Below are 144,179 nucleotides of genomic sequence, written 5' to 3'. Positions count from 1 at the left end.
CCATAGGTGCATGGGTTTACCTCTGGGCTTTCTATCCTGTTCCATTGATCTGTATTTCTGTTTTTGTGCCAGTACAATATTGGCTTGATTACTGTAGCTTTGTAGTATAGTCTGAAGTCAGGGAGCCTGGTTCCTCCAGCTCTGGTTTTTCCCTCAAGATGCTTTGGCTATTCGGGTTCTTTTGTGTCTCCATACAAATTGTGAAATTTTTTGTTCTAGTTCTGTAAAAAATGCCATTGGTAATTTGATAGGGATTGCATTGAATCTGTAGATTGCTTTGCGTAGTATAGTCATTTTCACAATATTGATTCTTCCAATCCAAGAACGTTGTATATGTATCCATCTGTTTGTGTCATCTTTGATTTCTTTCATCAGTGTCTTATAGTTTTCTGAGTACAGGTCTTTTACCTCCTTAGGTAGGTTTATTCCTAGGTATTTTATTCTTTTTGTTGCAATGGTGAATGTGATTGTTTCCTTAATTTCTCTTTCTGATCTTTCATTGTTAATGTATAGGAATGCAAGGGATTTCTGTGCATTACTTTTGTATCCTGCAGCTTTACCAAATTCATCGATTAGCTCTAGTAGTTTTCTGGTGACATCTTTAGGATTATCTACATACAGTATCTTGTCATCTGCAAACAGTGACAGCTTTACTTCTTCTTTTCCCATTTGGTTTCCTTTTATTTCTTTTTCTTCTCTGATTGTTGTGGCTAGGACTTCCAAAACTATGTTGAATAATAGTGGTGAGAGTGGACATTCTTGTCTTGTTCCTGATCTTAGAGGAAATGCTTTCAGTTTTTCACCATTGAGAATGATGTTTGGTGTGGGTTTGTCATATATGGTTTTTATTATGTTGAGGTAGTTCCCTCTATGCACACTTTCTGGAGAGTTTTTATCATAAATGGGTGTTGAATTTTGTCAAAAGCTTTTTCTGCGTCTATTGAAATGATCATATGGTTTTTATTCTTCAGTTTGTTAATACGGTGTATCACATTGATTGATTTGTTTATATTGAAGAATCCTTGCATCCCTGGGATAAATCCCACTTGATCATGGTGTATGATCCTTTTAATGTGGTGTTGGATTCTGTTTGCTAGTATTTTGTTGAGGATTTTTGCATCTATGTTCATCAGTGATATTGGCCTGTAGTTTTCTTTCTTTGTGACATCTTTGTCTGGTTTTGGTGTCAGGGTGATGGTGGCCTCGTAGAATGACTTTGGGAGTGTTTCTTCCTCTGAAGTTTTTTGGAGGAGGTTGAGAAGGATGGGTGTTAGGTCTTCTCTAAATGTTTGATAGAATTCACCTGTGAAGCCATCTGGTCCTGGACTTTTGTTTGTTGGAAGATTTTTAATCACAGTTTCAATTTCACTACTTGTGATTGGTCTGTTCATCCTTGAGGTAGGATCTTATTGCTATAAACTTCCCTCTTAGAACCGGTTTTGCTGCATCCCATAGGTTTTGGGTCATCGTTTTTTCGTTGTCATTTGTCTCTACGCGTTTTTTGATTTCCTCTTTGATTTCTTCAGTGATCTCTTGGTTATTTAGTAATGTATTGTTTAGCTTCCATGTGTTTGTGTTTTTTACGTTTTTTCCCTATAATTTATTTCTGATCTCATAGAGTTGTGATCAGAAAAGATGATTGATATGATTTCAATTTTCTTAAATTAACCGAGGCTTGATTTGTGGCCCAAGGTGTGATCTATCCTGGAGAATGTTCCATGTGCAGTTGAGAAGACGATGTAATCTGCTGTTTTTGGATGGAATGTCCTATAAATATCAATTAAATCTATCTGGTCTATTGTGTCATTTAAAGCTTGTGTTCCTTTATTAATATTCTGTCTGGATGATCTGTCCATTGGTGTAAGTGAGGTGTTAAAGTCCCTACTATTATTGTGTTACTGTCGATTTCCTCTTTTATAGCTGCTAGCATTTGCTTTACGTATTGAGGTGCTCCTATGTTGGGTACATATATATTTATAATTGTTATATCTTCTTCTTGGATAGATCCCTTGATCATTATGTAGTGACTTTCCATGTCTCTTGTAACATTCTTTATTTTAAAGTCTATTTTGCCGGACATGAGTATTGCTACTCCAGCTTTCTTTTGATTTCCATTTGCATGGAATATCTTTTTCCATCCCCTCACTTTCAGTCTGTATGTGTCCCTAGGTCTGAAGTGGGTCTCTTGTAGACAGCATATATATGGGTCTTGTTTTTGTATCCATTCAGTGAACCTGTGTCTTTTGGTTGGAGCATTTAATCCATTCACATTTAAGATAATTATCAATATGTATGTTACTATTACCATTTTCTTAATTGTTTTGGGTTTGTTTTTGTAGGTCCTTTTCTTCACTTGTGTTTCCCACTTAGAGAAGTTCCTTTAGCATTTGTTGTAGAGCTGGTTTGGTGGTGGTGAATTTTCTTAGCTTTTGCTTGTCTGTAAAGCTTTTGATTTCTCCATCGAATCTGAATGAGATCCTTGCCAGGTAGATTAATCTTGGTTGTAATTTCTTCCCTTTCATAACTTCAAATATATCGTGCCACTCCCTTCTGGCTTGTAGAGCTTCTGCTGAGAAATCAGCTGTTAACCTTATGGGAATTCCCTTGTATATTATTTGTCATTTTTCCCTTGTTGCTTTTAATAATTTTTCTTTGTCTTTGATTTTTGTCAGTTTGATTACTATGTGTCTCAGCGTGTTTCTCCTTGGGTTTCTCCTGCCTGGGACTCTCTTTGCTTCCTAGACTTGGGTGGCTATTTCCTTTCCCATGTTAGGGAAGTTTTCAACTATAATCTCTTCAAATATTTTCTCTGGTCCTTCCTCTCTCTTCTTCTGGGACCCCTATATTGCGAATGTTGGTGTGTTTAATGTTGTCCCAGAGGTATCTTAGGCTGTCTTCATTTCTTTTCATTCTTTTTTCTTTATTCTGTTCCACAGCAGTGAATTCCACCATTCTGTCTTCCAGGTCACTTATCCTTTCTTCTGCCTCAGTTATTCTACTATTGTTTCCTTCTAGTGTATTTTTCATTTCAGTTATTGTATTGTTCGTGTCTGTTTGTTTGTTCTTTAAGTCTTCTAGGTGTGTTTTCTTTAATTCTTCTAGGTCTTTGTTAAACATTTATTGCATCTTCTCGATCTTTGTCTCCATTCTTTTTCTGGGGTCCTGGATCATCTTCAGTATCATTTTCTGAATTCTTTTTCTGGAATGTTGCCTATCTCCACTTCATTTAATTGTTTTTCTGGGGTTTTATCTTGTTCCTTCATCTGGTACATAGTCCTCTGCCTTTTCATTTTGTCTATCTTTCTGTGAATGTTGTTTTCATTCCACAAGCTGCAGGATTGTAGTTCTTCTTGCTTCTGCTGTCTGCCCTCTGGTGGATGAGGCTATCTAAGAGGCTTGTTTAAGCTTCCTGATGGGAGGGACTGGTGGTGGGTAGAGCTGGGTGTTGCTCTGGTGGGCAGAACTCAGTAAAACTTTAATCCACTGAGTTCCCTCGCTGTTGGTTGTTTGGCCTGAGGCAACCCAGCACTGGAGGCTACAGGCTCTTTGGTGGAGCTAATGGTGGACTCTGGGAGGGCTCACGTCAGGGAGAACTTCCCAGAACTTCTGCTGCCAGTGTCCTTGTCCCCACGGTGAACCACAGCCACCCCCGCCTCTGCAGGAGACCCACCAACACTAGCAGGTAGGGTTAGTTCAGCCTCCTATGGGGTCACTGCTCATTCCCCCAGGTCCTGATGTGCACACTACTTTGTGTGTGCCCTCCAGGAGTGGAGTCTCTGTTTCTCCCAGTCTTGTCGAAGTCCTGCAATCAGATCCCACTAGCCTTCAAAGTCTGATTCACTGGGAATTCCTCCTCCCATTGCCAGACCCTCAGGTTGGGAAGCCTGATGTGGGGCTCAGAACCTTCACTCCAGTGGGTGGACTTCTGTGGTATAACTGTTCTCCATTTTGTGAATCATGCACCCAGCGGTTATGGGATTTGATTTTATTGTGATTGAGCCCCTCCTACCATCTCACTGTTGCTTCTCCTTTGTCTTTGGATGTGGGGTATCTTTTTTGGTGAGTTCCAGTGTCTTCCTGTCAATGATTGTTCAGCAGTTAGTTGTCATTCCGGTGCTCTCACAAGGGGGAGTGAGTGCACGTCCTTCTACTCTGCCATCTTGAACCAATCTGGTCTACACACAGAATTTGATCATTTAAAATGAGTCAGTTGTTGACGGAAAACAGATTTCTGCTTTCTAGAAAAATTTGCATTAAGAACCTTTTGATATGAATCTCTGTGATGGAGGAAGAGTAGGCTTAGAGTAGTTGCCCTTTCTATTAATAGGAAAAAATGGGAGTCTTAGCTCTCAAATTAGGAGAACCACATGAGGTGAACAGCTTGGTGCCCTAGGTATAATCAGGATATAACTTGCTTGGTTAAATATCTTTACAATGGATTGTCTCCATTAGTTCCTTTCAACTTGGTCTATACTCCCTTTCAATTCAATTTTAAGAAACTCACTCAAGTCCCTACTATGTGTCAGGCATTATGTTAATCTCTATGGTAGATGCAATTATGAATGAGACTAGGTTCCCATTCCAAAAGAACTCATTTGGGGGCTATTTGCAACTAATTTATTAAAGTTTGCCCTTTTAATTTTAATGTATATCTTATATGCACAATACTGGTTATGCTTTTGTTGAGGTTTTAAAGGCTTAAGATGTAACTGAAACACTAATTAAGTGGTCTAATTCATCTTAGGGAAACTGTGGAAGTCACCTGGGGGATGGTCCCATGTGAAACAGAAGCATATTCTGTGATACTGTAGGCAAGAGAATTTCAGGCTGCGTTCCTCTTCCTCTAGCTTTCCTTTCATACGACCTGGTATTCTTCACATCTTAGAAGAGCTGTGTTTCAGCAAATTTTTCTTAAAGTTTTATTAAAGGAATCCTATGTTCCATTGACCTCTTGTAGCAAAAAAGTGAAATATATGCATTTTGACTGAAAAAAATGGACCCTCATCCCTAATATAGTAAGAGTGAGGTAAACCTATGCCAAGAATTACTACTCCTCCCACACCATGTTAATGCTTCTACTAGCTGTACCTAAACTCAATTTCATTTTATAAACAACTACAACAACAAACCCACTGGTGGAGGTAATTTACAACCAAGAACAACTTTAGGGCTCCTCTAGCCTCCTTTGCTTCATACATTGTTCTTGCTGTAGGCCTATCAATCCCTAAAACTTTAACACATATGCTGTTTCTCACGAGCCTTGAACATCCTCAGCATTTCTAAATATATATCCAAGATGATTCTATTATTATTTCTGGCACCTTTCATATCACTTGAATTTATAGGCCTCTTTCCAGACATTTTCTGGTGACACCTGTACAGTTAATTACGATATTCTTGATTGAGAGAAAATAATACTGTCCACCGGGAGGGACTGCAATGTCTCTTCCTTATTTGGCAGTGGTTACTAAGTTGCAGCTTCTGCTAATAGAGGGTTCCACGTTCTGCATCTGGTAATGTTAATTAGCTGCCTTATGAGGAGTTGCACATGCAGTACCTCCAGGCCAGGGTTTGTTAAATGGCAAAGTTCAAGGGTCTTAAAGATGGATTTCATCATTGTACTAGGAACTTGGTTTGCTGAGGGAGGTAGCCAGCCTAAATCAAAATGGAAAAATTACATAAGGTGAATGTATTTGACTTGTAACTCTGAGAAAGTAACAGTGGTAACAATTCTCTGGATCTTGTGAATCTTACAGAGGTAATTTTGGGTTAGGAGTCTTCGCCAATGGCAACATGAATTTTGGTAATCAAATGCACGAAGATAGGCTGGGGAAGGGAATGATAAATGGGGGAACAATTTTCCTGCCAAGAATTGCTTTCTCTAGACATGGCTCTTCCTAAGTGTGTAAATGTGGTTAAGTTACCTGTCCTCTCTAAGCCTCAGTTTCCTCTCTCACGCAGTGAAGATGATAAAAATCCTTATCTTGTAGGGTAGTTTTGAGGAAAGTATGTAAAGGAGTCTGTTATAGTGTAAAGCAACTGGAGACAGAGTTTGGGTTGCAAGATTTTTATTAGGGATCAACTCCTGTAAAAGGAAGGGAGAGGGAACAGAATCAGGCAGGGGAATAAGTCAAGTTAGATGTCAAATTACAGCAGGGCAGCAAAACTTTGGCCAACACTTCAGGGAAATAAGGAAAGACCATTGCCCATCTGAGGGCCCCAGAGTCCCCTGTTAGTCCAAAATGGTCAGGCCTTATAACCCTGCTTTGACCACTCCCTGTAGCTGGTTAGCAAGGCCTTGGAGCAGGATTTAGTAGGGAAACCTCTGTGTCTACCACAGAAAAGTAGCTGTCATTATAAACGTTCATCTGTATAAGTGTTATGATTTACAGTAGCTACTTCACTGATACCTGGCCAGCTTTTTCTGTGTATTTTTCCTCTTAAAACACTTTATAGTGTATAGTGAGACACCATATTCTAACCAAGAAAAGGGGACTTGGGGCCTTAACATTTGCTCTTCCCTTTGCCTAAAATGCTCTTTTCCTAGAGTCTCACATGCCTGTGATAATAACCAGGAAGAAAATAAACCGGAGTGTGTTCCCCTTCTAATCCCCATTTCACTTTCTTTATTATTAATATTATTATTATCATTTTCATTGCTCTTCCTAGGAAAAGTCTCCTTAAATGCCAAGTTTTCTTAACCTTCCACTCAAGGATCTCTATAATCTGCCTACAACTTACCTACGTACATTTCCAACTTCTGTATCCCACCAACTGTCAGCAGACAGAGCTCACCACTGTTGCTGGAACAAGGTATATTCACTCTTATATTCACCCTTTCCTGATGCCATCCATCCTGCCCTCCTGGCTGCCCTTCGTACATTCAAATGCTCCTCATTCCCAAGGAGGAACTCAAGTGCATGTCCATTTGATGTTGTACTGGTCTATTCTTGCTCAGAGTAATTGCTCTCTCTTTTGAATTTCTAGTTCTTATGCTCAGACCTACTCATTTTATAAAGCCTTTTCATGCCTCTTTTTTCATTGCCATGTATTGCTATTACATTTATGATGCAATATTTATTGAGCATCTTCTATGTTCCTGGCCCTGTTCAAGGAACTGAGGATACAGGAATGAACAAAGACAGGCAAGTTGCTACTCTCAAGGGGAATATATTCCAGTAGGTGGAGATTGACAGATAATAAACAAAGGAATAAATGAGATAATTTCAGGTAATGATAAGTACCATGAAAAATAAAACAGTAAGTTAAGGGGTTTCCATAGTTACTATTGCAGGCATGGAATGCTCTAGGGAAAGAGCATTTCAGGCAGAGGGAACAGCAGATGTTTAAGGTCCCAAGCCTCCTGTTTTTGGTTAGAGTATGGGGTCTTACTACTAAAGGGTTTATAAAGAAAAACACATAGAGTAGGCCACCAAGGCATCTAGCTATTGGAAGAGCTGAACCTTACAGTGATTGCTGCATACATTCCTTCTTTTGTTTGCTTTATAGATTGCAAAATGTTGTACAAACAGGTTTCCAAAACGTTTCACTTGATTATCACAATCACCTTTCAAGTTTGGTAAGTTGGGTATTATTACTCCCATTTTTTATGAGGAAACAGTGGTCAGATGACTTGACCACAATCTTACATCTAACTGTTTATTGGGTGTGTCTCATTTTCCCCCACACAATGGAAACAAGTCAGGGACCTTGAAGTGAGGATAATGGAAAGAACTCTGGATACAGCCAGATGAGAGTTCCAATCTGACTCTGCCTCTTACTGTAGAGTCTTGGGCAAGTTTTTTTACCCCTTGTGCCTCAGTTTCCTTCTTTGTAAAATAGGGATAATAATACCTCATGAGTTGGTTGTGCAGAATGAAAAAGATAATGCATGGAAAGTCACTGGTAGAGCATTTGGCACATTAATAAATGGTCCCACATGTTGTTATCATTACAATGAATATAACAACACAATTATAATAAACATTGGTAAAATAATAATTTTTCCTAAGATCACACTTCTCAGGGAGCTACTTATCCACTTATGCTACAGATATGGCACTATTAGCTATTGGATGGTATTTTTCCTTGTACCTAAAACAACCTCCATACATTATTACACACCAGATCACTTGAGTTGCAGTGATTTTGTGAGAGTGATGCAAAAGAACCTGGAAATTTATCACAGCGCCTGGTATATAGTAGCCCTTTAATTAGTGGTTGCTGTTATTTATAAGCCATTATTTCTATATTCCTTGGTTGCCTAGCATTGTGCTGAGTACACAGGTGTTCAAATAATGTCGAGTGAGTGAATGAATAAATGAATTTAAAACACAAAGTGGTCTTGTTCAGTTACAGCTAAAACAGAGCCAAATGAGTTAATACTGGACTTTGTCTCTGACTATATCCCCCTGTCATTTGAACCAACCTGAGAGGAGAAACCATGCCTTCCCTTTCCTTTGTGTCCTACTCCCACCCCATTCCCATTGGTCACTGTGCTTAGTTCAATTCTTTGTACAACATGAGCAATCAATAAATATATGTTGAATAAATTACCAGTTCACATTGTCTAGAGGCTCATTTCTAATAGATCAAATTCCATGATACCTCAATGACTCACACCTGCATTACTGTCATTGTTCGAAGGGGAAACTGAGTCTGAGGACTCTGGAAATTTGATGATGGAACTTCATGATGCTGGTTTAAATTTGATACTGGGCATATAGCAGGAACTCAATACAGAGTTGTTGAAAAAAATGAATGAATATTGAATTAATGCATCCTTCACTCTTGCCACTAGATGCTTCTCTTTGTTACCATATGTCTTAGCAGGGAAGTCCACAATATTCATTTCTTTGTTTTTCAAGTGCTTAGAGCCAAAGGCATTGCTTAGAGGCTCCCTTGGGCAATGGCAAGGGACTTGTTGCAAGTCCCTCAACAAAAGCTATTTGGCCTGTGAGTCATCTGATGTTTCATTTTCCCACTACTGTTCTGCCCAAGGCAGCAAGAAACAGAATCTGCTCAGCCTTGGCTGAGTGGGCTTTTGTGCCTGTGGGTGCAGCCTCCTAGAGATCCAGCAGGGTGGGGCTCCACTTCTACCTCCAGAGACAGTAGGCCCTGAAAGTGTGCTCTGATTGAAATTGAGATCTTCCTTGAACTAACAGTGGAACCTGGTTAACCCCATTAGGTCTGTGGCTTGAAAACTATAAATAGAATTTGGGTCCCACCATCTAAAAAAAAAAAAAAAGGCTTTTGTTGTCAGGATAACTATGTGTTAGTGGCCTGGGTGAGGAGGAGGCAATTCTGTTTAAGGATGTTAGGCATGATTTAAAGGGTTTTCTATTGCTTATAATAGGTTTTCATTTTTTGCTGATTGAATTTATTTACATCTGTGGCTGGTGTGCAAGCTCCCAGTTGGGAGGGGGTATGTGTGTATGACCTTTTTAACTTTGTAGCACTTTAATGCAAATGAAATTTAAGGGGTGGAGGAGCAAGCAAAACCAACTTAACAACAATGAAATCATTTTCTAAATATGTTTACAATCAAATATCTCTCTCAATAATTTGATTTGTAGGAAATGGCAGAGGGCAGCATTTTATACAGAAGCTTTTCAATAATTCATCCTCATCTCATTGATGTGCAAGCCTTTGGCTAGGTTGGTGAGTACAATAGGTGCTCTGGCACGAGGGAGAAATTCATTTGAGCCCTGAAATCGCTGTATCCCCTGTCTGACCCACCCATCTAATGCTGCTTGTCCTGTGACTAGAGCCTTTCAACCTTACTAGGCTCCTAGTAAGTTTCCCTCTTACTGGGAGCATTTAGAGATTGTGCTCCCTCCTCATTTAATTTTTTTGGGGATTTATATTTGTACAGTCCCTATTAAGCTACTCAAATGATTATACTCCTCTGTAGAAACTTCTGGAAAATTGACACTCCCCAAAGTTAGCTTTCAGGGTCATGGAGAAGTGGAAAAGAGCGGGAAGTGGCAATTCGGGGAGAGTCTTCTGTTAGTTGAAAAGATAAGCCTCTCACAGTTATTCAAGGTCAAGTCAACTTGAATACACAGAAAGTAAGTTGACCAGGAGGCATTTTAAATCCTCCAAGCTAGAGCTAGCTTCAAAAGTAGTCTTTTTCCTGGGAACTTACACTCTTGTGGTGGCTCCTCACAGAGAGTCTGTTAAGATGGACTCTCTCTGGTTCTTGTGTGGGGATGGGGGAATCCTTTTCAAGCTAGTTCCTGTTTTTTTTTATGGACAATGGAGCAAGAGGAGGCAAGATAGCTGGAGGAAGTGGGTAAGAAGAAAATGGCATGGTGTGCCCAGTCATCTCTATTAGAGTCCCAGAGTCTTCAGGCAGCAGTGCGCTGAGGCTTTGGCCCTGAGAGAAGACAGTGATTACCTCCTCCGTAATAAGAGACAGGAGACATGAAGTTTGCTATTGTGCTGCTGCTGCTTGAAACTTTGTGAAGCCATTGATCTGACTTCAGTGAACCATAATACTATTGATTTGGTGTCAGTTCACTGGTAGGCACTTGAGTGACAGCCTGAGTGGATGTGATGTTACATTTAAAGTGTCCTTTTGTTTGCTTTCTAGTTGTCAAAACCTTTTGATAGAACGTGTGCTGCCAAGTGCCTGTACTGTCCTTATTAGAGATCAAGTGTCAAGAGATGTGCTGCATCATTAAACAAAATGGGCGGCTCTTGGCCAAATTCTATGGGTCAAAAATGTATATTTGGTTAGCCTGATTTTCTCTGCCTAGCTCTGAGGGGCACAGTGTTGTGCCCTCTTAAGCTGGAGAGGGTAGAAGCAAATAAGCCTTCACACAGCCTCACCCCAATCTTATTGGTGGCTGGGATTCCTGCCATCTCAACTGCATTCCTGGCTATGCCAGGACTGAGAAAAGGTTTTACTAGGCATGAAAACCCAGCAGGTTGAAAATTATCGTGGGCCATAATAAGGGAAGTGGGGAAAGAATCAGTGGAATTAGTCTGACACATTCTCCCAGGTTATAGCTCCAAACCAAGCTTCATATGGGCACAATATGTGAAGTAGTGCCCCAGTGAGGATGTGAAGTGAGAAAAATTGAGATGTGTGAACTGGTGGAGAACATTCCTTAGCGGATTTCAATCAGTCATTACTTGTTATTCAGTAGTTATATATTGAATACCTGCTAGATGCCAGGCATGGTGCTTAGTACTAGAGATATATTAGTGAACCAGAATGACATGGTGCTAAAACACAGTTTGGTAGGGAGAGAAGGACCAAATGAGTTTAATGAAAAAACCTAGATGTAATGATAGAAAAATGGACACAGTGCAGTGCAGTGGGAAAGACATGGACTTTGTAGTCTGGTAGATCTGCAATTGACTTTAAATGAGCTGTTGTTTGTTCTTGAACAAATTATTGATGCTTTTCTTTGAGCCTTAGTTTTCTCCTCTGTAAAATGGTGACAATGATAATATATACCTAAAAGGCTTGTTGCCAGAATGAAATGGGAATATGCATATAGAGGTCTGACTCAGTTCCTGACACTGGTAGGTACTTGATGGCAGTGGGAAAGAGGAGTGGAATAAAGGTGGAGGAAAGCACACTGACAAGTACATGGAAGATCTTGAACAAAGGTGAGCATTCATGGCCAGTTAGGAGACTGTTGCAGTAATACAAGTGAGAAATAATGAGGTCCAAGACTACAGTGGTGGCAATGGGGATGGAGAGGAAGGGACATGTGCTTACATTACAGAGGTAGAACAGATGGATGTGGGAGTGAGGGAGATGCTAACCTCCATGTTTCTGACTATGATAATTGGATGGATAATGGCTCTCTTTATGAATTAGGGAATAAGAGAAGGGGGGAATTAGAATAAATTAAATATGAAATGTCTGTGAGACACCCAAGTGTCTATGATATGTCCAGTAAATATGTGATTGGATACATAAGTGCAGAGCTCAGTGGAGAGGTCAGGCCCAGAGATCCAGATTTGGAAATTATCAGCACGTAGATTGAAATTTTAGCTATGACATATTTCATGAAGAGAGAATAGAGTGAGAAAGGAAGAGAGTCAAAGACAGATTCATGGGGCACAATTTGGCAGTCTCATCCTCCAATGTTCAATACTTTTTCTACTTTTCCAGAGAGGGATTTATGGGGTTCTTTATGCCTTTTGTAAAATTTTTCTTTTGTGTAACTGATTTGTGAGTTTTCCATGAAATGCACAGGTAGCTGGCATTTCTATTATGTCTGTTTTTTTTTAGCAGATGGAACACAAAAGTGTAGGGACCTATCATGAAATTGTCAACATCACCCAGCCAGCACCAAACTCAGGGCTCCTTCTAGCCCACCTGCCCATGTCTATTCCTTCTTTATGGTCCTTTTTGAGATGGATCTGTCTAGTCCTTTGAGTCTGGATATGGCATTGTGAATCACTCATACCTTGATCTCCTCATCTATGATGACATAGGTTGTTATTTAGGGTTGTTCATGTTGGGAGGGGAATGCAAAAGTAGGGAATGGGAGACCTCTATTCTTGAGCATGAATTGTCACTGTAGACAGAGGAAACAAAAAGAAATCTGTGGGAGTTGACGACACCATACAGTTAGGAAGAAAAGAAAGAGGAGTTGAAGAGAGTAAAGCTGAAATAAGTGAACATGTTGTTGGAATAAAAAGACACTAAGGAAAAAACTGTTCAAAGAACCCAGGGTGAAGTGAGAATCCCAGGAGCCAAAAGACGAAAGTGGAGGAGGCTGTGAGTACATGTATGCATGGCAATAGGCTTGCTTATTTCCCCTTCAGTTTATTCAGTTTGTTAGTGAAGGCCTAGCAGCAGGAGATGTGCAGTCCATTTACGAATGACAAGGACCGCTAATCTAGGGTTTACCTATGCTTGCTGGAGGTGAAAGCCCCTGCTACTAAATTATTTCAAGTGAATACAGAGCTCAAGCAGAGATCTAGTTGTCTGTCTGGGCCAAGTGTTTGAGCTAATGCTTCAGCCCATGACAGTGGAAGTAAAATCCTGAACTGGATTTCCATCCTTGTCTAATATAGACTCAGGCAAGAGCCCAGGATGAAGACTGAAGCCTCTGTTTGTTTAAGGAGGCATGCAGAATTTCAAGGAGCTTCATTTCCATGACTGAGCAGCTGAAATGTGACCCCTAATCACACTGTGAGGCTGAGTGCGTTTTGTACTGGCTAGTTTCAGAGGGGAAACTTTAACCTTTTTGGCACTAACCTACATAGAACTCATGCCTTACTGCTCCAGTACTTTTTTCCATCATTCCCAGTGAATCAAGAAATCTCAGCTCCCAGCAACAAGAGGTTAAATACTGGTTGATGCGACTGTTTGCTTGCTTGGTTTCTCTCCTAATCTCAGTGCTGGGAGCGGTGCCTGCTTGGCAGATCTGGATCCCTGCACCATCTCAGAACAACTACAGCCGTGAGTCTCCAACCCACAGCCTCTCCACAGGGTCTTTCTGCTTGGCAGACCTGCTATGGCCTGGTAAACAGGGCTTACCAGCTAGCATCTGCTCTCTGGAAACTGGTCATAAAGTCTCCCCTCAGGACCCCAACTAACCTGATGTAGACAGACAGGAGGCTTCTGGTAGGACCAATGGGTAAAGGCCTTTGTAGAAAGAATCATTCAACTCCAGACACCCAGATTTTGGAGGTCATATCCTCTTCCTCACATATCTTTTAAAAATGTTCCCATTGTCAACATGGTAAACAATTTCTTACCTATGTGCTTCAGTCCTGGCCAGATTAACACTTAGTGGCTCTAAGTGCTAAAAAGCTTATGATTCTCCCCATATGTAATTCAAAAGTGAAAATAGGCTAAACTGTAAAATAAATGTAAAAAGTCCAAAATTCTTTTGATTTTGACATACTGAGCATCCTGCTTTCTAAATAACAAATATAATATTATTTAAAATTTTTGTGGTAAATTTAGATAATCTGCTGTTGGCCCCAGGATGACCCTAACAGACTTAGGGGAGACAGGCTACTTCTGCAGAGACTACTTGAACTCCATATGCAGAGATTCCATTTTTCAAAGCTCACAACCTCCTTTTCCATCTCATTTTAGAGACTGTTCCAAACACATATCTCCTTGCAAGGTGCTCCAAACTGATCCTAGTGAGCCTACATCCTTACTCAAATTGGCCGTGTTTCTCTTCTGGAAAGTACCAAAGAAATTCCAACTGCACAGACTGGTTTGAGTCATCTGAGCTAACTGGTTCTCTCTTAATGCTTGATTAGAAAAATCAATCTGGTTAATCAAAGAAGAGGATCACTCTGGCACCCTTAAATCTTCAAATTCACATCTTTCCTTGAAGGTGTGGCTTGGCACCCAGCTGTTGTTTGGGAGAACTTCTACCATTATTTTTACTTGGGTGCCTAATTTTCATATAAAACAATTCTCTCTTTCCTTTGAGTAAAACTATTACTGAAGTGTAAGTGGTTTGGGCTGAAAGAAAGGATGGATTTTCTCAGTCTTGTAGTGTGGCAGAACAATCCATCATTAAGTACAAAGATGGCCCAAAGGAAACTACTAAAGGATTAGCCCAAAGGAGTATTCCTTGATTTGTTCTCTGTGTTGCTTTTTTTTTTTTCATTTTAGTGGAGGTAAAAGTATTGCTAATGGGAGGTACACCTTTTCCCACAGGAGCACATGGAACACCAGCAACCAACTTCACTGAACCACGTAGAGAGATAAAAAAGCCTCCAGCAGAAGGAAGCTATAACCAAGAAGACTCTGTTTATTTAACTTAACCTTAAAGCTTATTGCTGATTAGCTGTAAATAATGATAAACTTATTGGTATACTTCCATATATGTAGGGTTCAGAGAAATTGAACAGGGCTCACTGTACCATGTATTCACTTGCTAAATGGTTTTGAATACAGAAGAAGCTACTTGAAGTAGCCAGAGACTGATCTCATTACCCTGGCCTTGGGTTTATGTTTACTCAGTGGGGACCTAGGGGGAGTGTTTGGATGAATTCTTATTCTGGAAAAACACTACAAACTCTCTGTTTCACTGATTATGGCTCAGTAGGGTTATTTCTATTTCAAGGACAGAACATTTTATTTTTCAAAAGTGATTACCTCTGAAACATCTATTATTTATATTAAATAATGTAATGTATACGTTGGAATGGTTTATAGAAACCCAGACTGTAGTTTTGTAGCATGCAATCTTTTGCTTTCTTATAGCTATCCCTCCTACAGCAAGCAGCCAACAATAAATATTAGTGAGTTTGACTCGTATTTTGGAAAGGGCAACAAACTACCTTGCCATCTTCCAAACTGGTTCTGGAATCACAAATGTGGATGCATACTTCCACAAGTACACACTGTTTCCCTAAAAGGAATATCTTATAACTGTGTGATAGACATGGTGGGAAAAATGATCACTAATTTACTGATAAGGAAACTGAGGCATGGGAAGATTAAGTGACATTCACAGGGTAGTGCCCCCCACTCCAATTAATTTTCACCTGGAACTTGTGACTGTGACCTTATTTGGAAATAGGGTCTTTTCAGACATAATCAAGTTAAGATGAAGTCATACTGGATTAAGATGGTCCCTAAATCCAATATCTGATGTCCTTATAAGGAGAGGGCCATTTGGAGACACAGAGACATAGAGGCCAAAGGGAAGAAGAACAAGTGATGGCAGAGGCAGAGATTGGAGTGCTACAGCTACAAGACAAAGAACTCAAAGGATTGCCAACAACCACCAGAAGGTAGAAGAGAAGCATGGAGTAGATTCTTCTCTAGAGCCTTCAGAGGGAGCATGGCTCTGCCAACACCTTGATTTCAGACTTCTAGCTTCCTGAACTGTGAGAGAATAAGTTTCTGTTGTTTCAAGCCCCAGCCAGTGGTAATCTGTTACAACATCCCTACGAAACTTAATAAGCCAGGGTTGCATAGGTAGTGAATAGTAGGTCCATGGATGTGGTTAGGCTTTTCTGAACTCTAGTGCAGTTTTTCCAAGACGCCTCAATGCCTCCCTGTGAGTGCTTCTTCTCCATCCACTCTCATTATCCTTAGTAAAAATAAGTTAGGGAAATCATTATCTTTGTGATTTATGGCATTTTGTGTTTCAGGGTGTTGTAATTATGGGGAGGTAGGTAACAGATTTGAATTTTAAGAGGACTGCAGTATAAAAATCCCATAGATGCTGCCCAGAGGCAAAACTTGCTATATTGGGCAATCCACGTCGTGTAGAGAACATGTTCCTCCTTTCTGGTTTTCCCCACTGAGACTATCTCAAAACAGAGATGTAATGAGCACTATCTATCTCTGCTGGTAACCTATGATACAATTATGATAATGATAATGATAAACACTTATTAAGCGCCCACAGTGCAAGGTGTTACTTGCTCAAAACTCATAAAAGCCCTGGTCCCCACTGTCATAGTGTTTATCATAGTATTGGCACAGTGTGGGAGTTGGCATTTTGTGGTCAGTTAATGCTTTATGCTGATCTGCTTGGACAACAGATCACAGTCCTTCACACTTCCAAGTTTTTGTTGTGAGTTCCTCTGCTGTCTCAGGCCCTCATAAGCCCACTGTGCTTGGAGACCATAAAAATTATAGATTCTGGAAAATTTGGCATTGCCGTAATCATCAAATTATTTGAGCCCACTTTTCTCACCAATTTACTGATCACCAATTTACCGATGAGGAAACTGAGGAGTGGGCAGATTAAGTGACGTTCCCAGGAGTAGTGGGCTGAACGGTGCTCCTTCCCTCAAATTCACTTCTACCTGGAACATGTGAATGTCATCTTATTTGGAAATAGGGTGTTTACAGATATAATCAAGTTAAGATGAGGTCATACCAAATTAGGTATGTTGCTTTGGTTGTTCTGAATTATTGGAGTTTTATAGGTTTCATTGATTCTAGATTTCCTTGTTATGGCTCATTTAAGCTAGCAGCAGTCCTGTTATGAGGAGCAGCTGGTGATGGTCTCAGAACCACATATCTTAGCATTGGAAGGGACCTCAAGATACCACTGTGAACCACCTGCTTTAGGGTGACTAATCTATCATTGTTTTCATTTTACAGAAGAAATAATTGAAGAGAATTTCAGTGACCTGATAAAGATAACACATTTGGTTAGTAGCAGATGATATCCAACATTTTTGAGTACTTTATATGTGTCAGGCGTTGTGCTAAGGATTTTATGCGCACAATCTCATTTAATTTCCACAATAATCTTATGAGGTATCTCATTTTAAAGAAGAGAAAACCGAGACACAGAAAGATTAAGTAACTTGACCAGGGCAGTACTGCTAATAAGTATCAGAATCAGGTATCTGAATATACATGGTGTGGGTACCACTGTGACCCCAGAAAGTCTGATTCCAGAGCCTATGCATTTAATCACCATGTTATATTGTTTAATGATCAGAGAGAACCAGGTCCTCTTGCCTTGGTGGTTTAGTGAAGTGGTTCCCAACCACTGTGCAGGGTCTATGAATCTGTATATACTTCAAGCATTATCTGTAGACTAAAAAAATGTGATCATTGAATGTTTTAAAATTAATATTGATCTTGTTTGGATATACTGTACATTCATTTAAAAGCATTATTGAATTAAGAATGGCTTTGGCAGCTGCCAGGTGTCTGCTCCTCTGGTGAGACAGGGCAAGGAGACACTCTTCTCAGCTCCTTGCCTGGGTGGGCAAGTCAGGCTCTAGGGACGGCAGAAATCCTTGTTTGAGGGTCCCACCGAGTTCCCCAGTCAGAGTGCTGCAGCTGAGTGGAGCAGCTGCTTGGAACTAGTGCTCAGGTGCTGCAGAAATACTTCTTGGAATCTGACATATCACTTTGGGACCTTTGGCCAGCTGCTCCTGACTTGGCCAAATGAAGGCTCAGACTGTCCCAGTCTCTGAACTGAAGAGAACCAACACTATTAGCATATTTCTCACCACCATGAATGCAAGGTATTTCAATGAAGAGTATCAGAAGGACATCTACAAATCCGAGACTGGCATGTGCAAGTTCTGAGGAATGGTGGAATAACCCAATGAATCTGGGTGACCTTTGGAGACAGCTGAGACAGAGCTACAACAGGGCAGTGGCTGACATCTAACTCATAGCCCATCTTCTCCAGCTGTGTGGCTGACAGGATCTTGGTGCTCCGGCCAGTTGTCAGACCTGAACCTCTGAGGTGGGAGAGCTGAATTTAGGACATTGGTCCACGAGAGACCTCCCGGCCACATGTAATATCAACCGGCGAGAACTCTTCCAGAGATCTCCATCTCAATGCTAAGACCCAGCTCCACTCATCGACCACCAAGCTCCAGTGATGGACACCCCATACCAAACAACTAGCAAGACAGGAACACAACCCCACCCATTAGCAGAGAGGCTGCCTAAAATCATAATAAGTTCACAGACACCCCAAAACACACCACTGGAGCGGTCCTGCCCACCAAAAAGACAAGATCCAATCTCATCCACCAGGACACAGGCACCAGTCCCCTCCACCAGGAAGCCTACACAACCCACTGAACCAACATTACCACTGGGGGCAGACACCAAAAACAACAGAAACTACGAACCTGCAGCCTGGGAAAAGGAGACCCCAAACACAGTAAGTTAAGCAAAATGAGAAGACAGAGAAATACACAGCAGATGAAGGAGCAAGGTAAAAACTCACTGGACCAAACAAATGAAGAGGAAATAGGTAGTCTACTTGGAAAAGAATTCAGAGTAATGATAGTAAAGATGATCCAAAATCTTGGAAATAGAATGGAGAAAATACAAGAAAGATTTAACAAGGACCTAGAAGAACTAAAGAGCAAACAAAAAATGATGAAATTAAACACTAAATAAACAAACAATAAATGAAATTAAAAATTCTCTAGAGGGAATCAATAGCAGAATAACTGAGGCAGAAGAACAGATAAGTGACCTGGAAGATAAAATAGTGGAAATAACTACCACAGAGCAGGATAAAGAAAAAAGAATGAAAAGAATTGAGGACAGCCTCAGAGACCTCTGGGACAACATTAAATGCACCAACATTTGAATTATAGGGGTCTCAGAAGAAGAAGAGAAAAAGAAAGGGACTGAGAAAATATTTGAAGAGATTATAGTTGAAAACTTCCCTAATATGGGAAAGGAAATTGTCAGTCAAGTCCAGGAAACACACAGAGTCCCATACAGGATAAATCCAAGGAGAAACACGACAAGACACATATTAATCAAACTATCAAAAATCAAATACAAAGAAAATATATTAAAAGCAGCAAGGGAAAAACAACAAATAATATACAAGGGAATCCCCATAAGGTTAACAGCTGACCTTTCAGCAGAAACTCTGCAAGCCAGAAGGGAGTGGCAGGACATATTTAAAGTGATGAAAGGGAAAAACCTACAACCAACATTACTCTATCCAGCAAGGATCTCATTCAGCTTCAATGGAGAAATTAAAAACTTGACAGACAAGCAAAAGCTAAGAGAATTCAGTACGACCAAACTAGCTTTACAACAAATGCTAAAGGAACTTCTCTAGGCAGGAAACACAAGAGGAGGAAAAGACCTACAATAACAAACCCAAAACAATTAAGAAAATGGTAATAGGAGCATACATATCGATAATTACCTTAAATGTAAATGGATTAAATGCTCCAACCAAAAGACATAGATTGGCTGAATGGATACAAAAACAAGACCCATATGTATGCTGTCTACAAGAGACCCACTTCAGACCTAGGGACACATACAGACTGAAAGTGTGGGGATGCAAAAAGATATTCCATGCAAATGGAAATCAACAGAAAGCTGGAGTAGCAATTCTCATATCAGACAAAATAGACTTTAACATAAAGATTATTACAAGAGACAAAGAAGGACACTACATAATGATCAAGGGATCAATCCAAGAAGAAGATATAACAATTGTAAATATTTATGCACCCAACAGAGGAGCACCTCATACATAAGGCAAATGCTAACAGCCATAAGAGGGGAAATCAACAGTAACACAATCATAGTAGGGGACTTTAACACCCCACTTTCACCAATGGACAGATCATCCAAAACGAAAATAAATAAGGAAACACAAGCTTTAAATAATACATTAAACAAGATGGACTTACTTTATATTTATAGGACATTCCATCCAAAGACAACAGAATACACTTTCTTCTCAAGTGCTCATGGAACATTCTCCAGGAGAGATCATATCTTGGGTCACAAATCAAGCCTTGGTAAATTTAAGAAAACTGAAATCATATCAAGTATCTTTTCCGACCACAATGCTATAAGACTAGATATCAATTACAAGAAAAAAACTGTAAAAAATATAAACACAGGGAGGCTAAACAATACACTACCAAATAACCAAGAGATCACTGAAGAAATCAAAGAGGAAGTAAAAAAATACCTAGAAACAAATGACAAAGAAAACACAATGACGCAAAACCTATGGGATGCAGCAAAAGCAGTTCTAAGAGGGAAGCTTATAGAAATAAGATCCTACCTCAAGAAACAAGAAACATCTCAAATAAACAACCTAACCTTACACCTAAAGCAATTAGAGAAAGAAGAACAAAAAAACCCCAAAGTTAGCAGAAGGAAACAAATCATAAAGATCAGGTCAGAAATAAATGAAAAAGAAATGAAGGAAACAATAGCAAAGATCAATAAAACTAAAAGCTGGTTCTTTGAGAAGATAAACAAAATTGATAAGCCATTAGCCAGACTCATCAAGAAAAAAAGGGAGAAGACTCAAATCAATAGAATTAGAAATGAAAAAGGAGAAGTAACAATTGACACTGCAGAAATACAAAGGATCATGAGAAATTACTACAAGCCAATAAAATGGGCAACCTGGAAGAAATGGACAAATTCTTAGAAAAGCACAGCCTTCTGAGACTGAACTAGGAAGAAATAGAAAATATAAACAGGCCAATCACAGAACTGAAATTGCAACTGTAATTTAAAATTTTCCAAAAAACAAAAGCCCAGGACCAGATGGCTTTACAGGCAAATTCTATCAAACATTTAGAGAAGACCTAACACCTATACTTCTCAAACTCTTCCAAAATACAGCAGAGGGGGGAACACTGCCAAGCTCATTCTATGAGGCCACCATCACCCTGATACCAAAACCAGACAAAGATGTCACAAAAAAAGAAAACTACAAGCCAATATCACTGATGAACATAGATGCAAAAATCCTCAACAAAATACTAGCAAACGGAATCCAACAGCACATTAAAAGGATCATGCAGCATGATCAAGTGGGGTTTATCCCAGAATGCAAGGATTCTTCAGTATATGCAAATCAATCAGTGTGATAAACCATATTAACAAACTGAAGGAGAAAAAACATATCATCATCTCAATAGATGCAGAGAAAGCTTTTGACAAAATTCAACATCCATTTATGATAAAAACCCTCCAGAAAGTAGGCATAGAGGGAACTTACATCAGCATAATAAAGGCCATATATGACAAACCCACAGCCAACATCGTTCTCAATGGTGAAAAACTGAAACCATTTCCACTAAGATTAGGAAGAAGGCAAGGTTGCCCACTCTCACCACTATTATTCAACATAGTTTTGGAAGTTTTAGCCACAGCAATCAGAGAAAAAAAAGAAAGAAATGGTATCCAAATTGGAAAAGAAGAAGTAAAACTGTCACTGTTTGCAGATGACAAAATACTATACATAGAGAATCCTAAAGAGGCTTCCAGAAAACTACTAGAACTACTCAATGAATTTGGTAAAGTAGCAGGATACGAAATTCATGCACAGAAATCTCTTGCATTCTTATACACTAACGATGAAAAATCTGAAAGAGAAATTAAGGAAACACCCCCATTTACCACTGCACCACCAACAACAAAATACCTGGGAATAAACCTACCTAAGGAGACAAAAGACCTGTGTGCAGAAAGCTATAAGACACTGATGAAAGAAATTAAAGATGATACAAACAGATGGAGAGATATACATGTTCTTGGAATGGAAGAATCAACATTGAGAAAATGACTATACTACCCAAAGCAATTTACGGATTCAATGCAATCCCTATCAAACTACCAATGTCATTGTTCACAGAATTAGAACAATAAATTTCACAATTTGTATGGAAACACAAAAGACCCCGAATAGCCAAAGCAATCTTGAGAATAAAAAACAGAGCTGGAAGAATCAGACTCCCTGAGTTCAGACTATACTACAAAGTTACAGTAATCAAGACAGTATGGTACTGGCACAAAAACAGAAATAAAGATCAATGGAACAGGATAGAAAGCTCATAGACAAACCCACGCACATATGGTCACCTTATCTTTGATAAAGGAGGCAAGAATATACAATGGAGAAAATACAGTCTCTGCAATAAGCGGTGCTGGGAAAACTGGACAGCTACATGTAAAAGAATGAAATTAGAACACTCCCTAACACCATACACAAAAATAAACTCAAAATGGATTAAAGACCTAAATGTAATGCTAGACACTATAAAACTCTTAGAGGAAAACATAGGCAGAACACTCTATGACATAAATCACAGCAAGATCCTTTTTGACCTACCTCCTAGAGAAAGGGAAATGAAAACAAAAATAAACAAATGGGACCTAATGAAACTTAAAAGCTTTTGCACAGCAAAGGAAACCATGAACAAGACGAAAAGGCAACCCTCAGAATGGGAGAAAATACTTGCAAACAAAGCAACTGACAAAGGATTAATCTCCAAAATATATAAGTAGCTCATGCAGCTCAATATCAAAAAAACAAACAACCCAATCCAAAAATGGGCAGAAGACCTCAAGAGACATTTCTCCAAAGAAGATATACAGGTTACCAACAAACACATGAAAGTATGCCCAACATCACTAATCATTAGAGAAATGCAAATCAAAACTACAGTTAGGTGTCACTGCACACTGGTCAGAATGGCCATCATCAAAAAGTCTACAAACAACAAATGCTGGAGAGGGTGCAGCAAAAAGGGAACCCTCTTGCACTGTTGGTGGGAATGTAAATTGATACAGCCACTATGGAGAACACTATGGTGGTTCCTTAAAAAACTAAATATAGAACTACCATACGACCCAGCAATCCCAATACTGGGCATATACCCTGAGAAAACCATAATTCAAAAGGAGTCATGTACCACAATGTTCATTGCAGCACTGCTTACAATAGCTGAGACATGGAAGCAATCTAAGTGTCGATCCGCAGATGAATGGATAAAGAAGATGTGGCACATATATACAATGGCATATTTCTCAGCCATGTAAAGAAATGAAATTGAGTTATTTGTAGTGAGGTGGATGGACCTAGAATTTGTCATACAGAGTGAAGTAAGTCAGAAAGAGAAAAACAAATACCATATGCTAACACATATATATGGAATCTAAAAAAAAAAAGGTCATGAAGAACATAGGGGCAAGACGGGAATAAAGATGCAGACCTACTAGAGAATGGACTTGAGGACACGGGGAGGGGGAAGGGTAAGCTGGGACAAAGTGAGAGAGTGGCATGGACATATATACACTACCAAATGTAGAATGGATGGCTGGTGGGAAGCAGCTGCATAGCACAGGGAGATCAGCTCGGTGCTTTGTGACCACCTAGAGGGGTGGAATATTGAGGGTGGGAGGGAGACACAAGAGGGAGGGGATAGGGGGGTAGGTGTATAAGTATGGCTGATTTACTTTATTATACAGCAGAAGCTAGCACACCATTGTAGAGCAATTATACTCCAATAAAGATGTTGAAAAAAAAAAGCATGGCTTCTTGTCATGATTCATTTTATTAAATCAGTGACTACTAAAAGAACAATGCTCTTTTGGGGGAGTCTGAAATATTTTGATCTGGGAAGGAGTCCTTATATTCATGAAGAAGATTATGAACCACGGTTTAGTAGAAAGAGAGCTCAACTTCGAGTCAGGTGGACCTAGGTGTGAGTCTTGCTTCTGTTTTCTTCCTGGCTGAGTGACCTTGGGCAAGTCCCTTAACTATCTTAGCTTCATTTTCCTCACCTGTAAAGTGGTATTCTATAAGTTATCTCACAATATTTTGGTGATCTCAGCTTTAATAGTGTACGTGAAAGTCTTTTATAAAAAATAGAGTTCTCTAGGTATATAATGAGATCATTATTATTCCTCTGTTATACTCAAGGGATCAAGTTTGGCCCTGGACACTTCCTTATGTTCACTTTTCCTGTGGTCTTTCTGTATACCTTTTATCACTATTGTAATGCTAAGCTGGGGAACAGGTCGAATTCCAAGAAAATAATATCCATCCCTGGCATGAGCTAACTCCACTTTCTAGTCATGCCTGAAATAGCAACTTTTGTGAGATGAAAATTTTATGTGGCAGAGAGGAAAAGAAGATGGCATTCCAGCTCTTCTGTGGGTTTGACTTCACCCTTCTTCTTTGAGTAGGTCAAAGTTATTCTGGGATACCCTACATCATTTTTTCTAGGCTGAGAACTAGGGTTGGAAGAGTGGAGCCCAGCCAAAGAGAGGAGGAACGACTCTGTCTCTTTCTCTTATGTCTCTCCTTTCCTAGCTTTCTAATCTCTTTTGGGTGCACTATTTATTGAAGCATAATTCCAAAAGAACAGGCTAGATCCATATCTGGCCTTTGTGAGTGACATGAAAATATTTTCAGGTCTACTGAGTACACATACTACTGTGAAGTGGCCAGCCAAGGGCCACTGGTGAATCCAAGGGCCCTGTTGAAGTTGTGTCTAGATGAGAGCAGGGACAAGCTTGAAGGAAACTCAGTTACAGCCATGAATCTATTTTAGTATGACTTGGTCACTGCTTTGACTTTCCATTTCCCCTTTGAGCCTAGTCATTTGTAACTGCTGAGATGCTCCGAGACTTAGCATGAAAAGGTTTGCCTCAGTTTCTGGAGCTAGAGCTGTGCTGCCACCACCTGGAGTTGGGGGGGATTTCAACAGCAGTTCTTACCTCACTCCCAGCAGCCAGTCGTCTACAGGCAGAATGTTCAATCTGCTCTCTTGTCTAAGAAAAAATTCTTTTCCCTGGAAGCTTCTTGATTCTTTAGGAGGTGCTCGATTATGGAATGTGGTTTGGTTTCTAAACTATTGAATGAAATTTACAAGTTTGGAAGTAATGAATCTTTAAACAGACTTCTTATACTCTTCACCAGCCACAGCTATCCATTATGATTAATGAAACAGTGCATTAGTAACCTAGGTCTGACCAGTGCTAAGGCATGACTAATCTTGTGGTCCAACTGCTCTTCAACTCTTTTTGTTAACCTCTTGCCTGAGGACGTATAGGTATCAAGAGAGACTGAGTGCCTCCTTGTCAATTACACTAGGAGCCCACAGTCAGTGCTTTATAAGCCCTGGGAAGTATGGAAAAGCTGGTTGGCTGCTCTATCTTCTTATCGTCAACCTATACTGAGAGCCTTGCCAATTATCTCCTTGGTTCCATCTACACTGCTATTTGTGTGTCACCATAGTCCATCCTCATGTGAGCCTTGGCAGAAAATAAAGATGAACTTAAGTGCTTGATCCGCTATGTTCTTTGTTGTCAAGGAGAGAGGAGGGGTTACCTTTTTATTGATAAGTGAAACCTAGTGCAAAATGGGGACGTCTTATAGAAAGGAGTTGTCTTCTGAACTTTGGAGTTGGTCCACGTGTCAGGCCTAAAGCAATTGCGTGGGTAGCACCAAGAGAGCTATCATCTGCTGGATCCACTCTCAAAGTCAGACTTGCTTTATGTTCACATGGAAGAGGTTGGTTCTTAGTATTGGTCATCTGGGTGTTCTTAAACACATTTAATTTTCATTATGCCAAGACAAGGCTTAAAGAAAGATGTCATAGGCTTGGAACACACCATACTTCTGGTGTACTCATGAGCTCTGACAGAGGTCGAAATTGTGGGAGTACACAGGAGAGTTCCAGGACCTTCTGTCCCCAAGAGTATGCAAAACATAGCAATACATGGTTTTACAGATATACTGTCAGGGTTCCCAGAATTAATAATTTTCACTTCTACCACTAGGTCTTATACTAACCTCTGCCTCCTGGTCTTTTCCTTATACTGTGTGATCTTTTGACAAAGTTCTTACTGCTTTTACTGAAACTTTCCTGGTCTAATCTCTAGCAAACATCTTGAAGAAAATCAGGTTTGCTCAACAGGCCATCTCTTGGCATTTTGTGAATTCTTATCAATGTAGACTGCCTTAGTTGGTTTTTAGGTCTCATATTAAATGTTACTTTTGCAGAGAGGCCTTTCCTGGCCCTCTGTTTTAAAGTTAGTTTCTCCAACTTCTTCTTTGGTATAGTAAGAAAACATGCTCTAGAGCCAGATAGATCCATTCCTTGGCTCTGCCCACCACTAACTGTGTTACTAAAGGCAAGTTACTTGGCCTCTCTGCATCCCAGTTTCCTAGTAAAATAGGCAAAATAATAGTACATACTTCATAGTGTTGTTGTGAGGATTAGTTATGGTACATAAAGCATTTAGAACAGTGCCTGGCTGTCATCATCATCATTCTCATTATCATTTCAGTCCATGTTTGTATCTTTTATATCACTTATTATAACTTTAAATTGTTGTAGGTGTCAGTTTGTCTTTTTTATTTTTCAGTCTCTCTCTCCCACTGTTCTGAAAGTTGTATGAGGGTAGAAACCATGTTTGTGTTTGCTTGTTCATTCTCCTTTCCTCAGTGCCCAGCACATAGTAGGAGCTCAATAAATATTTGCCAAGTAAATTAATGATAATTTAAGGAGTATTTTTAAACTGCTCAAATATCTCTTTCTTCCAAGCTCTTATTATCATAAAATCTCTTTATAACAAGAAGACTCCCAGATCTCAATCAGTAGAACGTTTTATTTCAAGGAACATTTGCTACAAACAAAATGCCAGGGCAACATGTTCCAGTCTTCTATGTCAGCCTCTTCCTTTTTATTATTGCCTTTGCCTTCTCCAGCTATTTACAACTAGATCTACTAATGAGACCCACCTCTAGGTCCAGACCCAGAGCCCACTTAAATCATTTGAACCATAACTAAGGCAAAGTGATTGAGGATTTAGTCTAGGGTATGGACATTTTGAAGGTACACACAATTAAATAATTTAAATGTGCCGTGCAAACTGTAAAGACACCTTTACCCTAACATGAAGTGTATTAGAGATGCACTCTAGATGTCTGTGTAGCCTCCAAGTCATAGACCCTACTCACTGTACCCTCTGCCACAGCCAGATCTCCTGGAACCAACTGAAGACTCTACCTGTGCATTTTACCTGGAATCATCTGCTGATGGATGGATGGATCCTGTCCTCTTCTTCCCTGAAATATTTTGGTACTTCATGAATTCCTTGGACACAATGCCTTAGACATCCATCTGCCATTGCTGATACCAGCCTCCTCTGAATTGCAATACCTCTGGTCTCAGTGTTGCCACCCATTCTCAGCCTGGATCCTGAGCTCGCTCTAGTTATACTGCCTTGGTATATGTTGTACTGGAATTTGACTTGTGTAAGAATTAGTGAGTTAACCTAAAATGCGGGTAAACTAGAGGAAGGAAGAGGAAGCCAACCTGATTTATTTCCAAGTGAACCACATATCATATAAATGATATTTAGTTACTACCTCATTCAAAACCTTTGATGACTCCACTGGCCTCTAGTATAAGGTTCTAATTCTTCATTCTAGCAATCAAGGTCTTGCACAATAGCCTCTACTTACTTTTCTAACCTCAACTCCCGTTACTCTTACAAAGCTTCTGTGAGATCCTAGAGGGCAGAAGCTTTCTCTTTTTTACTAGTAGCCTGGCACTTTAAATTGTATCTGTTAGTACATATAACAGCTAAAAATTGTTGAGTTCTTTACTCTGTGCTAGGCATGTAAAACATGAAGTACTTTACAGATATCACCTCACTTTACAGGCATCATCTCATGTAATCCCCCCAACTTTATGAAATAGGTACTACACTAATTTGCCCAAGGTCACCCAGCTAGGGAAATGTTAGAACCAAGAGTTGAGCCCAGATCTGTTTAGCCCCAGAGCTTGTGCCATTAATAACTACATCATATTACTTCGATGGTGTCTGTAGAAAAAATACTTGAGCCAAACTATACTCTTAATTGTTTGCCTAACACAGTGAACTTACTGCAGCTTATGTGCCTCTACAAACACCCTTTCCCTCGCCTGAAAGACTTTCCCACAGCTTCTAGGTCTTTAGCCACTCCTTTGGACTTAGGTTATTTCAATGCTGAGTACTGCTGTTTGGATACATGATAAATACTTCCTTGTATTTGTAGTTCTACTTTTATGATATCCATAGCTAGACCCTAAGCCCTTGGAGGGGAGGATTCACGTCTTACACTGTTACGTATTGTCAGTCTTAAGCATCAAGTATAGGAACTTAGATCAATTAAGTAATATTTTCTGTTGGTGATGGCTTAAATGGGGATGAAAAAAATAAATTGAAGTAAGGCTCATGATTAATTACAGTTGGCAAGAGACCTACATTACATAAGAATGTATCAAAACATGAAAGTCCTTTCATGTGCAAATATTAGTTACTGGGATGAGAAAGTGAAGAAACAGGGAAGAAATAGTTGAATAGTCATCATCATAACCATCATCCTTACAAGTAAATCTGCTTCGGAGGTTGAATTATCCTACCACCTATCTTAGACCAATCTATGGGAACTTCCAGAAATCAGAAATTAGTTGCTTAGGCTGGACATAATTATTTTGCATTTATGGAGTAATTTACATTTATAAAACTGCTTTATAATAATTACAGTGTTCACAGGAGATCAAACAAGACTGAACAGGAAACCTGGGAGGAACTTCAAAGGCTTCCTGATGACCAGGGACTGCCTATGGTAGGAAATCTTTGGTTAAACTCTATGTAGATCTCTTTTTCTCAAGAGAGGATCAGATTTCATTGATCTCCATGTTCCAAAGCTGTTCATGAACCCTGCTGTTCTGGATGTGTGACAGCTATTTATTTCTCAGGGAAAAGGGAACTAAATTAAGCATCTTTATTTTACTCTCCTTGGCTAGAAAAATGTAATGCTATATTGGAACAGGTTAATGGTCCACTAAGTAATATTCAGAGCCCTGAGTTATAAAGGAAGAGAGGCCCATGCGTGAATCTTCTCTAACGTATAAGAAAATATGTGAAATTCAGAGTTGTAAATTTTCTTCTGACTCTTGTAGGTGATTACAGCTGCTGGGGTTTTAATCTGGTGATTTCACAGACTATGAGGTCAAGTATGGTACTCCATTAAAAAAATACATATATATATATGTATATAACGACATAACTTTCTATTCTCTTTACATTAGGAAGAAGAGTCTGTGGAAGACGTCTTCATATACATTGACACTGAAGAGAGAAACTCTATCTAAATTTTTTTCCCCCCAGATAGCCCTGATCTCTGCTATGGAGCATGCAATTTGATTAGCTTGCTAGTGCTCACTTATATTGCATGACTAACAAAATTATTAATAGCTATAAGATTATTCAGGTCCTTAAAGATGCAGTCACTATGCTTCTCTCAGTGGTCTCTGACAGCAGCAAATTCTAAGCTGATAAGAAGTTGCACACTGATTTTAATTTTAAATGCATTTTCCATTAATTTAATTGAGCCCACTCTTGCTCTTCTGCAATGGCACCAAGAATCAGAAGGGCTTTCCTGTCTCTCTCACCACACCTCCACGGATGGAAGAAATCAGACGCGGATTTTCTCCCTTCTCATCTTCAGGCTGAGCCTGTCTTTTTCACTTTACGGTTTCTTCCTGAATGACCCTGTTCTTGACCCTGGGCATGCAATCTGAGAGCTGCATGGGGGTGGAGTGTGGGGAGGATGTTATGGAGCTCAGCAGATGGATCCCAAGAGCACAATGGCTTACCAGCCCTTCCGTGATTGTTGCCAAAACGCCTTCCTGTTTTCAAAAGTGTCTTGCCCCCTGCTCCTTTGTTTTGCTCTGTTAGGAGACTGCAGTTCCGATTTTGCTAGGGACCAAAATCTGCTGTTTCAAGGAAATGCAGCTGCTTGCTTTGGTGGGTGACTTGAGAGAGGGAATTTTTCTACCCTCCCTCCCCAACCTCCTTGCTACCCCACCCCCACATGAACTCCACTGGCTGGCTCATCATTTCATAAAACATTGATTTTAGAAGCTGACTATTTGCTTTTGATTGTTTGGCTGGGGCTGCAACGAAGTCATTGATGGATCTCATTTTGAGCTATCATCTCCTGTCCACTCTTTTCGGTCAGCCTTCCAGAACTGATTGCCTCTTCCCCCAAATGAAACTGCACAGCCAGATGGCAAGGCTTTTTCAAGTTCTACTGTTTCCCAGGGCGGAGAACACGCAGAGCTGCCTGGGCCTCAAGCTGGGCCAGCTCTCCTCTAAGACTGTTGGTTCTCTTACCAGCCTATCATTAGGCACAAGACTTAATTTGATCACTGCTGCCTAGCCTGGTATCCCTGAGTAGATATTGCCTGGTACTGATGTCATTGCATTTTGTGATCTTTGCTGAAAGGGACCAGACACGCTCAGCCCAGCTGGTTTCTCCTGTGATTCAGGACACCCTCTTTCTCTACTCCTCCCAAGTCCCAGCTTTTGGAAGAAAGGTCTTTGGTTCTCTCTGGCCATTCTGGCCTCAGCTGCAGGCAACAGTCACAAATTAATATGCGTTCCCTCCCCACGTCCAGTACACCAATATGCAAACTCTTGGACCCCAAATCGGGATGTTTTCCCTGCTGGCAAGCCGTTGTTTTCTTCTCATTCAAAAAAGGTGCATAATTTCTCTGCTGCTAAGGTGATTTTTCTGTCACTTCTGCTCTATCTGTCCCCTTTATGGTGTTCTCTCTGTCTACTTCTGGGATCTCCCTCTTTCAGTTTATTCTCCACTGCCCCAGGGCTTGTCAACCTGAACAGATATGGTGCATTGTGCTGTTAGAGGCATACGTGACATGCCTTTGGTACTTACATTGCTAGCCCAGGTACTGTAACTGTAGCTGTCAAACTGGTAGTTCTTCATGTTTATTAGTTTTCTTTCTTTCCTTCTTAAGTTGACATTAAACCAACTAGTAAGTTTCCTAGTTCAGTGATAAATCAGCCAGTGGAGCAGCTGGAACTCCCAGGGAGCTACACAAGGCCTCTCCTGAGTTTTGGGAGAAGCTTTGGAGTAACCAAGAGCAAACCTAGGTCCAGCCTGGTCACCTAGGACGAAAGAGTATACAACAGGTCGGGGGTCCTCACTGAAATCATCTTTTGCCCAAGATATCTAGAGAAGCCCAGGAAGCTGGCTCATCAGATTGACTTTTGTGTTCCTCTTTTCACCAGCTCTTTGGCTATTATTGTCTATTTGAACTTAAGACAAAGGGCTGCTCTAGCGTGGAGTTCACACACTTACCCCAGCTCCATCACCGTATATCTCAAAGCCTTGAAAGATCTGATTTGTTTTTTCCAGTCCTGTGGACATCTCCAAAAAGAATCCAGCCTCCTATAAAACCAGGCAACCAGATAGATTTTTTTTTTAGTTTAGAAAGCTGATCTTCAAGGTCCATCCTGTAAGGCTGATATTTTGGTAAGGGGTCTTTCAGCACCATCAACCATTCCTTTCAATGATATTTCTGCGTCTTTTCCTGCTCCACTTGAACCACTCCAGAAATAGCAGAAGAGACTTTGAGAGAAGTCTAGGCTGGGAGTCAAAAGCCAATCGTGTCTGGAGCTCTAATCTAGGCAGTTACATATGGTATAGGGGTCCCTAGAATCCACTTACTAGGTTGCAGTACTAAAATGTGGGGATAGCAGTGCAAAAAAATGACTTGGCCTAAAAGAGAGCATCCCTGGTCTGTACATTTTCAATTGTCTCTTCTTTTTAGCATTCACTTTATATTTCAGTTGGTTTTTGAGGTCTTATTTGGTGATGATTTTTTTCCAAGTTGTCAAGAAAGTATTTCTTCTGGTGGTAGTGGGGGTGTGGAATGTCACTCTTACCCTCCTCCTTGGGATGAGAGAAGCAGCAGTGGGAAGGATGGGCATGATCTGATCAGAGTGCCTTTGAAGGGAGAGCTTTCTGTTTTCAGAAGTGCTGGTGGTGGGGAACAATAACAGTTGGTATGAGTTTACACCTAGGAAAATAGTGTTTGGGATCCACTTGGAGAGAATTCACATGAAAAGTTTCAGGCAATAATGCCGTGAGCTCAAATGGTGCTGTCAAAACATCACAGGTAGTCACTGCAGGGTAGTACAGAAGGTGTTAGAGAGCAGTGTCATTTATTGAAATGTATCTGCTGATTTAGCTTTTGCTAATTAAATAGTCCCCATGATGTGTGTTTATGTAGGGACCAGTTATGAGTTTTGTAGCAGCGGGGGTTTGGCCCTTTGGGAAGTGCCATTCCTAATGAGAGGGGTTAAGCATGGAAAGGACTTGGGCATAATCTGTTCAGGAATGCTGGTCTCGTCAAAATGGGAAGACTTGGACTGATTAATAGCTTTCCGTCTCTTTTTCACCACTGTTCCCTACCTCTCTGTGTTTCTTGGAAAAGGCAAGCATCAGGGTCATGATGAACAATTTTAGCATGTAAGGAACACTTTCTCTACCCTTTGTTTTTCCTGCTACAGCTCTCTGGCTGTCATTATTATCCTTTGTCACAGGGTGGGATTGGGGGTGGGGCTTGGGAGGAAGAGAGGAAAAAGTACAAGGGACTCAAAGACTTTCCTTGTCCCCCTTCCCTTGTCTTCCTGGTATTTCAAAAGTGTCATAAACAGCATCCAGGATGGTGGAAAAGCACCCCACCCCTGCCCAGCAGGCCTACATCCCTGGCTACTTCTCTTAAGGCCTTTCCTTGTGATGCCTGGGAGTGTGTGTGTCTGTATATGTGTGTGTGTGTGTGTGTGTGTGTGTGTGTGTGTGTGCACGTGTGTGTGCTGGGGGCTGTTAACTAGAAATTGGGCAATTACTTTGGGCAGAAGGGACAGAATTTCAGGAAGCTGTCAACATGATATACCTCATCCTAGTTCTTCCATTGCCATTCAGCATTATTTCAGTGGCATGGCTGAAATTTTAAAGATAAAAATATCTTACCAATTTGATTCTGGCCTCAGAACCAAGAGCTGTCTTGGTCCAGAGAGCTGGCCCGGGCTGCACAGCACTGTAGTTGATACCTAGGGGGGCCTAGTGTTTCTCAGCAAAGTTGGATCAAAAATACTGAGGATGGTCACTAGATGTCCCTCTTGTGTCTCTAAAGAGGCTGAGGAGGGGGGGGGGGCTCCCTTCAGGATTGAAGTAAAGGGAAGCTAAGACTGAGGGAACTTTCTTTTTGTTTTTATTATCTACACCCAGAACGGTTTTATTCAATTAATTAATAAATTCCTGATCATGAAGGTGTTTTCGGCTACTCACTTAGTCAATAACATTGTTGCGGTACAATGATCAAGTGTGTCTATGAGCAAACATTGGTGGAGTATAATGATAAAGTGCGTCTATTCGCAAAAAATACATTCTGAGAGCAAACGGCGGCGGCCTTAGGGTTATCTGTAGAAGCTGATTGCGGGGGATGGAAGAACTATTTTTTTGGAAGGGAGGTGTCCCTATCACTTTGAGCTTGGGGGTGATGGGAAGGTAGGAAAGCAGAGGCACCCGCCCCTGCCTCTCTCCATACCTGGCTTCCATAAAAGCGGTTTAGTATAGCTGGGAGTACTTGGGGTGCTCTACTTGGAAAGGAGGGGCGCATTGAGTGTGAACGGGGAACAGGACCCAGGGAACTACGTGTGATCTCTTTAGCTAAGAGTGCATTTGTCTTTCAAATGCAGAACAGGTCTTTACAATGTGATTGCGCTTACAAAGGTAATGACATTGTACATGAATTGAATTCTCCTATTTATCTTTAAAAGACAGCAGAATATAGACATTCTATTAGCACTCCCCAAGGTAAGAGGTCCTCAGCCCTCTTATCTTGTTGTGTGCATCTTTTCAGATGCCACGGCAATGTTAATCATTTTACCTGAGTAATTCTTCCATTTCTCGTTACTTGGGGGATTGTTAATGGCCGAGACTACTTCTCAGACTCTTTGCTCCCGCTCAATCAAGCCGTGGAGGCGCCAGTTTACTTTTATTGATCAGCGGGTTCCTGACAGCCTTTGCCACAAGGAAGCAGCATCATCCTTTTTTAACTTAAAGGGGAACAGATCGCCTTAAAGTTTACAGCTAAAAGCTTCTAAGCATAGCATGCAAACATTTTAGTATGCAGCTAATTGTTCTGTTTAAATAGTCCAAGCAATATTTTAGAAAGCTGCCAAACGCCGAACTCATATCCCGTGATCAGAGAGCAAACCCATTTCAAATGCCTTTTTAGGCCTTTTTAATTAGACCAAGATGCACTTCATTCCCACTCGCTGACATCAAAGGTAAATAACTGTGATAAATCAAATGGAGCCCTTCTCTTTACGGAGCGCGTGAGGTGTGCCCGCGTTGCCTGCCATGTTGTCACTCTCCTCCAGCAGGGTCTGCAGAAAACCGGGCGGGCCGCGGGGCTCCCTCGAGCCACAACTCTGCTGTTCACCCGCACCTCTAAACGACCAAATTAAATGATACTCAATGCAGATGCTTCGATTTTCTCCTACATTTTCTGGGCTGAATCGCATCCTAATGTGAGAGAGTGAAACGACCCCCACGCGGAAAGCGGATCAAGCTCTCCGCGCCCTCCGCTTGGTCTCAGATGCACGTTTAGGGGGTCTCAACCTCACTCCCGAAATAATTCCTTTCTGTAGGAGGAAGCTGTCTTCTTCTTCCCCTGCCAAGGTAAAGGCTGCTAAACTAGCTCCTTTTGGAAAGCGAAATATTTTTTTAAAGCAGCTGGGTTGCTCTCTGCAAGAAGATGGCAGTTTTGAGAAAACCTATTATGTGTTCAAATGCCTTTTTCCCTTTTCTTGTTTAATGTTTTTTAAAGGGCAAAAGTGAGTCTCATTTTAAGCACACAGACTCGGGCCAACGTCGCTGGGCTAATTATGACTTTGCTCACCCAAGATTCCCAAATATCCGAGACGACTCACTCAGAAAGGAGCTTTACTCTTCCAAGAATTGTGAATTCAGAAGCCGGTCCCCTCCACCCCCAATCTGTGATGGAAAAAAACACCCCAACTTGTTCGGCGAAGTGCTTTTTATTCTTCCCGCCAGTGACCTTAATTAAGAGACTCAGAACGGGGCGGGGAGGAGTCCCCTCTGTCCCCAGGGCGCCTTCAGTCCAGAAGGCAAGCCGAGTTTGGTAGCCCCAGCCACGCTGGCCTCCCGCTTCTCAGCACTGGCACACGCCAGCCACTGTCGCCACCACCGCCCAAGCGAAGCTGGCAGCCCCCTAGGACCGAGGCCCCGCAGGAAGGCTGGGGCGCCCAGCACACCGGCGCCGGCTCCAGCTGCCAGCGACCTATGTGGACTGCGCGCCAGCTCCGCAGCTCCCGCTGGACTCGGGGCTCTCCCGGCTTGGCGCGGCTTGGTGCGGCTTGGCGCGGCGGCGCGCTCCACCAGCTCTTCTCAAACGTACAGTTTATTTATAGGGAGCTAAATTCTCCAGCGGGGTGGGGTGAGGGGCAACGAATTGTGTCCAGCCCTCTCGGCGGCTCACTCCCTGCGCCACAGATCTCATTTGATTAACAAGCAACAGACAAGAGCGAACAGAACCGGGTCAGGGGCCCTGCTTGGGCCGGGGATGGAGGGGGAGCGCGGTGCTGCGTCTGCCGGGGAAGGAGGGATAGGGGTGACGGTCCGGGAGGATGGCTGCCGTGGTTCTTAGCTGAAGTGAAGAGTCACCGGCCAAGAGCCGGATGAATGACCACCTCTGGGGCGCTTTCTCCTTTCCGTTCTTCCTTCCACTACCCGAGAAGGAGAAGAGAGAAAGACAGAGAAACTGACTGACAAACCCAGGGCGAAGAGACAAAGAGGGAGGGGGGAGGAGGCGAAAAAGAATATGAATATGAATATTATATTCAAGATATGAAGATATGTGAGGGAGATAAACACGCCGAGAGAATCAAATCCTGCAACCTCTACAAACACGAGAGGCGCGCAGTTCCTGGGGAGGCTCAGTTGCAGCGCCAGCACGCTCCTCTCCTTGCTCCACCCTGCCTTCTTGCCCCTGCTGGGCCTGCCCGCCTGGCCTCCCCTGACTCCTGCTGCAGCTCCGCGGGCTGGGGTACCACTTGGTCCCGCCAGTGTGTAAGTTTCCGGCTGGCCCCGCCCCGCCCCCTCCCGCGCATTGGCCCCGCCCCAAGCCCGGAGCCCGCTGGGCTGCGCGCTGATTGGCTAACGCCTGGCGTAGCCGGGCTCGGCAGCTCGGGCTTTCTCCGGCTCTCTCCAGACTCCACGGCCAGTAGTTTGCGGCATCGGCAGGAGCAGCAGCAGCAGTAGCGGCGGCGGCGGGCGCATTGGGTAGACGGACGAGCGGGCACAGACGGTAGCACGGCTCCCGCGCGCCATGCCCCGGTTGCCCGGGGGACACTGGCACCCGCGTCCCTAGCCTGGCGCGGGCCCTTGGCGCGTTACGCTCGGCGGCATTCCGGCTGAGCGGATTTATCGGCGATCCGAAACCTCCCACCCCTGCTCGCTCACACTCCCCACTCACACTCCCCACACCACACACTCACTCTTCCTTTCTCTCACACATTCACACACAGCCCGAGACAGAAAGAGACAGCGAGATAGACCTCCCGAGTGCTCGAGCGCCCGGGAGGGAGTGAGCCCAACGCAGCGCGGCCAGCGCCTCTCCAGGAGGATGGAATCAAGACGCTCCCGCAAGTAAACTTTGGCGGCGACATAACCGTCGACCGTGGCAGCTGCTGAGGCGGACCCCAGCGACATGCAACTGAGCTAGGAGGGCTTCCTACCGCGGCGGCGGCGGCGGCGGCGGCCCTCGGAGCGACACCCCAGCCCAGACTGAGGGAGGAGGAGAAGCCCCTGGTACCTGCGGCGTCGGCCCCGCCTCTCCTGGCCGGTACTGTTGTCGCTTTTCCTCCCCTCCTCCCCATTCCCCGCCCCCCGGGCCATTGGAAAGACCCGGACTTCTATTTTCTTGGACAAATTGCCATCGGCCTGCTTTCACAAACTTGACGTGGAGGCTCGGGCTGCGTTGGTAACTGTGATTTTCGAGACGAAAACGCCCGCAGTCCAACTGCTGTGTGGGGGTGGCTCCGTGCCCACCTCCGATCCTGGACACACGCGCCCCTCAAGCCTTCTGAAGCCAACCACACTGCAAGGGAGCGCGCTCTCATCTCGGCAGCCTCTCTCCCCTCCCCCTTCTTCTGCCGGCCCGGGGAGAGCCATCCCGCTCAGCCGGATACTCTGGCGGCTGCGGCGCTTGACAGCAACTCAAACTCCCTCCTGCGACCCCCCTTTCTCCCCAACAGGCCTCGAAAAGGCCAGCGTGACCCCCCCGGACCCCGGAGGGCGCGTTCCAGGCGGGTCCTGTCTCCGCAGTGATCCAGGAGCACTGGGGGGAGGTCCTTGCGCATGCCAGGTGCACAGACTACGCGATAGCCAGCCCCAGTGCAGGTGCGCCGCGGCGGGCCGGGCAGTGCCTGAGAGGCTGTACCCTCCCTGCACTCCCCGCTTTCGCCTCAAGTGCGGTCAGGACTCAGCAGCGCGTCGACCCGGCCGCTCAGACGCCGTCCGACCCGCAGCCCTGCGCCGCTGCGGCCAGTCGAGCCCGGCTAACTTTGAAGGGGGAAAACTGAGTAGCCGGGCTGGAGGGAGGGGGCTCGGGGCCGCGCGGCGCTCCCTCGGCCCCCCGGAGCCCCCGGGCCCCCCGCGAGCCCTCGCCTGGTCCGCCGCAACCTCAGCATTGGAGCCGGCGCGGGTGTCCCCCCCGCGCCGCCGGACCGCCCTGGGCGGGACTCCTCCCGCGGCCTCCGGGGCCCCGGGGCGCGCGCAACAGGCGGCCCAAGTCGGCGGGAAGCTGGAGCGCCGGCGGCGTCGGCCTCGGAGGGGTGTGGAGAGGCGAGGCCAGGCAGAGCCCCGCGCAGCCATGGAGTCGCTCCTGCTGCCGGTGCTGCTGCTGTTGGCTGTACTGTGGACACAGGCGGCCGCCCTCATTAACCTCAAGTACTCGGTAGAAGAGGAGCAGCGCGCCGGGACGGTGATCGCCAACGTGGCCAAGGACGCGCGCGAGGCGGGCTTCGCACTGGACCCACGGCAGGCCTCTGCCTTTCGTGTGGTGTCCAACTCCGCTCCGCACCTGGTGGACATCAACCCCAGCTCGGGCCTGTTGGTCACCAAGCAGAAGATCGACCGTGACCTGTTGTGCCGCCAGAGCCCCAAGTGCATCATCTCGCTCGAGGTCATGTCCAGCTCAATGGAGATCTGCGTGATTAAGGTGGAGATCAAGGACCTGAATGACAACGCGCCCAGCTTCCCGGCGACACAGATTGAGCTGGAGATCTCAGAGGCGGCCAGCCCCGGGACGCGCATCCCGCTGGACAGCGCCTATGACCCGGACTCGGGCAGCTTCGGCGTGCAGACGTACGAGCTCACGCCTAACGAGCTATTTGGCCTGGAGATCAAGACGCGCGGCGACGGCTCACGCTTTGCAGAACTCGTGGTGGAGAAGAGTCTGGACCGGGAGACGCAGTCGCACTACAGCTTTCGCATCACTGCGCTCGACGGCGGTGACCCGCCGCACCTGGGCACTGTTGGCCTCAGCATCAAGGTGACCGACTCCAATGACAACAACCCTGTGTTTGGCGAGTCCACCTATTCAGTGACCGTGCCAGAGAACTCACCTCCCAACACGCCTGTCATCCGTCTCAACGCCAGTGACCCAGACGAAGGCACCAATGGCCAGGTGGTCTACTCCTTCTATGGCTACGTCAACGACCGCACTCGAGAGCTCTTCCAGATCGACCCGCACAGCGGCCTGGTCACGGTCACTGGTGCCCTAGACTATGAAGAGGGCCATGTGTACGAACTGGATGTGCAGGCCAAGGACCTGGGGCCCAACTCCATCCCGGCACACTGCAAGGTCACCGTCAGCGTTCTGGACACCAATGACAACCCGCCGGTCATCAACCTGCTGTCGGTCAACAGCGAGCTGGTGGAGGTGAGCGAGAGCGCCCCCCCGGGCTACGTGATTGCACTGGTGCGGGTGTCTGATCGAGACTCCGGCCTCAATGGGCGTGTGCAGTGCCGTTTGCTGGGCAACGTGCCCTTTCGGCTGCAGGAGTACGAAAGCTTCTCCACTATCCTGGTGGACGGACGGCTGGACCGCGAGCAGCATGACCAGTACAATCTCACGATCCAGGCGCGCGACGGCGGCGTGCCCATGCTGCAGAGTTCCAAGTCCTTTACCGTGCGCATCACTGACGAGAACGACAACCACCCGCACTTCTCCAAGCCCTACTACCAGGTCATTGTGCAGGAGAACAACACTCCCGGTGCCTATCTGCTCTCTGTGTCGGCCCGAGACCCTGACCTGGGTCTCAATGGCAGTGTTTCCTACCAGATCGTGCCGTCGCAGGTGCGGGACATGCCTGTCTTCACCTATGTCTCCATCAACCCTAACTCGGGTGACATCTATGCGCTGCGATCCTTCAACCACGAGCAGACCAAGGCATTTGAATTCAAGGTGCTGGCCAAGGACGGCGGCCTGCCCTCGCTGCAGAGCAACGCCACTGTTCGGGTCATCATCCTCGACGTCAATGACAATACCCCAGTCATCACCGCCCCACCCCTGATCAACGGCACCGCTGAAGTCTACATACCCCGCAACTCGGGCATAGGCTACCTGGTGACCGTTGTCAAAGCAGACGACTACGATGAGGGCGAGAATGGCCGGGTCACCTATGACATGACAGAGGGCGACCGCGGCTTCTTTGAAATAGACCAGGTCAATGGCGAGGTCAGAACCACTCGCACCTTCAGCGAGAGCTCCAAAGCTTCCTACGAGCTTATTGTGGTGGCCCACGACCATGGCAAGACGTCTCTCTCCGCCTCTGCGCTCGTCCTAATCTACCTATCCCCTGCTCTCGACGCCCAAGAGTCGATGGGCTCGGTGAACTTGTCCTTGATTTTCATTATCGCCCTGGGCTCCATTGCTGGCATCCTCTTTGTCACTATGATCTTTGTGGCGATCAAGTGCAAGAGAGACAACAAAGAAATCCGGACCTACAACTGCAGGTAGAGCCAACTTTTCTTTCTTTCCTTCTTTGTCTTGGGTGAATAATGTGTATCTGTGTCTCTGTGTGAAAATCCCAGTGCTTTTGTTTCCTATTTAAATGCATGCACCTTACTTACAGCGCTTCTTTTTGGAGGGAGGGGGGAGTTTATGTCAGCCCAACTTGATCAATTCTTTTGAACTGACAGTTTTCTGGAAGACAATCATTTACTGTTCGAATGGATTCTGTCACATAATGATGATGAGCAGAAAAGCAATTATCATTTTAAAATTTGCACAGCTGTCTCCATGAAGTTATGGCAGAAGAAATTTAATATGAGAGAGAGAGAATGATTGATTGATTTTTAGCAGAACCTTGAAGTACCGCAACTTGATTTGGGGGCTGTAGTGTTTTGGGGACAGGTACTGAAAGGAAAGGGAGTACTGGCAGCTGCCTTGTCCTGTTGTAGAGAGAAACTCTGAAGAAAGCCTGTGAGTGGGAGTCTAAGGTAGGAAACAGAGTTGGGGGAAGAGAGAACAGGAATGTGTGGGGAAGCAGGTGATTAGAGTTTTTTAGTGTGTTCTTGGCTTATTTTGTATCCAGTCCCCAAACATCTGGCTATGTGAAGTGAAATTCTACCAGTCATCTATATGTTTTCAAATATCTGGTTATTGGGTAGAGACCAAACATCCCAATGAGGAACAGGACTTTTGCATCCAGATGTTTCACTAAAAGTAGCAATCTTCTGGAGTTGATGGTTCTTTCCTCTAATGTGGAACTCTGCTGTGGCCCTAAGAGCTGGTCCCTACCAGTGGATGTCACTATGGGCTATGGTGTTACAGTTTCCCTTGAAATGTGTGCAGGATATGTGTGTGGTATGCCTGAGAGAGAGGGAGGTGGGGGAAGGAGGGAGGGAGGGAGGGAGGGAGGGAGAGAGAGAGAGAGAGAGAGGGAGGGAGGGAGGGGGAATAGAAATGTGGAAACTGGAATGACACATAGTAATTTTTTTTAAAAAAAGATTTCCTGATAAGCACTTTGGAGGGTCTTGCTGAAGCCCTTCCTTACAATATCCAATTTAGGATAATACATGTAATTTTTTTTCAGCAGTGTCTCATTGAAACGGTTGAAAAAAAAGTTGTTTCTTTAGTTTGCTGAAAATGAATGATGCTGCTATTTCCAACCAAGGTGTATGTGTGCTTTCAATACACCTACACATCCAGCGTGTCTTTTGTGCCATCTGTGCTTGCATATTAATCAGTCAAAATATGTTCCTGTAGGTCCAATTTGTATTTGACATCAACAGAAATGCACACTTCTGTGAATCAGAGCCCCCTGAATATGTAACAGCCATGCAATTATTGTTTCCCTTTTACTATTCTCTGCGTTACACAAGTTAGTAGACAAATGCTAACCACACATGAATATCAATCAGGTGCCATAAAAGAGCAGCTGCAATGCCTCATAAATGCTTTAATCCTGTTGCTAGTGAAATGGCCATGACTTTTCTTTCCTTCAGCTCCGAGTCATTTCAGATGGGAGAAATGGAAATTAATATTACTCTTACCTTTGAAACCTGTGACTGCCAGTGGCAATTTTTATAAGAGAAAAATGAGGGGTCTATAAAATTTTATTTATATGGAGATAATGATAGAGGGGACTCTTTTAAGCCATTTCCTCAGCATAAAGTAAATGCATAAGACCCTTTCCTTGATGAAAAGAAATCAGGTTTAAATAGAGATACTGAAGGCTTTGCCACCTCTTGGTGATGTATGACTCAAAGTGAGAGCTCTTTCTGAGAGCTTGCCAGGGAGATCATTAAACAGGGAGGAGAGCATTTGAAATGAAAAGAAAAAAACAAAAAAAGTGAATCTCAGTACTCTCCAACTTCACTCATATGTGTATTTTGTAAAGAGCTCTGTTTCCTGCGCTGGTTTGGGATTAATGAAGTACAGTTTAATTAAATAATTGCTCGATACAGAAAGGGCTGTGCAATGAATGCCTCAGCTGAATAATTGGACGGGGCATTGCCAAACTTACCCATCGTGGGTAAACAAAATGATTAGAACTTCCCATTGATTCTAAACGATTAGAAAAGAAAATCAACCCCAGTCCTGGGGTCTTTGGGATTTTATCTGCTCCCAAGCCCCAGTAGCATCAGCTTGCCCTCACTGCAAGTCTGCCTGAGCACAGAGCGAAAGGGTGAGGGGAACGCAACTGCTCAGCTCTAGGAAGATCCCTGGGACAGAGCAAGAATGTGCCTCTGGAGATATGCGATCTCCTGGTCTGCTCACTTTTTAGAAACCTAAAGTTTAAGAGCTTGTCTTTCCGTGTATTAAGCAGAGGTTTCTTGTTCTCAGCCTCTGCAGAGCCTCTTCCTGAAATGCATTCATTTATGATACTTGCGAGATGATCTGCACTTGCTGCTTGAATTGGGCTCCCTTTTTATATGCAGACAATTAGCTTTGTCGAGGGAGAATACAGGCACAGTCTTTCCCTTGTAAAGATCAACCTGTATTATTTATTAACCCTATTGTTTTGCTGATTATTGCTCAGAAATGGAATTTCCAGACAATAAGCTGAATCATTATGTGCAAAGTAATAAATGACTTTGAGAATCTGGCTACATTTAAATGTATTTCTTTCGACAAGTCTCTTAATGCTTGGTGTCTTCGGTGCACGTTGCTGGGTCTGTGTCAGTGTTCATTAAATTGAGCTCTTTATGTTCCAGTGGCAGCACAGCTGCTTGTAGGTACACCTGAATGGAGAAGGATGCTGAATGCACTAACCTTTAAATTCCTTTGCAGTAATTGTTTAACCATCACTTGTCTCCTCAGCTGTTTTAAAAAAGGACAAAACAGCAAGTGTCTGCATTGCATCTTGGTTTCTCCCATTAGCGAGGAGCAAGACAAAAAGGCTGAGGAGAAAGTGAGCCTGAGGGGAAAGAGGTAAAAAGTCTTTTCCCCTCCTTCAAATGGGTTTGGCTATCAGATTTCTTGAGGAGAGGTGGGGGGTGGGGTGGGGAGCAGAAGGGAGCAGGGCTAGGGCAGGGGGAAGGAGGGTGTGGAGGAGAGGAGCTGAGGATTTGTCAAAGGACAGGGTCTGATTTGCTCCAGTTCAAAACCGATCAGTTCAGTCATCAAGGAACCTGATTGGGGGTGTTCGTCACATGGCAACTGCTTGGAGGAGCTGGAAAGGGGATTCGTTTTGATTTCTTTCTATCTCTTCTTCTGTTAAATTAGGACTAGCTTCTTATTTCACCCAGGAGTTCCTTTGGGTTCCAAAAAAGCTCCAGGTTTGAGCATTTTCATGCTTTCTCTCCCATAGGCTCAACTTTCCTCGTCCCCACACCCCTGTTAAATGGCCACTCACAATGAGAAATTCCAAATCTAAAGTATAGAAACGTGGGGGGGGGGGTAGTGGGAGGTTACTATGTTTAATATAAAAACTTTACAGCTCTCAGCTTGTTTTCACATGTAGAAAGCACAGGGAGAAACCTGATGATGTAATGCACCAGAATAAGAAGCTGGAGCGGAGATGGGGTGCAGCCCTCTGGGATGCTTAATGTTTATTAATCGATGCATGGTTTGGGAGGGCGTTAGCGATACATGCTGCCTTTTCTGTCACATAGAATCGCTGAGTACTCCTATGGGCATCAAAAGAAATCAAGCAAGAAGAAAAAAATCAATAAGAATGACATCCGCCTGGTGCCCCGGGACGTGGAGGAGACAGACAAGATGAACGTTGTCAGTTGCTCCTCCCTGACCTCGTCCCTCAACTATTTCGACTACCACCAGCAGACCCTTCCTCTGGGCTGCCGCCGCTCTGAGAGCACTTTCTTGAATGTGGAGAACCAGAATACCCGCAATACCAGCGCCAACCACATCTACCATCACTCTTTCAACAGCCAGGGCCCCCAGCAACCAGACCTGATCATCAACGGTGTGCCTCTGCCCGAGGTGAGTGCAGCTAAGCGGCTCTGTGCGGTCCTCCCAGGCCTCTTTCCCATGCTGCTTGCTGGACCCCATCAGCCTCTATGGTGGCACATTCCCTGGCAGGGGTGGGAGAACTTCTCTGCCTAAGCCCATTTCCGAAGTCAGGGTTTGCTACCAGTGCTTCTTGGGGCAGAGGGTAACCCAACATATTGAGCCTTTGTAGGGGTGGATGTTGGGAGTGGGAGCTCAAGGTCTGAGCCTTTGAAATATCTGTATGGTATTTTGGCGTAATACGAATTGTACCACCTGTTGCAAATACAGTACGCTTGCCAGCCTGTTGTACCAGTACTACAGTTAAAGTGGCTAAGAATCAACAAGCAGTCTTAAAGATGGATGAGCCCTAGAATGCTCGGGGGCCAGTTTCCTAGTGTGAGAGTGATTCAGCCTCCTGAAGCCCCCTTTTGCTTTTTCTTTGGTCATATACGTGCTTTGCTGAGAATATGGATGGGCCGGTTAAAGGGAGGCAAACAAAAATATAAAAAAGCCACATTGCTATTTCTTAATAGTTCTTATGGTGACATTTGACAAATGAGGAGGTTGAAACTGTCACTAATAATGAAAATTTCAGGAATTAACTATGTATTTGAGTTAGCTCTGTTTCTCTTTACCAGGAATGAATGTTTTCAAATGGAAGCATTTTTTTTTTGACACTACATGGTCCGGTGTTTGCTGGCTATTGAAATATTTCAGGGTAGTAGGGTAGTAATGTGGGTGATGGTAGGTTGGTGGCTGGGTGGAAGGCTATAAATAACAGCTCTTAAGTTAATTTCATTTTTCCTTGAATTGCTTAAGTCCCTCTTTGGTTGGAAATTTAATGCACTGGGAGGCATATGCCCTCTTCCAGGCCACTAATGAAAGGAATACTACATACTTGGAGACCACTTCGCAACCATTGTCTTCTTTGATCCTTACAGTCAGGTATCTTAATAGGTTGTCCTTCAGTAGATGATGAATGGAGGTCCAGAGATGCTAAGGGACTTGTTCAGACTCACAGGGCAGGGATATCAAGAGAGAGAGAGAGGAAGGACTAGATTGCAGGGCTCTATAACTCTGGCGAGTGCTGTTTCAGTGACACTTCCCTGCCTCAGAAATAATTCAGCCTGACATACCTGGGCTGGGATGCATATAAAATGGCCTCATAGTATTTATATCAATTTCATAGGGCAAAGGGTTTTAGGACCACTTTTATCGACTGCTCCTCTTAGTTCCTGAAAAATATTTCTCATCAGAATTAATGGGGCCAAAAAGCAGTGCTTTTCATGAGAAACTGATGATTTTCTTCTAGCAACAGAGACACCAATATTGTCAATCTATAAATCTATAAATAAGGATTTATTGAAACTCCAGTATTATGCTAGGTAGGCTCAGTTATACTTATGAATATCAGTGGATACTACTAGGGACTAGACCATAGACTTTCTGGAGGACTACTCATGGACCACCAAGAGTTCAACAATGGAGAGGGAGAGGTAGTGCTATGTAGTGGAATCAGATACACCATGATTTTGAATCTGGGGGACATGTCTTGCTATGGTATCCCTCTGAATCTCTGTTTCCTCATCTACAAAATGGGTACATCTGTCATGCAAGGTTGGTCCAAGGAATAATATGACATTATGTAATGTAAGGGGTCTGACACATAGGTACCCCCTGAATCGTAGATCTCTTCACCAGACAGTAATTGGAGGGTGACTATTGTAATGGCCTGCATACCTGAGTGTAACTCCCTAGGCACTTATAACCAAAGAGGAATTTAGGCTGGTTCTGTATAGAGAAGATCTACAAAGTGGTGCTGTTAGAGTATTCATACTGGACTTTTAAACAATGGAGGTAAAAAATGCCAAGGTTTTGGGTTAGGTGCTGACTGCTGCTGCCTGTGGAGATGGACAAAAGAATTGAATCCTGAGGGCTTGGTGACTATGCAATCAATTCAAAGTAGTAGAGAAACATAAGCCCTGGTGTCTATGGGATGTTTTGAGGGGGCAAGAGATATATGACTATGTCTGCATGGTTTACTTGAGAGCTTGGTGTTCTTTCTGAGATTCTCCTGTGGACAAAATGAAACAAAGTATTGCTTCAGTTATTTAGAAAAGCCATTGAAAGTCTGAATTCTGATCCTATCTCTGACTCACAAAGCAAGATACTCTCTTATTTAACAAAGTCATGCAGAACCTAGCGTCTAGGGCTAGTCAGGGCCAAGACAGCATATATTAGGCACGGTGAGGTTGTGTATTTCTAATATGCAGTCCTGGAGAGTTCAACTGACAAACCCATTCAGAAAGGAGAGAGACCCACTCACAGCAGAGCATGAATCAGGCCATTTAAACCTGCATCTGTCACAAAGTCCTGCATGGGGAAAATGACACTTCTCCTTTTCTTCCCATACCAGAGGCCCTTGAACATGGACTAGGTAGAATACTTAGGTACAGTGAAATCTGTAGAGGAGTAGGGATGATTGATTCATACATTCAACTAATATTTGTTGTCTGTCTATTCTTTGTAAGGTTCTGCTGTAGGCTCTGGTGTTAGAGAAATGAAAAAGATGTCCTCTGATCTCAAACAATGCACATTCTAATGGGGGAGATAAGCAAATAGGTGATTTGCGGTATGGAGTGATAAATGCTATTATCAGGTACAATGGGAAAGTCTCCATTACTAGGATAATAATATCAAAATGTATTTCCTACCTTTTCTTTATATTTTTCCTAATTAATTAATTAATCCATCTAAGAAACCAACAGTTATTAAGCAATTATAGCACAGAGTGTTAAGTGCTACCATGTGATACATATAAGATTCTGTGGAAATTTCTGTATTAAATCTTATTATGTCATGTACATTTTTCTCTATATTATTTCATTAAACCATTTTTTAAATTTGTTCATTAACCCAACCCAGGAGCATTTATTGCACACTTAGAACACGCCAGACACTGTATAACTTGCCGAGGGTACAAAAATAAAACACTTGATCCTTGACCCCAGGGAGCTTACAGGGAGACAGACAAGTAAACAGGTCATTTCAGTTCAGGAGAACATCTCTTTACTGAGCACATGTTACATTCTTACTCACCAGTCTGGGACCAAAGGGCACTACGCATTAGGTTCCTTTGCTGGGCTACCTTGTGGACAAACTCACTCCCTTCATTAGCTGCAGCGTCGGTTACAGGGCTTACTGGCAATGGCATTACAGAGGAGTGAGAACTGCTCCCCTCACAGCGCTGCATCACACTTTGAAGTTTATCACCATGGCATTAAATCAAATCACTAAGCATTGTTTGAGTGTCCACTGTGTGCTCAGCTGTGTGGCAGGTACCATGGGGATCCCAAATAAATATAAGATGTAGCATCTGCCTTCAGAGTTCATAGTCTGGTTGGGGAGCTAAGATCACCCACATGATTTCCCTGTAAGCAACACAAAAGGGTTTCTAACCTCGAGTCACTTTGCAGCCTTCCTAGTACTCTCCTGCTCCTCCTTCCCTGGCAGTGCAGCCATCATTTATATGTAGATTTACTGTTGAGCTCTCAAGTTTGGTGCTCATGTGAGGGTAACTTTTGCATCAGTGTGCAGACCTAGCCACATTTGAACATTGTTGGCTCTAGAAACTGAAGGGAACGTGACTTTAAAGGCAGTTAGGTAGGAAAAGGCAAAGGGAATGGAGCACCGAAACATTCAATATTAAAAAACTCAAATTAAAAAATGCCTCACCGAAGAGACTGGATGTTTGACCATTTCACCCCTCCTGAAGGCAGGAAGAGGTCCCACCCAAGTCTCTATTACCAGCAGAAGAAGTGAGTTGCATTGGAACTCAGCCTTTAGAATTATGGAGACCATCTTGCCTGGAATTCTTTATCTTCATTTACCTGTCCTCTGATGTTGGTCAGGAGATCAGCTGTGTGGATTTTGTGGTTTTGTACACAAATTTGAGGAGGGAACGTGGAGAATGCTTTTGCTGTTTACAGAAGACTTCTGTAGAATTAGTGATGTCAAGTATCTCTTAAATATTTTAAATTGAAGGTGAGATTTGCATTCTTTGGCATCCTGGTTTATTTAGCCCATAGACTTAGTGTATATGTAAGTGAATGTGTGTGTGTGTGTGTGTGTGTGTGCACATGCATATGGGTGTATGGGGTGGGGGGAGAGTGAAGAGAGGGGAAAGGAGGTTGAAAAAATAGATAATGGAGAAGAAAGTAAGTAGTTTTGTCAGTTTGCTAAGATTTTTCTAAACTTAGTCCAGTTTTTTTAGAGACTCCTCAGTACGGCAAATAATTTTTCTTCCAATCTTATGGAATGGTGGCACGCCTCCTGGGTGTCTCTGTATGCTACAAAGTATTACTCCTTTGTACATCAGCATTCCTGCATTACCCTTTTTGTCACCCAGGCCATGGTCATTGTTGAAGGAAGAAAATGAAACTCATTTCTTCTGCTGGTAATGGAGACTTGGGTGGGACCTCTTCCTGCCTTCAGGAGGGGTGAAATGGCCAAACATCCAGTCTCTTTGGTGAGATATTTTTTAATTTGAGTTTTAAAATATTGAATGTTTCAGAGCTGACAATTCTAAGAGAGTGATAGTGGGCAAGAGCTTCCAGAATTCTAGTCATAGAGTGCATAGGGATTTAATTTTGGTTTCAAACTCCATCTTGAGCTCTCTCTTTTTATTTCTCCTTCTTTCACTAGCAAACTGTAACATCTTTGATACAAGACATCCTCAGGGTGTGTGCGTGGTCTGCTATGGTCACTCACGGAGCAGTTTCATAAGTAGCAGCGCGGTAGCAGTGGATGAGCTTGCAGGACAAGGATGTATGTGGCAGACCGAATTGAATGCTTCCAATTATCCTACCGAAAGTCTCAGTGCGTGTTATCTTAGTGCAAATAATGAAACTAAAACATCAGTTAGGCTTTGAAGAAAAATAAGAAAGAAATAGCATGCTTTGGTTCCTAAAAAGAGTTTTAAAAGTTAGGGATTTGCAGTGATTTGAGTGAAACTCTGAGCTAAGGAGCTAGAAAAGCAGCCACAAACCTATGAGGTGTCAGATTCAGAAGTCACTAGAAAATTAATAGGTACAATGAGGCTGGTTAGGATAGCAAGGTAATGACACAAATCGCCCCCTCCAATTAAAACAAACCAACAAATGCCTCAGCAAGCAATTTTATTATTCCTTGTTTTGACAGGGTCTTGGAACCATCTGAGTCTTATCCCTAAGGGTCAAAAGTACCCCTCAGGCTGCAGAAGGAAGCAATGGAAAACAGTGCAGCCCACATCTTTTCAAGCTCACTCCAGTTTTCTTAAAAATCAAAGGCTCCACTTTTACTGAGAGACAGTCTAGGGCCACCCATTGCCTACATTGCATCTTATTGGCCCGTTTCACATCTAGTCTAAGCAGTGCGTTTCCCATGGGGATCCGCTTGCAAGATGTGTTCCAGAATAAACTGTTCCTCCGTCATCTCCATGCAACTGCTGCAGAACTGAGTTAGTTTACATTAGTATTTGCTAATTTATTATTATCATTCCTTATTGGCAATTAACTGGTTACCTTAGAGATCACCTCTCTCCCCATACACCTTCACTAAAGTTGAGCTCAGCCAGAGAGCTTGCTAATGATCCTGAGATTTCTCTCGCTAGGGGACTGGAGGCAGGACATTTTCCATAGAGGGTTCTGAGGCTTTGGAATTCCTCTTATCAGAGGACCACTTGTTTTGGGTCCCAGTAACCCTACCTGGTTTTTCTCTGTCAGTCAGATTTATAAGGTGGGAGGAGCTGCAGACCTCTCCTCCCCTAACCTTGCCCTAGTCTTTGCTGTGGCTTTGGTATACCCTGCCCTGCGGCTGAAGCAGTGGGGTTGGGGGATTGCTTGTTCGGAACTGGAAGACTGAGAGAGGATGAAGCCACCCGCCTCTTATACACAGGCCTCTTGTACAAATGGCTTCATTTACCCACATCTGAGACACTTGATCCAGCCAAGCTTGGCCTCCCCTAAGCCCTAGAAACTGAGATACACATGCAGAGGGGTCAACATCTCAAACTCCAAGCAGATGCCTCAGATCCTTTATTATGTTGAGGAAAGTTCCCTCTCTGCCTACTTTCTGCAGGGCTTGTATCATAAATGGTTGTTGAATTTTGTTGAAAGCTTTCTCTGCAGCCATTTTCCCCCACTGAGAGGAGGCTTGATTTCCTGATGTGTGACTGGTTGGCCTTTAATGTGAGCCTCATTTACTTCGAACAATTGATAGGCTTGAAGTGAAAGTCCCAGAGGATCAGTTGTTTGTAGAGGGAAGTGCTCTTCAGGTTACATTTCCTCTTTGGCTGTTGTGTAGTTAGGAGTGGTTTTTGTGGCGGCTGCATGGTGAGGGTCACTCTGCTTCCAGTGGGTGTACCCAGGCTGCTAGTGCCTTCCTATGTCCCCCCAGGGAACCAGGAGCAAAGTACTGCAGCCTGAAACTGGAGAACAGCTCTGCCAGCTCTAGGAACTTGGGCTCCCATGAGGAAATCTCATTTGCCATCATTCAGCAGCATTCAGGATTTTGCTTCAGGATACTGGTTAGGACCACACAGCGCCACAGCACTCCTGGAAGAGGTGTCAGAAGGGACCAGTATTTCTACTCTATAATCATGAAAATGGAGTTGCAGAGAAGGCAGATGAGTCGCCCAGGCACACATCATTTGGGGCCAAACTGGGTCCCTTTGGATTGATAGCAGTTCCTCTGTTGCAGTTTCCAAGTGCTTTCTGTCACGTAACAGAAAACTTGATTGGATTCCACAAGAAGACCTGTGGCTATACCTTTGGCCGGTAGTTGTGTTCCTGAAAAGTTGTGCAGCAGGAAAGTGTTTGTTTTGTAAATTAGACCCCATGTTAACCACAGTGGTGGCATTCCATATAGAAACACTGTGGTGGATTCTTTCATAAAGGAAAAAGCCCTTGTGTAATGTGAATAATCAACTCCTTACCAATTTCCTTTGTAAGTCTGGATTTTTCACATATCTTGTTTGCTTAAAGTGCAATTCCTCACATTGGCAAGATTTACAAAGCCTTTGAAAGATGGGCTAATTCATTATTCCCTTGACTTCTCACTGTCTAGCCTTCCTGGTTGAATCTCACTTAATTAAAAAATGTAATTATGTAATATCTAAAATACATGGTGTCCAGAGAAGACAGATAATATCTCCCAGATTTAACAAATGTTAACATCTCATATTTGCTCCAGATTTAAAAAAATTAAAGGTTACAGCTATCCTCTTCCCATCCTATTCCTCTCCCTCTATCCATTCTTTGTAAGTCTGTAGCTGGAAGAACAGAAACCCATCAGATATGTTTTTGGTGCATTCTGTCTTAGCCTCTTGAGCTTGCTTCTGAAAGAGATGGCTCTCATTTTGCAGCCCCAGGTCCTAAAAGCTCCCCAAGTCAATATGGGTTTCCTGGATTGAGTAGAGCCTGGGAATTACTTTGGAAAATGAGAAGGCTCTCTTAAACTTGCTTTAAATTCAGCCTTTGGTAGTATATAAAGATGTTAAAAAATTCAGCCTTTGGGGACGGAGAAAATTACTTTTTGGAAAGAAAATAAGTGAGAGTGAGAGTTAGACAGATTGACAGACAGACAGGTGTCAGGGGCAGCTATCTTGAGTTTTGAGCAGACCATTTGGGATTGAAGCAGGCAAGAAGCTTGGTGTGAAGCCTGCATTCTCCTTGAGCTCAGTGTTCATGGATTAGCACTGGGGCTTCTTCATGTCAGATGCTTAAGCACTGCCTTGATGTGCATAGTCTTCGGATGCTCCATTAAGTCTCTGAATGCCAGGGTGGCCAGTTTTCAGCTTCTCCCACCGGGACCCATCTGGCCACTGTTCTGTGGCAAGCTGCTCTCCCTCACTGCCACCAGCACTGGTCTTGGCAGTCTCTGCTTTCTGGATAATTTTTGCTCGTAAATTTGATTTCCAGAGCATGAAGGGCACTTCATCTCAGATTGTGTAGTTTGCTCTTCTGAACAAAATGGATTCCCTGTGTACGCTGGTGGGAAGATAAGTTCAATCCAGAGGCCAGACTCTCCCTTTAGGGGATTGTGTGTGTGTGTGTGTGTGTGTGTGTGTGTGTGTGTGCGAGAGAGAGAGAGAGAGAGAGAGAGAGTGAGAGAGAGAGAGAGAGAGAGAGAGAGAGAGAGAGAGGAGAGGAGAGGACATATCTACTTGTCTCACCCACTTATTCTGCCTCTGAGGTGATGGAGCCTTTCTGAGCTGGCCTGATTGTATACATATCTATGAGCTTAGCTTCTCAGAGCCCCCCTCCGCACTGTGACACTCTGCTGGTTATCTCCCTAAGGAAATGCTTATAAGCCTCATCACAGCAGGGTGTGATCCCCCAAATGTGAGGCCAGGGCACCCCAATTTGATATAGCCCAGGGACAGATATCCTGGGGACTATTTTTAATTGAGAGCTCTGAGTAGGAAGCAGCCAAATAAACATTGCTGTGCATACAACCTAGCTTAAGAAAACCTTACAGGGAATCTCAGTTCCTTGGAAATGGTTTTCTGAGTCTCAGTTTCTCTTTTTGTCATTTTTGGGCATAATGCTGTTTAAAGTCTTCCTCTTTAATTCACTTGGCTCAAGGAAATCTGGTTTGGGCTGCCTATGTGTACAGGTACTTTGCTATAAAACCATATCTTTTCTGAGTGAGATGTATGAGTAGGGAGACTAGATCAGACTGCATTCATAGGGATTGACTTAACCTTTAAGCAACTTTTTTTTATAACTAAAGATGCCTGTAATCTAGCATTCATATTTGAAACTTGACATGCTTGAGGGATACAGGGCTCTGGAAATGCAGGGACAAGCAGAGGCATCTGGCTATAGGTAATGTTGAATGACTTGTTGGAAGATTGATTCCCTTCTCTGTGCTGCCAGGCACAGAGGCCATGGTGAGGACACAGGCACGCTGCCCTCAGAAGACTGTCACTGACTCTGATCTTGCCATCCTGGTCATTTCTTTATTTAGTGCATTTCCATTTTCTCAAGTATAGACTTTCGAGTGATGGAGTATGCTAATGGCAACATTTGTTCCTAAGACCTTAGGGGAGAGAACATGATGGCATTAGTATTAAATAATGTCTTTTTCATGGTGAGATTTTGCCTGATTTTTTAATTGCAAAACAATTTATGATAGTTATGGCTCTTTAGAAACAACTCTCAAATGCTATATATGAAACACCAATTTTCTGTGTGGCTTGTGAGCCTGCTAGTGGGATGTGTGTCCTTACATCTCTAGGTCACTCTTTCTAATTTTGCCTCTACTGGTAATTCTTTAGAAACGGAAAAAGGTGTGTGCTTTGTTGCAGCAAGAAATACAGTAAGGAAATGCCTGAAATGGAAAGAAAGTTAAACTGCTTTTGCACGAACTCTATGTAGGGGCCTGATAGAGCAAAATCTTATAAAACTGGTAAAACTTGGTGTTTGCACATCTGATCATCTAGCGCCCTCAAGAAGTGATCATGGAAGGTGGAGAAAAACTGAACTGTAAGGGTTCATCCGGAACTGCAAAGGTTTGTGGCTGTGCATGGTGTCATATTTGGAGTCAAATATGTGTGTGACACTTGCAATACCTTGCTTTCCTCACCCTTTGAGCCTAGCAAGCTCCATTGGGACAGTTATCCCTAATGTGTGTGTCACCCCTAGTCACTGTATTCCCAAAGATAATCTAGAAATCTGTAATTCTGGGATAGGGGAGGAGGAGGTCACTAGCAAAACAGGTGAAACAGAGTTAAAAACCTCACAAAAGAGAAGCTTTAGTTTATTGAAATGTATTATTACTTAGGAAACCAGACTCCAAGACATTGAGAATTCTGAAAAATCCAAACAGATGCCAAACGGCACCAATCCTGGAACAAACATATAAGGAGACTGGGTCAGGGGATCTCCAAGTTCTTTTGCAGCTCTGAGTGTAATTTGAATTTTGCAGTATTGGTTTGAAGGGTTTCATATAACTGCATTAAGGTTTGAGTCTATGATGACAATGGCTGCTACAATGGCTACCACAATGGTGGTATTGAGACTAAGGGACTTAGCTATGACAGGTGACACAATAGATACGGCCCTTTAGCTTTTACATGAGGGCAAGATATTCTATGTCTAATGTGAGTTGTATGTACAGCAAAAGTCAGTAGCCTACCTATTCAAATGGGTCTCCTTGTCCAACGTGAGTTCTGTCATAAAGGCAGCAATGAGTACATTAACCTTGCTTCAGTTGGTCTGTACTTGTTCTAGGGATGAGTAGGAGATACACTTCTCTTGCCTGGCCAGCTAGACCTTTCAGAAGTACACAAATTCACTTAAGTATAAATTATGTTGATTATCACGCTACCGAAAAATTCACAGAGCTGTAAGTCACCAAGACCTCCTTTTTAAGTTAGGTATTCTTGAGAACTGTTTTGTATATCATGATAAATTATCTAACCTTTCATACTTTTGAAGGCCAATATTATGGAAATAAGCAGCTTTTTATTCCATTCTAAGGTCAGTCTAACTAAATTATGCAACTTCTAATGCAATTGCTTGAAGCTTCAACTTTGAAAGTTTTCTCATTTTAATACCTTGCAACAGAGATAAATATTTTTTAGCTACTATTCATGCTTAACAATATATTTCCGTGATTGTCATTTTTTTGGTGGCATTTGTTGGCATGAGAGGCAGTTCACCATGGCTTTGCTTATTTTGCTGTTTGCTATATATAGATAATCAGCAAAGAGCCAGAATTCAATAAAAACATGTATTTTTGTTGTTGTTGTTATTTTTTAGTTTCAGGACATAGGAGGCTAACTGAGCCCTACAGAATCAATATATAGGGGGCACTTGGGGTTTTTCTTGAGAATCAAAAATGAGTTAGATTTTCTTTTAAAGCAGATTTGATTCCAGAATTATTAAACTCAATGCATGTTGGAGGCTGGCGGATTGCATTTAGCAGGATTTGGGGCACTATCTGTAACAAAGCAATCTACTTCTTTCAGAGAGTAAACTGCTATTTCAGGGGAAGGATAGGTCACTAGGGGAGCTTTTGGGAAGCTCTGTTTTACTTTTAAGCCCCCTAAAGAATATTTTTCAGGGGCTCCTTGAAGGCAGGGCCAATTCTGTGCAATTCCTTCTGTACAGTGTCAGGTGTTATTGTGTTTTGTTACCCGTGAGTTATATAGTTTCTGTGGTGGTTACTGTGCCCTGATCTTAAAGGGTATTCATTTATTCTAGGTAAAGCCTGGCCCTCTATGTGGATTACTTCCAGACTTTAGTGAATGGACTTACTGTTTAGTTAGTTAGACTTTTTTTCAAAAAGATATTTTGGCTTGAAAATATTCACCCATTCATCCATCCACCAAATATTTGTAGATCATCCTTTATTGACCAGCCAGTACTCAGCTCTGAGGGATATAGAGCAAGTATAAGCAGTGCCTACCCTCATAGCTTATATTGTCATTGAGGAGACAAAATGAGATGTTAAACACATTTTAAAAAGTCAATGGGGAAACTAAGGATTATTCACTAAGTGGTGACATGTAATTGATTAACAATGAAAAAAAGTTTTAATTTCACACTATAAGTCAAAATAAATTCCACATGGCTTAAAGAGTTAAAACTTTAAGATGAAAATTCAAATAATACAATTATTAAAAGAAAACAAATAAATATACATCTAACCTTGAAACTGAATAGGACTTCAGAAGCATAAAAGCAGTGTAAATGAACGCAAAGAAAAATACCAGCAGCTCTGGTTAAGTAAAATTTAGAAATGTCTGCATGTCCCAAAATTTCAAAAGCTAAATAAAAAAATAAACTATAGTCCAGGAAATATTTTCAATTTATATAGCAAATAACCTATATTTATTATTTCTACAAATATTTATAGAGTGCTTACTGTGTGCTTGTCACTATTCAAAGTGCTGGGTATACAACAGTGAACAAAACAAAGTCCCTGTCCCCATTGAGTTTATGTTTTTATGGGTACAAATAATAAACAAATAAATATATAATATCTTAGGTGGTGATATGTAGAAAAATAAGGAATGGTAAAGGGCACATGCTCTGCCAGGAATGAAGGTTCTCTAGGGAGGTCAGGGAAGATATCTTGGATAAGGGGACATTTAAGCAATGCCCTTCAAATATAAAGAGCTCTTACAAATCAATAAGACAAATACTACAATATAAAAATTATGGGACTCCCCTGGTGGTGCAGTGGTTAAGAACCTGCCTGCCAATGCAGGGGACATGGGTTCAAGCCCCGGTCCAGGAAGATCCCACATGCCACGGAGCAACTAAGCCCCTGCACCACAACTACTGAGCCTGAGTTCTAGAGCCTGCAAGCCACAACTACTGAGCCTGCGTGCCGCAACTACTGAAGCCCGTGTGCCTAGAGCCTGTGCTCCGCAACAAGAGATTTCACCGCAATGAGAAGCCCGCGCACTGCAACGAAGAGTAGCCCCCACTTATCGCAACCAGAGAAAGCCCATGCACAGCAACAAAGACCCAATGCAGCCAAAAATAAATAAATAAATAAATAAATAAATAAATAAATAAATAAATAAATTATGTAAAGGACACAAATAGGTAATTCATAAAGAAGCTGTACAAATGACCAGTATATGAAAATATTTCAATCTTAATAACCAAATAATAGCAATGGAATGCCATTATTAACTTTTAATTATGGACACTATATATACTTATTAAAAAGTCAAGCAGTACAGGAGTGTACAAAATAGAACTGAAGTCTTCACAACTCTCTTCTCACCCGTCCATTACCTCAGGGGAACCACAGACAATAATTTGATGTACAAGATGTCATTTTTTACTTATCAAATTAGGAAAGATTAAAAAAAATTATACTGAGCATTGGCAAGAGTGTGGTTATCATACGTGGAGTATAATTGATAGAATTGAAATTAATATAATCTTTCTTGGGGTGCAATTTGTTGATATTTAAATGTCCTTGAATATGTAGTGTTTCTTCTTCTGGAAGTTATCCTAAGGAAGTAACTTTAGATTTGCTTAGAAATTTACGTTCAAGGGTGTCAATCTCAGCATAGTTTATAGAAATAAAATATAGGAAATATCCTAAATATCATCAATATGTGAATGACTAAATATATCATGGTACATATATTGCTAGAATACTATGAAGCCATTAAAATAATATTTTGAGGAATATTTAGTGACACAGGAAAATGCTCATGTTATACATTAATTGAAAAAAATAAGTAAACAAAACAGCATGTATAGATTGATTCCAGTTGTTTAAAAATACATATGCAGAGAAAATACACTGGAAGGTAAATTACCAAAGTGTTAATAGTTATCTCAAGTTCAGGAAATCAGGTGATTTTTACTTTTTTTACTTTTTAAATATACTTTTCTAATTTCCCTATTTTTCTATATTGAACATGTATTATCTTTGACATCGGAAAGCAATTACTTAAAAAAGTTAACTACTATATTACACAGTAACTATTAAGGAACAAAGAGGTGGCGTAAACAGGATTGTAAGTTATTATGAGGAGGGACAGATCAATTATGCTTTTCAATTTCATTTTTCAGTCAGATTATACCTTCTGAATTTTTCTTCTTATTTTTCCTTTTTTGGAGGTCTCTCTCAGATGATAACAGGTATGAAGGTTTATATTTAAAAATAACCCTTTTCTTTACAGTTTACATTTTAAGTGTGAGAAATAATGCTATGAAAAATATTTTTTCCTCCTTCATTCTTCTTGCCCATATGTATACTCTTGCAAAAGTAGACTTATTTCACCAGTGTTAGACATCTGGTTCACAAATTTTATTTTTAGAATGAGGGATTTTGAAATAGTAACATTTAACTTTAATCCATACAGATTTTTAATACTATAAAAATGATGTGGACTTTTTCTAAGGGCCAGTTTTCACAAAATATATTTTTCAGTGCCCTTTTCAGGAGCAAATAGCCAATTCGAAGGAGAACTTTTTTATACTCCTCAGTATTTGATTTCATGTTTGGGCTTGTTGGCTCTGAGACATAGGATAGCCCTGACAATTTGAAACAATAAAAAGGAGGGAGTTGATGAGTTGGTGGTCACTGAGATACTCAAAATTTCAAATTTCAGCCTTGACTAAATGCACTGTTTTTGTTCCAAAAAAAATGGAGTGAGTTCAATCCTTTTAAAGAAATGCTAATTTATTTGATTGCCTCCCCATCTAGTAGCCTAACTTTAAACAGCATAAATACTACAAAACGCAGTATCCATTGGGGCACCTTTTAAATGATGGCTGTGTAAACTTCTCACATACTCAGTACTGCACTTAGTATGTAAAATGACTATTCAGTGGCCCTGTGTAGATATCAGAACTATTTAGATATTGTAAAGAAAATTCTCATTACAAACAAACAAACAAACAGATGCTCCCCCCACCACCCGCCACCATAGTTAATAGATGAGAATGTCATCTGTACAATGTCACCCTGATTGTAGATGAAGTGCTTGCCAGCTATGGGAAAACATCTGTGGCCTAATTCTGTAGTCTGTCCCTTGGATGAATGGAGACTATGGACTTCAGTAGAACTGTATTTCTTATATGTGCAGTCATTTAACTAGATGAGTTTCTATTCAAATTGTGTTTTTCATGTCATAACATGGAGTATTTGATAGAAATAAATAGCTGTTTCTTTTTTGTGAGTGTGGTCACAGGAAGAAGGGACTAAAAATTAAGGGCAATTAAAGGAAACACCATTACCTTCCTCCCAGCCCTCCTCTTTTCTATCTTAGATCTTTAATGAAAAAGTCCTCATTTAAAGAAATACTGAGAATGCTTGAAACGATTATGAGGCAACTTAAAAAAGATTCACATTTTTCCTTCATATGGCTTGAAGATGGGGTTGTTTGGATTAGAAAAGAATTCCCAGGAAATTAAAATATTTAATTGATTTTAAGCCAGGATTTGAAAGAAGTTAATGTGATAAAGCAGAGTGTTCTAGCTGAAAAAATAAAATGTAATACTATGTAAATTTGTATCACCACTAAAGTGAGTATAAATCTCCAGAAGGTGATAAGAAGATTGAAAGCAAGGAATTTTGTTTACTGAATTCTGATCCTATTGGCGGTTGCCTATCAGTGGGGGTTTTGTACTGGCTCTGAAGAAGGCCCTACTAAACACATGCTGCTGCCTAGTATGTGTGTGAAGTTCTGATTCTGAACTTGCCTATGGGCCGTGGATAGGTCTAAAGACCTTGAAGTTCTCCCTACCCTCCACTTTCCACGGCTGTTGTTGCCTAGGGCCCAAGAACAGAATTGATTAGACTTTGTGGTTGAGAAGTTCTTGTTTACCAGTGCCATTATGAGGGAGATTGAGCTACCTAGGGAGATATAGACACACAAAAGCTCCCTGCCACAAATGGTAATCTCAAGGGTTAGTATCTTTAAAGACACACCTGTTAATGTCCTGAGTGAATGTAGTATACTAGCTGACTTTAACTTGACAATTATTAAGAAACCTGTTGCTCTCTGGGGGAAAAGTAGTCTGGGGCCACAAGGCTTGTGAGACCTTTGTTCCCCGACGAAGGATCAAACCCACACCCCCTGCAGTGGAGGCGCAGAGTCCCAACCACTGGACCGCCAGGGAATTCCCCCAGTGTCTTTTTTATTATTGTTCTTATTAGTTACTCATTACAAAATGAATTCATTTTCATTGCGAAAACAATGGAAAATAACAGAAACATTTGAGGAAGTTGGAAAATCATCCATAATTCCACCACTCAGGGGCAACCACCATTAACTTTCTGTTCAGTGCCTGACACAAAATAAATGCTCAATAAAAGTTAGTGAATTAATGAAAAAAACTTCCACGGTTTTACTGTTTTAAAATTGGAATCACTTTAGTTGAGATCATTCTGTTTCTTTTCCCATCTTTACATTATATCATAAGAGTTTTTTTCTATATCAGTAGAAAATATTTATAAGCAAGATTTTTTTTAGTGGTTGAATTGTATTCTGTTCTATAGATAGGATTTATTTTACTCAAACAACTTTTAATGTGGATCTTTTAAGTTATTTAAATTTTTGTCGTATTATAAATAGCACTGTAGTAGATATCTTTATGTATAAATCTCATTATTATCTCTGATTGTTTCCTTAGAATAAATTCCCTAGAGGTGAAATTGTTTTATCTGAAGGCTTATATATTTTTAAGACTTTTGATATATATATTTCTCCCAGAAAAGTACCAATGTACAGTCCCACCAACAGTGTATAAGAAAGAACCCATTTCACTGTACTCACAAAGCATTATTATAAAATATCATCACCAATCTGATGAAACCATAGGGAAACAGGCAGTCTCATACATTGTTGTTGGGTGTATAAATTGGTACCAGTCCCATGGAGGACAATTTGACAGCATTCTTCAAACTTGCAAATGATATATTTTGACCCAGCAATTATGTTTTTAGGGTATTCATCCCATAGATATGCTAGACCATGTGCAAAATTATGTAAATACAAGATTATTCGTTGATGTATTATTTGATATAGCAAAAATTAAAACAATATGTATGTCAAGCAATATAACCCTTTCAAAAATGAATGTTTTATGTATTGATAGTGAAAGATCTCTAAATATATTGTTAACAAAAGGAAGATTCAGGAAAATATGTAAGCACACTATCATTTGTGTGAAAAAGGAGAGAAAAAATGTACATTTTATTGTTTTATATATGCATGAAATTGTATGAAACGATAAACAGGAAATTATTTAGAATGGGTACCTGTTGGGAAAATGGCAAATGAGAGTATAGGGCACAGGAATGGGAGGGAAAATTATTAGTTCTATAAATGAAAATAGGTATCTAATTTTAGTTTAAATTTGTATTTCTTTGATTTTTCAAAAAAAAAATCTCCCTTATATCATTTGTTGCAAAGACATTTTTCAGTGCATTGTATGACTTTTAATTCTGTTTATGCTTATTTTTTATTTACAGTGTTTTGGAATCATTATATAGAAAAATATATCACCCTTTTAGTCTATGATATCTTTTGTTCCTTTTAAGCTATGAAACTGTCTTCCAACCCCGAGATTATATATATACAGTCGTCCCTCAGTATCTGTGGGAGATTGTTTCCGTGGATGCTCAAGTCTCTTTATATGTCATAGTATTTGCATATAACCTACACATCCTCCCGTTTACTTTAAGTCATCTCTAGGTTATTTATAATACCTAATACAAGTAAATGCTATGTAAATAGTTGCCAACATGTGGCAAATTCAAGCTTTGCTTTTTGGAAATTTCTGGATTTTTTTCAAATATTTTTCATCTGTGGTTGGTCAAATCTGCATATATATATCACATTTTCCAATATTCTTATGAATTCATTTTTTCATTACATTTTAAATTCATTAGGAATTTATTGTGGCATGTGGTTGGAGGTGACTGTAAAAAAATATTTTTCTAGATGGTTAGTTGGTTGACTTTGTATCATTTATTGTTTATTTCTCCTCCTTCCTCACTGCTTTCTGTTGCTTCTTAAAAACATCATATATTAAGTTTTTATATATACTAGGAACTTACCTGAGTTGTTCATTTTTTCCCACTGACCTGTTTGTCTACTTTTGTACTAATACCACACTGATTTAATCACTGATACTTTATAATGGATTTTAATACATGGTAGGATTTGTTTCTCCTTATTTATCTTTTCAAAAAAAACTTTTAGTTTTTCTGTATTTTTTCAGATAAACTTTGGAATCACGTTAAATTTAAAAATGATTATGTTGGGATTTTGATTGGAAATAAATTTAGGAAGAACTGATGTACATATAATGCTTAATACCTTTTTATAGGAACATGATATCTTTTCATTTAGTCATGTTTCATTCCATTGTCATCATTAAATTTATATAGTTCTCCTTACATTTCTTGTTAACCTTATTTCCAGCTACTTTATAGTTTTGCTGTTATTTTGAGGGGGCTCTTTTCCCCATTACATTTTCTAATTGGAAAGCTGGTAGAGTATGTAGGACAGCTCTTGACATTTGTAGCTATTTTGCAGCTATATTTTGTATCATTTTGTATCTAGCTTTTTTTTTTTTTAGACATGGTTTTCACTTGGGTGAAAAGTTCCTTTTGGGGAGACAAAAAGGCAGGGCTTGGACTTATACATCTAGGCATAGAATAGGCAGGATAGTGGAAAGAGCTTGGATTCTGGGTGCAGACTATTAGAATTCTAACTATGCTAGTCTTTAGCCAGTGACTTTAAGGGAAGTTACTCTCTGAGCCTCAGCTTCCTCATTTGAAAATGAGAATAATACAACCTACTTCATAGATTTTTGTGAGCATTCAGTGTGAGTATTCAAGTACCTGGCATATAGTAAGCCTTTCATAAATATTAAGTAGCTATTATTATCATCATCATCTCTTTATGCCTAAGAAGGCATCTAGTTTGTACCTCTCTATTTGGAAGGAAGCAATCAGATTCTCATGTCCCTAACCATGTACTGTAGAGGGCAACACAATCCAATTTTGAAATTAAGGAAAACTTCCATTTGCCTCTATTTAATTATTACAAATAAATTCCACCCCAGCATACGTTTTTTGCTATTAGTTACATGAAGTCCCTTTTGCATGACAATATTTAGTTTTTTCATTAGCGGCTCCTTCAAGGTTTCTCATTACTCTTTACTATGATACTCATCTCTAGTTCAACTGTGAAGTTGGAGGAGGTCCTACATGTATCAGAGTTAGCTAGATGTGCTGGCAGGAGAGCAAAAAGCCCTTCTCTGATGTTATCTCCTTGTATTTTCTTTCCAGAGTCAGTGGATATCAATTTAGGCCTTAATCTGGTATTTTTCAACCTTTCTCCTGCGTGACTCTGTGCTGGGCATCTCCATTAGCTAGGAAGCTCTGGAGATGGCAATTTCATGGACCACTGGCTTGGGGTTGTGACTTGCACTTCAATAAATACTGCCCCAAGCCTTTCTTCTCCTGTGACCTGCTGCTTCCGCAGACCTGGGCTCTGTTTCAGGGCCACTGCTTTTTCTTCTCTCTTTCATGCAAGTGACTTACAAATGAATTTTAAATAGCCAGTTCATGGTGAGGAAATTTTGAGGTCACGTTCCCAGGACTGTGCTCTGTGCCAGACATGCCTTCCTTCCACCCAGGAAACCAGTTCCTGGTGTCTCTTTTTGAGGGATATTTTATACTCTTTTCTCAATTTTTGGGAAGGAAGATAAGGGCCTAGGACAGGCGCTCCAATTCCACTTTGGCCACTTGGGGACCATTTTATACTTTTGGGAGTTTCAGGGAAATGCCAGGAAGTTAGTGGGGGTGGGAGTAGGAAGGGAGAACAAAGCTTGATTCTCTATTATAATATTTAATGTGAATGAAAAGTGTGAACCTGGCAAACATGGCTTTACTCTGAGTGAATACATTTAACCTGAATGGTAAGTGTGAACCATGGCAAGCATGGTCTCACTCATTCATTGCTGCCAACAAAACAATAGGTAGCTGGGTGCCACTATTTCCTAATCAGGTTGTAAGTAGCCCTGATACACTAGTTTGCTTCTTTAAATGACTAGATATTGTTCCCTATAGAGTCAGCCGTTGAGTATCAATCACTTTCTGTTTATTTAAGTACAGGCTGATCTTTCTTTTTTTTTTCCTTTCTAGCTTATAGAGTTGTAATCCATGTGCGTACAATTAAAATGATATCCACATACAGCTCAGGGTTTCCTGCGAATTTGTAGTGGCTTTTGTGTATAAGGAAGGTTGTTGCTTTGCTGTAAACCACAGACCCAGAGTAAACCTCAGCTGTGCTGTAGCTATTTTGGACGACAAGTTTCTAGTTGCTTGTGTGTAATTGCCCATATTACATCATCCTAACCATTGTGAAATGTGCAAAATACAAAGCTTATCTGATGATTCATTTCAGGTGGATAGTTCGTTTTAATGTAATTTTAGAAGTGGTTCCCTGCACAAAGCAGATTCCCCCCTTTGCTCTTGCTTTCTTGTTCAGGCACAATGTAATTTAATGATTGATAACAATGTAGCAGAGAGAAGTGTATCATATACATTGTGCTCCATAACCTTGACAGTCTACCTAAAACATTCTATGGGATGTAGTTTCTTTTGGTGCAAGAACGAAGGGGGAGAAAAATTTCCTCTACATCATATCAAGTAAGCATTAACCCCAAATGAAATTTAATTTCCCTATGGCTGAGTGGCAGAGGAAAAAAAAATCTGCTTTCAATGACCACAAGGAGCTTGGGTACAAATCACTCACTGGTTTTACCCGGGTTTCAGTTTGTCAGATTATGCTGTCTTTTGTGATGGTAAATGTATGCCATACAGAAGACTTTAAAATATCTCTGTTGGTGGATTGCATTAACCCATCTTTAAGTCAGGTAGGTGAAATTCCACTAAGCTAAGACCTTCTGGCATTTTCTTACCAATGTTAAACATTTGCAGACTAGGTAATAGGTCATGTTTACTCATCTATTAGTAGGAAGGGTTTTTTTAAAATAACATTTATCTTTGGCCATGGACTTTATATACTGCATACAGAGTATAATTTGGTGAAAGGCCTTATAGATAATATTTCAAAGTGGAAAAAGAAGATTTCTTAGAACCTAAAAGTCAGAAATAGATCAAATGATTCTAGGCCTTTTTATTGCTGAATAATGGACTATGTAAATACTGTATGTGACTATTAGATCAAATGAGAATACATAGAGTTCAATATTAATTGGTTAAGCATCAGCTGATGGCCTGTTTGCAGGATACAATGAAATTATGTTATCAATATGTTTTATTGATTCCTTGGTTTGCAAAATTAAATAAACATAGTATAAGTACTTGGAGTGGTAAGTTGTAGCAGGGAACAGGATTTTGATTTGGAATTTGAAAACAGAATTAGAGGTAATTGAAGCAGAAAGCAGGCTGTGGCATAAGATTTCTGCCAGCATTTCTTGATGTAACTAAGTATATCTGGGTGTTTGGGAGGAATAAGAACCAAAGAACAGAGATTTTGGGGGAAGTGTTCCAAAATGCTTTTTAAGGCTTATGTCAATATTAGAAAATCCTTTTCTTGAATAGTTTAGCTTGCTTTGCTATGGATATATTCATTTATTTTATTCTATACTTTTTTCCCAGTGTTTTCTTAGTGTTCTAGATACTGGTTAAAGAGCAGTGACCAAAACTGACATAATCCCTGCCTTTGTGGAGTTGGGAGACAAAAACCCCACTATAAGATCATAGTGCTATGAAAGAAGGATCATGTTATTATGAAAGAAAATGGGAGAACCTGACCCAGTCTGGGGGATTAGGGAAGTCATATTTGAGTTGACACTTGAAAGATGAACAAGAGTTGGTGATGCAAAAAGGGGTGGAGATGGGGTGATGGTTGAAAGCTGAGAAAAGGAGTAGCTTGTATGAAGACCCTTAGGTGGGAAAGAGCTTGGTGGAGCTGGAGTGAGAGGGCCGGGGGAATCAGAGCAGGTGGGTGAGTGGGAAAACATCACATGCTGTGGCTGGTGAGGTGTGGATCTGGAATGAAACCCTCGGCTGAATTTCAGGGAGTTGTTCTTTCCCCCCCAGGTGGTTTGAATCTGACTGCTGACGTCTGGAATCCCACACATAGCCGTTGGTTGAAAAAGTGAAAAGGGGTTGAGGCAGGAGGGTGGTGCACAGAGTCTACTGTGAATTCTGCAGAAAACAAATTCATTTCAGAAAAGTAGCCATGGAAAGGATCGATTTTAAAGTAAAGAAAGAAGCAGCCTGCAGCCAGAATCAGATGGATGGTTTGTAGTTCAAGCCCATTCTGCTCGATGGCCTTTTGTGTTCATGCTGCATCCACACACATTAGTGAGTGGTGTACTGATGAGCTCTGTGACATAGTGTTTGTGGCACACTCCAGGCTTATCAAGTTACATTTACGACATGAATCAGTAGTGTCGAGGCATTATTTATGATTTTATCTTCTTTCTCGGCTGCTCTTGATAGAGAAGAAGGCAAGGAATTCCTCCTTTTCATCTTCCCTCTGGATAAATAGACAGCAGGTCCCAGAGAAGAAAGAACTCTTTCTTTCCCTATGTCTCGGCTTCTTTTTCTCTCTGCCCTTTCTGTTCCTTCTTTTTTTTCTGTGAAGTTCTGCCCAATAGCCAGTAGAGGGCGCACAAATGCACGAAAATGCAGCCTTTATTCCTCTGGCCACAGTAATTTCATTGTCTTTTATCTCTTCATCTTTACATTCCTCAGAGATAGGGATGCATCTTGGCCTTTTCTCTTTTAATATTTTCATCAAGGGTAACCATTTCCCCACCTATTTTGTAAAGGTGGGAAAAAGCTACTGTTTAGATTTTTAAAAAAAAAAGAGAGAACTGGACTGTATTCCTGAGATCTGGGAGCAAACTGTGTGTGTGTGTGTGTGTGTGTGTGTGTGTGTGTGTGTGTGTGTGACTGTGACAGATCTCAGAGCTGCTGGTACCCTCTGTGACTCATTTGGGAAGGACTCATTTTGCCAATAACAAGGCAGAAAGTCTGGGATCCTCTTCTTTGCTTTCCCTGGGTTGTTGTCCTCATAGCAGCTGCCCTGCTTCCTGACATGTCTTAATAATGAGGATGATGTGGCCAGGGGGAGATTCACCTTCTTCCCCAAATATGACCTCTTCATTGAATTTGCTCCTTGCTGAAGTCCAAAGAGGATTGTCTCCTTTTAACTGTGTGCTCTGTTCACTCTGCCCAAGGTCAGAGAATCCAGCTGGAGCCTGTCTGCCTCCAACATCACTGGCCGTAGAAAGCAAACCACATATGCCTGTGACAGTTCTGTGCGTGATGTGTGAGAGGCAGAGGAGAGCTAGTTTAAGCTCCTCCGAAGATGTCTTAGCATGGCAGTGCTGACGAAGGTGGAGACTTGTTTGTGTCAATGACATAATCGGAGAAGACATCCAGAGCCCAGCTGCAGGGAGTGAGGAGGTGTGCAGCTTAGTACTGACTTCTGACAAAAGCCCACGCACTTCACATTCATCTGCCCCTAGTGCCAATCTCCTTCTGATGTCTTAACCTGACTTTTGTTCTGCTTTGCTCAAATGATTCTGGTGTCACAAAGAATTGCTTGGCCGGGGGTAGTTATACTGGCTAGCACACTGATACAAGTGCAGGGAGCTTTATAACTAACTAGTTTTGTAATAACTCCACACGAGGAATGAACGAGGTTTAGTTTAGCATATTCTGCCTATGGTGAAGCATCAGGCACAGTTATAGCTTTCTCATAAATAATAGTGATAGCTCCGAAAGGCCATTTTCCATGTAAATTTCCTGACTGTTAGCGAGTTTGGAAAAGAGCTGTGTCGAAGAACAGGTTATTTAAAAAGCAGAATGATTTCCCAATAAAATGCTTTTCAGCTTTTCCCCTTGGGGCTCTGGGCTGCCCCCCTTGTCTCCAAGATCCACGTGGGCAGATTGCATGTTAGCGTATGAGCCCAGTAGAAGTATTCTTCTTTTCTATGCCAGCAAAACACTAATACTTTAAATACAAAGGGCGTTTAACACAGTAACTGTTTCTGATGGAGTGAGTGGCGCTGCCAGCTTGCTTTCTCTTGGATGGCTTCCGTATGATGGGAGCAAGATTGGGAGTCAGGCCCAGGCTACTACTCCTTGGTTTGTGTGCTATAAATGAACAACTTAAAAAAAGTGTTTGTATAGTCAGGGTCATTCCTGCCCTTTCTCAATAGACTTGCAATCCTGGTTTGAATACTTATCCGGCTTGGTTTTGTGTCTTTGGAACAAGGGAAACTTCCAGTGACCAGTTTGGTTAATCACTGTGCTTATTCCCTCTTCCCTACTATTCCGTATTGGGTTTCCTTCTACTCCAGCACATTGGATTTCCAATCACATCAAACCCTATTAGGCTGCCATCCATTCATAGTAGATTAGATTCCCTTACACCTCACTGCCTAGCAGGATTTTCCTCTCCACAATGTGGAGAGTATTAGGTTCCCTTACATGGGTCGCTGCTTGTTAAGTTGTGTTTGGTGCTGCGTAGTATTGAATTCTCTTTCCCATCAGCAGTCACTGGGTTGTTAATTACACACTTGCAGATTCACTTCTCTTGAACCTTCTCTAATCTACAGCTCTCCATGAGCTCTGACCGCACACTTCAGTGCCTCAGGCAGCCCTATCTGCTCACGGGTTCGGTTCAATCCAGCTGTGTGGTATTGAACACCTGTGCATCAGAGTCTGTGCTAGAGGCTGCAGAGTTTACAAAAGTGAGTGGGGAATAATCCTTGCCTTCAAGGAGTTTACAGTCTACTGGGCGGGGCTAGGACAGGGCAGTACATAAGATGAAAAACTATGTGCATGAAGAGTAAGTGTTGGTTTTACCACTTCCCTAGTAACAGTTTATATTTGGCCTAATTAAAGCACCTTAGAAGGCAATTTGTTACTTATAATGCCATTATTGCCACCACTCTGTTCGATAATGAAAAAAAATTATGAAGCACAATTGAGTGAAAAATGGACATTTTACCGGGTTCCACTGCAGGTATTGGCAGAATTGCGATAAAACTCTGGGGTCTCTTAACACACTCAATCCTGCTTCCATATGTACCTAGTATGATATTAGAACTCATGCGATTCTAAGAGATTCCCATCAGGCATAGAGTAATAAAAATTCATATGTAGATTACTCTCTAACAGGCCTTGACATTACATACAGACTAGAGTCTATGTCTTTTTCTTTTGACACCAAAATATGTACAATTTAATTCATGCCTGGAAGGGAGGGAACCAAAAGGAATGGAAAATGGAGTCAGTCATGGTTTCCCACAAGCAACAGCAAGGGGACAGGTGTTACCAATTGTGATCTTAATGCTCAAGAGTCTCAACCTGGTGGCAAAATCACAATCTGTGTCCCACATTAGTGTAAATATTACCTAATTCCTTCTTCGTATAGCTCCTCATTCCTTGAACACTCACCACATGCCAGGCAAGGTTCCAAGTGCTTCATTGTAGCATCTTAGTAATTGCTCACCATAAATGAACCTTCTCTGCATTTGCTGTCGATAAAAAAATCCAAGTTTACTGACAACAAAGGGATGTGTTTTGTATCTCTGCCAACTCAACCAGAGCGCTTCATTAACGCCAAATTTCTAATTTGATGTGAACAGTACTTAGAGCACAGTCTGAAGCCTGAAATGACAAATAGTGATCTCAGAAGGAATGCAGTTTAGAAAAAGACCTAGCTAATAAATACAATTATTTGATATGAAACAAAAAACAAAACTTTGGTCTAATTTTTTTTTTCTTTGACACCAAAATATTGTGCCATTTAAAAAAATCCCTGGAAGAGAGGGAACCAAAAGTAAAGCAAAGTAGAAAGAGGAAGGAAGGACCAATGTTTTTGCAATTGACTCAATCTTTTCTAACTAGTCAAATTTATAGTACCTCTAAAACCCAAGTATGATATCTGTATTTCCTATTCTAATTGTGGAGTGTAAAGACGTTTTACTAGTATGGAAAAGTGACAGCGACATTCAGAACTCATTTTTCAAAGATGTGTTACTTTTCAAACATGTGGACCATAACAGTGTTTCATTAGAATAATAAAACATTGATCTTTCAACTGAAGTGCCTTACCTCCTTACCTGACCAAGGTCATCACCAGTTGTCAAGGGGACTTTTCTGAGGTTTGTCCTTACTGCATAGGGCTTAACATGCACATCTGGACGCAGACTTTATTATCCCTGAACGCTGTTCCTGAGCCTTTACTGAGCTCCTACTACGTGTAACGCAGCATACCTACCCTCTCAAACACTCTTACCAGGGTATGTACTTCCATAACTCAACTATTTCATATTTCATCCCCTTTTGAATCCAAGACTGTGACCATCACTTATGGATTATGGCTTCAGAGGAAGAGTCGGTTACAGTGTACCCTGCTATTCTTTGGACAGGTCTTAGTTCATAGTACAGTTACCACTTTCCCCCTGTTGCTCCTTTTTAGCGATAAAGACCATAGAGTCAGTCACTGCCTCAAATTTGGCCACCTCCTTCCACATTAATAGCGCAGTGGTGAACATTCTGTACATTACCTGTGACTCACATAATCACCATGCAAAATGCATCATTCATAAATTGTTTAGTGTGACCTTTTGCACAGTAGCACTAATTATTATTATCACAGAAGCCCAGTAAACTAGACTGGTAATTATCAGGGATTTATTTGAATGGACAGCTAAGCTATTCTTGGCAAGTTAGTCAAAGCAGTTGTCATGACAGCCATACAAATATGTCTCATGAATTGGGTTAATTAGGGTAATTAATAACTGTTATTTGGCCCCCTTTTCCCAAGGTATTGCCTATGCATTATCAAAAGGGGAGAGGTAAAATTTTAGAAAAAGTTTGCTTTCTGGAAGGCAAAATCAATTTCCCTGTTTCTTCCATAAAGCTTTCTTCTAAGAAAGCTACTTTTTAAATCAATGAAAACCACCCAGCCTCCAAAGGTGGCTCCCCTAGAGAAACCCTTATTTTAGGGAATCTTCTCCTACTTTTGGAGGTTTCAGAGCCAGCAAGCACAAGCCACACTGGAAGAGGAAGGGGAAAAAGTCCAAGTTTCTTCTCTGTGCATCTCAGCATATTAAGTTGTTTTCCTTACTATAGTGCAAAGAAAAGACAAAGGGAGACGTTAAAAATGAAACCAGTTTTCCCCGATGAGATCATCCTTTCAGAGGGTACCATTGTTCGCAACAAGAATTCAAGATTTTTTATAGTGCTTTTGAATAGCAAATCGATTTCCCCCTGTTTTTCCCATAAAACAAGGAGAAGGGATCCAAGGAGGGAAGGGAACTGAGGACATTAATTGGACACTGAATCTACATCAGTTCTTGGGCTTGATCCTTTCTTATATTAACTAACGATAGTCACAACAGCCCTTTGAGACTGGAAACAGTATTATCCTATTCCTACAGATGAAGAAACTGAAGTATTTAAAGGTTAAGTAATTTTCCTGAGGTCACATATAAATCAGGACTTGAACCCAAGTCTCTCTGATCCAGAGTCCCTTCTTCCGCAGAAAGCTAGCAGAGTTTTCCAGAAAAGCGAGAGGCTCCTAGTAGTTCTAATACAAATTCCAGATGCCTCTTTGGCATCTGGAATTTGCTTCTCTGCCTCTTTGGCAATTGAGACTTCTAGGTCAGGGGACAGCATCTGGCTGACCCATAAAATTTGAGTTGGGGGACAATTCTAGGAAAAACTTTTAGTAGAGGGCATTAGGCTAATACTTTAGAAATGACTGCAGCACTTTCTTCCCGTGTCGCAACGGGATCTCATTACCAGGAAAAGGCAGTTTCCTTCTCTATTTTACCTACAGCTGCCCTGTTAGGAAAGAAAGGCATTGTGCTGTCTGAAGTGGCTTGGTGATGCTTGGAGGACATAGGACACTTGGGAAATGGAGGTGGGTGGGGTCCTCTAGTAAAACAGGACCATGTTCTGACATCTTAGGAAGCCGAAAACTGACAAAGGGGGCTAGTGTAGGCCCATTTCTCTGGTGTGCCCTTACAAAATTTAGAATGCGTATCACACATTTACTATTAAAATTTTTTTTTGTATGTGTAGCCATTTGCCTAGTCCATAAAGAACATTAATTCATTCAACAAGTAGCTATTGAATACCTACTTCATGCAAGGCAGTGTTTTCAGGGTTTCAGGAAGAGCGGTGAACAAAACAGACAAAAATTCCTAACATCATGGAATTTACATTCTAGTAGGGGGAAAGAGGTAATAAACAAAATAAATAAGTTAAATATATGATATTTTAGAAGATGGGTGTTATGGAGAAAGACAGAAAAGAGGGATTGTGAGTATTGGAGAAATTTTGCAAATTTAAATACGTGGTTAGGTAAGGCTTCAGTGAAACCTATTTTTATTCCTTTTCACTTCACACACAGACTCTTCTCCAGCCAGGCACATAGTTCATTCATTCATTAGTACCTACCCTACCTACTACCTTTGTATCCTACATGGGATATGCATTTAAGAACAAAACAGATATTTCTCCTACCCTTATGGAGCCCAGAGTATAGTACAGGAGACAGTAAAAAATGGTTAAGCAGATAATTACTTGCAATCATGATAAGTGTGATGGAAAGCAGTACAGGGTACTAACATGTACCACACATGGAGGCCAGGACACAGCTACCAACTCTGTGAGGCTAAAGGCCACAGACAAACCACTGAACATTTGGTCTCACTGGATTATAGTAGGAAGGACCATGATGACATGATTACAAAGCAGCAAGTCTCATTTGGTTATGGTTGTATCTAGGGATCCATGAATTTGTGATTTCAAATGTCTGATTGCCATAATTGCATATAGATACCTTCAGCCTCCATCCTAGCTAATTACTGGCATTTGATTTTAAACACACACACATATATACGACTGTATTTTTCTGGAAAACAAATTAATGACTGTTTGATGTGGTGAATTTGTGGGGCTACTAGAAAAACTAACTTAAAAGGAGGGAAAGCTTTAATGAAGTAATGGCTGACTTTCAGAGCAGAGTGCCTATTTGTTTTTTCTTCTCCTTTCATTGTGCCTGCAAAGATTCAAAACCCCCTAAAATGAAAGACTGTAGGATAAAATGCATTCTTTTTATTTTTAAACCATGGAGAGCAAAGTATTTTCATGAAATATTTTATTCTCCTACGAACCAAGGGCTAATATCCTGGAACTGGTACTTTGGCTCCCTAAAAAGACCAACAAGACAAGCCAATTACGGACTCTGAAACATTTTTATTTTTAGTTCCTTGTAATAGCGATTCATTCTCTGCTATGGTACATTAACTGGGAAACAAGTTGAAATGAGAGTTTGGGCACCTTTAGAATAATTGACTATATTTACCAAATTCTTAATAGTGTAGAAAGGCTAGTGGGTGGAGAATAGAAGAGCAAAAGGAGAGGTGAGGGGAATGTGTGTCCAGGAGAGCATGACTTATAATAAAGTTATGACTTTTAAATTGACATCTGTGGAATATAGTTTAGCTAAGTTTTTTTCTTTCCATTTATTCTTCAAGTAGACAACAGTTTGGTTATTTATGCTGATTTCTGCCTTTATGTGCTATGTGGTGTTACTTTTTTTTTTAATGTTCCCTGCATTGTTGGTACAATTATTTTTTTTTAATATTTATTTATTTATTTGGCTGCACTGGGTCTTACTTACGGCACGTAGGATCTTCATTGCTGCGTGCGGGATCTTCGTTTGCGACATGTGGGATCTTTAGTTGTGGCATGTGGGATCTAGTTTCCTGACCAGGGATTGAACCCAGGTCCCCTGCATTGGGAGCTCAGAGTCTTACCCACTGGACCACCAGGGAAGTCCCCAGTTCATTTTTTAAAAATTGAAGCATAGTTGATTTACAATGTTGTGTTAGTTTCAGGTATACAGCAAAGTGATTCAGTTATACATTTATACATATATAATATATATATGTATTCTTTTTGAGATTCTTTTCCCTCATAGGTTATTACAAAATATTGAGTATAGTTCCCTGTACTATACAGTAGGTCCTTGTTGGCTATCTAATATTTTATATATAGTAGTGTGTATATGTTAATCCCAAACTCCTAATTTATCCCTTCCCCCTTCCCCTTTGGTAACCATACGTTTGTTTTCTATGTCTGTGAGTCTGTTTCTGTTTTGTAAATAAGTTGATTTGTATCACATTTTAGATTCCACATATAAGCGATATCATATGATATCTGTCTTTCTCTCTCTGGCTTACTTCACTTAGTATGATAATCTCTATGTCCATGTGGTGTTACTTTGGTGAGCAGGAGTAATTAGCTGTTTACAAGTGAAGAGTGCAACAGACAAGGCTATGACACTCTTCTCCATATTGTCAACTCTGGCAGTCTCCAATTGTCCTCTCTATCTAGGTAACCTATTAGCTGGTAACCCTATTAGCTGGCCTGTTCGCTTTCCTTTTCAGGAGAATTTCTTTTGTTTGGGAGTTCTGTTACTTTCCCTTTTGGTCTACTCTTCAGTGCAGTACTCTGCTTGCCTATCTGGTGGTTTTTTTGAAATTTCCAACCCAATGTCAATCTGGAGTGGGATTGGTAATGCCAAAATGGAAGGAGTCTTCAGGAAGGATGGAAATGTTATGAGGAGAGCAAGTTGAGGTTAAGTGGATTGCTAAAACAGATAGGATCTTAGGCCTCATTAATGAAGTATAGTTTGCCGATTACGGAAAGGATTAGCTCCTCTGAACTCTTTGCTGCTCAGATTACATCTGGAGTATTATGTTCAATCCTGCGTCACCTTATTTTAAGTAGGGCACTGACAGACTAGAGTAAGCTTCAAAGAAGGTTAAGAAACTGATCAAGGAGACGTCGTTTGTGGAACAACATTTCTATTGCTTCATTATGATGGAGGCAAAAAGTCAGTTGCATGAAGCCAACATTATCATTGGTCTGCACTGGGAAAATGTGTTGAAATGAAGATACTGAAACCAAAATGTCACAAAAGTATAAAACATTCTTCTTCCTAATGTGTGAACTTTGAATTAGTTACTTTGAGTTAAAATATATAGTGTTTGAACCCAGTACTAGCTAATTGTTCGACCAGCACAACAGCCTTTACATACTCAGCCTGGAAGATCAGTTCTCAGGTATAAGGCTAAAACCTTATGGATCCCTGGGTGATCATGGGGATTTCCCTTCCTCTCGTGGAGTGCTATATTTAATCTTCTCATCATTAAAAAAACAGCACTGCCAGAGGCAAGGTCCTAGAAAGGATGGACTGATTGCTAGTATGCTGTCTTCCATCTTCTCGACATCCTTTGCAGCTTTGTAGTGGTGTGCTTTTAGTGGAGTTAGGAAGGAGTTAATATCTTGGAATAACCTTGAATGTTGATTGTTTTCCTCTTAGGAATATTGAGAAGGTGAGCATGTAGTGGGAAATTTTGAGATTTTCTGGTTTATAGGCTCTTTTTCTAAAAAGCACTTCTAATCATCATCATCATCATCCCAAATGACAGCAGAAATATTAACTTATGAAAATAAATGTTCAAAAGGCAAATTTTATGAAATGGTTGACCTCCATAGGATCCTCATTATTTTTAGAACACGTAGGGAGAGGTCACTCATACCTTTATTTATTAATTGTCTATCTTCTCATGCCTTATTCATTTATTTTTTAAAGCACAGGGGAGAAAACTTGTGAGGGAAGAGATAAAAGTAATCTTTTGTTTTGTTTGCACAGAAACACAACGTGTACATTGTTGGCTTAAGGCCTGTAGTAGACAGAAAGAGTCTGGCTTGAGAGTCATCCAGAGCAGAGACAGCGTTTGTGAACAAGCCAAGATTTCCCTTGTTTCCTCTTGTGACCTTCCCTCACTTTGAGGTACTGGATGGGATCAGGGCTCCAGGGATGGCACTCAGTTACCTGGTGATAGGGAGGAACTAGGGATCCAGCAGGACCTGGAAGGCAAGAGGGTGACCCAAAAACTTTCAGCTTTTTCTGGAAGAAACGCACAATGTCAGGCAATCAGAAGAGGAAGGGAAAAAGCATAAAATCCACATTCTTAGACTCCATAAAAGGAGAAAAGAAAGTGCTCACTCTGCTCCCCACCAAAGGTGCAAGTTTTATGGTAATCTCTTGTAGGGTTGAGAGCAAGTGGGTCAGCCATGCAAGGAAAGTGAAGGTCTCCACCTGCAGGCTGCTGTAGGAAAGAGCTCCATCTTTCCTACCTCTGACAAGTGGACTAGGGCACCTTTTAAGAGACTATCCAAGCTAGAGTCGACTTGTCTCGGGACTCATCTTTATGCAAAGGCTGCAAAAAAGAATTTGAAAGTCATGAACATCTGACCACTGGAGAAAACCTTTCCTGGCTCAAAAATAAGTCTCTGTGGTTTAATTAGCTACCCCTTCGGACATTGATTTTTTGAGCACTTGTACTGAATGTAACTTGTCTTTCAAACTTTACAGAAGAGCCAACCCAAATCCAGTTGGATTTGTGGCTGTAGGGAAGTTGCTTGCTTTTATTAAGCATGGCTTATGCTCTCTTTCTCTCACACATGACACTCACACATAGCTTGCAAAATCAAGAATTAGAGCTAGAGAGAATAAAACTCTTCCCCCCAAACAAATGATTTCACTAGTTCCATCCCCCACCTTAGATTGCATGTGTCTGAAAGCAGTTCTGATGTCAAGTGTCACCTAGAGGAAACTTCTTCTCTGTTGCTCTCTCCTCTGGGCTCCCACACATATATACCCTTGTCATAGCACTTACAACATGGCATTATAATTCTGTCTTTACTTACATGTCCCCAACACTAGAAATGTGGACTCCTTGAGGGCAGGAGTGGAATCTGATACATCTCCATACCCTTAGCATCTACTATGGGGCCTGGCACATAGTTTTAATAGTATTTGTTGAATTGAATTAAATTATTTTGGGCCTGAGCTGTGTATTGCTTCCATTTGTTCTAAACAGCAGTCAAGGGCAGCCAGGGAGCATAAGGCAACTCTTTTCAATTGTGGGGAAGGCTCTGAATGATCTTTTTGCTTTTCCCTCTATCCCCCCTCCCCCATTACTCCCATCTACCATTTTTCACTGCTGGGTGCTTATAGTTTGTGCAAAGAAAGGTCTTAAACATAGCGCTGGATTTTCTGTGACTTTTATGTCTTTCGACCTTGGGCTGATGGCTTTGTCATTTTACTCAGCCTTTATTTAGTACAGTCAAATCTGATTAATTGAGACTAACTTGAGGGAAGGCCAGTCGGAATTATAGATAGAAAAGAAATGCAATTTTATTACTTTCAAGTTCATAGAGCAATAAGAAGTAGACTAACAGAGCCCTTGCCAGGAAGTTTTGCCAAGTAGGAGTCCTTGGATCTGCTTTAATGAATAAATAAGAATGATGTGCAATTAACATATTTATTGTTTGTAAATTGCTTCTAAAGTGCTTAAAAACAATTTATTCTCTTGAGTAGTTTAAACACTTCCCTTGTAATCTTGTTTACACCATAATTTGCCCAGCAAACGTTTTTAAAAATAGATACAGCAGCCTAGCTCTATCAGAATGATCACCAAATGTGAATTAGTGACATCTGAACTACAAAGGTATGTCTCCAACACGGTGAAGCAAGTAAGCCTGAGAATATGATGCTTTGAGGAAGTGGGCAGAGCAGATTCCTCCTTTCCTGCTTAGTTGTTAGTCACAGAGGCAGGACCTCAGTCCTATTCAGAGAAGAGAAAAGCTCCCTCACCAGGAAGCAACACTTGCTATCAGTCTAGCCCCCCTCAGTGGTCTAATGCCAGTTCCCACTGAGGCAGTAAAAATGAGCAAATTTACCTTTTCAATAATTTCAGTATGAACAAACAATCCCCAGTGGGCAAAACTAATAGAAGATACTGTATTTTGATTGCAGTTTATCTCTAGCAATTATAGATGAGCAATTTAAGTGCCAACAAAGCAAGTCATTTGCTAGAATGAGGCTGTATTTCACCGAGCTTTATCATTAGACTTTTTTCGGATCACTCAGCTAAAGACAGTCTGTTTCCTTGGGTGGATCATACATCCTCTTTCTGCAGTATCCTGAGGAACAATTACTTTTCTTAATGATAGGATATTGACAAAAAATGATTTACAAACATCATTTGCACTAAATTTTACTTTTCCCTCCCTTTAGAAATTTTGTTGACAGAATTTACAGCATTAGGTTTTACTCTTTGGGGACTTCTGAGAAGAAATAACAGGAAGGAGTTGGGCAGGTGGAAAGGGATGAGCCCTGGCCTGGGTGCCCGAAGAGATGAGTTCTAAACTTCTGTCTGGGTTTCTAATAACCAGCTGTGATGCTTTGAGGGTGGTGGTGAGGTTCCCTGGGCCCATTTCCTTGTCTTAAAAATATTGACTGTGGGTGCGTGTGTGTGTGCATGTGTGTGTGTGAGAGAGAGACAGAGAGAGACAAAGAAACAGAGAAGCAGAGAGACAGCGAGGGAAGAGAGACAGAGAGAGATTAGATACTCTCTAAGATCTTTCTGAGCTTTAATGCTCTCTGAGTATCTGATTCTGTGACGGTCATGAGGCCAAAAGGGAATTTTTCAAAGCCTAGGGAATAGCATGGTTAGACTGCAATAATGATTTCAAGAATCTTTGCAAATGACCACATTTGGCAGAAAAGCAACTGAGGGCTCTATCATGATCTGAAGAAATAACTAATATTGCATAAAAGGATGTATTTCTTTGTGATTTATGAAAGATAGAACTCAGAAGAGACTATAGTTTGAAAGCAAAAGCAGTGTTGGCCAACTGGGTTTCCATTTCCTACTGTCTATAAAGTTAGACTGGGTGGAAGGTCCCCTGGTCTGGGAAGCAAGAGTCTCAGGTTCTTGGTCTGACTTTGCCAAAAATTGGCTATTGATTTTGGATTCAAAAACTCTCTGGGCCTCATATTTTCCATCTGTTAAAAAAGGAAAATAATACCTTGCCTATGTACTTCTTAAGACTGTTGTGGTTATTGGAAAAGAGCATAGGGCAAGGCTGTGTGAAAAACAGTCACCATACTGAAACAAGGTGCTGTTTAAGAAAATAATTTTTTAAATTGGGCCATTGAGAGACACAGCCCTACAGGTGTTTCTCACTGTATTAGATTGTAAAAACTTTCTTTAAATGTGTAGATTGTATCATGTTCATCATGATGTGTATTATACACTGTCATCTTAGTGTTAATAAACATACCATTCTAATTTTTTAGGTTCACAAGTGATTCTTTGGATGAATGAAAGAGATGGGTTTACAGGGGTGGGAGACAGAAGGGTAGTTTTAACTTAAGCCAGTCCTCCCTACAATCTAAATTCTTGAGAAATGTTGAAACAAATACAAGTCTAGGAAGCACAGTAGCCTTTCTTAAAAGAGTTTTGCAAATCCTTACATTTCATCTATGGAAGAGACAAATGAGCTCCTCCTATCTGATGGACAGGTCTAACATCAGCTGTTAGCTGACTAGCAAGTAGTGGGTGAGTACCTGCTCTGTGCCAGGAATGGTGACAGGCACTGAAGATACAGACACTAAAGACGTGGTCCTTGCCTTCAAGGAGTTTCCAGTCTCATGGGGCTGACATATAGGTAATAAAATGTGTTACATGATGTGATAGAGGTAAGTCTACTCCTTATATTTCCTTAGGTCACCAAGGGCATCACATTTCAGAACTGGAGAGTCCTGAGTCACAGGCCAACAGTCTCTCTAAGGCAGCACTGTTCAATAAAACTTTATGGGATGATGGAAATATTCTATATCTGTGCTGTTTAATACACTAGCCACTAGCCACATTTGCCTACTGAGCACTTGAAAGATGGCTACTGTGATTGAGGAACTAAAAATTTAACTTGATTTTTGCTAATTTAAATTAAATTGCTACATATATCTGTGCTATTGGACATAGTATCTATGCCATTGGACAGCACAGCTCTAAGGAATGGTAGAATGAGCCCACAGTAGACTCCAGGGTGGTCCTGAGTTGAACTCTCTCATTTCTTTGGAACTTAGAAGGCCCTGGTCAAGCTGCTCCAGCCCTTTAACCATGTTTTTCTATCCACACACTACACTAGGCTTTGAATGGCTCCTTTCCAGCTGACTGCTCTGAATTATGCATGCTAATGTGCTTTACTTATCCCTGGGATGAGGTTTTCTTTCTTTCTTCCTTCCTTCCTTCCTTTCTTTCTTTCTTTCTTTCCCTTCCTTCCTTTCTTTCTCTCTCTTTCTCCTTCCTTCCTCCCTCCCTCCCTCCCCTCCCTTCCCTCCCTCCTTCCTTCCTTTCTTTCTTTCTTTCTTTCTTTCTTTCTTTCTTTCTTTCTTTCTTCCTTTCTTTCTTTCTTCCTTCCTTTCTTTCATCTTACCTTTCCCTCCCTCCCTCCCTCCCTTCCTTCCTTCCTTCCTTCCTTCCTTTCTTCCTTCTTTTTAAAAAGAGATTCCATGACAGTTCAATCATAACAGAGGAAGCAAATGGGGCAAAGGAAAACTAGTTTATAAAGGATTTTAAAGTGTCTCAAATCTTGCCTTTCACATAATTTCAGATGTTATGAGGTCGTTTCAACTCTCTTTAGATGAGCTTTCTTTCTCTCTCTCTCCACACACACACACATACACACACACACACACACACACACACACACACTCCAGCTAAGGTGTTGAATCAGCAATTAGAGAAGTTGGGTCCATGTATATATATTTTTATCTCTCATGCCAGAAAACAAGACTGTTCACTGCATTATTTCTTTTTCTGATAGTACAGATAGGGGGAGAATTAGATAAAATATCCTAGTAGGAAACCTCAGAAAAAAACTATTCATGATGTTGAATGGAAATTTAGTTGCAAATAGAAATGAGTATTCAAGAGAAATCGAGTTTATAACCTGATAATCACATGACCTGTCATTTGTCTGGCAGTTCACTTTTAGAAAGCACCTGCACATTTATTATTTTATTTGATCCTAATAAGAACTCTGTAAGATAGTTAGGACAGGTGCTATTTCCATTTTATAGATTAGGAAATTGCAGGTCAGAGAGGTTCAGTGATTTCTGCAAGGTCACACAGCTATTTTTACCTTGAAGGCTCTGTATTTGGAGGGTTTCTAGGACTTTTCTTTGAATAGTCTGTGTTCTTTTCTAAGCTTAAAACAACCTGCAGAAACAATCACCAGGGTGACTTATGGCCCTAACTGAAGCTGTGTCGACCAGGAACAAGCATTTTTTAATATGGAGACACAAAAACACAACCCTCTTTCCCTCACAAAAATTATATGTAATCTGCGTGTACCTGTGTGTGTGTTATGAATGAAGCTATGACTGCCCACACCTGTTTGTACTGGTTGAACCCCAAATAAAATCTTTCTTTGTTATCAAGTAGACACAAGTATTGGGCAGACCAGGATGAGGAGTGAGTGTGCTAGAAATGGAGAAAGAGCTGAGAAAACCATAATTCAAAAAGAGTCATGTACCACAATGTTCATTGCAGCTCTATTTACAATAGCCAGGACTTGGAAGCAACCTAAGTGTCCACCGACAGATGAATGGATAAAGAAGATGTGGCACATATGTACAATGGAATATTACTCAGCCATAAAAAGAAACAAAATTGAGTTATTTGTAGTGAGGTGGATGGACCTAGAGTCTGTCATACAGAGTGAAGTAAGCCAGAAAGAGAAAAACAAATACCATGTGCTAACACATATATATGGAATCTAAAAAAAAAATGGTCATGAAGAACCTAGGGGCAAGACAGGAATAAAGACACAGGTGTAGAGAATGGACTTGAGGTCACAGGGAGGGGGAAGGGTAAGCTGTGACAAAGTGAGAGAGTGGCATGGACATATATACACTACCAAATGTAAAATAGATCGCTAGTGAGAAGCAGCCGCATAGCACAGGGAGATCAGCTCGGTGCTTTGTGACCACCTAGAGGGGTGGGATAGGGAGGGTGGGAGGGAGACGCAAGATGGAGGGGATATGGGGGTATATGTATATGTATAGCTGATTCACTTTGTTATAAAGCAGAAACTAACACACCATTGTAAAGCAGTTATACTCCAATAAAAATGTTAAAAAAAAAGAAACCAATGCAGCCAAAATAAATAAATAAATTTATTTAAAAAAAGGAGTATTTGAAAGATGGGCCAGGAGAAAGCTGGGGAGGGAGGACACTAAGAACTGTATGGAGAAAGCAACATAGAAGTTACTTGTACAGGTTGAGTGGTAGGACTCCCAGGCACAGTACAGTGTTATGTTTCTGACAGCATTAAGTTTTTTTTTTTTTTTTGACAGTTAAGTTTGGAATTGTTCCTGGTTTTTGCTGCTGGGAGTCTGATGGGAGAGGGAGGGTGAGGTGTTCCCCCTCATTATTTCTTAATCTTCCTGCAGGAGGAAATTGCTCTAGTTGTGTTCACTGCCCTTGAACCTGTCATGTTCAAGCAGGCTAGGGTATTTTTTTTTTCTCCCAAATAGTACATCCAGTCAGCCAGTCTTAATTACTTCTGTTTCATTGCATTCCTCAGAATCCTAATGAGGTGTGGCCTAGTGGTGTGAGCACAGGACCTGCAGTGAGAAATCTTGAATTCTAGTTGCAGATGTGACACTGCTCCTCTCTAGCAGAGAGCAAGTCTCTTAACCTGTTTTGTCCTGCTGGTAATGGGGTTACTAATATTTATTTAGCTTATAGTAGCAGGAGAATTAACTAGTTAATGTTGGTTGAAAGGGAAAAAAAGAAAAAAAAAGAAAAAAGGGCAAGTTTTTGTGTATCGTGTTCATTTCCAAATGCTAATTCTTTCAGGATGATATTGACAGGAGGCACCTGCTCTGTTGCACTTATCAAGCACCTCCTGGAAGTCTTGCTGGATGGATGAGAAGCAAAATTCTGTGCTATGAGCTCTATAGAAAATGTAGCTACCTTCAAGCCCAGTTTCTAACTTGGGTGTCTGTTTTCTGCCCACCTAAGAATATTCCTCTATCTTATGGTTTCTCAAAGGTTAAGTACATTTTTTTTCTCTCTCCTGAAACCTTTTTTAAACTTTCTGAAGTTCTTTGTGATAAAAGGTTCCATATACATGCAAGGTGCTTTAGTAATTGTTGTTCTGTTGGTGCATTGCATAACTACATTACAGATTTCTGATACTCTGACAATTTCAAACTGCTCATAATATTAGCCACTTTTCAAGGTGTAATTATGGATTTACTGTGCATGGTTGCCAGCACTCTTATGTCAGATAGTAGCCTTTTGATTAATCTCTGTTTACAAAATCAGGTCAATTTCCAGCCTACCCTCACCATCCCCACCCTGGCATAAAACGAGAAGTTCTGTTAGGATTTGGGAGGACGGGTAGGGGTTTTGAAAGAATGAGTAAACATTTCCATTACTTCCTTGAATCAGTCCTCTTCCTATTGCTTCTCATTGATGCTTCATGAGGTGATGCCAAAGTGTAAGCTCTGTCTTGTCTCCAACACTGATTTGCTGCAGTGCTTGTTTAAGTCACTAGAAATTGGAGGTTACTGTGGATTTCCTTCAGTGCCTAATAATTTCGACAAAACCCAATGCCCTTTATTTAAACTCCAGTCATAATTAGAGGGTTGCCAATGTTAAGCCACCGATGGAGTCTGATTTTGAGAAATGTTTATTGTGCCTCATTAAATTTGAAATTAGTACTTAAGATCAGAAATAAATAATCTGTTTATATTTTGGTAGTGGATGCTGTGTGTGCACACCCTTTCCTCTATGCATCCCAGTGAACTGAGACACCCCTGTGTTTGCCATGGTGGTAATCAAAATAGCTACACCAAAAGAGAACTATGGAGGATTTCATTGATGACAAACAAGAAAATGATCTATTGAGTTGCATCTGATTAGAAAACATTAATATTAGAAGCTAACACATTCACTATTTCTAAGATGGTATATAACTCGGTTGTTTTTTGTCAGCATGATCACACATTACTGGCTTGAGCAACAAGCCGGTACAAGGGAAATGAATTTAGAATGATATGCCAAAGGCTGTTACTCCTTCACTCTTAAATAAGCTTGTGGAGACAACTGGGTTGTAAGTGATGTATAATATAAATAATGAGATTGGGGCTGGAACTGGATTTGGGGGTGTTGTTTTGGCCCACAGGCACAGGGCCACCCACTGCTTTCCCTCCAAATATTCTGAAAGTTTTTCAGCTGACAAGGCTTGCTCAATAGAAATTGTACTCTGCAGGCAGTCAGGGCTCTGTAGCTGCTAAGTAGTAGAGAATTGAGACCAATGAAATAGAATTTAGCAGAAATGGACCAGCTCAGAGTGCTGGACCTTCTCTAAGCCAGGAGGGCTCAAAGATAGGCTGGATTCAGGAGAGCTCATACTGTGGATCCGTGGGCCATTGCTTGTGGGACGTCTTATATTGGTTTCTTACTGTCAGTTAGACCAGCTTTACCAAATCATAGCTTCTGAAGTTGAAGCTACCCCGTAAGTCATCGCTAGTCATCTTAGGTCACCTTGTAAAGATGGTTGTAAATGCCTCTAAAGGACAATTGAAATGGTCACCAAGGTTGCAGGGAAGAAAGTGGCTCATTCCTGGATCCTTCGGGCTATGTGACTGGGTCCTCCATCTAGGTCTGGAGAACTATCTTCAGTTAGTGTGTGCCAAATTTTTCTTTTGTCTATCTGCTACACTATACTCTCCTGACCCACTCACTGAAAGTAGCCAAGAAAGTCATTCAGAGAAAAATAGGTATAAAGCAGGCTAATCACTTCCCTGATGTTTCCATCTTGTGTTTGCTTTCCATCTCAGTAGTAGGTAATGCCAAGAACAGTGTTCCTGGGGATTTTTCTTGTTTCTGTGACTTCTTCTAGCTGAGTCAGTATTTAACGCGGCTGTAGCACTTAACCTGTGTGTTTGTTTTCTTGGCTGTTTAAGGGGGGGAGTAACAATTGGCACCTGCTTGTAAAGTACTTTAATATTTGGGGATGAAAGTCACTCTGAGCCTGCAAAATAGCTTTAATGTGTTGTAGTTACATATTTGGGGATGGTGATTGGACTTCAGGGTTTGTTCCATTGGTGAATGTGGTTGATAGCTATTTACTTCTCAGGTTGAATTTCGTTTATGTGGGATGAGATAGTATGACTCACGTGATTGGGTTAGTCATTTTATTTAAACTACTTGTATCCACACCGAAGTCTTGTTGATTTTGCATTCCTGTGTAGAATAGGTATTAACTGGTTCCTCAGAGCTTTTTATAAGCAGATATTATTTTAAAGTGCACTGTGCCCCACAGAGGACTTGGAAAAGGGTCCCAGAGCCTTATTCAGAAGCCTGTTCTTATTTATATAATGGGATGGTGCTTAGCCTGGTCATTTAGTAGGCTCTTTGCCTCTGAATTGCGTGGATTCCCGAAGAAAGCTGCTAGGTTTCTCAAGGAGGCCTTTGTAGTAAAATTTGCACTGGGTTGCTCTTCTAAAGTCACAACTTTGACCCAATAAAAGATGAGGGTGGAGAAAAGTGATTTCCCTATGCTGCCTTTGTCACCTCTAGGTAGTCTGACCACATCAATGGTGCCAGTAGAATTTTAGCAGTGATGACAAAAGGCCACCAAGAGGGGAACTCTTTCAACTTAACTTGGATGTTAACCAAATGGGCTGTGTTTCCCACTGATAGCCCTGTCCTGAAAGCCATTGGAATCCTAGAGTTCCCTTCCACATGCAGAAAAGTAGCTGCTACGCTGTCAATCTGTGGCTCAGAAGTCTACAGATAAGGCAAAGCCTTATCTTATCACAGAAATTTTATCTACCCCTGGTTTGGAAACAGTATCATGTGTCACTACTGCCATTCCCAGAGATATGGCAGGACTGATGGATGATGGGCAGGAAGCACCTAACTGTGGCATCTTATCCTTGGCAGTTATATCCAGACTACTGTGTATTTATAAGGTCATAGTTGAGAGTGAGGACAGAGAACAAACTGTAACTACAGAAGACAGTGGGCAGAATGGATACTTTCTGAAGAAACAAGACCACCTTGGCCTAATAGAATTGGTCACCTGCTTTTACTGCAACGAGAAGCTTCATTCTAAACCTCTTCCATTTCTTCTCTGGTCTTTCATTGATGGATTCATTACATGAGTACTTGCTAAGTGTCCAGCATTGTGGCAGTGACACTTCAAATGAAAGCTTCCAATCCAGTTGGAGGATGAACTGACATGCTACACACTGAAGTAATCATAGAACCTGAAGAAATGCATAACTACATCACAAAGTCTGTACACTAAGTGCTGAGAACATGCTAAGCTATGTGGGATGATCAGGGATGTAGACATATTAGAAATGAAGGAAATGAGATATGAGGGAAGTAGAGGACTTGTGTTGGATGACTGCTTAGCTAAAGATTTAATTTAGATTTAGTGCTAAATGTAACAGGGAACCACTGAAAGGGTTCTTTGAGGCCTTGAAAAGAGAAATGCTGTGATGAAAATAGTGGGTGAGGAAGATTATCCACATAACGTTTTGCAAAATGGGCTCGAGGAAAAGGCAAATGGAATTGAAGAAGTAGTGGCACAAGGTGATGAAAGCTGTTGAAGTAGAGCCAAAAGGACATATACACATGCTATTTCTAAGAACTTCTTAAGTTTTATAACTCATTTGATAGGAGAGGGATGTGGTTTGTATTTGTGATATGGGTTTGTACATGTAACAAATATAAAGGCCAAATCCTCCTATGTGCATCACCTACTACCATCAAGCCATTAGGATGCTACTTAGTTCCGTAGAGTTGCAGTGTAATTCTCAAAGTTGCACTCCATAGCCTGTGTACAAGTATATGCCTGTGTCTGCAGGTGTATGTGTCTCTGTGTGTGTGTGTTTCATGTTTTTCTGAATGGCTGACATTTTAACCATCCCCAGCAAGAGGTCTATCAATTTGTGACCTCCTTACCGGTACAGCCTATATCTTTATTTTCATCCTCAGGGTTTGGTGCATGTATTTTGAATGGATGAATGAATAAATGAATCAGTGCATGAACAAGACCCATTTTGTTTTAGAATCCTACAATTTGAGGGGGCTCGAAGGGAACATTGGCATCATTTGGGTTATTCTCTTCATTCCCTAGATAGATAAATTAAGACTTCAAGAGGGATCAAGTGATTTATTCAAGGCCATCAATGAGTCAATGACAAACATGAGGAGGGAATTCAGGTCACCCCACTACACCACCTTGCTTACTATAGTCAAACTGCGTGTGTGTGTGTGTGTGTGTGTGTGCGCACGTGTGCGCACATGTGTGTGCATGAGAATTAGTGCTGGTGTGTACATAGGCATGGCTAGTGGAAGTTTATTTAGCTTGTTTTCCAGTTCAGGGTAAATATGAGCTTCCTAGTGATGGCAGCTCTGGGGATGGTGCCTTTTATTCCATCTTTACTAATTCCTCCTCCAGCTTTTGTTGTCTGGATGGATGTCTTTGAATATACATTCTAACTGGAGGCATGTTGGCTTTATTTTTATATAGAATTTACATTTTAACTTTTATGTGTTGAGGATAGTAAGGAGGAAAAAGCCATCTGTCAATTCATTTTCTAAAAACGCCTTTGTGAGGAGATGCTATTTGAATATCTAAAGCAGCAATTGCTTTTAGAAAAAGGTTATGCGTCTTATCATTATTGATCAAGAACCAGCATTTAAAAATCATTTTGCTGTGCATCTGATTTAGGATTCCAGTTTTCCTATTTGTATTGATAAGATGACTGAGTGAAAAATTAAAAAAAAAATTAGTTAGCAGATCGCAGTTATAATGCTTTTCAGTTTGATGGGACTTTTAAAGTGTAATTTAAAATGGCTGTTCATTTTCAGATGAAAACCTTAAGGTTTGATGAATCTCTGTTTTCATCTCAGCATCTGTAACCTTTTTAAACTTTGTAGCATGACCTGGGGATTTGTGCCGCTGGGCAAATATTCTAGTCCTGGATATCTGCATTTATTGGGCTTGTTTCTCCTTAGGGCTGAAGTCTCTCCTGGCGATAAATGTGGTGCTGAGAGAGTCGCAGTCACTCTTCCAGAGACTAGGGCACAACTCAGTGAACTGTGAAAGTAATGCAAAATGACAATTAAAGTAGGGCATTCTGGTACCTTGGGGGCCTGACAAAGTGGAAGTATTTGACTTCAGATGTGCCAGACTCATTAACATAATAACATATTACCCACCCCAAAGTCTCTCTAGAAGCCTCCCATATCCAGAAAGGAGCTGCGAATAGAAAGTAGTTAGCAAAGAAGGCTCCTGAGCAGGTAAAAAAACAAACAACAACAAAACCCAAAACATTGCACAGAAGTCCCTATAGTAAAGATCACGTCATTTCCCTCTTAGAAAAACATCTCAGCTCTCTACCCAGAACTTAACTCTCATTTTCTAGACTGCTCTAACAAATATAATTATATAGTTTCCAAGACAGCAGAGTGGAAATATCAAACTTGAAATGGAAGAGTGTTTTATAGCAAGTTGGTGGGAGACATATGTTAAAAATTAAAGGCAAGAACTCAAAAACCACAATGCTTTGGGGTCAGTGAGTGTACAGGCAAAACCTGCACGGTACAGTGATTTATGTTTAGAAAGGTTCTTCTAAGGAACCAATAAGGAACTGTGTGATAACTTTCAAAAAGAAGGCAGAATGGGTAGGATTTTAAATCAAAGTTTTAGTCCTTAGAGGAGAAAGCACTAAGCTATCTAAAAAACTCTGCTATCCAGAAGTATTTATTCTTTAGGTTTTCAGAAAATTAAGATTGTATTAAACCTAAACAAAGTGAGAAGTCTGCCCTCAGTGAATCCTAGGATAAGGAATTCTAATTAGAGAAGGGATTTGGGAGAAATATATTAAATGATAGGAAAGTGACTCTTATTTACCACTGAGACAGAAAATAAGTTTGCTCTAGACCCATTTTTTTTTCTAATGTCAAAATTTAGGTTTTTCAGAAACAAATATTCTTGTCTCTTTGTTGTGTTCCTGTGCTAAATAACTTGGCTGTATCATTAGAGATGGGGACATTTCCTAGTGAAATTAATGTGACATTTAGAGAAAATTTCCCCTCTCAAATGTTTCATGTTATTTGCCATTTAGAATACTTAGAGAGGGGATTGGAATAATGTCAAGCAAATTTTGATTAAATAAGGCTAATCAGGAGCCAATACATTCATGCAAAAAAGAAAAGCTCTTCTATTATTTCTTAAAAAGTGTTTTTCTGTTGTCATTCTTTATCTTCTATTGAGATCACCTTGGCAGATAATCTGACAAAAGAGATCCATCTTCTAAACAGCTGGGCTTGCCTTAGAAAACACAGCACATCAGGTCAAAGCCTGTGGCCCGTCTTTTGCTCAGGAGAGTTCTCCACTCTGGATGTCTGTTAGAATTACCTGGGAAGCTTTAAAAAAAAATACCAATGCCTGGGCCCCATTCCATGCCAATTACCTCAGAATCTCTTGGAGTGGGACCTTCACAACAGTATTTTTAAAAAAAATTCCCTAGTTGATTCTAATATGCAGTTAGGGCTGAGAATCACCAGCTTAAGGCATGCAAACTATTCATTAAGAAAAGATTATTTCCTTCTTCAGGGTGGTCTGAGTCGCATTGTTTGCTCTACCTGAAGTGTGAAAAAAATTTACTCTTTCAATGCACAGGAGTTGGGTTTGAGCACACGCCTTGAATCAGTACGAGCAAGAACACTTGATGTTAGTATACCCTGACCCATAAAAGGCCATCTATGGCCAGTTAGCTCAGTTGTTTGGATTATAGTTCTAATGAGGCCAGAATAGTATATCCTACCCAATTAGAATGATTCTGTTGCATACATTGTTTCCATAACGCTAACCAAGCTGCCTCACAAAGAAACCTGAGACTAATTAAAGAGGCAAAAGACAATGGATGACTCAGCATAGTTCCATCCATTATGGGAAAATCAGTTCTAGTAATCTGCCTCATGAACAGTACTTCTAATTGCATGAGGATGCAGCATGGGCCATCTGTCCGTTATGGTTGGTGCTGGTTTGGGGAATGGAATATTTACATTTGAAGGCCAGGACCCACGAGAATGGGAGGGGGGTTTACTCTTTTAGACTAAGAAAAAGGAGAAAGATAGGAAGGTGATAAGCTTCAATGATACTCTCCTACCTACAGTGGCAGATCATGGCTGGCTTTTCTGCCCAGGTTAACCCATCTGTATATCACAGCAAGGGAAAGAGAATTGTTAAGCTTTCCATAAGCAAGCCTTTTAGACTTGTGTCTTCTTTTAACTCAGTGCCTGTGAGTGGGAATCCTCAAGGTGAGATATATTATTTCATTAGGACCAAGAAGTAGTAGTCACCAGGGATAAATTTGTATGGTTTTGCTTATTTGCTCAAACAGAGTTCTGGCACCATGCCTGGAGGTCACATCTCCACAGGGCTCCATATTTGATGCACAGTGCACACAGATTGGACACCCTCATATGCAAGTCTATGTAAAATATTCTACTTGAAAACTGGCTTCTTTAACATGACAATATCTTGGGATGTTGCTCATGCTTTCCCTGCAAAGCCAGTATCCTCCTTTCTTTTACATCTGTTTCTCTATCTATTAACTTTCTTGAAAAAATGATTTAGGAAGTTTGGAGGCTGAGATGGACTGTATACACGTTACTCTTTTATTGCCCGAATGTGGTCAAATCCCTGATCCTACTCAGGGATCCAGGTTCTGTAGAAAGCAGAGGATAAGGGTTTCCATCATTCCCACCATGAGTCATGATAAATGCACTTGAAATTCCCCTTTGGATTTGTGTTCTATTATGCCTATTTTATAGAGGAGGAAAATGAGACACGTAGAAATTAAGTAATTTGTCCCAGGTTGTACAAACTAATAATTAAACTCCCGAGTGCTTAATCAATTCCCTGTTTTATTTGGATAGAATGCTTTTTGGGGGGCGGTTAGGAGATTTCCATTTACTAAATTATATATTGTACTGAATATCATAGAAGAGCACATTTACCTAACACCATTTTTGCATTTTATGTTGGTATAAAAATCAGTTCAAGAAGTGCTTGTTGGTTGACTGACTGATGGACAACCTCTTCCAGCATTGTATTCCCCATGCACCTTCAAGTCTGCTTCCTCCTTCTGTAATTATGTTTGCAACAATTTCAGCCTCCGTTTTCTTACGAACAAATTAGAAATGAACTGACCCTTTTGATTTTCACTCTCCCAATCCATTCCTTCCAACATCACAAAAACTTACTGTGGTTTTCATTAAAGGGGATTTTATCCTCTAGATAAAAGCAGTGTGGGTGGATATTATACAGCTTATCTTCAAATAAGGGGCATGTGGAGGGCACGGGCATGCCTGAGTAAGTACAGGGCAGTGATGGGATTTAGTTTTCTTCTCCATACGTTCTTCCTTCTTTCTCTCACCTACTCGCCACCCCTATCCCCACTTACTCTAGATACTTAGGGTCCCTATCCTGACTATTGGCTGTTTGGTGCTCATGTGGTAGTTAGATCTGCTATCACCTGTCCTGTTTTCCCCTCTACCAAATTCTGAGCTCCTTGAAACGTAAAGCTGCATCTAAGAGCCTAGCGCAGCTAATGTGAGACACGTAGTCATCGGAAAGGAATGTACTATTTTGTTAGCTCGACAGCTATTGTGTTTCCTTTCCCAGGCACTTTCAGTTGAAGTGATTTCAGAAGGCCCTAAGGAATGGTAAGAATGGTGAGAATTTCTGGTAGACTGGCAGGAGAGCGGAGGAGATGTGTTTGGGCATTTTTCAGTTTATACAATGGTTCAAGGAGAGTAGTACTTTAGTGTTGGAGGTAAGATCCACTTTACTGGACTTTCAGTTACTTCAGTGTTGACTTTTCCCTGTGTTCCCCCTTCTAAGGCTGCCCCCCCTTCAATCCACCCCCAACCTCTGGATGCTCATCAGCTGTTATCCCATCTCTTTCATCTGGCAGGTATTCTGCATTTGCTTTTGTAAAACCATTGCTCAGGCAGTCTGCTGTAACCAGATTAGACAGTGGTGTTTTAATGATAGGAACTTGCTATGATAGGTTTGCTTGCAAACTTCATGTTTCACATGAAAGGCTTTGGCACCCCCTGTGGACTGCCCTTCATCCTGTTTTAGGCATAATACTTGTTTGCCTTTATGTCTGTGATAAAACGAAGGCCTTCCTGTATAACCAGTGCTGAGCAAAATGTCTTAAAACAAAGGGAAGTGCAGTTTAAATCCACAGTGATTACCTTGCTTGCATTTCCATATCTATGGAATACATATTTTAACATGTTAATTATCTACTACTAATAAAAATACCTTTGAACTTCCAGTCAATTTGATGGGCACAGAATTGTGTCCACTGGGGAATGGGAAGCAATTAGTTTCTGTAAAGATTTTGGGTCATGCTGTATCCTCCCTAAGTGGTTGCATGGTCGGTAGCCAGGCATATTCTAGGGGATGTTTGTGTCAAGTTCATCTTCATCTGCCTGGGAGAGCTGCCTCCACAGAGCCCCCAGGGCCCCAAGGAGGTGGCAGGCATTCTTCAGGCTGTTGCACCACTATGGCCTTGGTTTCTGATTCATTCATTACCTCTTGCCCAGTAGAAAAATTCCTCCTAAGTAGGAGAGTTTAGCTCTTTTCATGAATCATCTCTGTAACCTTTTTAATCTTTTTTTTTCCCCCACTGCAGACTGAAAACTATTCTTTTGACTCCAACTACGTGAACAGCCGAGCCCATTTAATCAAAAGGTATGTTGGTTTGCTTGCCTATTTCTACAACTAAGCTTGACTGAATATAAAAAGTAAAAAGATTAAATATTTTTAATGGTGCCGTTTTCAGATTTTGAAATGAAAATGCCTATCTGTTTATTGTAGAAAATTAGGAAAATTCAGAAAAGCGTTAAAAAAAACTAAGTAAAAATCACTGGTAATTCCGACACCCAGAATCACTGTTGGCATTTTATCATGTTTCTTTACATAACTGTATACAGAAATAATTGACAAAATAAAATTGGGGTCATATTAAAATACAGTTTCATGTGATGATTAAGAAATCTAATATTAAAATTTTCTCCTGTGGAACTTCTAGAGAATTTCAGCATGGCTGTTATTTTGACAACTTTGAAATCATTTTAAGGCTATTTTAATGACAGATAAACTAATTCCTTATCTTTAAAAAACTTTATAGATGAGAGAGGGAAAGAAAAGATATTTGCCTAATTCAATAAATCTTGAAATAGAAGTATTTCAAATGAAGCGTTCAAAGTTGAGATTTGTGTGAATGGTTGGTCATAACTCAGTTATCCATGGAGCCACAGTGTATGTGAATACAGAGCTGCATACTGCCAAGGAAGATTTCTATCTGGTGTGGTGGGCACCAAGGTGCCCAAGGCAGGCAAGACAAGGGGTTCAGGGAGTCCTCTAAGGAGAGAACTTGTGCAGAAAAATTGGTACTGACCATTCAGATGATGCCTTTATTACTGTTTGATGCAAATATCCTCTTGAATGGTCCAGTGGTTATTCTGCAGCTAAAATTGAACTCTGTGTGTGATTGTTAAAATAATAGAAATGAAATAGAGAAGCAAGCAGGGTATGTTAGAGCTGCAGTAGAGATCTGAAAACTCTATTATTTGCTGGCTCTAATTCCATAAATTTACATCACCAGAGGTGTAGGATTTGAGGAATAAACTAGTTTGTTGTACAAACAACTTTAATTCGGATCTAATTTAATTCACGATGCTGCAGTAACCCCTGAAAACATGCTAGGTTTATCTGTATCGGTCTGGAATCGCTTGTGACCTTAAGTGTCGATCGTTAATTATCTGAAAATGGATAGCCCAGTATTAACAGTCATAGCATTGTTTGGAAGTTTTTGAGGGGTTGGGAGGAATCCATTTTGAATATTTCCTTGGCCCACAGAATAAAAACAAAAGGGGAGGAATTCAAAATTATCCGACTGATTTATTAGGAGGGAAAAAGCCCTCTTTTTTGTGTACTTATTAGAGTAACCACAGCAGAAATTTGCTTTCTTTCTGCTTCAGAACTGTTATTTCATAGCTCCTTTTTTAAACTTCTGGTAAAAACAGTGACTTACCTTATCCTCATTGATCCCTTGGGCTAGCTCTGGGTACCTGAGAATTCTACGACCAGGTTAAACTCATAGCATAAGCCGGATTTTCATAGCATGGCAGAAAGCTAAGACTCCTGGGGACCCTCACCGTCTTAGGTCAGACCTGAATATCCAATGCACAAGGCAAACTGATGAGATGAAAACTTATGTTCGAACATTTAGCTTTCGGGACACATGTATTTCCACAGCAGCTTTGGGACTCACTCGAACTTCTGATTTTGATTAATTACTTTATTTGTTTTTGTTTGCAAACATGGACACACAAAAGGCACAACCTGGACTCAATAGGATCTCAGTGGAAAAATCTCCTGATGTTGCCTGAAATCAAAGATAGTGGCTTTTTACCAGGGACAACCTTGATTAAGAGGAAACATCTGAAAGCTCAGGGACACAGGCATTTTTGCCAGGTTCTGTTTTTGGAACCCTGACGGCTTTAGAAAACCACAAAGGCCTTGGAATTTATAGGATCAATTGAATTTAGACAAAGCACAATACCTGGAAAGACACAGGGAATCTTGTGTGCTATGCTTTTTGGGGGGGACTAACGATTTTAAATGTAAAATGTGTGGAAAATGTTGAGAGTAGTGACTAGGTGATAAAACCACACAAACCATGTTCAAATAGCTCACAGTGATGTTTGAAAGGCGTTTCGCTGTATGTGGTTTCTTGAGGATCCATTTACATGCATGGAAAAAGCTCCTGGCCAGGACATTCTGAATCTGATTATCAGTTTTAATTTTATTATCAAGTCCTTGTTTCTTTAAATGCCAATCCAATTTCAGGCCAACTTTGAGAACTTCTTTTCCTATCCATCTTTTCTTCCTCTATTCACTTTCTACCCATCCAAGGATGCTTCTTGGACCCTTCTTTTTGGCATTCTCCAGCAGCTGTTAACTGTCTTACACTCAGACTTCTTTTTCTCTCTCTAATCTGTCTACCTAAGGTAAACCAAAGGAAAGCCAGAGGGCAAGGGGTTTCTCCTAGCACAAATCAAGGTTGAGAAGGGTGAAGAGTAGATCTGGAAGGGTAACGGAAGATATATGGCACATTCGCCCATAATCTTCTGCACTGAGTAATCTAGCGATATATTTCTGTAGTTTTTTTTTTCTTTTTTTCAGAACGTCACCTGTAACCTGCAGGTATACCCAAGATTTATGTCAGAGTCCAGATTAACAAGCCAAGACAGTTAGGATTTTTTCTGGATGGATTTCCTTCCTGCTATGTTTGTTTCCTTGCTGTCGTCTCAGAGCAAGGAAAGCCAGCAGTGCTACTTTGCCCCTGCTGCAACACTTTCCTCGTGCCAGTTTTCTGTGCTGCTGTCTGATACCCGCTTCTGCAGTGCTTTTTGAGCAATATCAAGCAGTGCATGTGGCTATAGCTCAAAGAAAATAAAACAGAAAATGAACATGGTACTGAAGCAGTGTGGGGAAAAAAGTGAACATTGGCTCCTAAACCATGCATAGTGCTTTCCTTTTCCACCCAAATTGTCCTGGGGTTTTGCAGCACCTGGTATGGTGCCTTGTCTATAACAAATGCTGGTACATGTTTATTGAAGGAATGGAGGAAAAAAGTTGAAAAAAACACCTCAGCATTTTTCCATTGAAAACTAGCATTAAATGTTTCTTTAAACCTGCAATTTCTGGCCTTTTATGTGCATTAGAATCTCCTGGGAGGCTTGTTAAATGCAGAGTCTCTAGCTCCATCCCTGGAGAATCTCCAGTTTTCATGCGTTCCCAAGGTGATTGTGATACAGGTGGGCCAGGAACCACTCTGGGATCTTCCTTATGTTTCTTAAATATAGTTTCCCTTCTCTTTTGACTTTCACTCTTTTCTCATTCTCAGAAGGCATTTCCTGGGTATATGGTGTGACCTACTAGGAAGATAAGACCTGTTTCCTTTCAGATTTTTCTGTCTTTTGGAAAGATTTCTAATATTTTAAAGGGTAAATACGGGTCAGAATGTTATTAACGTTCATTCACCAAGAATTTTCTGAGTAATTATTGTGTGCAGAATCTTGTTCTAAGTTTTCTCAGACAAACTTGTCCCTCTCTTGGCCACCAGAGCAAGTAATAGAAACATTTGTATTTGCAATACCATTGCAAAAAGAACCCTAATTTATTGTCCCACAAAAGTTGGTTTACAAGTCGTTCATCTCCCAAGAAGTACACAGGTAATAAAGCAAGTGGAATCAGCATTTTTTAGGCCTGGCATAAATTGTTATTTGTTTTGGGTGAGTGGCCAGTTACCAGGCTGTTTTACAATTTGCAGCATCTTGCTTACTGTCTTAAACTGCCTTACAGAAATCCATTCATTAAGCCACTAAATGTCCTTACAGGATGAGAGAGAAAAAGTGGTACTTAGACAGTAAGTGGTACTTAGTTTGTCAGATGGGCAAACTGAGCTTTAAACAAGTTAACTATTCTAAGGTTTGGGGGAGGGGGTTAATACTCCTTGCTTTTTCTTTAGAGAATATATGACTTATTCTCACCTTACCAGTCCCTTAAGTCCTAGTAGCCAATTCTTCACTATCTTATTATTTCTCTTCTTTCTACCTAAAAAACCAAAAGCTCCAAGGTGGTTTATAATATTTAGATGCATATAAAAACGACGATCAAAAATTTAAAAGACAGATCCAAAACCAATTACAAGAAGCTAAATAGAGATCCCTGGCATGTAACTCACTGCAATTAAACATTATATTTTCCTTGAAGCTTTTGAGAAGCCAAGACAGAAAGGTAAGTATACAGAGCGTGTCATTCTCATTTTTCAATAAAGGAAGGATACACATTTGACAGGAGAATTTTTTTCCTGTCCCTGAATTTTAGAAGAAATTAACATAGTGGACAATGTCTGACTATAGTTTATAGAAATATAGAAACATTCTTTATATATACATTTCCTATGTCAATCCTATAAAAAAACTATGGACATAATATTTAATTGTAACTCAATGAAAGCATTACCATATATGGGAGTAATGATCATATTAAACAATAACCATTTACTGAGCATTTGTGTATACCTGGTACTTCATGTGAACTATCTCATTGTGTCCTCAAAATGGCCTCTTGAAAGAGGTTTTAGCAAATGAATCTTATTATTTTATTTTTTTAGGTTTTTTCTTTTTCTTTCTTTCTTTTTTATTTTTTTAAATAGGAGTATAGTTGATTAACAATGATGTACTTAGTTCCCCGACAAGGGATTGAACCTGGGCCCTTGGCAGTGAAAGTGTGGAATCCTAACCACTGGACCGCCAGGGAGTTCCCAGCAAATGCATTTTACAGACAAGGAAGTCTAGGCACAAAGACATTAGCTATCAGGCCCAGGTTCCCATAGATGAAGTGGCAGATTATGGGTTATCACTTGTTCTAATGACTCCAAGTTCAGTGCTCTTTCCACTACAATCAGGAAATCTAATATGCTACAGGAAAAGAGTTTAAAGAACCTAGAGCAGTGGTTCTCACCCGGGAGTGATTTGGCAATGTCTGGAGACATCTTTGGTTGTAACTTCTGGGAGGGGCACTACTGGCATCTAGTGGGTAGAGGCCAGGGATGCTGCTAAATATCCTACAATGCACAGGACACCCCCCGCTCCCCAACCCACAACAAAGAATTATGCAGCCCAAAATATCAATGGTGCCGAGGTTGAGAACCTTGCTCTAAGGAATGGTTAATTGCATTGTCCTTATTCTACACCCCTCACCATCGTATATCTCAAGCAAGTTTTAGCAACTGCTGAAATGCAGTCAATTCAGGGTTGAATTCTGTGGTTTAAGGTAACAATTTTGCATTGTGGATTAAAGAAATTTTCACATGCTTCAGATAGCAGAAATGCAGGTCAAAAAATTATTTGTTATAAAAATGTAGGAACCAGTAATACCATCCAGGCAGGTTTCCTTTCTCCTGAGGTGCAGGGGTGCATGTGGGCAGGACCAGAGTTTTTTTCTAAAAAACAAACTTTGAATCTGTTCATGCTGTGCGATTAGTATTTACAGGAAGCCTCCAAATCTGTGCCATAAAACTAGAGGTGGTGACACACTTTAAAGCATGTGTTTCCATTTGGTCTTAATGACCATAAAAGACTCATAAGATGATTGATTTTTGAATAGAACTGCATCCTGGTGGGTCCACAGGGCTGAGTAGCTGCATGACATAATTTGGAGGAGCTGAGTGAGTTGGCCTATTGAGTGATTTTAGTTTTAATACAGTTGATGCTCAGTTATTCTTTCTGAAAATAATTAGCAAACAGGTCAATGCTTCACCCCCTTCTGCCCTTCATTTTCTGACAATTATGGCTTTCCAGTTACTGCCCTTTTGATCTTTTCCTTTTCATATTCAGGGCAGCAAGCATTCTACATCTAGGTTGGTCATATGTTAAAAATCTGCTGTGATTTCCTTTTGACCAAGTGTGGAGAATGACAATGTAGCCATTGTGTCCATGGCATAGCTCTTCATCGTATGTACTGAATGTTCTTATCAAAGCTTCAGAGAGCCAGGCCTGTGGATGTTCAAGGTTGAGCAGATCAAGCGAGTTTGCAGTGTCATCTCCACAGGGCTCCCTTTTCAGAGGTAGAGTAGGTCTGTTGGGACTTGTCCTAATTCACAAGCGTGCCACTCTCCCTTGTTGAGACAACAACACATTTTCTTGAGTATGCCTTTGCAGCTTCCTCACTGACTAGGGAATGGATTCCCCATTCACTAGGTATTTCAGATGCATAATTTATGGTCCATGGTGGAGCACACCTGCAGATCCTGTCAGGACATGCGAAGTATTAGAAATAGCAGATGGGGCCTCTATGGATGTACCTAATGTATTGTTCTCTAGTTCGTGAGAAATGGTGTGGGGTTTTTGGGTAGTATGCTTAGTGCATTGAATGGTGGATTGATTTAATAGGTGCAAGAAAAATTTACACACAAAGTCTTGAGCTGCAAGTTGCCATGTTCTTAGCATAGCTACACTCACAGTTTCCTTAGAGTTCACTCTCTGGTTCTCACTTTTGTCTTACTTTCCATGCATGAAGGCTCTCTTCTTCTCAGCTCCTACCTCTCCTCTTTTTCTTTGACTCTGTCCCTCAACCTTTCTCAGTTAAAACTGACCTGAGTTCTCTGATCCTGATAACCCTTTCTATTTGAATTGCATTACCTCAATTTCTGCCACTTTCATTTTCACAGTTGGTTAGTAGATATCTTTGGAGGGGTAGTATACATAGTGTTTAAGGGTCCAGGCTCTGCAGCTCGACTGCCTGGGTTTGGTCTTAGATCTGCTAACATTTTAACCAGCTGTGTGACCTTGGACAAGTTATTTAACTTCCGTGTGCCTCTCTTTTTTTCACCTGTAAATGTGAATATTAATAGCACCTGTCTCTTATAGAGTTGTGATTATTAAAATAGTTAACTCATGTCAAGCACTTAGTGCCTCATGCACAGTAATCCCTCAGTAAACATTAGCTGTTATTATTTTAATTTGATTGTATAAGAAGAGAAAAAAACCTTCTGAAATGATGATATTTTTTGCAGGTGGTTGTTTCAGAGTTGTAGCTTCTTCCGCCTCACCCGTAGCGATGCACTGAAGATAAGCGAATGAAAGTATTAGCTGCATCAGCATCCAGTAGTGGGAACCTCTCTACAATGTTAAGTTCCGTGATCTTTAAACAGAAATTTCTCTTCCTCCTGCCCTGTTGGACAATCCAGTTGCTGTTGGCCTCACCACAGAGCTGACATCATCCTGGCTCTGAAAGATTTTTAAAAATCAGATCTATCACAGTTATAAATTATCATTCTTTCTTTAACCCAGCAGCTCCACCTTCAAGGACTTAGAGGGCAACAGCCTGAAGGATAGCGGCCATGAGGAGAGCGACCAGACTGACAGTGAGCATGATGTCCAGCGAAGCCTGTATTGTGACACTGCTGTCAATGATGTGCTGAACACCAGTGTGACCTCCATGGGATCTCAGATGCCTGATCATGGTAAGGGCTGATCGGCTGTAAGTTGCAACCATAGATTCCAAAGAACCCAGGATGTTTGGAGGCTCACTGCATTACTTTACTGTAATGAGTGTATTTTCCTACAGGGTTTTGAGATGTCCTGACACCTGTCCAGACTCTTCTTCACCCTCCCTGAGTGGATCCCCTATGATCATATAATGTTCAGGCATTTAAAAAGCTAACTACCTATACATATTGCATACATACTCATCAATCATAACTGCACTGCACACATAGGAAATTAGCAGATGCCTTCTCACTAGGAATAAATGCCTCTTTTTGCTTTAGTACATGAATTGGACTGATCAGTTGAGTTGCAGAGAACACAGCACTTATGACACCAAAGGGGTGAGTTTTATTTCCATATCAAGTTGGTTAACTTTACCCAGAAAGAGACCCTGTTCTCTGACCACAGATTGCGTACTCTTTACTGAGGAGAGAGTACAAAACTTCCCATTTTGTCTATGGGGCTGTGATGCCAAATCCCATTGATTTTTTTTTTAAAGTATTTGTTATTTATTTATTTATGACTGTGTTGGATCTTCGTTTCTGTGTGAGGGCTTTCTCTAGTTGTGGCAAGCGGGGGCCACTCTTCATCACGGTGCGCGGGCCTCTCACTATCGCGGCCTCTCTTCTTGCGGAGCACAGGCTCCAGACGCACAGGCTCAGTAATTGTGGCTCACGGGCCCAGCTGCTCCGCGGCATGTGGGATCTTCCCAGACTAGGGCTTGAACCCATGTTCCCTGCATTGGCAGGCAGATTCTCAACCACTGCGCCACCAGGGAAGCATGCCATTGCATCCCAATGCATGCCATTGGTCATAGGAGAGACCAGGGTAAGAAAACATGGCTGACTTAATGTAACATTCTGTGCATGTCAAAAATGCCTCAAAGCACATGTCAGGAACGGCATCCTCATGTATGAAGAAGAGTCTATTTTTGGGAACTCAGCCACACATGCTTTAGCAAGAGGAGCCAAGCATAAACCAGGCTATAAAAACATTAGCAGAGTTCAGCTAAGGCAGAATGTTCAGACGGACTTGGGCACAAATGTCATTTTCAATGTTTTACTGATGCAAACATGCTAGGCAAACAGCCTGTCTTTTTCAATTAAGAACTATGAATTCAGCTTGGTGTTTAGGCTCAGTGAAGGTTCAGAATGCTTGGCTATGTCTTGAGAGAAGCTAGACGCAAGCTCAGCTGGAAGCCCCACTGCTAAAAGACTTAAAGATGAGAAAACAAAATATGGTGATTATGTGCTGGTCTTCAGCTGTTTCATTTCACTGTAAACATCATTAAATGCTTTTGTTTTGGTCTTGTAAATGAATCCAAAGGAAAAAAAAATGTACGATCCACAAAATAAAATGTTTTCTATGGAGAAAAAGTTAGTCACTGTAGATTCTATTAAATTGTTTAATCCATCCCCTCCCCAGCAGATCCAAGTGTCAAAGTCTATAATATATATGTCACTACCGATTGTGCACTGCTGCCTTCTCTCATTGGTGAGTGGTGCCATCCGCAGAGATAATATACTTTCTGGGTGACCTTACTAAGACTAAAGATGAAAAAATTAAACATTTATATAACTGAAACAGAGGCTATTTGATTCTCAGAGGATTAGCAGCGTGTCACAGGATACAGACTGATATGTATCATTTACTAGTCTTGTGTCTCAAAGAAATGCTTTTTCATTTGTATCAGAAAGGGTTTTAGTTAGATGCTCTCTAAAATGAAATGACTCCAGGAAAAAAAATAGTCATAATTGATTCTCACTTTGTGCCTGGCTAGAACAACATCTGTTTTAGTTTTTTGTCACATGTCTCTAGGAAAATAGTACCAGTGGACTGCAGCTAATTTTTCTGAGGGAGTGTTTCTTACAAAAGGGATGTATTGTGTATAGATACTGTAGACTTGTAATAATGAGATTCTAAAGCAAATGTGTGGCATTATCCCAAGACTCTCCTATGTTTAAGATGGGGACTACGCACACACACACACACACACACACACACACACGCACACAATTTTTTGCTCTTCTGTTTTGGCAACACTTTTACATTTTGTTTCTCAATATTCGATTCTTATCTATGTATCTTCATTTTTTCCATTATTCTAGCAGTGGCTAAACCTTGAACCAACCCTCGGGTTTGTTCTTTTCAATTTGGTTGAATCATAAAAGTTTAGTTACAAAGGGAATTCAGGCCTTGTTTACATCTCTGGCTCTACCTTATGATATCCCAGTACTACTGAGCTTTCCATAATGGTACTTAATTGTATCCCCAATCAACTCTAGGCTAGCCACATAGGTGGTGTCACCAGTTTACTTGGGTTGAATATTGCTACCTCAAACAATAGCAATGATTCAAAAATTAACGTTTTCTAGCATTTTCTCAAACTTGGATTCATATAATAAATGTTTTTCATTTTATCCTAAGGCATAGTGGTTGAAAGACAATCACTGACTGATTGCATTTTGATTGCCCCAACCAAACACATCTGTGAGCTCGGTCAGGGTGGAGATATGATGGAATGGCAGGAATCTTTTCTTTCTGGATTATTATCAATCCTGGTATCACTCTCGACAAGCCTAAAACCAGGTCAGTGGGTTGATGAACTGGCTGAGCTGAATTTCCTGGTTGCCAGGTGACTGAATTACATTTATCATCTGCAGTGCCTTTGAATTAATATGTCTCAGCTTGTCCCCCATACTGTAGCTCTTCTCATGGCTTCCCAGAAAAGAAGGTGATGGAACATTCTTTATCCTGTACTTCTACTGGCATATGGCACTTTTTTGCAATGCTATCTCTCTATAGCTCTCAGAGTGCCTTGAGAGCAAGTAAGTGTTATCACTCAGCAGATTTTACCACCTGATCTGGTTCCTGATGTGATTTGGTGCTGAACTGGGGAGTCGCACTCAAATGTTTTAACCATTGTTTTCCCTCCCTGAATTTGAGTTATTTGGTAAAATTACCACCTTCTGGCAGGGGCAAAAATTTCTTCCTATGCAACTTCTGCAGACAATCTCTAAGAAGAATAGCCAAAAAGTAGGATGGTCAGAGATGCCAGAGGCTCATGGGTTTGTTGCACAATTGGGGGTTTCACTGGGCTTGAATCTCTTCCTATCAGGGTTATTTTTGGATTGAATAGTGCTGGGTTAAGAGGCTTTTGTCTCCTTGCTTCTTTGCATGCCCATTTGTGATGACTTGGATATCCCATTATGCATACTCAAATGTGTAGTCCTGATATGAAATTAGAGTTTATAGGTTCATGTCTTAGAACCGTACATACTAGTCCCAAGCCCAACTAATTTGTTTCAAATCACACTCAATCTCTTACCTTATGATTTTAATTATTGATTATAAATTCATCAGCTGAAAAGATGACTCTAATTGCTCTAATATGCACCTAATTTGGAGTTCACTACAACACTGAATTGGTTTCCCTCCCATGCTAATTGATACCAAATGGAAGCAACATACAGAAATTTGTGATAACATCTAGCTGATTTTGACATCTAAAATCACCAAAATGCAATATAATGATTGCTTTATTTCTGGGAGTGTAGGTTCTTCTGCATTTTCCTAAACTTGTTTATTTGCTAGTTTCATCACCTGAATATCATTTAACATGTTTGTTGTGTAAAACATGGATTTGAAGAACTTGATCTGTGCCTAATGTAACCACTGTTGCAAATTAGCCATGAAAATATTCTGTAGACTGCATACTATGCATATTCTAGTTTCAACCACAGGTGTATTAAGACGTTTACACTTTCAGCACTCTACCAACAATGTGTAATTTAATTTCCTCTAGGCTTTTAATGAAATTATGATTCAGTGACTGAACATCCTTTCCTTATCCTCTTACCTATCCCCCGACTCACCTCTCACCTCACTAAATTTCCAAACACTCATTTCAATTAATCTCTTAGCAAAATAGGGAGTTCTCAATGGAGACTATTTTGTGACATTGCAAAGCAGTGTGCTGCTGGGCTCCAGAAATGGTAGCATGAACCAGATGTTCATAGAGTAATTGAAAATTCCATTTTATCAGAATAGCATTTGCTGTCAAAAAGTTTTATCTTTACTTCAACAAAGAGGTTGATTAGCTCCCCCTGGACCCGAATTAGCATCTTTCAGGCTAGATATACTGTTTTGCAATTCATGTGGTTATTTCTCCCCTGGTTTTGCTCATATAGAATCTTTTTTTTTTTTTTTTTAATGTGAGTTTTTTTTTTTTAATTAATTAATTATTTATTTATTTATTTTTGGCTGTGTTGGGTCTTCGTCTCTGTGCGAGGGCTTTCTCTAGTTGGGGCAAGTGGGGGCCACTCTTCATCGCGGTGCGCAGGCCTCTCACTATTGCGGCCTCTCTTGTTGCGGAGCACAGGCTCCAGACGCGCAGGCTCAGTAGTTGTGGCTCACGGGCCTAGTTGCTCCGCGGCATGTGGGATCCTCCCAGACCAGGGCTCGAACCCGTGTCCCCCGCATTGGCAGGCAGACTCTCAACCACTGCGCCACCAGGGAAGCCCTAGAATCTTTAAAAGATGTCTTTAGCCTCTTAAAAATATACCAGGTAAAATGTTTAATTACTTGAACACAGTAATGTATATGTATACAGTGTTTCTATATATATGACTTGTAGGTTTTTTTCATCTTGCCTCAGGTATACAGCATTCTAACCAGACAGGAACAATCCATGCATAGATATATATTATTCATTCATTCAGCAATATTTTTGAGTGCCCACTATATGTCTGGCTCTGGGAATGTGTCAACTACTTCTGTTATTGACTGTGAAAGTTATCTTTTTAGCTTTGCTTATCCGGGTTTTACTGGGGTGACCAAGGTCAGCTCAATGATGAAATGAATAATTCTTTCTGATTTTAGAAATCATCATAAGAATAGAGCCTGGGACTAATAAAAACCTTATTAATATTGTGCCAATAAAGCAAAAGAAACAATAAAAGAAGACTTACAGTCAAGATCTTATTTTTAGTAAGAGTATCACGGAAGATTCTTCCTCGATGTTCTAATTTGAACAGTGTCACAATGTTAAACATTTTCTTTTTAAATCCATCTACTCTGAGATTGAACTTCCTGCTTACTTTTAGTTACTGTCATTGTAAGATGGTTGGTTTAATCTCTGACATGCCCAGTTACCTTGCTGGTTAAGAGGTACTCAGTGATACTCAATACCCAGTCTCCCTTTCATTCTGACATCCAGGACCTTTATCCATTCTCAGTCTCAGCAATGGCTGGGTAGGTGGGAAGAGAAGTGACAGGTGGATGCTTTTGTTTATTTCAACTACATTGCTGCACCAGATAATTGGACTCCTTCCAAAGCATTATTTACATTTTATTGGCAAGGTGGCTGCTAGAATAAAATGTTGTCCTTAACTAATGGAAACATCCATGCTCTTAGCAGTTGTTTACTAGCATTATTTTGGCCTGGGCCTTTTGGTCAGAGAATTCTTTTAGGACAGCTCTGTTCATCTGCTTTGAAATAAAAGCACTATTCCTTTTCTTAATATAATAATGTTTTCCTGATCTACTTGGAACTTTTAGTTGTCTCATAGTCATTGTCTATTTTAAAATTTATTATTATTAATAATTACCTGTAGTATGGGATTCATTACTCATCACAAGAATAAATGCCAAGGGCTTTCTTTACTGGTTGACACTAAGAATTTCTATATTTCTGAGCACTCGGAAAGCATTGGAGGATGGAGGCTATATAAAGGGAGCACACTGAACAATTAAGGGTTTCATTCTCTAGGAGTTTATGACCCAATAGCACAAATGGTCCAGTATGGAATAGACTGCAGAGGATCAGTGAAGAAATTAATTAAGATTATTTGAGCTGGAAAGCAAAGTGCATTTCAAAAGACAGTTTGGTGTAATGGGATCCCTTTGGAGGAATAGTGGAAGCCAGGCCCCGACATAGTATGCAAGATAAAATTATGCTCTATGTGGGTGATTTGCTAGGTGAATTTTTTTCCAATTGCTTCATGATGAAGCAAGTTCTATAGGCCATGATAAGTAGGGACACTGCCAATAGGACAACAGATGAGAAGCAAATCAAGTTGTTGTATAGGGCTAGATCATATGGTTGATTCACATACTCAAAAAGTCCATTGAAATATCAAGATCATTATTTTCTTTGGGTCTCTCAATCTATTTAACATTATTTCTGTCCTATCATAAGATGGTTAAGGACCATAAATAAACTCCATCAGGATGGGAAAACATGAATCTGAACTTTCTGTTTAAATATTTATGAAGTATTTTTTCTGTCATCTTCCCTTTAACCCTTTTATTATGAAATAAATATGAAGAATTGAGTCATAATTTAAAAAGTAATTTCAAGAATACCAAAATCATGTATTATTCCTTTATTGCACTATAGGCAAAATACTTGTGAGATGGCTTTCCTTTCTTACTGTAGATGCTTTTTGTCATCCAGGATCAGGTCTTTGCCCCAGGTATTTTTGGTCTCTGTCTTCACCAGATGGCTCATTGCCTGTTTGTTCATTTTGGGCTAAGGAAAGCTAATTTGACACATCCACTTTTGAAATGTGGCTTGACAAGAAAGTCTTTTCAATTTCTATTCCTACCCCAAGGCTTACCCCCAATAAAACTTCAGCCATGGAAAAATCACCAGGCACCAAATTGAAAAAGGTTTGAACTGGCCTTTAGAGCCATCAGAAAAGTTACTTTTTAGAGACTTACACACAGCTTAAAGTGGGTAGACAAAACAGATGCTTTTGCAGTTGGGCAGAATGGAACCCCCTCCCCGCCAACTAGTTATTCTGCCATGCAGAGAGAATACAAAGCAGTTCCCCACGGCTTCTCGTAAAGAGATTATCAGTGAGATACCAGTCTCTAGAGTTGTTCTGGAGCAAATCCTTTGGGACTAGACATTTGTGTGCAAGTCACAGAGTCAGAAGGGTGTTGTGGGATTTTAGGTTTTATGCTGAACACTGGACTTCACCCCAAAACGTGCACCCCAAAGATCTACTCTTGTAGTTAGAGGAATAGGTGAGATGGTAGGTAGCAGAGGTGATTTGAAAGGCACTGAATTCAGAAGGGGCCAAAGGAGTTTGTCATAAAATGAACCCTGGGTGAATTCATTCAAAGTTTTGTCTCATTGAGGTGGCCTCATGAGAGACACTTTGTCTTTTGTGGGTTCTTTGTTATCAGAAATAATAATTCTACTCCATTATTCTTCACGACGGTGTAGACAACAAACTTGTAAACTGTTAAATCTGAAATAATAGGCAACACCATCTTATTGTTAGTTCTTTTAAATCTTAATAATATCCATTTTCATGGCAAATGAGACACTTTATGTTCCTGTCTTAGTTGAACGGGGAGATTTTCAGTTTGGAAGAAGTTAAAACCTTAAAAACACATTCACCTCCCCCTACCCCAGTTAGCTAAGCCTTAGATTCTTTCTAATTTGTGGTTTAGTAACTAGACTCTAAGTCATGCAGGAGTGCAACTGTAATCTACTTTAAAATAAAAGCATAACCTATTATATTGCTTCCCTTTTGACAGATATCTGTAAACAAACACTGCTATAATCACCTGGAGAAACTTGGTGACCTTAGTTGATTACAGCAAGGCAGCTTCCCAGCCATTAGCTTGCAAATTCAAATCCAGTGTCAGAGATACATTTTTCCAATGTGTGGCCGCTTTCGCCACTTCTAAGCTCATATAGTCACTCCTTTCTGTCCTTAGGTTGGATAATAATAGATGTTTGACCACTTGCTTTCTTCCCTCCTCTTTCACCCTGTGGAGTTTCCAACCTGTGTGAACAATAGAATCTTTCCTTTTTAATACGTGTAAAAGGGGGAAAAGAGGAGTGGTAGAGGTTCCAAGATACTCAAACTGGTCAAACTGTTCTAAGACATCACCACCTGCTGTTTTTAATCATTAATGAGGTTGTCAGTTGCTCTAATCTGGGAGGTGAACCAAAAGAACGGTTTTGATTTTAATTTAATTTAAAAATCAGCTTATTGGAAAAAAAATGCCTCCAGCTTGTAAGAGTCAGGTTGCCCACTGTTGATAAACTAAAGTAAGTCAGATGCAGAAGCTGAACCATGATTCATATGCAAATGTGAACTATTTTAAATTTGGGGAACTATTATTATTATCATCACTAGCTAGAAAATTTAGTCCTTTTAATTCAAGGACCCATTTTATTTCAGAGACATGCTTCATATAAATATCTGTTCCATTTTTTTTTTCTGGAAGAAAAACTGATGCACCAAGAATTTGAAAACTTTATTCACGTCAGAACACAAATCAATGGCAAAGTCCAGAGTGAAACCCAAAGTGCAAATTCTTTTGCTTGACTCACTGCCCATCAAACTGTACATTTTAGAAGCTGAGTGATTATCTGTGAGTACTCTATTAAGTTTCGGTTTTCTTACACTGGATGATTTTGCTTAGCGGCAAAATGAGAATTCAGAAATATGGTGTCTATGCACAAACTGGATCTTAAAGACCTGGAGCCAGACCTTTGTTTGTGCCAACTGTCAACTTAGAAGGTTTCATTGTGCCTCTCAGAGCTTCACCAAACACTTTCAGATTTATAATTGATGTCAACTGAAGTTGAAGGCAAAGAAAACCTGCCTTATTTGACTGCAGAAAATGTTACCTTACTGTTGGGCCCTAGTTAGCTGTAGGGTAGGTGTATCGAATCACACTAGCCTTCTGCTAACACAGCAAGTGAGCACTTCCTAAATTCAGCTGATAATCAATCTAGGCAGCTAATGAGTTTGCAAACAGACTGAGCTGCTGGAGCTGGCACCAGGAAACCACCATTCCAAACTAACCATCTCTTATTAACCTTTTGGTGTTTCCTTTGTGACGCTAATTAGAGACTCATAAAACTATCTGCTTTGGATCTTTCTTTGGTTTAAAATCCAGTTTTCAAAGAAACACAGTCTACTTTAAGGCTTCCATTAGTATGGTGCCCCTCATGGAGGAAAATGACTGACTTGCCATTTAAGTAAGGTTTGCTTAATTAATCTCTAATGTTCCAGCAATTAAAATGCCAGAAAAAGTTGCTTCTGTAGTTGGTATAATTTATAATGCTCTCCAGATTCCGGTGATATTGAAGTGGGTAGCAGATGTTTCTACCAACATTATAGGTTGATGGTCTGAAGGTATCCATTCCCAGGATGTAACCCTGTCTGCCAGACTCCCTGTCTGCCTTCTGCATTGAGCTAAATTCCTCTTGATTGCCTAAGGGCATTAGAGGTGTGTTTTGCTTCTTTTCTGCAGGATGATGAGCCAAGGAATGAGCATTGTACTGTTGGGAGGGGGGAAGTCTTCTATATTTAAAGAGCTGTTTAAGTCAAAATGATAGGTTATCAACTGGGCCTACCCAACATTCAAACGATTACATTTGCATGATGAAGATGAAGGAGCAACATTCCTTTCTGCTATTGTCCCCCATCCCACTCCCTCGTTGATAGTTTCCACACCCGGAAATAAGTGTCACTGAGGAAAGAGCATTGTGAGATAAGTGTTCAAAACCTGTTGGACTCATGTCTTCATCCTGTGCTTTTGTTTATCCATCTACAGCACCTTTAACTGCCTCATTTCTCTCTCATTGTCGTAAAGAAAAATTATCTAAAATGAACAACTTACATGATCCTAGGGGACAGAACCTTTAGATGAGGAATTGGCTGTCTATTAAATAAGTGAGATTTGCAAAGTTAGACATTGTTTTATTTAATTTAGAAAAGTGGTACTTTTTCCGGAAGCCTAATGTTAATTATGTAGGATCCTTTAGAGATTAAAATACCTATACCAGAAATGCAGACACAGAACCTAATATTCTACCTGCAGCATTACTTAGAGCCCCTTTGGTATCTTAATTTTCCACTTAACAGAATGTTTGAAGTCCTGAAAAGTCCCCAAAATCATCGTGAAAGGGAGTTCATGTTATATCATTTATCTATTACAGCAACCCTGAGAGGGAGACAAGTGTAGAATTTAAAAAAGTTAACAGAGGAGTGACAGCCATTTAAAATGAGGCTCAAAATCAGAATCTTAGCTGATTAAGAAAGGTAGACAAGGTTAGAATGAGGAGTTGAGAGAAATGAAATAAGATACAAATATCTGTGGTTGAAAGTAAGGTTGGCAGGGACAGGAGAAGCATAATCCAGACAGACTATCTAGCTAATCCTCATAGGTAAACCGGAGAATTCTAATTATCATTAGAGTTTTCCAGACAGACAGTGTCCCATCAATTCAGGCTACAACTAATATAAGCAAGTCTAGCTTCTACCGTGTTCCACTTTCCTCAAGATCGATACCACTAGTCTGCCTGTAAATCTGAAGGCAAGCATAGCATCATAGTGACTACAGATTTTGGAATAAGACAGATCTAAGTTCCGTGCTTATCTTTGCTTCTTAATAGCTATTAACCTTACTCAAATTACTTATTTTTTGGAACCCTCAATATTCTCATCTATGAAATAGGAGTAAACATAGAAATTACTTATCAGGGTGGTTGTGAGATGATCCAGGTAAAGCATTTAGTGTTACTTCCTGGCACATAGTAAGTGCTCAAAAATAAAAAGTGCCATTATTACTACAGAGATTCAGTCAGTGAAATATCTACTTTCCATGATTTCAGGGACACCACTGTCCAGAGCCTCTCATCTGCTTGCTGCTATCTATGATACCTTTAACAGAGGGTCAGGCATTTCATTTTACAATTATAGCTCAAATTTCAAGCAGCCCATGGGAAGAGGGAATGCATTTATTCAAATTCACACTAAGTTGTAAATGACTGCTATTAGATTGTTTCTAAGTTTGGAATTTGGTGTGTGTGTGTGGGTGGTTTCTAGAATATTGAAGACTGAGTCTCAGCAGGTGGGGGGAAGCACAGAAAAGGAGTGCCAAAGATGACAACCTCATGAGTTCATCCAGAGCTATCAATGTCCAAATGAGTGCTGGATAATTATTTGATTTACTCTCTGTGAAATATCTGAATGCTGAAAAGCTGCCTTCACTATCACATCATGTTTCTGAATTAGCCCAGACTTTGGTTTGAGAAATTAAAGGATGTCCACTAAAGGTTCTTATTGATGCTGAAAACTTGGCCTCTGTGCACAGGTGCCAAATAGAATCTTCGAGACAGAGTTTTGGGTGAAGTAGAAAAGAATAGCTTTGTTGCTTTGCCAGGCAAAGGGGGACATAGCAGGCTCATGCCTCAAAAACTGTGTGTCCCAACCCGGGAGGATTTGGTGAGGAGTTTAATAGCAATGGTTCAACAGTGGGGTTGCTGATGAGGATCTGGGTGCGTGCAGGGCCTGCACTCCTTTAATCTGGTTTCAGGTGGTCCCCTGATGAGTTTCTCTAGATTATTCAAACTGTGATCTTCTCTGGAATGAAGAATGCTAAAATCTTCCATTTGTTGGGGGTTTTAGTTCTTTACAGAGCTCAAAGATATTGTTATGTGTATCCTTGAGACGGAACCAGGACCGTGCCCCAAGGCTGCACTACTGTTTCTTGGCTGCTCCTCCCTTGTCTCTGCATCCCCTCCCTTCCCTGATTAGCAACTGTTCTAATCTGCCCTTTGAAACTCAGGGAAGGTCATGAAGGCTGGAGTCTATTCCCTACAAACAAGAAATGGGGGACATGGAAAGGCTTCTGTGCCCAGGAGCCCCACAGTGTCCTGCTTGGTTTCACTGTGGAATTTGAAAGAGAGGTCCATGTTAATCTACATTACAAAATGCACATATTCTTGCACACCTGTGGTGAGGCAAGCAAAGTTCTAGTTCTTTTCTGTTGGCATTGACTCTGCTTTGCTTTTCCTCTGCAAAAATGTGCATGTTCCAACCCCCAGGGGCTCTATCCTTCCCTGCTCTCCTTCTCTTGCCTCACTGCTCTTAAATGGCTAATGGGACATCATTTTGATTCTTTTGTTTGTTTGTTTGTTTGTTTCTATCTCATGCCCAGACTTTCATTAAAAAATAAATGAGGAGATACATTTTTCATTTCTAGTTCTCCTCTAGAAGTCACCCTGCAAAGGATCATTTCTATTCTTTTTTTCTGCCAGTGGACTGAAAAATGCCCAGCTCCTACCTGAAAGGTCATATCTCCTTGTCATATGAATGAGCTCACAGCAAGTCCATGGGGACAATGTCATCTGAGCAATGATGGGAATTTATGTGCCTTTGGATTTCTGCCTCTTTTTTGTAATGAAAAAAATGAATTTGTTAATGATAGAAAAAAACTCAGCCAAAGCCCCTTATAAAATCCTCTCTATATAAATGCCAGGAGAGGGCCACTCAAATACACAGTTGATAAATGAATTTTCTTTTTCTTTTTCTTTTTTTTTTACTCATGCCTTGCTTAGAGCTGTTTGTCTTATATTAAGGTAAGTCAGGTAGCTCATCTTCACTGGTTATAGTGTGTTGAATTTAGCCAGCAGGCTGTGGTTTTGTGGCATAAAATGCTTTGGTTTGTAAGGGACCTTATGACATGTTTGTGTTTGCCAGTAAATGGAGATGGAGAGAGAGAGAAAGACAGAGAGAATGAGAGAGGGAGAGAGTGAGAACACATACAGAGACTAGCATGGAATTAGGGATATGCAAAAAAGACTTATAACACAGGAACACACACTGTGTTTAAAAAAGGCAGATTCTGAAAAACAAAACCAAACTTCCCTAGCTTGAACATAACATTCTATGATCAGTGTAACTGGAAGGACATAATTTTTGCCTTTCTAAAAATCCAAATCCACATGATATATGCAAAATGCTAAAAAGATCAATATAGCCCTAAAATGATTTAATACCATGTTGCCCAGCGGAAAGAGAATTGTAGTTTTCACTCTATTATTTATTCATCACAGAGCCCTGGGTAAGTCACTAACCTCGCAAAATCTTAATTCATATATTTATTGAGAGGCTGATGAGCAATGTTGCAATAACATTGCTAGGATCAATAACCAAAGTGCTATTTATATGTGTATAATACTTTTTCTTGGTACAATATAATTGTGAGTCAGCTATTTTTTTTTCTCTGCCCTTCTCCTGCTTGACCTTTTGACATGAGCACTCTACTATCAGCACAATCTAGTTTAGCAGATAAACACTGATCTGAGAGTCAGGGGATTTTGGTTCTCATTATATTCCACAAATTCATAGCTGTGCAACTGTATGCAAGTTACTTGTCCTGTCCAGTCTTTGGGTTTCTCATCTGTAGAACAGAGGCTATTGGTAGTACCTACCTTATAGGGTGATTGTAAGGATTAAATGAGATAATGCACATAAAAAACTTAGATAAGTACCTCTTTTATAGTAGACACACAAAGAATCATGGTGGTAAGATGAAGCTAATGAAAACATTCTCCTTCTTGGCTTACTTCCCCTCTTCACTTATCCATATCTCTTTCTTACTTTAAAATCCTCTTGGGCAAAATTTAAGTCCTATAAGAAGCCATTCTTGACTGATCTCTCCTTTACTTGGCACCTCTTCAACAACTATATACACAGTTTATATCACATTAATTTGCATTTTACCTATTTTTTTAAAATGTAAAATGAGGGGGTTGGTAATTGTTAGGACCTTTCAACTTCCAAGCTCTTTTTATTCTGCATTTTGGGTTCTGGGCACAATCTTTTTAGATTCCTGAGCACACAGCCATTTGCCAATGGATCTGTAACGAGTGCCATACTCAAGTTAACAGACGGTATGGTGTGCTTGCTTTGAGGGGTAATTGCTCTTTCATCTTAATTTCCTCCCTTTGGCGTTCCTTTCTTGAAAACTACTCAATGGCAATGTCATGAAGCATGGGGTAAAAATCAAACTGAAGTAGCAGGTCACTTGTCTATTTCAGGAAAAATTACATTTAAAAACTAAGGACCAGTGAAGTTCTACCAAGGGAGGGGCTTTTCACCCTAGTATTAGAGGCCAAATAAGTCTAAGGACACAATGAACTTAGAATGTCTGTTCATTCCTCTTTTCCTAAGCAAGTTGGCTATACCTAGTTGATAACTGTCTTCATTTTCCTTAAACAATGTTTAAGACTCCTCCTCCTTGGCTACCATGTCACACCTCTCACAGTCAATCTGTTCTTCTTAAAATCTAATACTCTAAGCCAAATCTGGTGTCCTTTCTTCTATGGGGTCAGTTGTAAACTGCTCACTTTACTATAGCCTTTCCCTCCCCCTCCTCCTCTTCCCTCCCCCACCTTTTCCCCTTGATGTTTCTTATTTAGTTCTTTCTCCAACCCTCCCCCTTTTAAGCTCAGCCTAATTCCATCCTCTTTTCTTCTAGGGACAGCTTCTCTTTCACCATTATATTTTTACGAAAAACAGAGATATTTTCAATGACATCGAGTAAGAATTTTTTTGGTTGTAGTGGTTCAGTGTTCCTTTATGGGAGATTTTTATGGCTTCTTTTCATTCAGTAGAGTTGCCTTCTTTATTACTTTTCCCCTCCTCCCACACAGCTCATAGCACACTCCTATGACTAGAGAAGACCCTTAGTGAACAAATGTTGATTAGTTCATTGCTCTGAACACTACCAAACAACAGATGCCAGCCACCAATGTTTGATCCCCAGGGCAGTTCTCATCCACCCCATTCTACAGATGCCAGAGGTGAAATGATTTACTCTAAGACAGGGCAAGGATCAGAAGAGAGTTTGTGTTTCCTGGATTTGTTATGTGACTCCAGGGCATTGTTCTGTTTTTCCATTTGAAATCTCAAAGGCTATTGGGCTGGCAGGAAGTTTTCATTCCTGTTATGAAAGGGCTACCTCCTCCAGTTTAGAAGAGATGTTGCTTAGGGAAATTGCAGCAGAATATGGCAGTGAAGCCAGAAAGATCAGGGAGTCAGAAGCATGACTATGAGATGGGAGGAAAGAAATGTCGTGCCTAACTAGCCCAGGGGGCATGTTTGATAGTACCTGGGTGTGTCTACAGTATATCTATATAGATATTGGCCTTTCACTTTGTTTCTTACATTTTACTCTTTGAGTTGGTCTGCTGTGTAATCTGTGTCACTGGCAATTCCATTGACCACAACACTTCAATTGAATCACAGCTTGAGTCTTCTTGAAGTTTCCTTCCCTCTAACCTTGATGATTTCTTGCTCATGTTGGGGCTTGAAAAAATGTCTGATGAAATTCAAATCTTTAGCTTCTGTTCCCCTCATCATTTCCTCTGATCTGGGCTATTCTGGGTCAAATGTTTTCATTAAGATAAATGTCCTAAGTTTTATCATATGGTTTCATTCTTTTTCACTTATTGGACTGCAAGCTTGCTGAGACCCAATCATTCTAGATTGGCTTGTTCTTTGTGGTACTGTATGGACATTTTGGTGATAGTCATTTCTCAAAGATGACCTAAAAAATATTTTCCACATTGTTAAAACACTTTGTGATCATTCTTCACTAGAGTCTGTCATACAGAGTGAAGTAAGTCAGAAAGAGAAAAACAAATACCATATGCTAACACATATATATGGAATCTAAAAAAAAAAAAAGGTTCTGATGCACCTAGGGGCAGGACAGGAATAAAGATGCAGACGTAGAGAATGTACTTGAGGACTTCCCAGTATTTATTAAGGTGTTTTCTTTTTTTTTTCTTTTTATTGTGGTTTTTGTTGTTTGGGGAAGAGCCCTGATTCAGGCATCTGGATTCAAGTCCTGGATCTGTTACTAACTCCATTTGTGATCTTAAGCGACTTACTTCCTCATTTTGGGCCCCAGTTTCCTCATCTGTAAGTGAAGAGTTTGGACTGGAATGATTTGTAGGGCTCATTATTGCTGATACTTTATGACTTCAATTCATTTAGTATGAAAGGATTATTGGGGAAGTAGAAGGCATGTTGGCTGGATTTTCCTTTGTATTTCTAAAGACCAAGCCAGGATGGGAAATATGACTCAGTCATGGGACTTTGGGTTGTAAAAATCCTTCCATTGTGGCAAGTGAAATTAGGGTGAAACATTGGTGAAGATAGCTTGTATTAAACATTCTGAGTTTCTTCCTCCTCTTTGACTTTTGTTTGCATGTGTTTAGCTTAACTCTGCTTTCAAGTGCATGCATTTTTGTGAAAATGGTCCTCCTTTCCTTTTACACCCGATTCATGTTCTCATCTTCCTTCTCCCTTACTGAATCATCAATTTCTGAATAGTTTGCAATTTTCAACTTAATTAGGTCTTTCCCCTAAGTGAAGAACACAGCTGTTCCCTCTCTGATGTTTTGGCAGCTGCCTCTGCCTTTCCCAAAATGGAATGATTAGCTCTTTCTTTCAATTTCTTAGCTGTTCATTAATTCAGGACTACTAGCCCATCTCCTGGTGATGGAACTCCCAAATCTGATGACCAGAGTTGTTCCCTTTGGTGCCTTTCAATCTTTGGGGGTCTTAATTCACATGAAATTGGGAATTTAGCAATCTTTCAGAGCTCCATTTGCCTCATTATCTCCAATAATTCTGTTGTTCAGCCTTTTGAGACGCTGATTCATCTATGAGGAGAACCTAGGCCAATGTCCCTAATGTGGTTTTGATGGAGAAACAGAGGGTAAGAAAGATCCTAAATATACTTTGTCCCTGAATTAAATGGCTCTCATTTGTCCATTTCACAGACTCTCCACTTCAATTCCTAAGAAACCTTCTTGCCCATTGTTTTTTTTTGTTTTACTTTTATGTACACCTGTATTTTAGAAAGCAGTTGCTGTTTTTCCCTAGGTGCTTTGATGTTATCTGCCCCTCTGGTCTTTAATTTTATGATGACTCACTTCCACTGTTAACTGTTGGAAATTGCACTTATCATAGCTTGCCCTTACATCTAAGATATCAAGTCAGCTCCTCCACTCCACTCCATCTTCCCTCTCACATTATGTTCCCTGTTAATCAACTGAAAGTGTTTTGTATTGTCGGTCTAGTACTATCATTCCAAATGTGTGTGGTGCAGCCTATTTTTGCTTTCCCGCCCCAAGTGCCTCATTCAATTTAATTCCTCATACTTAACATATTAGGCATCTTGTCAATATTTCCTTTCTGAGGTCTATTTTTTAAATTTGAATGCATTCTGCGTGTGTGATTTTTTTTTTCCCCCTTAAGTGATGAGCTCTACTGCAGCAGAGAGTCAGAATTAGCTCTGTGCCTAGGAGGAAAAAAAGCACAGAGGGAAAGAGCATTGCTCACATTCTCAGAAGGAGTATGCGAGGGCGAGCCCTTGGCAAAATTGTGTCTATCGTGCCACTATATCTGTCTGCTCCTTCCCCTCCATTTGGGAACACTGGCATCTAATACTCCCCTTGGGTTTTCTTAGTTTCTGTCACCACTCAGGGCCCTGCATTCTCAGGCTTTGTTTCCTACTTCCCACATATACACTTATCTGTTTCACGTTCCATTTCCCCAAGGTCCTAATTATTCCAAGGGATCTGCTAAACTCATTGGTCTCTCTTTCCAAATAGCATTTGATATCTTAATGTGATGATAATACAAGGGAATAGTTAATGGTGGCATTTGGGCCACCAAGGCAGCCTGATGAGGGTGATCTCTTTAACTTGGGATCTTTCCCAGCATCCCTTCCTTTATATCCCACCAGTAGTTGGCTACATGGTCTAAGGATAAGGCCAGCTTGGACTCCATCTATCCCAAAGAGTTAGAGCTTCTTGACCTAAACATGTATGGAGTTCTTCCTTTGTGCCAGGTACTCTTTAGCTTGGTTTACATGCATTTTTACTTTTAACCATCCCAACAACCCCAGGAGGTCAGTGGGGTTATTCCTATTTTACAGATAGAAGAAAAAAAACTGAGGCACAGAGAATAATTTTAAGTAATTTCCCGATAGGGCTATTAAGTGGTAGAGCTGGAACTTGAACCAGGCAGTCTTGCTCCAGAGCCTACAGTCTACACTCTATGCTACACTGCCTCTGGGAGAGAGGGATGGTGCCTTTTTCAAATGCACACTTCACTGAGAGAAGCTGGCTTCAGGTGTGCTGCAGGGTGGTAAGCTTCCCTTTGGCAAGGAGCAGATTAAGTCTTGAGTTGCACCAGTAGATCTGACTTACATACACCTCATTCTATCTGGAGAGAAGCTTGCCTTTGGACACAGTGCTGCATCAGAATGGTTTGCCTTTGCTTTTCTGTACCCCCAAAATTAGCAATGCTAAAAATTTTCTTCACCAGTCCCTATGACTTTAGGTCCTCAGCAGGAATGGTTGTCAAATGCCTAGGACCAAACTTACACTCTATCTGTCCTCTACTTTTGGAGCTGATGGAGCTGTGTGGAGGGTTTTCCTTGGTGTTGGCCAGCAGGAACATGACAAACTCAGGGTGGGGGCTCTGTGAAGGGGAGAGCAGACTCACCCATACTCTCAAGGGCCGGAATGGCTAGAAACTGTGCCTCACTAAGGTAGTGCCAGTCTCTCCACTAGAAGTAGTTTTTCAGTGTAGTCACACAGTGAATTGTTTTCTGACGTGAATGGTTGTGTTTCCTGTTATTACTGCTTTTCCTTCTGGACTGAACTTGTATTGGCTGCTGCTTACTTACTAGCAGACATAAAGCCTCACACCTGTGGGATGCTGCAGGAAAGGGAGTTTTCTTTCCTGGTAGCCGTTACCCCAGTGCTGGGAATTTAATACATGCATTTATTCTTCTTTAGATAAACAGGATTAAATGTAGAATGAAGCAGGGAGCAGTCTTAAGCGGTCTGCATTTTGCATGATTTTCAGGGTCTGCACAGTTCCAGCTGTGTAAACATGATTGAAGAACTTAGGTATTATCTAATAGAGGAGGATTGCAATTTGGGAGAGGCCCGCCATGGCTGGGCTGGAGCCAGACATTCTTCTCCCCCCTCTAGTCCACACCCTGTGAGGTTGGCTTGCTCAGCTCCTAGAGTCAGAAGTGAAGATGGGGCAGCTGGTGTTAATTATATTGTCTTATAGCTTCTTATCAGTAGGGGATGAAAACTAGGCAAAGGTTAGGAAAATCTAAAGACACATGCTCAAATATGTTCCGGTTATGGTGCTAGGAAACAAAGAAATGGAAGATGTTGGACAAAATAAGGAACCCTCAAAGATTAAATATGACAGTGAAAAGAAAATGTCTAGTGAAATTGTAGCTGCATTGATATTCAGTGTGATTCTCTCCATGTTCACTGGAAGCAAAGGCAGAAGAATATTGCCTTTGGAAAGGACTGATTTGTTCTGATATCTGGACTCAGTTTTATTCCTGAGATTTGTTTAAATAATGACTAGCTCAATAATGCTAAAGACTTTTAATATACGATCACTATTATTGTGAAAGGAACTGTGGTTTCCCCATAGCAAATAAAAATATTATGGATTATCCAATTTTTCCATCCCCACCCTCCACCCACGATTATGTACAAAGTTGGCTCTGCCCAGTTCAATAGAGTCTGGAATCTAGTAATTGTTCTATCCCTCTAAAGAGGCACATGGACATGCATATTCCTGAGCCCCGAGGTATGGGCTTTCTGAAGATGCCAGGTTTCCATGCCTTGGATTTTCCAGGTTATTCTTGGAGGAGGGTCAGTGATAGTTAACACAAGGCAGTTGGCTTTCCTCTGGATATGAATGTCAGGATATGGTCCTGATCAAGGAAGAAAATAAAGCACTACCCTTTAAATGCACTGGGATGCTGTTGCATTTAGGGATAACTCAGATCCACTCCTGATACAACTAGCTATTGAAAAACTGTTTTCCTGAGCAGCTCACTTCGAAGTAGTGTCTCTGAGATGGAATATTCTTTTATAGGATGGGAAGCCTCTGGTTTGAGAAGAAAAGATAATTTGATAGAGCACTGAGTTTGAATCATATGGGAAGTGTTCAAGAATAGAAAGGGAAGGAAAATTCAATAAATTAACATTTGATGCAATATTAGGATGTTAGGGAAATAAGAGACCCACTAGAGAGTTCTAGGCTATAACGTATACACATGCATTCCTTTGTTCACTAGCTGTGGGAGTCTGAAGAGGCAGAAACAGGCCTCCAGACTAGCAGCAGGGCATATGAGAACCCCTACATCTTCCATCATATTTAACCAGGGATGGGAGGGGTAATCCTGTCAATACTGTGAATGTGGTGCCCTTGGAACTCGAGACTGGGATGCCTATTAGTGTTATGCTGAATGCTGTAATTGTGGCATGGGCAGAGCATCCCATAAAACTTAGCTCCTGGATACTTGTCTGAACCATTAGGTATGAGAATTATGGGTGCCATAATAGCACTGGAATTCCTGAAACTAAACAGGAAACACATTTGGCTTGTACTTCATCTACAGTCACTTACACTTAAGCTATTGATAGTTGATTGGGATCTGTAGACTGCTGGGCTTGCGCCTTGGGACTTCTAAGCATATTTGATGGGTGGAACAGACAGGGAGGCTGTAGATTTTGGCAAGCTGTAGTTCCCCTTAGTCAGGCTGACTGTATCTGACACTAGAGATTCCAATTCACCAAGATGAAGCTTACCACTTCTCTAGGCCTTGGCCGATGGCCCAATGATACTAATGTGAAGGACAGGAGAGGGCCAGTGATAAATTAGACTGCGTTTCCAGTGAGCAAATAGTTGAGTGGTTTACTGAATACCCTTTTGATTTTTTTTTGGCAGACATAAAATTCACGGCAACATTTTTAGAATTTGAGGGAATTGTAAGTCTTAAAATTTTATTTTATAATAAATGTTAACCATTCAGTCTCCTAATAGGGAAATGTGGGCTCTTTTATAGGGTGTGCAGACTATGTAGTTGTACAGATAATATTCCTCTCCTCAAGTTTTTCTTGTAAGGGGTTCTGGTAACATATCCGGCTAAGGAATTTCCAGACACAGCTGTTTCTAATATTCGGAGGGGCCCCCACAGAACCATCAGGCTTACTCTGAAGGTTTCTTGGTGGGAAGTGGGAAATGTCCAAGGGAACCTGCCTTTTTCATATTGGTGGATTTTCTGTCAGAGATTTGGCCACTGCTGTTATTTCTGATTGCCTCCCTGTAGCTTCCCTGGAGGTGTGAGTTTCTAGGCAGAAAGATTTGATGTGATGAGGAAAGGCTACAAAGCTAAAGGAAGAGAAACAAAGTCTGAGCAGAATGGTAAGACAAGAGGATATTTTGGGCAGGACAGAGATGTGTTGATTACTGTGGAATGGAGACAAGGGAAATGAGATGAGAAAAGAAGAATGAGAATTAATTCATGAGAGCACTTATTATTTATAGGTGGGAATAAAAGGTCCATTGAACTCCAGGGGAACCTTCCTTTATGCAATGCCTGTGAATATGTTAGAAATTTTGTGAAGACAATTCCATCTTAAATGCAGTGGGGGAACCGACAACCTACCTTGGAATATTCTATCTGGTGCATAGTCAATCTACTCTTTCCCTGCCTTGGACAGTCTTTGGGGTGTGGTCAGAAGAAAGTAAATAGAACAGATGAAAGATTTCCTCTCAGGACAGTTCAAGAGCTTCCTTAAACAAAGGCGAGATGTCAACGTCCCCTTTTACTCTCCAAACAACCTTTCTGAGAACCATCTTGGCAATTCTCTGACTTCTGCACAGTTCTAAGTAATTTCTGAAACACTTAGGTACCCTGATTAGTTTTACTTTTGAAAATAAAACTTGGTTTGTGTTTAAAAAAAAAATCATCTGGACAGTCTGTGTCTAGTTGGGTGGTGCAGAAGAAAGGCGGGCTCTTGTATCAATCTTTATTCCCTCTGTAAACACAGATGACCAGAAGGGAAGGCTGTTATTAATGGTAATGCAGACCAGAAAAACGGCTATTATTTTCAGTCTGTTGAACAGTACAAAAATGCTTCTCAAGCACTGTGTTCACATGTTTCTTTTTATTAGCCATCACACAAGGAATTAGACTCATTTCAAACCGTTCGTTTTCCCACTCTTGTCTCCGTAAAATCATTACTCATGAGTGGTTTCTTTGTTGAAATACCGCTGACCTCCCATATTGGAATGGATAACAGGGTGTTAAACATATAAACCTTTCAGTTTGCATAAACTCTGGAAGAAGGGGGACAAAGATTCCCCAGGAGAATAAAACCATGCGTCAATGTCTTTGTTACTGTCCTATAAGTATCTCATCCAGGAAGCTATGTCAGCATTACAATTCTGTGTTATGTGTGTATGTGCGTGTGATTAGTAACAGCAGAGAGCTCATTGATTGCCAGCAGGAGGTTTTAAAATATAATTCTCCATCTGCCCCGTTCTTTTCTCCTTTCCAACCCTTTTCTAAACCCCGCCCCCAATCCAGGACCATTAGGAGAGTTAAAAGAATTGTGTCACGTCTTCATATGTGAGCAGATGACGATCCTTAGCTCTTCAGCTAGTCGCTGTTTGCATTTTGCCAAAGCTGATTATTTTATCTGCAGTTTTAATAACAAGCTAGATTATTTGCTGTTCACTAACTGAGGGAAGCAAAGAAAAAAGATTTCAAAGTGGAATTAAGGGGATAAGAAAGCTCTAGGGCCAAAGAGGTCTTTTTCTTTAATTATTTCAATTTACTCTTAGAATATTTTTATGCTAGAGTCCAACATCTTAGATTAAACAAGTCTACACCCTCCTTCTCTATAACTGCCAAATTGGAATCTCAGAGAATAGAAATCATGCAGGCTTGAATGAAGCATCAAATTCTCTACTCCCAGTGCTGTCTTGTTTTCTGAACATAGAACTAGACTCCTCAGGGCTTCTTAAGCCACAACATGGCATTCCTTCATTAGCCCCATGTTTCACAGACCCAGTCATGAAAGATTGGCATTTTAACCAACAAGGGGCAAATGCAATAAAATTGGAGTTCAGAAGAGGCAATGTTTTGGAAAAACAGATTATTCCAAGGGTGGAAAGATACATGATCTGTACTAAATGGACAGAGCATTTAAATTTACCAGACTGATTTTTTAGTCATCTTTTGATTTGTTCCATTTGATTTTTTTCCAGCTTTATTGAGATATGATTGATATATAATGCTCCATTGTTTTAACTTCTGAATGGAGATGAGTATTCAGGATGATGAGGACTGGTAGGGGTGCTGGTGAGTGTGTGTGTATATCCGTGATAGTTTTTTTATGGCCATAGTTTAGGATTACTGTGCATCAGCTCTTACATAGATTTTTCTAGAGCCATGTCAGAATGTCTGAACTCAGGTCATCTCAACCGAAAATCTTCTGCTACTTCTGTATTCAGAGTTCAAGCCAACTCAGAAAAAGCCCTCACAGCTGTGGCCCAAAGAGTTTCTAAGACTTCCTCAATGCTTCAGATGGAGCAGCCATTCTTTCTTTCCAAGTAGAGTTGGATAAGCTGAAGGTCAGGGGGTCATACTGGAGCCACCATGTGCTGAAGGTGTAAAGGATTTTTTTCTTTCTAAAATGAGCGGCAGGACTAGCTTCCTCAAAGAATATATTAATTGGCCTTGCTTCTGAATTTGTCTAATTGCTTTTGAGGCAACACCCTGAAATATACAGCTTGTTTTCTCCTACTAGTATGATTAAGTGGACAACTGGAAAAAGAATAATTCTAAGTAATTCTAAGGAAAAGAGCAAAAGAATAAAATTGAGCATTGTCCGTGAAAGATGGATAATGACAAGTAAACATAGAAGGTGGCGTTTGATCCCTTCAATTTTGGTATTCATTATTCATAGTTATGATTCATAAATTCCAGCACAAATGTTAGGCCTGCACCTCAGTGACATACTTGCACTTTATTTTAAGCTGATTTCTACCTGGTTTTGCAAACAAGGATGTAATGATTTTGGTTACTTCTCACTCTCTCTCTGCTGCTATTTTGTCTTTTTCATATACTGGCTTCTATCCCTTTCACACTATCTCCATCATCCATCTCACTCCCCCGTCCAAGATTCATTCTCTCTCTCTGCCTCTCTCTCTCTCTCTCTAATGTTTTAGGAAAAAAGATTTCTAACATGGAAAAGTGATATTTGAATAGATTCCCCTAAGGCAATCAATTTACTTTTAATTTGTCTGGAAGGAAGCTTTTCTTTGTTGCTATGTGGAAGGATTGAAACTGCTGTAAAATTTATTAGCTTCCAGGAAGATATTTGAAATGAATATTTTTTAATGATTGTACTGTTTGCTGTACCCAGAAGCAGTGTCATTGCAATTACAGTATTCCAGATGGTTGCTGAAGTTATGCTGAAATATCAAGATAATGCTAGACTTTTCTATGAGGCTTTTGTTGGTAATGAATAGTCCAACCTAGGGTAGTTAATAGATATTAATCCCTCTGACACTCTTATTTGCTTCCGGTGACTATTTCTAGTGATTCTTACCTATCTGATGACATGACACCCACTATCTTTTTGAATCATTGCAAGAAACAGTGATTGGTTTACTGAACACTTTATTTTTCAAATGGGAAGGAAGTGATTGGAGAATTACTAATGTTGTTTCTTAGCTTCCCCACCCAGTAACAAGAACATTTTGGCAGTCGAGAATCTTTAAAGAATTTAGAAGTTACAGCTGCAACATTTTTCATTGACTCATGTATAGCATTGCCTGTTCCACTAAACTGAATGTCCTGGGACTTGACTGAAGGAAGTGTCAGTTCCTGTTAAGAAGAACACCAGCTGCTGGGCGCCTTTTTTTCCCCACCAACATTAAATTTTCACTCAAAAAGGGAAGGTTTTTTCTTGTCTAACATGCCCTGCCCCTCCTGCTTTCCGTACCAGCCTTATTTGTGACATCCTCACTACGTATTATGTCCAATACCCAGAAACTTATGACCAGCATAAAAGTGGCTTTTTTTCTCATGCTAATGATGTGTCAGCAATTTCCTTATTTTCAAGGAAAGAGTGAAACTAAGTTGGCAATAACATTAAGTTCAGTGCTACTTATAAGCATCATCTAAAGACTCTGTCTTCACAGCGGCATAACTACCTGTAGAATGTGTCAAACGGTCTGTCTGTTTTTCATCTACACAAAATTAAACAGCTGGTTCGTACTCTTCACAGAAGTGATGAGGTATTGTAGGTGTCCAATGGATGTAGACTAAAAGACTTAATTCTGTGGACATTGTAGAATGAAACTCTCTTTGTTCAGAGTTGCAGTATCTCAATGTTCCTCCTTTGGGTGAATAGTTCAGTGGCCTTCTGCGACACCTCATAGTTTACTTGTAAAGCTTTTTCAAATGGTTTCGAAGCACTTCGATGAAGTCCAGTACTTTGTCAGATAATTTGCTCCACCATAGAAGCCAAAATACAAAGATTCTAGTCTAGCCAATCTTTGCTTATCTCAGTCACTGTCAGCGCCTCTTATTTCTCAGTCTCAATTTTCCAGGCAGCCCCAGCTTCATTTCTTTACTCCCCATGCATCAACACAAATGATTTATACTTATACACATCTTGAAATCTCTTCTTTATGGATTGAATTGAATTGAGCTCCAGTACCAAAATGAAAACTCCAGGAACTATTGTGATTGCCCAAATTGCAACTTAGATTGTATGACTGTACATGCTATACTCTCATCTATCATAAATATTAAATTCTCAACCACTTATACTTTAATATGTTTTAACTTTGTCTCTTCGACCAGCTCAGCACTGAAGATTCCATTGAAGATAATTCAATTGCTTTGCATTCTGGAAGGGACATCTTTTTAATCTATTTTCATGTTGCACCAGGAGTAAGTGAATTTCAGGTGCATAGACCGTGAATGAGGGGAGAGACCTTTGTGCCATTTGGCATCACAGAGGCCAAATATCGGGTGGCACTTGCTAACTGATGCTGATTTGTCAAATGGTCTAGGACAAGGTTGGGGTTCATCAGTCTTTTCAGCCATCCTCTTTATTGCAAGCTAAAACTAAACTTCACAGAATTCTTGCTGTTTAACTAGTTAGCCATCCTGAAAATGCCAACCTATGCTGATCAGAGCTGACTTTTCTCTCTGTCTGTCTCCTCTCTTTTGGCAACAGACTTTGCCAGTCTCAGGAACTCTGTTCCTATATCCTATCCCCCACCTTGCCTTTCCTGAGGTATCTCTGCCTCCAGACATTTCTAGTCTTTCTTACCCCCATCAAACTCTCCTCTCCTGGTACCCTTTACCCAGGGCTTTGCTCTATGACCAAAGGAAATCTGATGATATCAGTTTGATAGTGGATCCTCTTATTTTAACAGGGACTTTCAATACCTGTATCCAGATGAATGAAAAATGTGGGAATTTCTCTCCATGTTACAAGGGCTGGTTTTTGTATACTTCTTCTTTGGCATCTGTCACATAATACCACATAAGCGTATTGAATGCCAATCACAATTCTGGCATCCTACCCCTTCTGCATGTTGTCTGCCTGGCCATAGTGCTGTAGGTAGGGATGCTAGCTAGCAGGAGGCTAGGGAACAGGAGAGCAGAAAGAAGGCATTAGGGAGAAACCAAAATGGCAGAAGATGCTGAAAGAAAGAGAAGAAGAGAGTGAGAGACAAGGAGCTGTTTGTAGTCTACATAATTTGTGATTTACTTCTTGTCACACTGGAATGGCTGCAGGATAGCTTGGTGTCATTGGTTCACGAGTCTCTAGAAATGTCCCAGCCTTCACTGGTGCACCCTTGAATATTTTACAAATGGAGCTCCATCTTTACTTGCTGAAACTTTGGGTCCTTTAGGAAGTGAGTGTAAACTCCTCCCAGAATTACAGCTGGAAGAGGGGAAGGCTTTGGGAAGTTGTGATTTTGCAAAGTCCTGGGCCCTTATTGAATTTTTGCTAGATGCTCAAATGGTATCTAAATACCCAAAAGAAGCTTAGTCCTTAATATGTCAATCAGATCAAAACTAAGATGGAATATCTGAAGCCTAGATAGTGCTTCCTGCTCTCTTTCCTTTCTTCCCTCTTCCTTCCCTCCCTCCCTTTTCCACTGAGCCCATTGCTCCTCGTTTGCATTGTTAAGTTACAGATAACGGATGGATGTTCTTTCTCCTGACTCTTTGCAGGCCTTAAAATACTTTTAAGAATTATTTCCAGGATAATTCTTTCCTTTGGTAATTCCCAGGCATATTTGACTTGAGCAGTAGTCTCTCGATGGGTATTTAAATTAGTTTTGCCAGGAAGAGTCAACATCTGCGGTGGGTATTTGGACAACAGATTAATTTCATAAAATAGACGCTTCTGCTTATTGTGTTGTTAACTTATGAGTATTAACTATTAACTATTAACTATTGTTAGAATTAAAAACTCCAGGGTACATGGCAAATGTATATTCAACTGGACATCAGAGCATAATAGGTCTCTTTAAGATCTGTATATAGTGTGCAGGAAACCACTCAGAGGCCAAGATGACGTTTGACTTCAATGTTTCTCAAGTGTTCATTTACTTTATTGCCTTCAGCAAAGCTACATAGTTTCTTTTTCAGGTTTCCTTGGTGTTTCTACTAAATAGAATATACTAGTTATTTCCACTTTTAGGAGTTGTATTAGTGGCACAGTATCTGGTGCGTTGACCAAGATTCTTTGTTCTGTTGCCATCACCTTTTTGGGTACCTTTTTCATTCAGTTAAATTAAACTGTTATTGAGTACCTGCTTTCTGCTGGGCCCTTTGCTAGGTTCTGTGGTTCTGTGGGCATGGGAGGGAACAAAACAGATATAATCTTTGCTCATTTAGAGTTTACAAGCTGGCATTGAATATAGATATTAAACAAGTAACTACAAGTATGATGAGTGCTATATAGGAGGTGGTATGGGACCTACCTTAATCTAAGGAATCAGGCAAGGATTCCCTGAGGAAGTTACATTTAAGTGGAGACTTTAGGGATAATGTATCAGATATGAATAGTGTTCAACTGCTGGTAATAAACATCCTCTTCCCTCACTAAGGGAAAGAAATCAGTGAATGAAATAAGAGAGAGGCTTAGTTTTCCTCTTATTTAAAAAAAGTTCATGTCTAGTGAGGTAGGTTTACCTCAGTCACTGTCCTTATATCTTTTTACTCTGCTATTCATAGGCACATGGCTTCCATCCTCAGAGTTGCCTCATGGTAGTAAGATGGATGCTGTGGCTCCATCTATTATGTCTCCATTCCAGACAGGACAAAGCAGGGAGAAATAAGGACAAAGTTCCCCCAGTTAAGTCAGCTCACCTCTTTTAAGGAGATTTCTTGACATCCTGCCTCCATAACATTGGCCCACTCTTAGTTACATTGCCACTCCTATCTATAAAGAAGATTAGAAAATGTAGTGTTTTAGCTGGCACATTGCCAGTCCTAACAGAAGTGGGGTTCTGTTTCTAAATGATTCACTTTGTTATAAAGCAGAAACTAATATACCACTGTAAAGCAATTATACTCCAATAAAGATGTTAAAAATATAGATATGGATGTTTGGTAGGCAGTTTGTTATGTCTGCTTCAGATGAGTAGGAGTTAGCTAAGTCAAGAGGGGACACTTCTCAACAGTTGTGTTTTATTGATTAGGTGCATGTGATCAATTTTAACAGCATTTAACCTCTTCATAATCTTTGCCACAATCCCTTCTATTGTATCTTACAAAAAATGGCCCCACTTTGGTCTTAGATTATTTTGTTTATGGGGTGACACAGGGTAAGCTAAGTGGATATATATGAGTACGATCCAGGAAGCTTTTCTGATTTACGCATCACTTGCTTCTAAGTTATGTTACTGCTGCTACTTAGAAGTAGCTGACTACTTGAGCTCTCAGGAACTGGAACTCACTTTAACTTTCCCTTTCTGCCTCATTGATTGCAGATCACTTCTGAGGAGGTAACACATTGCTCTTGTAATTCTTACCTTGAACTATTTTAGTGTTGGAGTTTTGTCTCTGATCATTGGGATCTTTGAGTTAATACACCAAACTCTGAATCACGGTAAAGAACTGCCAGCATTATTGAACACATCCATTGCGGCTGAACATCTATACAAACCCAACAGAGCCTCTCAACCCTTCTATTCCACCAAGACTTTGAAAGTTTTAGCAAAGCCTGAGATGGTGTTTTCATCATTTTCTTTTTTTTACTTTGGTTGGGACCTTGGGTAGGCTCTTTCCAGTGTGTGGAAGCATATTGTTTGCCCACATCTGAAGAGACAGCTGTTTCACATCCTGAGGAGGGTAGTAATTGCTGCCAAAAGTTTTGCTATTATCTGCACAAAGTAACATATTCTGTTCTTTTACTATTTGAATTACTTCCTTATCCATCATGACTTAGGCGTTGCGGCCTCTTATGCCTCCCATGTTCTCATAAGACTGATGCTTTAAAATTTATTTACTTTTTCTTTTGGCCAGAGGTTTTGGGAGTCTCTTACCAAAGTCCCTAATGACAGATTGTGACCAAAAATATATTTATTACTACCTAGATTGAAGAAACTTTATTTTTTCTCTATATTTTGTTTATTTATTTTTTTGTCTAAAATAATCTGATCTGTTTTGAACTAAGGAGTTCCATGGCCTCAAGATTTGTGTCCTCTTCCAAACTTATGGACTCTCTTTATTTATTTATTTATTTATTTGCAAATCCTAAGAACAAGTTCAGAAGCAGGGAAAACCAATTTGCAAATTCATCATTCACCCCTAATCATGTGTGTATTTGAATTAAAGACACCTGCTTTTATTCATCTGTACATGTTAGTGTGTTTACATTTCCACAACTCTGTGTGGATTTTAGTCTTAACACTTTGCTTTGCCTAGGCTCAGGGTAATACATTCAGAGAAAGATGTAGCAAGGTATAGAGTCACAAATAGGCTCATAAGAGGAACCTTAGCTGGGAATTAGTGAATTGTTAGGTTACCTCTATTTCAACTGGAGCCAGCACCTTGACAGTTAATTTGTGATGATACAAAATGGTTCCTGTCTAGTCACATACCTCCATCCCCAGCCACAATACTACATGATGGCAGGCACATAATCTCTAACAGTTCTAGGCAATTCCAGAAGTCGTCTCTTTGCTTTTTTATATCTGGTTTGTCATCATTGCTATTCTTAAGGGACTTTGTGTTGTGACTTTCTAACTTTTGTTTTTTTTAACATCTTTATTGGAGTATAATTTCTTTACAGTGTTGTGTTAGTTTCTGCTTTATAACAAAGTGAATCAGCTATACATATACATATATCCCCATATCTCTTCCCTCTTGTGTCTCCCTCCCTCCCACCCTCCCTATCCCACCCCTCTAGGTGGTCACAAAGCACTGAGCTGATCTCCCTGTGCTATGCGGCTGCTTCCCACTAGCTATCTATTTTACATTTGGTAGTGTATATATGTCCATGCCACTCTCTCACTTTGTCCCAGCTTACCCTTCCCCTCCCTGTGTCCTCAAGTCCATTCTCTACGTCTGCATCTTTATTTCTGTCCTGCCCCTAGGTTCTTCAGAACCTTTTTTTTTTTAGATTCATAAATATGTGTTAGCATACGGTATTTGTTTTCTCTTTCTGACTTACTTCACTCTGTATGACAGTCTCTAGGTCCATCCACCTCACTACAAATAACTCAATCTTGTTTCTTTTTATGGCTGACTAATATTCCATTGTACATATGTGCCACATCTACTTTATCCATTCACCTGTCGATGGACACTTAGGTTGTTTCCATGTCCTGGCTATTGTAAATAGAGCTGCAATGAATATTGGGGTACATAACTCTTTTTGAATTATGGTATTCTCAGGGTATAAGCCCAGTAGTGGGATTGCTGGGTCTTATGCTAGTTCTATTTTTAGATTTTTAAGGGACATCCACACTGTTCTTCATAGTGGCTATATCAGTTTATATTCCCACCAACGGTGCAGGAGGGTTCCCTTTTCTCCACACCCTCTCCAGCATTTATTGTTTGTAGATTTTTTGATGATGGCCATTCTGACTTGTGTGAGGTGATACCTCATTGTAGTTTTGATTTGCATTGCTCTAATGATTAAAGATGTTGAGCACTCTTTCATGTCTTTGTTGGCAATCTGTCTATCTTCTTTGGAGAAATGTGTATTTATGTCTTCTGCCCATGTTTGGATTGGGTTTTTTGTTTTTTTGATATTGAGCTGCATGAGCTGCTTGTAAATTTTGGAGATTAATCCTTTGTCAGTTGCTTCATTTGCAAATATTTTCTCCCATTCTGAGGGTTGTCTTTTTGTCTTGCTTATGGTTTCCTTTGCTGTGCAAAAGCTTTTAGGTTTCATTAGGTCCCATTTGTTTATTTTTGTTTTTATTTCCATTTCTCTAGGAGCTGGGTCAAAAAGGATCTTGCTGTGATTTATGTCATAGAGTGTTCTGCCTATGTTTTCCTCTAAGAGTTTGATAGTGTCTGGCCTTACACTTAGGTCTTTAATCCATTTTGAGTTTATTTTTGTCTATGGTGTTAGGGAGTGTTCTAATTTCATTCTTTTACATGTAGCTGTCCAGTTTTCCCAGCACCACTTATTGAAGAGGCTGTCTTTTCTCCACTGTATATTCTTGCCTCCTTTATCAAAGATAAGGTGACCATATGTGTGTGGGTTTATCTCTGGGCTTTCTATCTTGTTCCATTGATCTATATTTCTGTTTTTGTGCCAGTACCATACTGTCTTGATTACTGTAGCTTTGCAGTATAGTCTGAAGTCAGGGAGCCTGATTCCTCCAGCTCCGTTTTTCTTGCTCAAGATTGCTTTGGCTATTCGGGGTCTTTTGTGTTTCCGTACAAATTGTGAGAGTTTTTGCTCTAGTTCTGTGAAAGATGCCATTGGTAGTTTGATAGGGATTGCATAGAATCTGTAGATTGCTTTGGGTAGTATAGTTAGTCATTTTCACAATGTTGATTCTTCCAATCCAAGAACATGGTATACCTCTCCATCTATTTGTATCATCTTTAATTTCTTTCATCAGTATCTTATAATTTTCTGCATACAGGTCTTTTGTCCCCTTAGGTAGGTTTATTCCTAGATATTTTATTCTTTTTGTTGCAGTGGTAAATGGGAGTGTTTCCTTAATTTCTCTTTCAGATTTTTCATCATTAGTGTATAAGAATGCAAGAGATTTCTGTGCATTAATTTTGTATCCTGCTACTTTACCAAATTCATTGATTAGCTCTAGTAGTTTTCTGGTAGCATCTTTAGGATTCTCTATGTATAGTATCATGTCATCTGCAAACAGTGACAGCTTTACTTCTTCTTTTCTGATTTGGATTCCTTTTATTTCTTTTTCTTCTCTGATTGCTGTGGCTAAAACTTCCCAAACTCTGTTGCATAACAGTGGTGAGAGTGGGCAACCTTGTCTTGTTCCTGATCTTAGTGGAAGTGGTTTCAGTTTTTCACCACTGAGGACGATGTTGGCTGTGGATTTGTCATATATGGCCTTTATTATGTTGAGGAAAGTTCCCTCTCTGCCTACTTTCTGCAGGGCTTGTATCATAAATGGTTGTTGAATTTTGTTGAAAGCTTTCTCTGCATCTATTGAGATGATCGTATGGTTTTTCTCCTTCTATTTGTTAATATGATGTATCACGTTGATTGATTTGCATATATTGAAGAATCCTTGCATTCCTGGAATAAACCCCACTTGATCATGGTGCATGATCCTTTTAATGTGTTGTTGGATTCTGTTTGCTAGTATTTTGTCGAGGATATTTGCATCTATGTTCATCAGTGATATTGGCCTGTAGTTTTCTTTCTTTGTGACATCTTTGTCTGGTTTTGTTATCAGGGTGTTGGTGGCCTCGTAGAATGAGTTTGGGAGTGTTCCTCCCTCTGCAATATTTTGGAAGAGTTTGAGAAGGATAGGTCGTAGCTCTTCTCTAAATGTTTGATAGAATTCGCCTGTGAAGCCATCTGGTCCTGGGCTTTTGTTTGTTGGAAGATTTTTAATCACAGTTTCAAATTCAGTGCTTGTGATTGGTCTGTTCATATTTTCATTTCTTCCTGGTTCAGTCTCGGCAGGTTGTGCATTTTTAAGAATGTGTCCATTTCTTCCAGGTTGTCCATTTTATTGGCATAGAGTTGCTTGTAGTAATCTCTCATGATTGTTTGTATTTCTGCAGTGTCAGTTGTTACTTCTCCTTTTTCATTTCTAGTTCTATTGATTTGAGTCTTCTCCCTTGTTTTCTTGATGAGTCTGGCTAATGGTTTATCAATTTTGTTTATCTTCTCAAAGAACCAGCTTTTAGTTTTATTGATCTTTGCTATCATTTCCTTCATTTCTTTTTCATTTATTTCTGATCTGATCTTTATGATTTCTTTCCTTCTGCTAACTTTGGAGGTTTTCTGTTCTTCTTTCTCTAATTGCTTTAGGTGCAAGGTTAGGTTGTTTATTTGAGATGTTTCCTGTTTCTTAAGGTAGGATTGTATTGCTATAAACTTCCCTCTTAGAACTGCTTTTGCTGCATCCCATAGGTTTTGGGTTGTCGTGTCTCCATTGTCATTTGTTTCTAGGTATTTTTTGATTTCCCCTTTGATTTCTTCAGTGATCACTTGGTTATTAAGTAGTGTATTGTTTAGCCTCCATGTTTTTGTATTTTTTACAGATCTTTTCCTGTAATTGATATCTAGTTTCATAGCGTTGTGGTCGGAAAAGATACTTGATATGGTTTCAATTTTCTTAAATTTACCAAGGCTTGATTTGTGACCCAAGATATGATGTATCCTGGAGAATGTTCCATGAGCACTTGAGAAAAATGTGTATACTGTTGTTTTTGGGTGGAATGTCCCATAAATATCAATTAAGTCCATCTTGTTTAATGTATCTTTTAAAGCTTATGTTTCCTTATTTATTTTCATTTTGGATGATCTGTCCATTGGTGAAAGTGAGGTGTTATAGTCCCCTACTGTGATTGTGTTACTGTCTATTTCCCATTTTATGGCTGTTAGCATTTGCCTTATGTATTGAGGTGTTCCTATGTTGGGTGCATAAATATTTACAATTGTTATATCTTCTTCTTGGATTTATCCCTTGATCATTACATAGTGTCCTTCTTTGTCTCTTGTAATAGTCTTTATTTTAAAGTCTATTTTGTCTGACATGAGAATTGCTGCTCCCGCTTGCTTTTGATTTCCGTTTGCATGGAATATCTTTTTCCATCCCCTCACTTTCAGTCTGTATGTGTCTCTAGGTCTGAAGTGGTTCTCTTGTAGACAGCATATATACGGGTCTTGTTTTTGTATCAAATGTTGGTGTGTTTAATGTTGTCCCAGAGGTCTCTGAAACTGTCCTCAATTCTTTTCATTCTTTTTTCTTTATTCTGCTCTGTGGTAGTTATTTCCACTATTTTATCTTCCAGGTCACTTATCTGTACTATTGCCTCAGTTATTCTGCTATTGATTCCTTCTAGAGAATTTTTAATTTCATTTATTGTGTTGTTCATCATTGTTTGTTTGCTCTTTCATTCTTCTATGTGCTTGCTAAATGTTTCTTTTATTTTATCCATTGTATTTCCAAGATTTTGGATCATCTGTACTATCATTACTCTGAATTGTTTTTCAGGTAGACTGCTTGTTTCCTCTTCATTTCTTTGGTCTGGTGGGTTTTTAGCTTGCTCCATCATCTGCTGTGATTTTCTCTGTCTTCTCTTTTTGCTTAACTTACTGTGTTTGTGGTCTCCTTTTCACAGGCTACAGGTTCGTAGTTCCCTTTGTTTTTGCTGTCTGCCCCCAGTGGGTAAGGTTGGTTCAGTGGGTTGTGTAGGCTTCCTGACAGAGGGGACTGGTGCCTGTGTTCTGGTGGATGAGGCTGGATCTTGTCTTTCTGGTGTGCAGGACCACGTCCGGTGGTGTGTTTTGGCATGTCTGTGACCTTATTGTGATTTTAGGCAGCCTCTATGCTTATGGGTGGGGTTGTGTTCCTGTCTTGCTAGTTGTTTGGTCAGCAGTGTAGCTTGCTTGTCGTTGATTGGAGCTGGGTGTTAACGTTGAAATGGATGTCTCTGGGAGAGCTTTCACCATTTGATATTACATGGGGCTGGGAAGTCTCTGGTGGAGCAGTGTCCTGAACTCGGCTCTCCCACCTCAGAGGCTCAGGCCTGACAGCCAGCTGGAGCACCAAGACGTTGTCAGCCACACGGCTCAGAAGAAAAGGGAGAGAGAGGAAGAAAAGAAAGAAAGAAAGGGAGAGAGAGAGAGAAAGAAAGAAAGAAAAGAAAAGAAAGTTATTAAAATAAAAAATAAAATCAAATTAAAAATTTAAAAAAGTAATAAAAAAAAGAAAGAACGAAAGAAGAGAGCAACCAAGCCAATAAACAATTCCACCAATGATAACAAGTGCTAAAAACTATACTAAAAAAAACTCCAAAACAAAACAAACCCAACCAAAAAAAACTGGACAGAGATAACCTAGGGCAAATGGTAAAAGCAAAGGTATACAGACAAATTCACACCAGGAAGCATACACATACACACCCACAAAAAGAGAAAAAGGAAAAAAAATATATATATATATAAATTAAAAAGAGGAAGAGAGCAACCAAATCAATAAACAAGTCTACCAATGATAATAAGCTCTAAATACTAAACTAAGATAAACATAAAACCAGATACCAGATTAGATGCAGAATACAAACCCCAAGTTTACAGTTGTTCCCGTAGTCCACTGTGTCAATTTTGGGATGATTCGTTGTCTCTTCAGGTATTCCACAGATGCAGGGTACCTCAAGTTGATTGTGGAGATTTAATCCACTGCCCCTGAGGCTGCTGGGAGAAGCCTTTCCCTTTCTCTTCTTTGTTCGCACAGCTTCTGGGGTTCAGCTGTGGATTTGGACCCACCTCTGCATGTAGGTCGCCTGAGGGCGTCTGTTCCCCACCCAGACAGGACGGGGTTAAAGCAGCTGATTAGGGGGCTCTGGCTCACTCAGGCCAAGGGGAGGCAGGGGTACGGAATGCGGGGCGAGCCTGTGGCGGCAGAGGCTGGCATGACATTGCAACAGCCTGAGGTGCGCCGTGTGTTCTCCTGGGGAAGTTGTCCCTGGATCACGGGACCCTGGCGGTGGCAGGCTGCACAGGCTCCTGGGAGTGGAGGTGTGGAGAGTGGCCTCTGCTTGTACACAGGCTTCTTGGTGGCGGCAGCAGCAGCCTTAGCATCTCATGCCCGTCTCTGGGGTCCGCGCTGATAGCTGTGTCTCGCACCTGTCTCTGAAGCTCATTTAGGCGGTGCTCTTAATCCCTTCTCCTCACGCACCCTGAAACAATGGTCTCTTGCTTCTTAGGCAGGTCCAGACTTTTTCCCAGACTCCCTCCCAGCTAGCTGTGGCGCTCTAGTCTCCTTCAGGCTGTGTTCACACAGCCAACCCCAGTCCTCTCCCTGGGATCTGACCTCCGAAGCCCGAGCCTTGGCTCCCAGCCCTCACCTTCCCCAGCGGGTGAAAAGACAAGCTTCTCAGGCTGGTGAGTGCTGGTGGGCACTGATCCTCTGTGCGGGAATCTCTCTGCTTTGCCTTCTGCACCCCTATTGCTGTGCTCTCCTCTGTGGCTCTGAAGCTTCTCCCCGCCCACCCCCCTGCCCATCCCCCCGTCTCTGCCAGTGAAGGGCCTTCCTAGTGTGTGGAAACATTTCCTCCTTCACAGCTCCCTCCCAGAGGTGCAGGTCCCCTCCCTATTCTTTTGTCTCTGTTTTTCCTTTTTTCTTTTGCCCTACTCAGGTACATGGGGAGTTTCTTGCATTTTGGGAAGTCTGAGGTCTTCTGCCAGCATTTAGTAGGTGTTCTGTAGGAGTTGTTCCACATGTAGATATATTTTTGATGTATTTGTGTGGAGGAAGGTGATCTCCACGTCTTACTCCTCCGCTGTCTTGAAGTTCCCCCCTCTCACTTTTAAAGGACACTTAATTTCCTTACTAAACTGAAGTTCTGATTTTTAAAGGTAATTCATCTGCATTGCATTTATGAATGTAGGTTACCTTGGGCTGGGAAGATATTCTTTCTGTCCATCTATATTCTCCATATTTTCTTTCATATTTCATATGTCTATAAACACTAAAGCTAGGTTAGATTTTGTTTCAATAGTATGGACACTAATGTCACTGAGTGTTGTTTGATACTAAAATGATAAGCAGCAAGTCACTGCCCTTGGTAAGGATTTAAGGAAATAAAGAGATCAGATCTAAACCAGGAGTGAGACATTGTGAGTAAATGAGTCTTTCAGATTCAAGTCTTCACTTGCATGGTGTAAGAGCAGTGTACCTAATATGTACACATAATTAACCGAAGAAAATTGCATATTATTCTAGCTCCCAAAGGGCTGAGGTGGGCTTAGTGAGATTGGTGTGTAGGCTTAGACCGATTGCGTTCCTGGGGGTGCTGAGTGAGTTTACCTTTTTCTCTTCCCAGAGAGTGATCTATTCACTTAGGCAGTGGGCAAGCTGAAAGCAAGCACTGTCTTTGCAGAGAAGCTTCTGAGATGACTGAGTTCCCTGCTCTGGTCTTTCTCAATTCATAAGATCTTAGAGGTATCTACTTCTGGGGTCTCTGCCCTCTGTGTATGCTGGGGATCCAGGTCTCCTTATGTTGTTCATTTGAAGCAGCCTACCATAGGGAAGGAGCACTGTATGTGGATTTGGGGTGACACATGAATGGCGTTCTCTTAATGAATTGTGCTGAGAAAAGAACTACCCCTTCAAATTTTAAGATAGCTACTTGAAACTAAAAAGTTAAAAGAAACTTAAGAGAGCTTTATGTTGAGCCTATTGAGAAGATTCTACTAGATTGTCATTCATCACTGTTCTGCTCTGGGTGTATGAGCAAGTGGCCTGTAATATCAGTCTGAAGGTCAGCTGGGATTTCCTCTTCATAGCTGGTCATATGGCTGTGGTTCCATGGCTCAAAGGTTAAGGCCTCTCTGCCTCTGTGCCCTAACTTGTGGACAAAAAGGATAGGGATCCCACAGCCTTCCAGACATTTTTTTCTTTTCTTTTTTTTTCTGATTTCCAGGGAGCTCACTCAGAGTTATAGAAATGGAAGTTAGTTATTGAACTGTTCCCCCACTTGCACCTCCTTACTCCCCACCTCCAAACAAACACTCAAACTAATTCTTTAGAGCTATTACTCTAAATAGAGTTATGAGATAAGCCTCAGAGGAAATGTTGAGGAACAAGCATCTTTTGGGGAAACTCTGAAGGTGTGAATTCTTTCCTACTGGAGGGATCCTGGGGTCTCTTGGGGAAAACACTAGATTTGGATGAAATTGTATGTGGGTGGATCAGCTATAGACTCTTCCACTCATAATGTTTGGGTCTACACAAAGTGTTTCCCAAGTATATCCCAACATGTTTCCCATACTTTCATACTTTCTGCCTCCCAGGAACATATGTGTATGTTTTTTTAAAAAAATATTTGTTGGAGTATAGTTGCTTTACAATGTTGTGTTAGTTTGTACTGTACAGCAAAGTGAATCAGCTATACGTATACATATATTCCCTCTTTTTTGGATTTCCTTCCCATTTAGGTCACCACAGAGCATTGAGTAGAGTTCCCTGTGCTATACAGTAGGTTCTCATTAGTTATCTATTTTATACATAGTATCAATAATGTTTACATGTCAGTCCCAATCTCCCAATTTGTCCCACCCCCCCTTTCCCCCTTGGTATCCATATGTTCGTTCTCTACGTCTGTGTCTCCATTTCTGCTTTGTAAATAAGATCGTCTATACCAATTTTTTCAGATTCCACATGTATGCGTTAATATACAATACTTGTTTTTCTCTTTCTGACTTACTTCACTCTCTAAGAACATATGTGTTTTGAATAATGATAAGTTATCAGATGGCAGCACTGAGAGTTTTCAGGGAAGAGGCAGAGAAAGGGCTTTTGACAAACCCTCATTTTGCAGAGGTGGCCAGGCAACCGTGACATGGAACTGTGCTGGAGATTGCAGAAGCATTGTCCTGTGTATGGGGAAGGCACTTATCTTCTTGGTGATAATGCTCATTTGCTATTTGGTTGCACCTCTGCAAAATTCTGAAAGTTTCATTCTTCAGTACTGAAAGGGGGCTTAAAATGGCCATCCTAAAGATAAGTCGGCAAATTGTGTCCAGGTACATTGAAGGAAGTCTTACCTTTGGTTGGCCTTTCCATACTTTAGACTAGGTTAAAGGCCATTTCCAGAGTTGTGTTGAAATCTGGACTCAGCCTGGATTAGGCCTTGACGTTTAGCTGCTTCTAACACTTTTTCTCCAAATGATGAAGTATACACCCAATTCAACCACTATTTCTTGAGCCCCCTCCCAAGCGCCCCTTTACCAAAATAACTTTCGATGATTGAGGAAGAGCAGTGCCTCTTTGCTCCGTCATTTACTCTTTAAAAAAATCAAGAAACAGACTAAAACACAGAAATACAATTGTATAAGGAAGGTGTGTTATATATAGACTAATATCAGGCAAGACCCTGAATTGCAGACTTCTTCCTGCAAAAAAAAAAAGCAGCCACAGAGCATATTTATAACTTTTTTTTGACATGTACTTTTTTGTCCTTGCGATCTCTTCTGGTCTCCCCACCTCCTCCGATCCTGCCCCAAGGATTTCTATAAATGTTAAGCTGCTAATATTTTGATGCATTGTGCAATGTGATGAAAATTTTCATTAGGTCATCCTCATGCAAGAATGTAACAAATATAAATTGATCTGGAAAACTAGAGCTGTAAACCAGACATTAACAGTTTTCCAGTGGACAGGTAGACGTTAACCCTGGGTCCATGCTTTAGTGAAGCCCCTGTAGAAAGCCTTTCTGAGAGCCAAATTAAAACCTTAACTCTAAATGAACCGATATGAAAAGAGCAAAGCATGTCTTGCCAATAATTATGAATGCTGTTTGCTGAGATCTTCTATGATAGGGTTAAAGTAATCCATGAAAGAATTATTTTAAGAAATATGACCCTAATGAAACTGCAGATAAGAAAGATAAGGAGGGGTGGCTAGTTGGGTATAATTAAATGATGTTCAATCTATGAGTGATGTGTGCATAAGGCCAATTGAACCTTCTGGGTCACATGTAGGGAAGAGATCTCAATATATTCCTTCTGATGGGAAATGAAATTATGTAAATGGTTTAGTGAGGAGATTGGCTGGTGGGACTGGTGGTCAAAAAGAAGTGACGTGATTGGGTTTTCAAAGAAAGCAGTGTTACTAGTCTAAAATTAAGCATTGCCTATCATTAACAGGTAGGGTGGGAATGTGGTTGACAGTGCTATTGCTCAAAAACATGGCCAAAACTTCTCAGATATACCGACTGTTGGATTCCCTGCTCTGCCTCCACTCCCTCTTCTGCTGGAACCAGTTTTCAAACACAGTTGATTTTTAACAGGAGTTGTTGATAAAAATGCTGACTCTCAGCACCTTTACAGTCAGGATAAACTTCTTAAAAATATATTTTTTCATCACACTGTGTTTCCCTTTCGGTTTTTAGTTTTGTCAGCAGTGGGAGCGGCAACAAAAATAAAAATAAAAAAGGAGGGGAGGGTATTGAGGGGGAGATCTGCAGCTTTTTAAAAATCCAATTCTTCACACTTGTCCCAAAAGGCAACAAAGGACTATCTAAAAGTATCATTTCCCAGAAGGGCCTGTGGGTACCTAAGAAACCAGAACACTGGGGACTAACAATGATTCCTGGGAAAAGCTGATGAAATTGACATTTTATTTTCTCCAAACAGATCAGAATGAAGGATTTCATTGCAGGGAAGAATGCCGGATTCTTGGCCACTCTGACAGGTGCTGGATGCCCCGGAACCCCATGCCCACCCGCTCCAAGTCCCCTGAGCATGTGAGGAACATCATTGCACTGTCCATTGAAGCTACTGCTGCCGATGTTGAAGCTTATGATGACTGCGGCCCCACCAAGCGGACTTTCGCAACCTTTGGAAAGGATGTCAGCGACCACCCAGCTGAGGAGAGGCCCACCCTGAAAGGCAGGAGGACTGTTGATGTGACCATCTGCAGCCCCAAAGTCAACGGCGCTATCCGGGAGGCAGGCAATGGCTGTGAGGCTATTAGCCCTGTCACCTCCCCTCTGCACCTCAAGAGCCCTCTGCCTACTAAGCCTTCTGTGTCTTACACCGTTGCCCTGGCGCCCCCGGCCCGCGATCTGGAGCAGTATGTCAACAATGGCCCTTCTCGTCCCTCTGAAGCTGAACCCCGTGGAGCTGATGGCGAGAAAGTCGTGCATGAGGTCAACCCTATTCTGAAGGAAGGTCGAGACAAAGAGTCTCCTGGCGTGAAGCGTCTGAAGGATATCGTTCTTTAAATCAGTCTTGGGGAAGAAGAGAGAGAAACCATGCTGGCTAGCAAAGAAGCAGGAGCTGATCGTTTTAATTGCTCACCAATGGTTGGTTCTTGAGTGGCTGTATTTCAGAGCTTTCCCTAAATGTATTGTTTATAAGTGACTATCATTCTGTGACAATCCCTCTCGTTTCAACAGGCAGCAGGGGTGTTCCATTGGAGCAAATTAGCTTTGGCTTGAGTTGTTCATGGGGCCTTGATGTTGGGGAAACAGAGACAAATTCAGTTGTGAAAAGTATTATGTATTAAGTGTTTGGATTTATATATTTTTGTATGTCAAAATTATAATAAAAATTACCATTGTTTGTGGAGGATTACATTTAAAAAAAGCAAAAAAAAAAAAAAAGCTCTGGACACCTTTAATAGGCTCGCCACTGTTTTGTAGTGTAGACAAGTTAATGGTCATTTATTGTGTACTATTCATTGATTCAGTGATGTGAAATCAAGCCCCCAAATGGTTGTTTCTGAAGCTCAAGTACTTTCCGATGCCGCTACTTTGCTGTGGACACCCCTGCTTTAAGAACCCTTTTGCTAGCTGTGCTATTGTCATATTTGATATTGCAAATTGCTATGTGTGTGGTGATGGCAAAAGGCTTTTAGAAGTTGGTGTTTTTTCCTTAAAAAACTAAAATAAAACTACAGATAAAAACAAAGTGCAAACAACTGAGACAACAAGTGAATGAGTAACACCACACATATGAATTGAGTACTTGGAGGATACTCACTCACAGAGTCTACCCAGGGAGTGGTTGCTCACCACGTTGCAGGGTATTTTTCCTGACTTTCAGTCTTCTGCCCAGATCCATGATAGATCATTGCAGAAAGACATTTTTGGATATTCTGCTATCTAATTTGCAGCTGTCAGAAATACTGTGCTGAAAGTTTTATGAGATCAATTTTTCTAATTTTCAGGCCCTGAACAGAAAAGTTGCTCCTGAAGTTATCAGTTTCCAGGCTTAGAAATTCCTTATCTCCAATCATCTAAAACTCAAAAAGACTGAATCTATTTTGAGTTCTAAATAAGCATCTTTCCAGGCACACACTTCCTGATTCAGTGTTTCCCCGTCACGATTAGAATTAGACTGCAAAGCATGTCATGGGCTGGAATTGAGAACTCCATGTTGCTCTGTATCATAGGATTATAAATAGGGATAGAGTAAGCAGTACAAAGTGTACATTTAGGAAAAGACAGGTAACAGGTAACAGCATCATTAATTCAATTACTGTGCCTTCTGAATGGAGACACTTGGACACTTGAACTCGTCTTTTTATGACTAACACTTTTTTTAAATTAAAAATGTGAACAGGAAACTATTAAAAATGCTTTACATTTAGCTAACTCTTTGCTGTAGGCTAGGAATACACCTTTTTTATTAACAAGTTTGTTACACACATTCTTTTTTTGTTTGTTTAACATTCCTCGAACTCCCCTGTTTATTAACTGTCTATTAATATTCACTAGCCAACATAGTATTCTTGCAGCCTAAGAGTTCATTATTTAAAAATAAACAAATATGTCACCTTTGCTCTGCCTTGGTCTTAAAAGAGTTGTTTCTAGAGAAACAAGTTTTGTGGTTATGTTCTCATTTGTTTCATTTTTTGAAATTCAAGAGTATCCAGCAAAAAAAGGCTTAGAGGTTAGAGCACTAAGAATGCAAAAGAGGATTTATTTTCTTAAATTTAGGTAGATAAGTCTGCTCTTTTAAATGTTTTAGTTATTTTTGCCTGAGTTCCTGGCATTATACATTACTAGGAATATTTTCTTTTGCAGGAGGGAGGGTTTTGGGGGGGGTGGGTAAGGCAGTGGGGATGGGGTTACGTAGGGGAGAATATTTCTGAAAAAGAAGTTATAATGAAGCTACAAATTCATCCTTATTTCTTATTCAGTGCTGAATACTACCTCATGCAGAATATTGGTGTGTCTGCAAATTTCCCTCTGAAACTGACACAATTAGAAATCAATTACCATAGCATCTTCATTTTGGCTCATTTTATTCTCTTGCTTTTTTCCCCTTTGATTCATTTCATTTTAGTAGTAGATTTTGAATTAGGTATTTATTTCTGTTTGCAAGTGAATAGACTATTTGATTAACACGTTAAAAATTAATTTTTTTCCATTTAAGTTATGATGGCTGCCTGTAGAATTTAGACTGTTCCTCACCTGATCCATCCTGATATCATGTTGTTAGCTACCACCTCAAGGTCGCTTTCAAGTCAGATTTGACAGTTTTTGTATAGGTGTATTTCTTATTATGCTCAGTCAGAATGAGGGAGCTGAAAAGATTGTGGCAAGTGGGAGCATTCAATGTTATGTGGCTATTGAGCCAGAGGGGCCACTGGCTGCCATGTCTCTACACTAACCATTTTAAAACAGCCAAGTTTAAAATGGTTAGTGTAACAGTGACAATGATTCTGCTTTTCTCTTGTGTTTTTTTTCCTCCATTTTTTTTTCCAGAATTCAGTTTTAAGCGATAGACCAATCCTTTTTCCTTCTCAAAAAACTTTGTTCACAATGGGCAGTCAGACATTTTTTTGGCTTCCAAACCCTTTATTGAGCATGTTCAGAGAATTCCCTTCATTAAGAAAATATCTTTTTTTTCCCCCTCTACAGTTGTTTGATGTATACATCCTCCCAGAAGCACAAGTGCATCCTAGGAGGGCTTTGTAAGCTGGTTTTATAGGCAGGCTGTGGCTGCAAATAGGAATTTTGTGTAAGGATCCTAAATTTCTCTTTTGGCTCACGTTTTTCTCCCCTTCTTTTGAGCATGTCTGATGAAAAGCCACAAAGGCCAGAGGGCCAAATATTCTCTTCTTTTCCTCTCTAAACATGTTACACATTTAAGTATGAGGCAGCAATTTCAGTTCCTAAATTGTAGGGAGTTCTATTCCATTTATTCTGATGTCCCTTTTGGGGAGGAGTTGGTGTTGAGACGTGACTTGCTTTACTAATAACTGTTTTGGGCACGTCCCTGAGCAGATGAATGTCTTCATGCAATATAAATGTTTTAGTTTGCATTGATTGATTGCTTTTCCCCAAATATGGGAATACACTACATACAAGGAATAGGAAGAAGGGAGCCATGATGTGTGGAGTCTCTTTTTTCTTTTCTCTATACTGACTAATCTATGAACCTGTTCAGAAGGAAACTAACCATCCCCTTGATTCTCTTAAAGCTAGTAGAGTAAATTATGGCCCACCTTATTGCCCAAATAGGTAATGGGCCAAGGGACCCCACAGTTCCTGATTTTCAAAGTGTAGTCCCTGGACCAGCAA

The 144,179-nt window shown here is 40.7% G+C and overlaps 1 protein-coding gene across 2 annotated transcripts; it reads left to right on the top strand.

Annotated features, from left to right (window-relative positions):
* Positions 1 to 37,973: 37,973 nt before the first annotated feature.
* PCDH19 (protocadherin 19) lies at positions 37,974 to 141,166 on the top strand. Of its 2 annotated transcripts, none has more exons than XM_036839977.1 (5): positions 37,974 to 40,148; positions 43,755 to 44,082; positions 92,318 to 92,376; positions 99,555 to 99,724; positions 140,281 to 141,166. In XM_036839977.1, the coding sequence occupies exons 1-5, from the start codon at positions 38,002 to 38,004 to the stop codon at positions 140,868 to 140,870; spliced, it is 3,294 nt and encodes a 1,097-aa protein (XP_036695872.1). In that variant the 5' UTR covers positions 37,974 to 38,001; the 3' UTR covers positions 140,871 to 141,166. The 2 variants fall into 2 exon arrangements, with proteins under 2 accessions (XP_036695872.1, XP_036695871.1); XM_036839976.1 differs by having other exon boundaries at positions 99,552 to 99,724.
* Positions 141,167 to 144,179: the final 3,013 nt, after the last annotated feature.

This window comes from Balaenoptera musculus, chromosome X (assembly GCF_009873245.2).
Source record: "Balaenoptera musculus isolate JJ_BM4_2016_0621 chromosome X, mBalMus1.pri.v3, whole genome shotgun sequence".
NCBI lineage: Eukaryota > Metazoa > Chordata > Mammalia > Artiodactyla > Balaenopteridae > Balaenoptera > Balaenoptera musculus.
The sequence above is the reverse complement of the archived record's forward strand: the minus strand, read 5'-3'. Positions and strand labels throughout refer to the sequence as shown.

Bases quoted from the DNA above. Each gene is read 5' to 3' on its own strand.
- PCDH19 (XM_036839976.1), top strand. From the start codon at position 38,002: ATGGAGTCGCTCCTGCTGCCGGTGCTGCTGCTGTTGGCTGTACTGTGG. The intron at 92,377-99,551 runs GTATGTTGGTTT...TCTTTAACCCAG, and splicing joins CGAGCCCATTTAATCAAAAG to CAGCTCCACCTTCAAGGACT. The intron at 99,725-140,280 runs GTAAGGGCTGAT...TTCTCCAAACAG, and splicing joins ATCTCAGATGCCTGATCATG to ATCAGAATGAAGGATTTCAT.